The following is a 144,179-nucleotide window of genomic DNA, read 5'->3' as shown; positions in this document are numbered from 1 at the left end:
ATTATTGAGTATTCACTAGAGAAGACAGCTAGGACATGGAGCTAAGCCAATAGAAAGTCTTTATTAGTTCATCAGCAACTACATCCCAGTATAGTTCTGAGAGTTCCTCAGGGTGAGCTTTTAACAACAAAAACCATGTCCTGGGTGGACACACTTCAGTTAACAAGAACAGTTAGCCAGAAGCAGAACCACAAAAACAGAAAAGCAAGGTTAGCACATTCAGAGACTGTCCCATAGCTATGGACTTTGATGGATTGGGTCTTTGTTTTCATTTTTAGCAGGTGGTGCTGTCTGCACGCTGAGTTTTACAGCCTGAATGGCACCTCCACCATGGAGTCAGCTGTGCTAAGGTCTAGGGGTCTGCTAAGGTCTGGGGCCCTGCTACAGCACAGCCTGAATGGCACTTCCACCATGGAGTCAGTTGTGCTAAGGTCTAGGGGTCTCCTAAGGTCTGGGGCCCTGCTACAGCACAGCCTGAATGGCACCTCCACCATGGAGTCAGCTGTGCTAAGGTCTGGGGCCCTGCTACAGCACAGCCTGAATGGCACCTCCACCATGGAGTCAGCTGTGCTAAGGTCTAGGGGTCTGCTAAGGTCTGGGGCCCTGCTACAGCATCATGCCCCTAAATACACTCAAGCCTTCCCTCTAGTTCTGACCAGTATTTGTCTGGCACCCAAGGAGGCCAAAAGAAAGAACTGAATCTACTGGAGCTAGAGTTACAAATGGCTGTAAATCTCCATGTAGACATTTCAAAGCATGTAAGTGCTGGCCCATCAGATGTTCATTTATTTCCTCTGTCTGTCTGTCTGTCTGTCTTTTTTCCTTCCTTTCTTTTAATTACTAAAATAATAATAACAATAATAATAATTAATAATATGTTTTGAGGCCAGGATCTTTTTTTTTTAAGATTTATTTGCATGTGTCCTTGCAGACCAGTAGAGGGCACCAGACTTCATTACAGGTGGTTGTAAGTCTCCATGTGGTTATGGTTGATGGGAATTGAACTCAGGACCTCTAGAAGAGCAGTCACTGCTCTTAACCACTGAGCCGTCTCTTCAGCCCCAAGGCCAGGGTCTTACAGTATAGTTCTAGATGACCTGGAACTTGTTACATAGGCCCAGGTAACCTTGAACTCACAGAGATTCACCTGCCTCTGGCTTCCACATGCTGGAACGAAAAGCCTGTCTCATCATATCTTTCTCCCTCCATTCCTCTGTCTCTCCCTTCCTCACTCCTTCCCTCTATCCTCTTTATTTTCCCCTTTCTCCTTTTACTTTTTAAAGTTATATTTACTTTTTATCTTATGTATGTGATTGTTTTGCCTCCCTGTATCTGTGTGTACTATGCATATGCCTAGTCCCCTTATCAATCAGAAGTGCATGTTAGATTCCCTGAACTGGATGTGTGGGTGATTATGAACCACCATGTGGGTGCTTGGAAAAGAACCCAGGTCCTCTGCAAGAAAAGTGCTCTTAACTCTTTAGGTAGCTCTCTAGCCTCCTCTCCAGTCAAAAAACAAAAAACAAAAAACAAAAAAAAAAAAGAAAGAAAAGAAAAAAGAAAGAAAGAAAAAGGGGAGGGGATTAATGAAGAGGATCAGAATGACTTAAAATTTTTACTAAACTTATCTTGTTTACTTCCTGTATCAGCTAAAACTCCTCTCTTATCTCTAGAAAACAGGCATTAGTCTGCACCAGCTGAAAACCCCTTCCATATCTTTAGAAACAGACATTATCCAAATATAGCCATTCTAACCTTATTGTTTCTACATCAGTAAACTTGTCATTGCAAAGAAACTTCTGAGTATGCCCCTCAGTCAGGTAGAGTGAAAGTGTAGCTCATCGATGACAGAATAGATCAGAAATGACACTACTAGCCTAAAAATGCTGTAAAAGATATGGGCCAGAGCCCATCTCCTCACAGCATTAGCTCAAGTTTGGTCTGCTCCATAGTAAGACCGAGTTCTCCAACTCTCTGAATGATGTCTGGCTTCTCATTGGTCTCTTTCTACAAACGTCACACTTTCTAGTAAGCCTGACTGAGCCTCCTGAGGTAGTTAGTAAAGGTGGCATTCTGACCAGGAGGACAGAAATACAAAGATCTTTGGAGGATGAGGTATAGAGGTCATGTGCCCACGGCCATGTCAGAGGAGGAACAGATGCCAGTTGACTTCAGGGGATCAGTCCACCAGGAAACAAAACCATGATGGGTGGATCTTGAGTAGGCAAGGTTTGTGAGCGCCTTGGCCCCAGAATGCTTCTTGCTACTGCTTGTCTTTGCATGTTTACTGCTGTCATTTTTCTCTCTTATCTGGCATGGTGTGAATGGGCATGGGGAGATCCGAACTGCCCTTAATACAGAATGATCATCTATTGGAAATATCCCATTCTACTTGGGCATATTTACCTGTGGATTATTATGAAGATGATTTTCTCCTAAGCTGTTTAACTGAAGCAATGATTTTATATAATAGTATTCATTTAAGTAAGACTGATGATCGAGGGTTTTTAATAAATATAGTAAGGGATTATTTTAGGGGTTAGTTTAGTAGAAAAATTAACATCAGTAAAAGTAAGATAAAATGTTGCTTCTGCCTCTGACAAAGCAGAGGCTCCAGAGGATAAAAAATAAAGCAAGGAAGTGTCACACAGCTAGAACACTTGAGTTTCTATTGAAGAACTGTATAAACTAGCTTAAATTAGTGATTAAGAAAAGTCAGTTCAGTCCCAGTATCCCAGCTAGTTTAAATGTTTTTAATCTGAATGTTGGGAGATGTGTTCACAGGTTTCAGAGTTTATCATAGCTGAAACAAAGCTTTGAAAATGGCTTCATGTTAGACTAAGATGTTTTGATAATAGCTTTGAGGTGAAAAGACCAAGAAGACAATCTAAAGTCCACAAGGACACAAAGCTGAGTGATAGATTCATTAAGGTTAGGGAGCAAAAGCAAAGTGGCTCAATTATTGTTAGCTGTGTACCTTCCTTGCTAGAATTGGTTGGTGATCAAAGATGATGATTTATTCTTTGTACCCATTTATGCCCTCAATCTCCTGATATAAAAAACTGCTGATGAGGGGGTATGCACCCTGAGTATTTAAAGCACAGTTGACTGATTGTTTTTCATATATGAAAGTTTAGGTTTGTGATTCTTTTAAGAATCCTTATAAGATTACCTTTCAAGATAAGTAATAAAGTGATTGATTTTTTCTTTGTAACCATAATACACAAACTGCCAGTAAAGAACTGACTGAGAAAAAAAAACTATGCTCATACTCTGTTAATCTATAACAAGTCACTTAGATGTAAATGTATGTGGGTTCTTGGGATGACTTTGTTTTAATCATTTAAGGAAAATTTTTAAAAAACATGCTTTTTTTTGGCCTGTATTCATTATAATCATTCACTTGAAAAATAGAATGTGACCATACCTTTTGTATGGTAATAACCACGAATATTGTAATCACATTGTAATTTTTATATTGCCGGAAAGATTTTGTTGGGGGTATATAAGCCATAGAGGAAAAACAAAGAACAAAATACAAAAGAAGAATAAAGGAAAAGTCAGAAGGAAACCATCATGAGTGTGTTTATGTCTTTTTTCCTTACTCCCTCAGATAAAAATGTCTTAGTACACTTCCAACTCTGTGGATCCCCTTTGAGCCCTGTGCTGTGAGAGGCTGGTCTTCAATGTAGTGGTCATCATGTATCATTACTGCTGCAGTTTCTAGGTCCAAGCACGTCACAAGACTGTCCCAATACTCAAGAGACAGGTTGTTGTGTAGCTCACACCTATATTCCCAAGTCTCAGGGGACTAACTGGGAAGAGTTCAAGTCTAGTCTGGGCTACACAGTAAATTCCAGACCACCCAGCGATATAGAGTGAAACTCTTTGATATGGGATTCCCCTTTGTATGCTGTAAATATGTTTTATTACCATTGGTTAATAAAGAAGCTGCTTTGGCCTGTGGCAGGGCAGAATATAGACAGGTGGAAAAACCAATGTGAATGAAGGGAGAAAGAAGGCAGAGTCAGACAGACACCATGTAGCCACCCAAGGACCAAGAGGTAACAAACCATGAATCTTGTAGCAAAATATAAAATAATAGAAATGGGTTAATTTAAGATATAAGAGCTATCTAGAAATATGCTTTAGTCATTGGCCAAACAGTGTTGTAATAAATGTAGTTTTTGTCTGTGGCGGGCCGCAACCACATTCTCCATTGCTTCAAGGAACAAAGGTAGAGATTGACCTCTGTGACCTCAAGGTGTGGCGGTACACGCCTTTAGTCCTGATGCCTGGGAGGCAGAGGCAGATTGACCTCTGTGACCTCAAGGTGTGGTAGTACACGCCTTTGGTCCCAATGCCTGGGAGGCAGAGACAGGCAGATCTCTGTGAGTTCAAGGTGATGTAGCACACGCCTTTAATCCCAGCGCGTGTGCTTGGTAACTCTCTACCGCTGCGTCCCTGCCTACTTCCAAGGCATCATCTGGGATAATGGGCAGTGGACCAATCCAAGAGTGACACGTCAGAAGCGAGGACTGTTTCCTTTATAAGGGCTGGGTTCCCCTCATTCTGGGTCTCCGCTTTGGAAGCTGATGCTCTCCCTCTCAAGACGCATTAAAGCTTTACTGCAGAAGAATCCTAAGTGCCCCGCATCGTTCTTGCTGGCGAGGCCGAGCGCGGGACATTTGTCTGATTATTTGGGTCTGGGAGGCTAGGAAATGATAAAGCAGTCTCTGCTTACAACTCTGTCTCGAAACACCTTCATTTCCCAAAAGGTGAAAAATGTAAGAGGATAGATTCTATTTCAAGAGGATATACAAATAGTTGGTAGTCCTATTTAACATTCCCTAATTCTAACACATATATACCACCTGTCTTAGAAATATCATTTATAAAAGACTGCACTGGCTTAGGGTCCAATCTTTCTAGATCTCATATTATTTTAATTTCCCTTAATCTGAAATGGTTCCTTAGCTTTTCTTCCTTTCTTTTTTTTTTTTACATGACATTGAGCTCTGGTTATTTTTATTATTATTATTAATTATTATAACTATTATTATTATTACTACTACTATATTGCAGCATGTCTTTCAAGTTGGATTTGTCTCATATTTCCTTATCATTAGATTCAGATTGTGCTATATCAACTTGCTTTTATTTATATTTTAATTAAATTAAATTATTTATTTATTGAGACAGGGTTTCTCTGTATTGCCCTGGCTGTCCTGGAACTCACTCTGTAGATCAGGCTATCCTCAAACTCAGAGATACACCTGCCTCTGCTTCCTGATTTCTGAGATTAAAGACATGTGTCACCATTGCTTAGTTATTTTTATTTTTTAATTTACTGAATATATATCTATCTCTATATCTATCTATCTATCTATCTATCATCTATCTATTTGTGTGTGTGTTCACAAAACACAAGCATAGAGGCCAGAAGACAATGGGAGTTGGTTCTCTTCTTCTAACATGAAAACTGAATTCATATTTTCAGAATTATTGGCAAGCACTCTTACTTGATGAACCATTTTGCCAGTCCATGATTGCATACATCTTATATTTAAGAAATGGCAATACTACATTTCAATATGACATCTCTTAGAATTATTTCCTCTAGCTGCTTTTCTGGGGATAATTAATGAACAAAGAAAGAAACTTCTAGTGAGAATTTACATGAAAGCATTCTACATGAGACAAATCTATCAGCTGTATCTACAAGAGCTGGCTGAAAGACCTCTCTCTCTCTCTCTTTCTCTCTCTCTCTCTCTCCCTCTCTCTCTCTCTCTCTCTAGTGTGAAGTGTGTGCACATGTGCATGCACATGTGTGTGCGTACATGTGTGAAAGAGAGAGGGAGAATTGTTCATGCCACAGTGCATATGTGGAGATCAGAAGACGACTTGATGACTTGATGACTTCATTTTTCTCCTTCACATTTATTCTGAAAATCGAACTCAAGTCTCCAGACTTGCTTGACAGATATCTTTATAGGTGGCACTATCTTGCCATCCCCAAGATCTATCTCTTGATTGTGAGTTACTGATGTTGAGATGTTACAAAGTCGGTATATAGGGAGTGAAGATAGCTTGAACTATGAAAGTGAATTTAAGGCCAACATGAACCACAGAGCAATAGCATGTTTTTTAAATGCAAAATGACGCTGGGAAAGGTGGTTGACTTTTATAATCTTAGTGTTAGGGAGACTGAGGTAGTAGTACCACCATGCATTCTAAGTCAGTGTGTGTCTATGAGACCTGAGTTCTGAGGACCTGATAGAATGGGGTGGACTACATGCTGTAGACAATCTTACTTCAATTTCAGTGTACTTTTATGCACAAATGTAACAAAGAAAGCAATGATCCAAGGAAAGTTATTTGAATTCAGAAAAACATGATCAGAAAAACATGTCAGTAAATGTCAGTAAGCACATTCTAAACATTGACAGAGTAGCCCTTTTCCAGAATTTTCTCAAGACAGACCAGTCTAAACACAATTGCCTGGCACATACTATGAGTTATATCTGGAAAAGCATAAAAGCAAGGCAGGCGCCTATCCTGCGCTATCGTCTCGCCCGCAAGAACGACGCGGGACATTTAGGATCCTTTTGTAGAAAAGCTTTAATGTGTCTTGAGAGGGAGAGCATAAGCTTACATGGCGGAGACCCAGAATGAGGGGAACCCAGCCCTTATAAAGGAAACAGTCCTCGCTTCTGACGTGTCACTCTTGGATTGGTCCACTGCCCATTATCCCAGATGATGCCTCGGAAGTAGGCAGGGACGCAGCGGTAGAGAGTTACCAAGCATATGCGCTGAGATTAAAGGCGTGTGCTACAACACCTTGAATTCATAGAGATTTGCCTGTCTCTGCCTCCCAGGCATTGGGACCAAAGGCGTGTACTACCACACCTTGAGGTCACAGAGGTCAATCTGCCTCTGCCTCCCAGGCATCAGGACTAAAGGCGTGTACCACCACATCTTGAGGTCACAGAGGTCAATCTCTACCTTTGTCCCTTGAAGCAATGGAGAATGTGGTTGCGGCCCTCCACAGACGCCCATATCCAGATTCAGGGCACACTGACAAGATTATGTTCTATAGCTATGTTCTGATGTCCAACAAGAATAAACATGTCTTATAAATTGAATGTAAATGTTTAACACAGGAGGCACAAAATCACATCCAAGAACAATCTAAGGAACAAAACGCGCTTGAGGTAAAACACCCGCTTCCTTTTTTTTTTTTTTTTTGTGGAGCCTTCCTCACTGTTCCCCAAGCCATTGTTCATTATGTGCCCATTTTTTCAACTGTGTTCTGATAGGTCAGCCTGGATTACAAACTGAGACTATGTCTCAAAGGGGAAAAATATGGCTGGGAAGACGGCTCAGAGGGTAAAGGCACTTGCCACAAAATATGGCAACCTGTGTTTCAGTCCTGAAACCCACACAACACCAAGGCATATGTGAGCTTGCACTATGCACATACCTCACTCATATACACACACGTATTACACTGGATAGTTTTATGTCAATTTGACACAAGCTAACGTCATTCTAGAGAGGGAAACCTCAATTAAGAAAATATCTCTATAAGATCGGGCTGCAGGCAAACCTATAGGACATATTCTTAATTAGCAATTTATGGAGGAGGGTCCAGCTCACTGTGGGTAGTGCCATCCCTGGTCTGGGGGTCCTAGGTTTTGAAAGAAAGGAAGCTGAGTAAGCCATGGGGAGCAAGACAGTAAACAGCATGGACTCTTCATCAGCTCCTGTCTCTAGATTTCTGCCCTGTTAGAATTTCTGTCCTGACTGTAGCATGATTAATCAAAACCCAGAGACAGATATTGGGGTTCAACCTGAAGACCAGAAAAGCAAAGCAGTCAGCCACTGGCCCTTATCTTTACCTCAGTCCAAAAATGGCGATCCTGTCTCGAGGAGTCCTCAGAGTGAGGCTGTGCCTGAGAGCTGTCTCCTCCCACCTTATATTCCTCTTTAGTGCTGTGATTAAAGGTGTGCACCACAACCACCCAGTTTCTATGGCAAACTAGTGTGTCTACTGGGATTAAAGGTGTGTGTCACCACTGTCTGGTCTGTAAGGCTGACCAGTGAGGCTGTTTTACTCTGTGATCTTCAGGCAAGCTTTACTTATGAAAATACAAATGAAATATCCCTACACCTGACTTCCTTTGATGATGAACTGTATTGTAGAAGCATAGGTTGAATAAAACCTTTCCTCTCCAATTTGCTTTTGGTGGTGCTTTTGCTGTTTCATCACAGTGCTAGAAATTCTACGTAAGTCATGTGTACACTTTTATAAATAAATAAATGTTCATTAAAATAACAAAAGTAATCATCAGTTCTAATGCTGCCTGAGAACTAGGGTTATGAAGTATTTGATAAAACTGAAATTTCCAGTATAACAAACAAATATATTATCATCGTTATATCATCATTATTATTTTGAGATAGGGTTTCTCTATGTAGTGTTGTGCCCCTGTCATGAGTCCCCCAAAACAAGACCACCACAGAGCCAGTATCCGATGCAACCACACAGGGGTTTATTGGTTACAAGCTCGAGCTTGGAGCTTCCTCCAGCACTCCTGAGCAGTGGGTGGAGGTGAACAGCCCTGAGCCTTTGGGCTAAGGGGTTTTAAAAGGGAAAAATTGTAAGCAGGGTGTTGCATGCCTTGGGGTTTCTGGATTGGGTAAGGGTACGCGTTGGGTGGGGTCTAGGGGAACTTTTTATCAAGGTTAACAGAAAAACCACAAGGACATCTGGAGCAACGTAAAAACCCCAGATGTTGTTTGCCAAAATTTCTCCTTGGCTGGCCCGCTGGAGTGGGGTCGCCCTTACTGGGCTCTGGCAGTTTGTGGTCTTTCTTGGAACTGTTTGTGGTTTCTCCTAGAACTTGGTTCAGCTCCTCGTCACGTCCCAAAATGGAGTCATTTCTCAAAATGGAGTTAGTTCTGCTCCTTCTGTAGTCAGGCTACAGTGAAAGCAAAATTCAATGGAAAGTCAAGGAAAAAGATATGTAAAATACTGACCAGGGTGTAGAGGCTTTTGTTTGTCCACAAATGTTGCCATTTATTGATAAGAACAACTGAAATCCCTGTGCAGAAGGTGGAAGCACTTTACTGAGTCAAGGTTTGGGAAAAAGCATCCTATTGTGTTGCAAGGAGGCTGCTCGTTCATCCCAGCCACCCAGCTAGTTTAGCCCCGAAATAATCACACAGAAACTGTATCAATTAAATCACTGCTTGGCCCATTAGCTCTAACTTCTTATTGGCTAATTCTTTTTTTTGTTGTTGTTCTTAAAATAATTTTTTATTTTTTATTTTTTTTATTAAAATATAAAAGTTTCCATTTTCGCCCCTCCTCCCAACACCCTCCCACTCCCCCCACTCCCTCTCCTCTTCCCTCTCCATCCCTAAGAGCAGTCAGGGTTTCCTGCCCTGTGGGAAGTTCAAGTTCCTCCCCCCCCCTTCCAGGACCAGGAAGGTGAGTATCCAATCAGACTGGATCCCAAAAATCCAGTATATGCAGAGGAAACAAGTCCCAGAGTCATTGTCAATGGCTTTTCAGAAAGACTTCGGGCCAGCCACATTCAGAGAATCTGGTTGGATCAAGCGCTCCTTCAGTCCCAGTCCAACTGGCCTTGGTGAACTCTCATTAGGTCAGTCCCCTTGTATCAGTGGGTGATCGCTCCCCTTGTGGGTCTGAGTTTCTTTTTCATATTCTTCCTCCTTCTGTTCCTCCTTTGGACCTTGGGGGGCTCAGTCCGGTGCTGGCTAATTCTTATATATTAGTTTAACCCATTTCTATTAATCTATGTATCACCACGAGGTCGTGGCCTACCAGCATAGTCTCAGCACTTCTATCGCTGGCAGTGGGTCCATGGCTTCTCTCTGACTCTGCCCTTCTTTCTCCCAGCATTCAGTTCTGTCTTCTCCACCTACCTAAGTTCTGCCCTATCAACAGGCCCAAAGCAGTTTCTTTATTAACCAATGAAAGCAACACAAAGACAGAAGGACCTCCTATATCACTATTGTTTTATTATCCCAGATCTCTAAACAAAAAAAATTTAAACTATCTCTGGCATATATCTACTTTTTTTGAGACAGGGTTTCTCTGTGTGGCCTTGGTTGTCCTGGATCTCCCTCTATAGACCAGGCTGACCTTAAACTCACAGAGATTTGCCTGCCTCTGCCTCCAAAGTGCTAAGAGTAAAGGTGTGCACCATCACCGCCTGGTGTGGGAAGTCCTTCTGTCTGTGTGTTGTTTTTATTGGTTAATGAATAAAGCTGTTTTGGCCAGTGGTTTAGCAGAATAGGGCAAGGTGGGAGTTCCAAGCAGATAGAGGATAGAGAGAGCAGGCAGAATCAGAGAGAAGCCATGTAGCTACCACCGGAGACACCTCTGCTGGAGCCCATGAAATTTTGCTGATAGGCCCCGACATTGTGATGATGTACAGATTAATGGAGATGGGTCAGTTTAGGATATAAGAGCAAGCTAGAAATATGCTTAAGGTATTGACTAGACAGCATTGCAAATAATATAGTTTTTGTGTGATTATTTCAGGAGTCTGGGTGGCCGGAAAACAAATAAGCAGTCTTACCCAACAACCGCCTAGCTAATGTTTTGAGACAAGGTCTCACTATTTTACTCAGGCTGGATTTGAACTCTCAGTGCAGAGTAGGTTGATTTTGATCTCATAGAGATTCACCTGGCTGTCTGTGCTTACCAAGTGCTGAGATTAAAGGTGTGTGCCACCACACTCAGCAATATTCGTCTTTTGTTCCCTGAATCAATGGTTAAATATGACCCTTTAAGATCTTGAACTCTCTACATTCCCAATGTACTGGTGCATTCGGAGAGTCTTGGGGTGGGGTTTTTATAATAACAGAGGGAGTTTTAAGGTTCAAGTCCCCTGACTGACAGACTAACATTTGTCGAGGGGTGCCCTGGCAAAAAGGGCATGGGTATGAGACATCAATTCATTCTATTTACAATATTTGGAAAGTTAGGAATTTCCTTTGGATGATATGTTCCTGAGTGGAGCAAGGGTGGTCTCAGTTTGTGGTCTTTCTTGGAACCAGGTATTGCCTTAGGGTACACTGAGGCTCAGGCCTACCTTCCTGTTGGTCTATAGAGCCTGTCTTGGCAGGCCTGTACCAAGCTGCCCTGGGTCCTACAATTTAACTAGAAGAACCTTGAGGTTAAAGTGTTTGAACATTGGGTATTGACGCATTAAGCTCACTGAAAATAGCCTTGTGTATACCTTGGGGACATCCCCTTCATCAATTCCTAGGTACAATCCTTCACAACAAAGCCAGCATTTAAATTATTTAGGAACATCAGAGTGAAAAAATGTCATGAAGAGAGTTTACAAAGTCAGAGTCAATCACTGGAGATGTAAAACCTGACATAAAATGCCCACGGACGTATCTAGAGAGTTTATGCACACCAAGAAGAATGGAGTCCATTGTTTTCTGGAGTCTGTATTTTAAGATGTGAAGAGGAGGTTAAAAGTAGTCTCAAAAGAGAAACTTATACAGCTTTTCCTACAATTCCTACTATGGAAACTACCAAGTCCTACTAAAGTTATTGTTTGATTTTCTCTAACCAAGGAATACTGTTTTAGGGTCATTATTGCTGTGAAGAGACACCATGACCATGGCAACTCTTATAAAGAAAACATTTAATTGGGGTGGTTTACTTAAAGTTTCAGAGATCAGCCCGTCATCACCACAACAGGGAACATGGCGACATTCAGTTAGACATGGTGCTGGAGCTGAGAGTGCTACATCTTGCAGGCAACAGGAAGTCAACTGACTGTCACACAAAGGGAAACCTGAACAAGAGACCTCAAAGCCTGCTCCCACAGTGACATACTCTTTCCAGTAAGGCCACACCTCCTAATAGTGCCCTTCTGTTTGGGGGTCATTTTCTTCCAAACCACCATAAATGCAAATACATTTGCCCTATGAAAGTAAGTTCCTGTTTGTCTGTTTTCTTGCCTGCATGAACATTCCTGGAACATTTGGAACACTGTCGATGTGTGGAAATTTGTCTCAACCTAAAATGTTTCCCCCAAAACTCTGCCTGAGGATGTTCAACATTAGGGCAGTGCAAGTGTTGGTAGTGCTGGTGTGGAAGGAACAAGACTTCAGAGATTAGCTGGAAAAGTAGCAGGGTGTAGTCTGTAGTAGTCTGTGCCATATGTGTTCTGAGAAGATAATGACAGTATAGATCACTGAAGTGACTAAGGTGGTGAAAGTCATCTTGTCTGACTCAATTTTTTGTCTGCCTTGACACTTCTCAGCCTTCCACCTGCTAATACCCACGTTTGCCTTGGCAATGCGTCTGGGACTATTCGTGACATTAATGATCTAGATGTATTAACTAAAACAATTAATGCTTGTGGAAGCCAAAACATGAAACTAAAGTAACCAGAGGTACTATAAGTCAAAAATAATAGTGACATTGTGCCTGGAAAATACTGCTAATCTCTGAAAAAAGATAGATGTTAACACGGCTTATGTACTCCAAATGCCCATTCAACTCAGGCACTTTGAAATGAAGTTTTTTGTTATGGTGTCAGAACCAAATGAGAACACACCAAGGAGTTGCAATGCAAATTTATTAAGGCTGGTCTGACTTACAATCTTACGGGAGTTGGAGATGCGGACCTTTAGGAAGCAAGCACAATACAAAACGGGAAAGTGGCAGTTAGCTATTTTAAGCAAGCCTGGGAAGCGTTCAGGTTTGTGGTTGGTGGTTAGTCAGTTCCCTGGGAATGGTTCAGAACAATGGAAACAATTTTTAAGGTATGTGAATCATGAAATTACAGAAGTGAAAACAAGTTATAAATTACAGGGAACAAAATGAAGCTGGTCAAGCCCATACCGCTAAGGTTAGTAGCTCATATAATGGGTCTGACGAGTTAAAACACTGCATTCCTAGGTGTGAGTTCACCCTGAGTTCTCAGATATGGAGTCTGTTAAAAGAGGAAGTTGGGGCTGTAGCTCTGAGATAAAAACTTACTTAATATTCACAAGGTCCTGGTTTTAATCCCCACAGGAAAAAAAAAAAGAAAAAAGAAAAGAAGGAAGGAAAAAGAAAACAAAAATCATAGTCACAGATAGAGAACACTCCAGGTTCTTACTACAGCAAAAGAAGTTATTCAAGTAGCAAATCAGGTAAATATTTGGAATAATTTCAAAGCTTATAATACCTAGTACAACAGGAATTTGGACTGAATGTTACTCAGTCCAAAAAAAAAGGGTGTAGTGGAAATATATATTTCCTGTGCATATATATATATATATTTACATATATATGTAAATAATTTCCTGTGCATTGATAACATTGTATATAAATAATGACAGCACCAAGAACATCAGCTGTCTATTCTATGGCAAACCACCGATTGATAGCTAGATTAGGGCAATGGCTTGCTTCTTCTTCAGTAAACATTCACTTTCCTTTGCCTTCTACTGTGGGCAGGTAATGCTTAGGCCTGGCCCTAGTGCATGCTTTGGCCGGTGAGATACCGAGGATGGATATGAATGTGAATGTGAGCTTAAGTGGCTTGACTTACCTCCTGCCTTTGTTTGCTTTTGTAGTCAGATTACTGAGTAACACAACATGACCCCCAAGCATGGATCCTTCAGCCTGAGTCTTACAACAGCTGGACTGGAACTTCAGAGCCTAGATTGCTAAACCCCAGTCTGAAACATAAATATAAGTTGGCTTGCAAACCTCTCAGAAAGAAAGAAAAGGCTTGGATGTGTGAGAAGTTGAATGAAGAGGGTCTCTATACGTTTATATGTTAGAATACTTGGTTCCCAGTTGATGGGGCTCATTGGCAAGAATTAGCAAATGTGGTCTTATTAGAAGAGGTGTGTCACTGGGGATGGGTTTTGTGGTTTAAAAGACACCATTCCCAGTATGCTCTATCTGCCTCCTGTTTGTGGATCAAGGGAACCCTCAGCTGCTGATCCAGCTGCCTGACACCATGCCTTCACTCTGCCATTATAGACTCAAACTGTTTAGAACCATATGCTCAAATTAAATTCTTTCTCTTGTAAGTTATTGGTCACGGTGTTTTGTTAAAGTAACAGAAAAGTAACTAAGACAGTATGTTACCCAGTTTTGGTGTCTTTAAAAACAGACAATGCTAGCTAGCCAAGGACAGTGGCACGGGCCTGTGGTCTTGGGAGGTCGGGCTAGAGAATCAGGAGCTCAAGGTAATCTTCAACTACTGGTGAGTTTAAGGCCAGCATGGGCTATGTGAGACCTTGTCTCAAAATTTAAATAACAGAATTTGTTTTAAAATAGGGCCTTGCTGTACTATCCAGGCTGGGCTACAGTTTCAAGGATGAAGTAATTCTTCCACTTTGGACCCCAAAGTCAGTGAGACTGGTAGAAAGGCCTGGAGAGTTTTGTTTTTGAGAAATAGTCTCATTGGACAGCCATAGCTGGCCTGAAACTCAATATGTATACCAGGTTGGCCTTAAACACACAGAGATCTGCCTGCTTCTGTAGGAAATGTGTGCATGATGATGCACAGTTTGTTTTGGTTTTTAGACAGGTTTTCTATCACTCTGGAGATCAGGAAGTCCTCAAACTCACAGCAATTCTCCCATCGCAGCCCTGTGAGTGCTTAGATTAAAGGTGTGAGCCATTATGCCCACTTGGTATCTTTTTCTGTAGCACTGTATGACAGTAGTTGTTGTGGAGTTGGGAATGAGACCTTTTGTTGTTGGTTTCTTGAGATGGGGTTTCACTGTACAGCTGTAGCTGGGCTAGGACTCCTGACGATCCTTCTGCCTCTACCTCCTGGGTACTGGGCTTACAGGTGAGTATCATCACATCCAGCTATAAAAGAATACTTTTCATTCAACATTGTTTTTAAGGTCTTGTATTTTGAACCATACAATTTTTTTTTGTTTATTTATTTTGAGGCATGGTCTTACTTTAGCTACCTGAAATTTACTATGTAGACTAGGTTGGCTCAAACTCAGAGATTCACCTGCCTCTGCCTCCTGAGTATTGGATTAAAGGTGTACTTCACTATGCCTGGCCTATTTATTAACTTTTAAAGTACCCTGTCAAGTACATAGTATATTAAAATGACTCAGGAATAGTTAAACTCTCGGATTGCTAAATGGTTTCTTCCTTCCTTCCTTCCTTCTGTCCTTCCTTCCATTCTTCCTTTCTTCATTTATTTATTTAGTTTTCTGAGACAGGGTTTCTCAGTGTAGCTTTTTATTTTTGGCTGTCCTGAAACTCAATCTGTAGACCAGGCTGGCCTCGAACTTGCAGCCATCTGCCTGTCTCCCAAGCTAACGGTGCACAACAGCTGTTGATCTCCCAGAGGTACCAACAGCCCTACCTTTAAAATGATTAACTGACAAACCTGTTTGGGTTGGGCAGTGGCCTATGACATCAGAGAAATTATAGGCCTTAGAACAGCTGATTTAGGAGCAGCTAAATGCTCAATATAAAGAAAAATCAACCAGCCCTTGGAATTCTCCTGTATTTTTGTATTTGTTATTAAAAAGAAATCTGGAAAATGGAGAATGCAGACAGATGAGAGAGCCATAAATAACGTAATTCTGCCAGGGGACTCTCTACAGCCTGGAATTCCTTTGCCTTCTCTGTTACCTAAAGGATGGCCTCTCATAGTTATTCATTTAAACGATTGTTTCCGCACTATACCTTTACAAGAAAAGGACAGTGAAGGTTTACTTTCATGGTGCCTTCTTATAACAACTCTCAGCTTATTAAGAGACATCAACGCAAGTTCCTCCCACAGAGGATATTAAACAGCCATACCCTGTGCCAATATTTTGTGCAATAACCATTGGAAATAATTTGTTTACAGTTTCCACAATCTATAATATACCATTGTATGGATGATATTTTATTAGTTGATTCAAAACTGGGTACTTTAGAAAAAAATGTTTAAAGAAATAAAATTTTGCCTTGTTGGGGATTACAAATTCCTCCTAAAAATATAAAGAGAAAATTCTATTAATTACTTAGGTATAAAATAGGTCTACAAAAAATTTGACCCCAAAGTGTATAACTCAGGAGAGATCAACTGCAGACTCTTGATGACTTTCAAAGATTTCTAGGAGATATTTCCAATCTTCAGCCCACTATTAGGATAAAAACTAATGAACTGCATACTTTGTTCCATACTTTAGAAGGTGACAAGGGTTTAAATAGTCCCAAGAAATTATCAGCAGAAACCGAGAGAAAATTGGCTTTGGTGAAAGAAAAATTACAGAATGCACGTGTGGATTGTGTGGATCCGAAGCTTAAGTACAGTCTGGTTATGTCACCCTCCAGTCACCCTACAGGGATTCTAGTGCATAGGGAAGATATTATCTTGGAATGGATACTTTTTACCTTGCAAACAGAGTAAGAAATTAAAGAGGTATGTGAAAATTTTTTCTGATTTGATTCTAAAAGGAAGATTAAGACTTTATCAGGTGAGAGAAATTGACCCAACAGTATTACCTTTTACTAAAGAGGAAGTTTCCTCTTTATGGGCAGAAAATGAAAGCTGAAAAAGAGCTTACAGTAATTTTTTGGGAGAGATTAATAACAGTTATCCCCAAAGCAACCATTTGAGTCCTTCCCCACATAGTAAGGAAAACACCAACATCTGGAACCTCTACATTCTATACTGATACAAAGGCAGGTTACAAATCAGAAAACTTAAGCAAAGTGGTTCAAAGCCCTTATAATTCTGTATAATTCTATACAAAATTCAAAATTGTATGCCAAGATTCTCACGATACTAATGGACTTTACAGAGCCTCTCAACATATTACCAACTCTCAATATACAGAAAGAGCTATTTTACATATTAAAACCACTAAACTTATTCCTGATGAGTCAGAATTAACTTCACATTTATACAATTACAGGAAATAGTCAGTGCCGGGTTCTCCAGCAGAAAGGGCAGACCTGGACCTGCCAGACTTTCCCTGGGGCTGAGCCGGATGGTGAGTGTCACCGGGGAGAAACACACACACACAGAGTCAAGAGTCTGTCCAAGCAGGATCTCCTTTAATGGTATCAGGCAGGAACATATATAGGGTTGTGATGGGGATGGAGAAGCTTGGAATGGGTTGAGGTGGAATAAGGAATAAGGGCCAATAATATTCTGCCACGCTAGAGGTGGCTGGGCAGAGGCAGGTCTAGTTTGGGTAGCCAGAGACAGGTCTCCAAACTCAAGCTATGCTCAGGAAGTTTCACTGGGCCTCACCAAACTAAAGTTAGGCTCAGGAAGATACACTGGGTCTCACGAGGCCCAACAAGTCAGGAATAGGAATCAAGTTATGTATAAAACACACATCAAATCCCATACAAGTCTGCCAGGTCTTCTAGTACAACGTAATGATGAAATAGATCAGTTATTAATAGAAAACGTGCTAGAGGTCTCAAAATTTTATAAAAGACACGATGTTAATAGCAAAGGTTTGAAAAAGGATTTTTCCATCACTTGACAAAAAGCCAAGGAAATTGCAAAAAAAAAAAAGTCCTATTTGCTCCTTGTATAATTAGACTTCATTGCCTGCAGGGAGTAACCATAAAGGTATGCAAAGAAATGAAATTTGGCAAATGAATGTGCTTCATTTTACAGAATTTGAAAAATTAAAATATGTATACCATATAATAGATATGTTTTCAAGATTTCAATGGACAACTGCTTTAAGTTCTAAAAAAGATCGAATCTGTAATCACATTGGAAGTCATGGCCATTATGGGAATATCTGTACAAATTAAGACTGACAATGCTCCAGAATATGTCTCTAGAAAAATTAAACATTTTTGTGCATATTATAATATAAAGAATATTACAGGTATACCACACAATCCTACAAGGCAAGAGGTTGTAGAAAGATCTAATTGTACTTTAAAAAATGCTTAATAACCAGAAAAGGGTAATAAGTACTCCCCAAAATAGATTATAAATGCCTTGTTAACCTTAAATTTTCTAAATGCTAATGAGAAAGAAATGACAGTTACAGAGAGACATTGGAAAATAGAAAAACACTACTGAGTTAAATAAGGCTGTGTACTTTTTAAACTTTTTTATTGAGCTATATATTTTTCTCTGCTCTCCTCCCTACCCCACCCCTTTACCCTCTACCATGATACCCACTCCCAATTTACTCAAGAGATCTTGTCTTTTTCTGTTTCCCATGTAGATTAGATCTATTTTGTCTCTATTATGGTTCTTTTTGTTGTCTAGGTTCTCTGGGATTGAGAATTTGTAGGCTAGTCTAAAAGCCATTTATATTACATATAAATGGACATATTATATTGCCTTTTTGGCTCTGGGTTACTTCACTCAATATGATGTTTTCTAGATTGATCTATTTGCCCGCAGATTTCAAGACGTCATTGTTTTTTACTGCTGTGTTGTACTGCATTGTGTAATGTACCACATCTTCTTTATCCATTCTTTGGTTGAGGGAAATGTAGGTTGTTTCCAGGTTCTGGATATGACAAATAATGCTGCTATGAACATAGTTGAGCACTTGTCCTTGTGGTATGATTGGGCATCCTTTGGGTATATATGCAAAAGTGGTATTGCTGGGTCTGGAGGTAAGTTGTTTCTTAATTTTCTGAGAAATCGCCATACTGATTTCCAAAGCGGCTGTATATTCAACAAATGGTACTGTCATAACTAGATATCAACACATAGAAGAATGAAAATAGATCCATATTTATCACCATGCACAAAACTCAAGTCCAAATGGATCAAAGATTTCAACATAAATCTATTCACATTGAACCTCATAGAAGAGAAAGTGGGACATACACTTGAATGCATTGGCACAGGAGACCACTTCCTAAATATAACACCAGTAGCACAGACACTTAGAGAAACAATTAATAAATGAGATCTCCTGAAACTGAGAAGCTTCTGTAAAGCAAAAAACATGGTCAACAAGACAAAATGTCAGCCTACAGAATGGAAAAAGATCTTCATCAACCCCATATTGGACAGAGGGCTGATCTCCAAAATATCCAAAGAACTCAAGAAACTTGTCATTAAAAGAATAAATAATCCAATAAAAAAATGGGGTACAGACCTAAATAAAGAACTCTCAACAGAGGAATCTAAAATGGCTAAAAGACACTTAAGGAAATGCTCAACATCCTTAGCCATCAGAGAAATGCAAATCAAAACAACTCTGAGATTCCATTTTACACCTGTAAGAATGGCCAAGATTAAAAACACTGATGACAACTTATGCTGGAGAGGATGTGGGGTAAAAGGAACAGTCTTACATTGCAGGTGGGAGTGCAAACTGGTACAGCCTGTGTATTTTAAGGATGTGTTGTTTGACCTCAGAATAGAAACCAAGATATGTGTTACATTGGGGAAGAGATTTTGCTTTTGTTTCTACAGGAGAAGAAGTATGGATGCCATCAAAATTTGTAAAGATTTGATTTGAACAGGAGAGAGCTCTTAAGGAGAAGTGATACCTTATCAACAGATGTCAGAAGGAATATTCACCAGCTAAGGGTCAGGGCGGGGTTCTGTTTTTTTTCTATCTTTGCAGGAAAATAGAAATACCCATTTTTGAAAGTCAAAAGACCTCGAAAAACTGTCTGGAAGAATCATTGAAAAAAAAAAAAAAGGATCTGGTAGTACCAATATTCTCTACAGTGAATATGAGATTTTATCATCTCACTACCTATGAATTAATCTTTCTTTATTTCTCACAAAAGGTTAAAGTCCCAACCAACTCAATTTAAAACTAAAACTGGCTTTAAAGTTAGAGTGTGCTTTGGCTCTTTCCTTCTCTAAATCCAAACATGTTTTTAAAAAATTCAGAATCTCGGTCTCATATCAAAAGAGCCACCTCGTGTGGGACAGAAGAAAATCAAGGCTAGGTGGTAGTGGCGCATGCATTTAATCCCAGCACTCGGGAGGCAGAGGCAGGCCGATCTCCATGAGTTCGAGGCCAGCCTGGTTTACAAAAGCTAGTTCCAGAACAGGCTCCAAAAGCTACAGAGAAACCCTGTCTTGAAAAACAAAACAAAACAAAACAAAAAAAGAAGAAGAAGAAAATCAAAATCTAGGGATTGTTGTCACGAATCTCTTCCCTTCACACTTGTTTCGACTCTAAGAACCTTTCTTTAGATACTTAGATAATCTTAAAGGTTAAACTTTGTGTTTGATATTAATAATGTTTAAGTTTTCCATAGTAAACAATAAACTTATCTAGCAGTGGTCTCTGAAGTCTCCAAACAGAAGATGGGGCCCCACAACAAGGACTCTTCCTGATCCATAATAATGCCATTAAGCCAATAAACACCATTCAAAGGAATCTGTCTGCAGAGACTGTTTGGCTGATTATAATTTCAGTACTGTGGAGAGACTGCAATATTACTGAAATGGTTTAGATAAAACGCTGCAGGTCCCCAAGTGGCGGCAGGCAAGCAGGCCATGAGCCGGCCAGTGGGTCCTAGGCAGGGAACCACATGGTGGGTGAGAGAGAGATCTAAGAGACTTCGGTGGGGCAGCCAGTCCCACCAGGAGCTGCAGCCACAGTGGGTGAGAGACAGGCAGAGCCCAGGCAAGGAGACCTAGATGGATAGGCATGCCATGCAGAGTGAGGTTGGGAAGGGGAGGGGGAGGGAGAAAGAGGGATGAGGAAAGAAACAAAGAGGTGGGGGAGCCATGGCAGCAGCTATGTTTTTGGGAGAGAGATGGAAAGGAAGGGAGCTCAGGCTGGAAGCAGAAGGAAGATCTGCCTGCCTGGGCAGTGGATGGGGGAGGGAGTGGGGGGGGCTTGTCTCTTAAAGGGACAGGACAGACCATTGCAGTTACTAACTGAAAAGTTTCTGCTCTCCGATAAGCTTCTCTGTTGATGCAGTAATCAAAATCAGACCAAATCAAACTGATTTAGAAAAAGCCCAGGTTTAATGAATAAAACACTCCTGGATGATTTTCCAGTCCTCCCCCCTCCCTTGCAGCCCAGAGAGAAGATGGGAAGAGAGACTGGAAAATCATGTGTCTGTTTTCTGGGGTGCAGTTTAAATACCCTGTGGGAGTGGTCTTGATCATCTCTGGGGGTGGGATCATTATTTGGCGGACTTTCTGATATGTGGCAGGTTTAGAGAGAGATGGGCGCCAAGGTCTTGGGAAGACGCTTCCACCCAAACACTAATTACTTTATCTAAATTCTGGCTCCCCAAAATTCCTTGCCCACATCTGTATCAGAACATCTTGTGATGATAGATAAAAGCTGTGTTAGCATCTATTGACTTAGCAAGTGTCTAGCTTTACCATCCCAAACTTAATTTTATGGAGTTCCTGACCCCGGGAAAAAGGCTATAGACTCAATTCAATTATAATTAAAGGACTCATGGAGTACTGGTAACAGGACAACAATCTTTGAATCAAACTTGAGATGAGGGAAGGATTTTAAAAGGCAAAACCCACAAGAAGACCTTGAGTATCTGTTCAAGGAAACCAAGAGATACTATGCTCTATTAAAATTAGATAATCAGATGACCTCAAAATAGTCCTTGACTAGAGTCTGCATGAGCAGGTTACAGAAGCCAAAAAGTAATTAGTCATATCATAAGTAAACAGTCATGGCTGTACACTTTTGTGTGGGAGTCTCTGAGTCAGGCTTACTGGCAACCTATCTTCTAGGGATGAAGTCAAAGATAGACAGAGAGTGGGCACCAAAATGGATGCTTAGCCTAAATTGGAGTTTCTTTAACCATCACACTAAACATATTATCAAATAGCTTCCTAGGCCTATAGAATACCTCTCCCATCTCATTGTACTCAACAATTCATTTTAAACTTGCTTCCATGTGGAGAGCAAAGAGTCTTGTGCACACAGAAAAGCACTGGAGGAGCCAGGAAAGTTTAACACACAGCTTACCTCTTCAATGAATGAGATGCTAAGCTGCTCTTCCTGAACTAGGAATGATGTCATTTTACAACCTGAAGATCCTTTGCTGTCTGATGAGACAGGCTCTGCCTTATCTCCCATAATTTATGTTTTTTACTTATCCAAGATTTTTTTTCTTAAATCTTGAACATTGCTTTTAGACCATAAAACCCACTCTTATGAGTGATGTCACAAGTGCTTTACAACAGTTTATGTGACTTCTATGTTACCTTAGGGCTGGCCAATCCTGGCACCCACAGGCATTATGTTTACCTCAATCAAACTCCATAGACCCTAAATCTTGGGCACTATCTCTGAGTCAAGAGTACCCATCTTTGTGAAAGAAGCCAGATGTATTTCGTGAGAAAACTCAATGTAAGCACGTCATTAACTGTTGTGTGCTTGGGACTGAGTTAATTGTTATCTGAATACCTTTTTTTTTTTTTTTCAAAATTGTGCTGTGCTTAAACATGGCTAAAGTAAAATGATCTGGGCCAGACTCTAGAAGTCCTGGTCCAGCACCAGTTACAATAAAATCCGGCTGAGTCAAAATTCATTCTTGCTTCTTTGTGAATAGTAATGTCCCCTTGCATGTTGTCAAGCCTGCAGGGGAATCACCATACTTTCATTTATGACTTTCTCTGTTCTGCTAAACTATCAAAACTTTGTAAAACTGCTTCCATGTTGGAGCATGGAATTTGGGGTAACCTAATCTGTGTTCCTGAATCATGATCATTCAAAATGGCTCCAAAATAAACTATCTCTTGTTCCTTTTTAAGATGAAAGCAGGGTTCTTGCATCAACAAGCTACATAGTGAGATGCTTTCACAAACAAACAAACAAAACAAAAAACCTGGGAACAAAACTCTATGATAGAGTGCTTGCTTCCTGGCAAGAACAAGGCTGTAGGTCCATTCCCCAGAGCGGGGTGAGGAAAGAAGGAAATAAAAAAAAAAGTAAAAGGGAAGCCGGGAGAGAAGAGCCAAGTTTTCCTTCTTCCGAGTCCCTCTCACTTGCTCTTTTTGGGGAGTCTATTTTGATGGTGAGACAGTGTTTCTCCATGTAGTTCTTGATAGTTTCCTAACGAAGGACTACACTTCGCAACTTATCTTGCAGACTATTTTCCACTCCAATAAAAGACTACTTAGATGGACATAACCCCCTATTTAACTTTAATCTCACTTCAGGACCCTGAAGATGGACTGGAAGGGATTATTAGATCTCTTTGTCCATCTTGACAGTGTGGGCACTGTATCCTTTTTCAGATACACTGTATCCTTTTTCAGATTCTTTTCTTTTCTTTTCTTTTCTTTTTCTATTGACTTGACTATTTCAATTGACTTCTCCAGAAAAAAAATGACCAAATTTGGCTTCTTGGGGGTATAGACTATGACCCCAAGTTCTGTAAGAAAAATCACAGCATTATATATTTAATTCAGAACTTCAAAGGAGACACAGACTCATGTTTCCTTTTCTACTGTCAGGTCACTTGAATAAAAATGGCTTTGTGATGGCTATTCTTGATTGTCAACTTGACTATATCTGGAATGAAGTACAATCCAGAAATAGAGTGCGCACTTGTGATCCAGAGCTCGAGGCCGAAAGACAAGACTTTAATGTGGGCCACACTTTCTGCTGGAAGCAAGTATAAGGACAATGGAAGAAGGGAGGGTTCTTTTTCAGCTGCATGCCCTCACCTCGTTAGCTCATCCACTCCTTCACTGGCATTGGAGCCTCCTTCTGATCTGTATATTTCAGCATATACAGAATACCAACTGAGACACCCAGTCTCACGGAATTGAGCAGCTACTGGATTCTTGAACTAAGTCCAAGACTTCTTCATTCAGCCATCCCATAAATTCTGTGACTCTAGAGAACCCTGACTAATACAGCTCCCATAGGCTCATGCATTTGAATGATTATTATCAGGGTGAGGCACAGTAGCTTGAGAGGAATTAGGAGGTGTGACCTTGCTGGAGGAAGTATTTCATTGGAGGTGGGTTTTAAAGTTTCAAAAGCCTATGCCAGACTCAGTATCTCTTCCTGCTGCCTATGGATCTGGATGTAGAACTCGCAGCTGCTTCTCCAGCACCATCTCTGCCTATGTGTCATGCCCCCCACCATTGACAATAGTGGACTAAACATCTGAAGCTATAAGCAAGCCCCAGTTAAATGCTTTCTATTTTAAGAGTTGCAGTGGTCACCGTGTCTCTTAATAGAAATAGAACAGTGACTAAAACAGCATTGCCTTTTTATTTCTAGGCTACTTGATTCCCGACCTCCATGCCTGCCAAGGAGCAAACCTTGGGCCTCATATATGTTAAGTGTTATGTCCGTGTTGCAAGATTTCCCAAAGACCACCAAGGAGTGAATTTGTATGCAAAAGCAAAGAGCCTTTATTCAAGCTCAAGCCTGGACCTTCCCTCTGACCCGATGCATGAGTTTGACTGGAGAGGCCAGTTGTGGTAGGATTTTTATCACAGCAGGGGTTGAGGTGAGGAAATTTCCATCTTCTAGGATACCTATTGGCTGACATTTACCTAGGCATGTCTTGGGAATAGGGGATAGGTGCATGCTGGGCTTAGGAACATCTGGTGATCTTATCTATAATTGTTGGAACTTTAGATACTTTCTCTCTGAATGCTGATTGGCCCATTTCTAGGTGGTGTCAGTTTATGGTTTTCTCTGGAATAGGGTAGTTGCTTAGAGTAAACTGAAACTTAGGCCTGTCTCTGTAAAGCCTGTCATGGCGACAGTCTAGTTAAGCTGTCTTTGACCTCTTTATTAGGTATGGTGAACATGGCTGGTGGGCTTTGAGGAGCTTGGCAATTGAGATGTTCACATGATATTTGCCTTTTGAATATTCATGGTTTATTTACAAAAACATTCCTTACAATACCATACTATTCTAAAGGTTGTGACAATCTCATCTAAACAGACATCTCACCAGAGCAGGGAATGACAGGAAATGCTGCAGGTGTCTCCTGGGGAACCTTATCTAACCTCTCTAAGGTCCTTTAGCTGTGGCAGGATGGAAATATACATGAGGGTGAAAGACCTGGATAAATCCAGACCCCTCTAGCAGAAAAAAAAGAGCCAAAAATCTAAGCAGGGAGAGAAGAATCAAAAATCTAGATTAGCCAGTTCAGTGACTCTGTTTCAGGAACTAGCTGAAGATAAAGTTAGATTATAATCTTGAGAATAATCTTAAGAAACAGGGAGTTACCTCCTTTGTGATTATCATTGGTATTTTTGGAATTTTCCAATGATCACTGGTATTTTTGGAAATTTCCAATGACGCCCTCCCTACCCCCTTTGGGTTATTGGGTTGTGGTTTCTTCCCTTAAATACCCTTTCTCCCAGGTACTCGGGGTCGAATTCTCTACCCCTGCATGGGAAATGAATTTCAGCCCTAGTGCCCTGGTTCCTGTCCTGTCAATAAACTCATATGTTTGCAGCAAGGAAGGTCTCTCGTGAGTTCCTGGCGGGTCATGTTATCCTGAGACTTGAGTGAGAGTCTCCCCACTCCAGGGGTCTTTCAAGGGTGCAGTAAGACACCACCTAGATGGTAACTCCAAGATTTGATTGTAGATAATGAGAGAGAACACTGAGAGGCGTCTGGAAGAATCCAATAGGGAGGAAAAAAGCAGACTGGACATGGCCAGGATATCTTTGAGAGAAGGGAAATTATCAGAGTGTGGTGGTGGTGGTAGAAACCCCTTGCTGTTATATAGAGAGCAAGTGGGTATCTGGAAGGAGAAAAGCCCGTGAATTGCAGCAGTCTTGAAGCTAGCATAGAAGTGGAGTTGGGGAGATGAGAAAGGCCAGGAGGCTAGCATGGACTCTGAAATGTATAACAAGTATGTGTTAATAGGAACTGAAGGAACCTTGAGGCCAGCATGAGCTTTATATGCAACCAAAGATAAATGCCAAGGGAAGTGGCTCTCTCTGGCAGGTGGAAAAATCCATGTTTTAGGTTCCTGAGAAATGTTGGCTGTCAACATTTAGCAATCCGTCTACCGTACAGCTTTAGCTATGCCAAGACTGTCATTTCTGGACATAGACATTGCCTTTGGAAGTTTGGGGAATTAGAGTCCTTTGCAAGTTCCAGAAGGTTTTGAGGGTATAGGGCCCATGGGTCTACCCCTACTCCAGGTCTTGAGGACAGTTTCTGGTCAGACAGCTAAAACATCCTGTTTGTTCCTGTGCTCCCTCTGCCCTGCCTGGTGATTAGCTGTAGGGCATTATTTACTCCATCTTGGGTGTGGCAATTTCCCACATTGGGGGGGGATTCCTTGTGCAACAGCTAGGTAAGTAAGGATTTTCCCAAGGTTAAATAAAGAGCATTCGGGGGGGGGGGGGCTGGAGAGATGGCTCAGAGGTTAAGATCATTGGCTGCTCTTCCAGAGATCCTGAGTTCAATTCCCAGCAACCACATGGTGGCTCACAACCATCTGTAATGAGATCTGGCGCCCTCTTCTGGCATGCGGGTATACATGGAGGCAGAATGTTGTATACATAATAATAAATATATAAAATCTTTAAAAAATAATAAAAAAAAATAAAGGGCATTCGGCTGATTTCCTTTCAAACGATCCAGGTCTCTTATGTGTTCTTTCAATCTCCAGGCCCTTGCCCAGCTCGCATATGGTACAGTGGTGTGTGAACTGTAACACAGATGCAGGTGTTACAGAGGGCATCAGGCAGCTGCTAGTGCTGGCAGGCAGGCATGTGTGAACTCAGCAAGAAGTTTGAGATGCTGTATCTCGGGAGCTCCGCAGTGTCAGCCTTTTGTGCCGTCCAGTGGGCATTGGTTTTGTGAGATCAAGGTTCATGACTCAGGGTTGGTTAATTAATGTATCAAACATATCAGAGCCAACTTGAGGCTGACTTATTAACATAGCAGCCTGCTTGGTTCATATCAGAGCTGATTTGTGGTGGGCTCCTTAACACACCTCTGCAAGCATTACATTATTCCAAGTAACAGAATGGTTTTACATAAAAATGGTTTCATTTATGTTTTTTTTTTCTTTTTATTTATTGTTTACTCATACAATACATCCCAACCACAGTCGTCCCTTCCTCTGCTGGGCCCTAAAGCCCCACCAAGGAGGAGGTCACCTCAAGAGACACTCTCAGGCAGGTGATGCAATAGCAAGAGGAATTTTTATTTTGCTGGCGCAGCAGAGGTCCCTCAGCCTCAAGAGGAGAAGGACCCCTGCTTTGTCTATTATAGATTCTTTTAAAGGAAAAAAAAAACACAGAATCAAGCGGGGGGGGGGGAGTACAGAATCAAAAGAGAGAGTCCAGAAATCATTTATCAACTATTTTGACTAGTTCATTCAATGGTCAGCTAACTCTAATTGGTCAATGCTATGGTTGTTGCTTGGTTGGTTTAACAAGGAGGAACACTTGCAGGTTATCTGCAGGTCATCTCAGCCCAGTTCCAGGGTCTGGGTCTATAGAAGAAAGACTGCAAAGGGGATAGAAAGTACTCAGAGCTCCAGTGCACGCGTGGTTGGTTCCCAGGGTCCTGGTTCCCAGGAAGGGGGTGCAGTAATGCTGAGGTGCCCCAAAGTCTTCCCTCCACTCCTCCCAGCCTCCCCTCCCTCCCGTATCAGCTTCCCTTTGCCTCAATTCCACTGCTCCTCCATTTCCCTTCAGAAAAGAACAGGCCACCCTGGGATAGCAACGGAACACAGAATAATGAGATGCAATAAGATTAGTCACAAACCTTCATATCAAGACTGGATAAGGCAGCCCAGCAGGAGAAAAAGCCTCCTATGAGCAGGCAAAAGAGACAGTCCTAATCCCACAAAACACCCCAGTTAGACAACCACAGCATGTATGCAGAGGACCTAGCAAATCCATGCAGGCTCTGTGGTCTGCTTCAGTCTCTGTGAGCCCCTATGAGCTCTACATTGTTGATTCTGCTGGTTGTGTTCTCATGGTGTCCTCAACCCCTCTGGCTCCTACAACCCTTCCTCTCCCTCTTTCTCGGGGTTCCCTGAGCTCTGCCTAATGTCTGGCTTTCAATACTTTAAATTAACCTGTCAGCCCCACCTGTTCAAGAACCAGGTAATTTCATGGAATGCTGGGAGTTGTAGTTCTTGGAAAATAACAACAAAACCTCATAGGAAACAGTAACCATATGGGTTTTTCCTTAAGCAACTCTGTAACACGTGTTTCAGGGCCACTCAGCTGGGAAATTCCAGAGAATGGTCCCAACCAAAGCCCATTTGGTCAATATTTAATATTTTAATAGAACTTGCTTCATATTTGGTTCAAAATGGTAGAATTGTTTTTTATCTGGAGAATTTTAGGATTAACAGGCTATGGTCTCTGCATCTGCTCCCATCAACTGCTGGAGTAAGCCTCTCTGTTGACAACTGGGCTAGATACCAATCTATGAGTATAGCATAATATCATTAGGAAACATCTCGTCTATATTTTTGTTTGTTTGTTTTTTGTCAGTCATATTTGGTTCTACCCTAGGCCTCTGAGCTATCCAACTTCCCATTCCTGGCCATTGGGCATCAGGGCAGTATCAGGCATGGACTCCCCCTTGTGGCTTGGGCCTCAAGTTAGATCAGTTATTGCCTGGCTACCCCTACAACCTCTGAGCTACCTTTTCCCTGGCAGGGTCAAAGGTTTTGTGGTCCTGCCTGGTTACAGAGGATGGCTGGTATAGACCCCACTACCAGGAGTCCTTGCTAGTCACTCCCATAGGTTACAGGAAGTTGTTTCCACAGCACCCCTAAATTCTCCCATTCCAATCATCTCCTGCCATATTCCCTCCCTCCCTCCATCCCCCACCTGATCCCTCCTGTTTCCATCCCCATCAGTTCCCAGTCTACCCACAAAAGGCAAGCAAGCATTCTCATTTAAGAGAGGCGTCCTGACTCAGCTTTAGCTGCAAAACCCTGAAGCTCTTTAAAAGGTCCTGCCATGAAACACTTAAATTGTGTTGATAAAAGCTGACCTCATGCTTTTTGGTTTTCAGGCGTAGCAGGAAGAAAGTTGTGTCATTTTAAAATGCTGGCTTTCTGGGCCATTCTGCCAGTGCAGCTACAGAAAGAGCATTTGAGTGTTGTTGTGGACACACTGTTGCAGCTTGCTTGCTGGCAAGAACCTTGAAACGCTGTAGAGTTGTGGCAATGAACACAGCTCTGGCCGGTACCTCCTCCATGAGGTTGGAATTGCAGAAACCTAAGGAATGGGCTGGATCCAGCCGTCAAAGCCATGACTTTAATCCTACCCATATTGCTTAGTAAATTAAAGACTCACGTGGTCAGAAAAAGAGAGATATACAGTAAAAGAAAGATTCAAAGTCAAAGAAAACCTCTTAATGGTTTACAATGTGTTAAAAACATATGCAGGCTTGAAGAAAAAAGGTTAAAGTCCTTAAAATAAAAAAGAAAGACAGTAGTTGGGTATGGTGGCATACACCATTAATCCCAAAGCTTGGGAGGCAGAGGCAGACAGATTCCTGTGAATTCAAGGTACGGTAGCATACACCTTTAATCCCAGTACTTGAGAGGCAGAGGCAAGTGGATCTCTGTGAGTTCAAGGACAGCCTGGTCAACAGAGGGAGTTCCAGGACAAAGATACACAGAAACCCTGTCTCAAAAGCCAAAAATTAAAAATAAAATAGTTTTAAATAAAGCTGCATAAAGATGGAAAACACACAGAGAATCTGAATACTGTATGTTATTAGGCTCTCTTTGAATTGTTTGAATGCTGAGGAAGGAGCAACAGCTGCTAAAAAATATTTGCTTATAAATGCTGCTGAATAAATCCAATATAGTATTTTGAAAATACCTTGACTTAAAAATTGAGGTCAAAAGATATGTTACTTTGGAGAAGAGATTTTGCTTTTGTTTCCAAAGGAAATGAGAGGCTGTGGATTCATTCTGAGTTAAGAAAAATCAGGTTTGATCAAGGAAGACTACCTGAGAAATCTCTGGTAGGAACAGATGGCTCAGATGTCTGAGTTCTACATCCAGAACAGATTCAAGACTGCTGCCTGAGATGATCAAGCCTCACAGGATACTCCAGTCAGGACTTGATCATAATTTAAATCTTCTTTAGGTCCCCATAAGATTATCAGTACCCCCAACCAGCCAGAAGTGCCCACATTCCCAAAAAATGGACTATGGATATTTTCCTTTGTTTAAAAAAAAAAAAAAGAGGGAAAAATGGTGCAGGAGAATTGTCTGTATTCTGTCAATCATGTTTTAAACAAATGCTGATTGGTCAGGCAGGAAGTATAGGCGGGTCAACCAGACAGGAAGTAGAGGTTAGCTACAGGGGAGTTGTTTGCTCTGTTTTGAGCCTGGTAATTTCCTACCAGCCTGGGGGATTTCCACTGTGCAGCAGTTAGGTATACAAGGCTTTCTCTAAGCTTGAATAAACGGCATTCTGCATTCTCTCTTCGCAAATGACCCACGTCTCTTGTGTTCTTTAATCTCCAGTCCCTTGCCTGGCTCTACAACTGTCCTGTAGTGCAGGTGCTACACTTTATAAGAGCTGCTGTAGTCGTGGTATTTCTTCGCCAATAGAACACTGGCTAAAACACTTGTCTACTGTGGTTTTATATAATATGTACTTGAGTCTTCTTCCCTGTTTCCACACATGTAATTCCCCAAATCTTTGAATTCTTCACAGTGATATGAATCTTTTCTGCATGCTGTTACAGAGTTCTAGACCACTGTGGAAAAGGGCCACAGACTCAATCCAAATTATACTTAAGTGAATTATTAATATTGGTAGCAGAACAACAGCCTTATGGGAAATTGACTCCCAGAAGGAGATGTAGGAAGGGTTTTATAACAAAACCTCACAATTATTTCATTTCTGGGTAATTTACAGCTATGTCAGGAATTGCCTCACTCACCCTGAACATAGTGATAAACAGGTGTACAAAAAACAACATAAGTGGTTATCATTATAGTCACACTGTTCTGGGGAGGGGGCCAGTTGCTGGGAGCTCATCTTTCAGGGTTTTAGGTTAGAAGCCTACTAAAATGGAAGCCTGGTACAAAAACAGCCATCACAGTGCCATTCATGGGGCTGATGGCTGGCAGAACCCACAGAGCCACAGGGAAAGACTAAATCAGGGCAATGGGTTAGAATCTTTCCGGTCTGCTACTTAGCCTCCCAAAAGAAGAGAGAGGCTGCTACTATTGGTCAGATATTTAATTACTATTATTTAACTAATAAGAATTGCATTTAAAATACACAATAACTGGAGTTCTAGGAAGTCCCAAGTGGCAGAACACATGAAAGTTCCTGAAAGGTGGTGTGTCCAATAAGGATATATTTGGGTATAACTTGCACTCTGTATCTCTTTATATGCATCCTTCATAATAAATCAACAAATGGAATCCCCTGAGCTTTGTGATCTGCTCTAAAAGTCTGGTGAGACCTAAGCCCAACAAAGTTGGGAGAGCATTACTTCTGTCTTTTTCCTCAATTTTTTTTTCTCCCTAATCTTTTAACTGACCAACTCTGGTTCATGATATTCTAAATTCTTTCTTCATTTACTAATTTGTTGAGACAGGGTTTCCTATTGTTGTATAGTCCTTTCCTCCAAATTGAAACATTCCCTCTTGGAGGAAGGAAGACAACCCATAAGACTCAGAAATGTCATGAAACCAGGGTCAGCAACAGGTAAGGGTACTTGCCACCAAGCCTAACAATCTGTGTTCAATCCTTGGGACCCATGCGGTAGAAGGAGAGAGCTGACTCCCACAAGCTGTCCTCTGACCTCCACATACATACCACGGCATGTAGGTGCACACATGAACACAAGTTCAGAAAGATCTTGAAAGTTACAAGATTCACAAGGACCTCCCTGAAGCAATATAAGAAGTAACAACCATGAGAAAGAAGAAATCACCAGCTTGTGCAACTCTGTGTAAGCCTTGCAGTTAATTTGAAGGGTATGGTTTCTGTAAATGGTCACCCATGCAAAGATGGTCTTTGATGCAGCCTTTGAGTCACCTGTAACTCCAATAAACTCACTGGTTCACTAAACTAGACTAAGATCATTTATATGGTCTGTCACTAGTGCCATATCTGTGGTGGATAGACATTTGTTCAAATTTCCTTAGGAAAAATCCTACAAGAGCTATGTAGACCTACTTCCCTAGAACTTGCTGTGTAAACCAGCCTGGCTTAAATGTTCATGACCTCTCTGGAATAGCCAAAAGTTTTTGTAGGACTTTTCATGGCAGGGAAAATGGCAGCAGGCAGGCAGACAGAAGACATGGCCTTCAAGCAGTAACTAAGTATTTCCATCCTGATACACAAGGTGTAGGGAGGGAGAGAGAGAGAGAGAAACTGGGCTTGGCTTGAGCTTTTAAAACCTCAAAAGTTTACTCCCAGTGGCCTTCAACAAAGCCACACCTCTTAATCCTTCCCAAAACAGTTCCACTACCTGGGGACCAAGCATTCAAATATGTGAGCCTATGGGAGCCATTCCTATTCAAACCACCACAAGATGGCTTTAAAATCTACTGTAGTTACAGAAGGCACTAGGCCCCTCCCTTCCCTAGCTGGCATCTGGCACCTGCTTGTCTCAGGACCCTGAGAGTTAGAAGGTTGTACATGACTGAATCAACAACTGGAAGTGGGGAGGGGTAGTCTCAAGTCTCAAACTGTTGATTGGTTGAGGACCTAGCCCAATCAGATGGGGAGTTTAGGAACAGTTCAGGCTCTAGTCTATAGAAGAGTTACCCAGGTAAGTTTTATTTCAGCTTGACACAAATTATAATCATTGGAGAGGAGAGCGCCTCAGTTGATAAAATATGCCCATAAGATCTGACTGTAGATATGTCTGTAGGCATTTTTTAAATTAGTGACTGATGGGGAGGACCTAGCCCATGGTGGGTGGGTTGACCCCTGGGCTGGTGGTCCTGGATTCTTTAAGAAAGCAGGTTGAGCAAGTCATGTGAAGCAAACTAGTAAGAAGCACTCCTCAATAGCCTCTACATCAGCTCCTGCCACCAGGTTCCTACCTGTTTAAGTTCGTGTCCTGACTTCCTTCCATGCTGAGCAGTGATATGGAAATATAAGCCAAATAACCCTTTTCTTCCTCAAGTTGCTTGGTCACGGTGTTTCATCACAGCAATAGTGACCCTAACTAGGACAGGGACACAGGAATTTGTCATAGGAGGACTTAAAAATTTCTTTTTTGAGACAGAATTTCCAGTAGCTATGGAATCAGTCCTGGAACTCATTCTGCATACCAGGCTAGCCTCGAACTCAGAGTTCTGCCTGCCTCCGCCTCCTGAGTAATTGGAAGTATCACTCCAGCCCTTGGCCTGGGAGTCGCTTGGTCCATACTCCACCTCCTGAAAAGCCCACCAAGCACTGACCCCTCCCCAGGGAGGGTCAGGACCACTCCCACAGGCTATTTAAATGGCCACCGGAAAAAGAACACATGGTCTTTGGGTTTTGTGTGGTCTCCCCTGCTGTCTCTCTCTCTTTCCCTCCCCATGCTCCCTGCTACCCGGAAGGGCTGCAGTCGTAACTATGGGCATTTTTAAATTGGTCTAATTTGGTCTGATTGGAATTACTTGCATGAGTGGAAGGGCTCATATTCCTACCACCGAGTACTGATATTAAAGGCATGTGCCACCACTACCTGGCTAAATTTTTCAGACAGTGGGGGTGCACGCCTTTAGTCCCAGCCCTCAGGAGGTAGGGTCAGGTAGAGCTCTGCGAGTTCAAGGCCAGCCTGGGCTATAGAGTGAGCTATAGAACAGCCAGGCTGTTACACAGAGAAATGTTATTTCAAAAAACCAATCAAACAAACAATTATGTGTCTGAAGGTTTTTCTTGCATGAAATGCTTTATGTGTGTGTCTGATGTCAAGGGAGGACAGAAGACACCAATTCCCTTGTGTTTATGAGCTAGCACGTGGTTGCTGGGAGTCAAAGCCAGGTCCTCTTGAAGAGCTGTTGGTGCTTTCATTCATTGAGCCATTTCTGTAGCCAATGAAAGAATTTAAAAAACTTTCTTGTATCAAATCAGCATGCTGGCCACATTTGCCCTTTCTTTATGTTGGCAATACTTTCTGCAGAACTGCATGTTAAAAATTGCTTCATTTTTGCCAGTTCTTTGTATTTGTTACTATCTTATTTCTATTAGAACCTCAGGATGATTTGATGTTTTTGCTCCCCTCTTTATAAAAACTGCCAGTTCAAGATGAGGTGTTTGGGATTTTTCTTTACAATGTTATTCTTCTGCCTTCTCAGATCATTGGATGCCTGAACAAGGTGTGATTTAAAGATTCAATATTCTTCCCTGCTTTTGTTGTACTGATGTTTGTTGTAACAGGCAGCAGAAACTCCATATTCATGTTGCAAATTGACTTGCAGAAAAGCAATTGCCTTAGTTAGGTTCTTATTCCTGTGACGAGACACCATGACTATGACAACTCTTATAAATGAGAACATTTAACTGAGGCACTCCAGTACAGTTTCTGAGATTCAGTCCATTATCATCAAGATGGGAAATATGGTGGCATGAAGGCAGCCATGATACAGGAGCTGAGAGTCCTACATCTTGACTCAGAGACAACAGGAAGTTGAAATGACTGTCACATTGAGGAAAGTTTGAACAAAGAGACCTTAAAGCCTCTACAGTGACACACTGCCTCCAACAAGACCACACCCCCTAGTAGTGCCACTCCCTTTGGGGGTCATTTCTTTCAAACCACCACCACAACAATGTATCTTTCTTTGGAAAGAAAAGGCATGTTCAGATCTTAGAATTCTAGTTCCAGATCTAGCTGGGTTTTTTTTTTTTTTTTTTTTTTTTTTTAGAGAAAAGGACAAACAGGTGGCATCTCAAGGAGAAACACCCTTCTATGATGAGCTAAATAAGAATGTCCCCTATAGGCTCATCTGTTTGAATGCTTGGTCCTCAGAGAGTGGCACTGCTTGAGAGGGATTAGGAGGTGTGGCCTTACTGGAGCAGGTGTGAGCTTGTTAGCAGAAGTATATCACTGGGGGTTGACTTTGGAGTTTTAAGAGCTCAAGTCAAGTTTAGTGTCTCTCTTTCTTCCTGCTGCCTATGGATGTAAACTCTCACCAACTCCATGCCCCCCTCATGCCACCATGCTTCTGTTGGACCCTAAAGCCCAATTTCCAAGGAGGAGTTGCCCCCAAGAGACCACTCTCATACCACAGTGGTTGCAAAAGCAAGAGGACTTTTATTCTGACACAGCGTCAGGGTCCCTCAACCTTGGAGGAGAAGGGCCTCGAATGGCTGTTATAGGCTACTTTTAAAGCAAAAATCCATAGAAACAAGGGGGAATGTCCGGGAGTTGTTTTCCAACTATTTGGGTTGGCTTATTCAAAAGGCTACCATTAGTGATTGAACTGAGTCATGCCGGGAGAGCAGTCGCCAGATCAGGAAAGGTAAGAGAGAACATCTGTGGGTCATTCTGACCCTCTTTCAGGAACTGAGTCAACAATTTTAGGAACTGAGTAAAAGACTGTGGGTTATCTTGCCCTCTTTTCAAGGACTGAGTCCTATTTGGAGAAAGCCCACAGGGAGATGGAAAGTCCCCAACATTCCAGTATGTGCGTGGGTAATTGTTAGGTTTCTGGTTCCCAGGAGGAGGGGCAGTAATGCTCAGTTGCCTCAGAACTGTCTTAGAGTCTTTCACTTCCTGTCATTTGATAATGGATTAAACCTCTGATACTGTAAGCAAATCCTAATTAAATGGTTTGTTTTTTAAGAGTTGCAGTAATCATGGTGTCTCTTCATAGCACTAGAACACTGACTAAGACACCCTTCCAAATGTGTTTCTTACCACCTGTCTCATTTTAACTTGTACCCTGTGTGTTGGGAGTCAACTTGACACACCTGAGAAGAGAGAACTTTGATTAAATGCTTGCCTCCATCTGATTGACCTGTGGTCTTGCCTGTGAGGCATTTTCCTAATTGTTAATTGATGTAGGAGAGCTCAGTCCACTTGGGGCAGGGCCATCCCTAGGCATGTGGGCCTGCACTGTAAAGGGAAGCCAGCCGAGGAAGTCAGAGAGTAAACCATAAGCAGTGTTCCTCCATGGTTTCTGCTCCACTTCCTGCTTAAGCTCCAATCTCAAATTTCCTCAGCTTTGATTTTGATTACCCTTAGGGTGTCCTAGGTATATCTTGGGGATTTACGCACCTACTGTAACAACTCCCCTGAAATAAGCATGTTAATTAAAGTTACTTTTGTCTGCTAAATTCACAACTTTTTAAATAAAGCTGCCACTTGGGTCCTCCGGTTTCTATTTCTTCCCTGGGATTTATCAAGTTCACTTGTTAGGGGCTCTTTTTATGTGACCAGTCTTTGCAATTAAGCTATCTCATCTTACTATTATCTCATAAAAAAAATCAATATTGCCAGTTCACTGAACTCAAACCAAGAAGAAGAAGACGAAGAAGAAGAAGAAGAAGGAGGAGGAGGAGGAGGAGGAGGAGGAGGAGGAGGAGGAGGAGGAGAAGGAGAAGGAGAAGGAGAAGGAGAAGAAGAAGAATTATCCAAATAAAATTTTATAGAAATTTGTTGCCCAAGAGAATTAGTTTTGTCTAAAAGTTCAGGTCTAAGCTAAGCACAGTAATACACATCTATAAACCAACATCCCACGAGGCTGAGGCAGGAGGATTACCGTTTCAAGGCCAGTCTGGGTTACATGAGACACTGTCTCAAAATGCCATAAGAAATAAGAAAAGGATAGAAAGGAAGAAGAAAGGAAGGAAGAAAGGAAGGAAGGAAGGAAAGAAGGAAGGAAGGAAGGAAGGAAGAAAGGAAGGAAGGAAAGAACAGAGACAGAAAACTGGTTAGATTCCCCAGTATCTGAAAGTCAACATTCAGCAACTATCTTACCAGAGACACAGCCACATTGTGAAAGTTCATGTGGATCTATTTGCACTTCTACAGTCAACACAGTCACTCAAAAACAAGTCCTGAAACCTTGCAAGACAGTAGCTTGCTTTTCTCTAGAATACTGTGCCCGGATACAATTCTGCACAAATACAATTCCAACTTCATCTTTTTAGTTTCTCTAGCACAAATTCTAATTGTTCTTAATAAAACCTGGAGTCAGATATTAGGGGTGTTAGGAATATTTTCTAACATGAGCTCTCTGCCAGCCCAAAAATCCCAATCCCAATCAAGTTAATTCACAACAAGCCAAATTAAAGGATATCCAGGTTTCCCGGTTTAATGGGATTTCTGTGCTCTCAGGTGGCCCCTGAGGGGATTGGGAAGCTGCCAACACGATGGGGTGGGGGAGGGGGGCTGTAGGGAAGACCAGTAAGGACTTTCCAGGGAGCAGTTTAAATAGACTGGGGGAGGGGTCAAAGTTTTGGCTGGTACACGGGCAGGGCCTCCAAAGATGGAGGTCAGAGACGGGGACTTACAAGGGGGTGAAAGCTGAGAGATCAGAGAAGCAGTGCAATCACTAGAGAGACCTTTTACCTCTACCGAATTCTCAGACTGAAAGGGAGATCCTGTCTTCAGACTGCCTCCTCAGACTGCTTCCTCTGATTGCATCTTCAGACTGACTGCTTCAGCCTTCTGCCTCAGACTGTATTGAGCTCTTGTCTCCTCCCACCTTATATTCCTCTCTCTGCCTAGCCTGTCACTTCCTGTCTCCATTTCCCTGGTGCTGAGGTTAAAGGTGTGGGATCCCAAGTGCTGGGATCACCTTTGTGTGAGCTCTTTTTCTTTTTTAGACAGTTTCAGTTTTGTGTAACTTAGGGTGGCCTTGAACTCACAGAGATCCCTCTGCCTCTGTCTCCTGAGTCCTGGGATTAAAGGTGTGTGCCACCTCTCCCTGACCTCTAGTGGTTCAGCTCTGTGCTCTGATCTTCAGGTAAGCTTTATTTGTTAAAACATAAAGAAAATATCCCTACAAGTTTCAAACACTGAATGGTAGTTCTCTCCTTGACAAACCAAATAAACAGAAGCAAAGATGGCACAGATGAATCTACAAAGCTGTTGAAATAAAATAATGTAGAAAAGACCCATTACCAGATGTTGATTGTGATGGCTGTTCTTGGCTGTCAACTTGTCTATTTCTGGAATTAACTAAAACACAGACTACTGGGTGTACCCATGAGGGACTATTCTTGACTGAATTATTTGAAGTGGGAAGACCTACCTTAAATCTGGATCTCTTGATGTAGGAAGATTCACCTTAAACCTGGGCCACATCTTCTGGTGGCAGCCTATATAAAGGACATAGAAAAATGAAGGATTTTGCCTGCTTGTCGTCACTCTAGCAATTGAACTCTGGCAAGTTCAATCCTTCACTGACTAGTATTAGAGACTACTTTACTGGGAGTCGGGTATATGCTTTAGACCAGCTAAGACAGTCAGCCTTATGGCCTGAACAACTACTGGATTCTTGGACTTTCCATCAAGGGGCAGCTATTGTTGGGATAGTCAGACCATAACCTGAATATATATTCATTCTATCAGTTTCGTTTTTCTAGAGAACCCTGACTAATACACTGATTTATTTACTTATTTAGTGATTTATTTAAAGTACTACTTTTACCATTTGTTGCTGAACATGACTTCACCTTGATTCCTAGAACAGAATAACCTGGAAAGGGACTCCAAGACAGGTGGGAAGGAGAAACCGCGGAAACAATAGGTCATTGCCTTTAGCAACCTGAACATAAAGGCTTACAGCTGCCAACTTTGAACTCTTAACTTTTAATGTTAACATATGCTTTTGAAAAGCTCCAGACATTTCAAATCACATCCAGCACCACTGGTTCTGTTCCTACTGGTATGGCCCAGGAAGCAGTGCTTAAAGCATTTCACTGCTTTGCTAACCCAAAGTACCAACGTGCAAATTCCTCCAAACAAAAGCATGGTCGGGCCTCTCAAAACAATACCCAAGTCTCTGGAATCATCTTGCCTTAGTTAAGGTTTTATTGCTATGTAGAGACATTATGACCATGGCAACTCTTATAGAGGAAACGTTTAATTGAGGGTGGCTCACAGTTTCAGAGGTTCAGTCTATTATCATCATGGAAGGGGGCATGACAATGTGCAGGCAGACATGGGGTTGGAGCTAAGAGCGCTACAACTTTCAGACAACAGGAAGTGGATTGACTGAGGGAAACTTGAGAAAAAGAGACCTCAACGCTCACCCCCACAGTGATACACTTCCTCCAACAAGACCAGACCTACTCCAATAAGGCCACACCCCTTAATAGTACCACTCCTCTGGGGGCCATTTTCTTTCAAACCACCACATCTTTCATGGGTTGGGTAGATACCTTAGTGAATTAACATTCTTCCTGCAAAAGCATGAGGACCTGAGTTCAAATCTCTGGAACCTACATAAAAGCTGGACACTCAGCACAAATGTCTATAATCCTAGTACTCCTACTGGGAAATGGGAAGTAGAGGAAAATCCTAGGAAGCTCAGGAACCAGCTACCATAGTGTATATGGAGGAAAATAACAAGAACAACAAAACTGTCTCAAACAAAGTGAAAGGTGAGGACCAACTCCAGTGATTATCCTTTGACTGCTACATGTGTCCTGGAGAACACACATGCCTGTGTTTACACACACACACACACACATACACACATACACACACACACACACATACACATACACACATACACACACACACATACACATACACACACATACACACACACATACACACACACATACACACACACACACATACACACACACACATACACACATACACACACACACACACGCACACACACACACATACACACACGCACACACACAGAATTTCTGTAATTAAATTTGGCCACATCCAAAGTCCCTCAATGAGTACCAGGAGCTGTGGAAAAGAATGTGTTTCCTATCTGCTTTGTGTCCCTATGCACATATGCCTATGATAAAGTTTATTTATAAATTAGGCACAATAAATAGCAACATTAAAATAATAATAAAATAGAACAATTTTGATAGTAAACGAGAATGGAAAGCTATACTTGGATGGCTCTTGCTCTTGACATATGTAATTGGAAGTAATCTTAAGGTCATTTTTCACTCACTCATTCATTTATCCAGAACTCACTGTGCTGCGCCAGCGCGGGCTGGAACCAAGAGTCTCAGCGGAGGGTGTCCAGGTTGAATGAATGCACAGAGCACAAGGTTGAGGTGGAACAGCTTCTTTATTGTTCTGCTGGGGCTAGCTTTTACACCATGGCACCAAATGAGGAGGGGGCTGTGAAGGGACGGTAACCTGACCCCAGCAGGGATCAAGGAAAGGTCACCATGCACTCAAAATTCCTTTCCCAACTCCAGGAGCTGAGGGAATGTATTATGTTTTTCTTTGCAGATAAGCACCTCAAATGGGGGCAGGGATATGTAACTCCCACATCAGCTGTGCAGTTATGCAGTTCCCACATCATTGAATATTTACTGTGCTGAAATCACGGCAAGAGCCTTTAGAGTTCAAAATTTGAGCAACACAGAATCTTTCTATTTTCAAGGAACTTAAGCTATGTCTTGACCTCTATCTGGTTTTTTTTTTACCTTCTCTGGTTTATAGAAAAAGTAACAAAACTGAGTACTAATTGCATACTAAAGGAGGTTTTTATTTTCGACCAACAGCAAAAATGGGAACTAGTCTCCTGAATCAACTTCTCAAGCTGGAGAAGGTTGTAGACCTAAATAAATGAGATTAAAGGAATAGTCTGATAGATAGAAAGAGTGTGCACAGACTTTCTTTTTCTGCTTTTGGTCGGTAGGGGATTAAGAGGGCATTTTAAAGGGATTCAAATGCCCCTTCTTTACTCCTCTCCCATTGCCATCTTGGCTGTTATCAATTGCAATGGCACTGCTCTGTCTGCCATTTAGCACACGCAGGGACTCATTATAGTGGCATTAGACAGGTGTGGGAGGTCCTTCAGACTGTGTGCTGCTTTTATTGGTTAATGAATAAAGAACTGCTTTGGGCCTACAGCAGGGAAGAGCAGAACTAGGCAGGGAAAGTGAAGCTGTATGCTGGGAGGAAGAAGGGCGGAGTCAGAGAGAAGCAATGGACCGCAACCAGAGTCAAATGAGCGTAAGCCACTGTCACGTGGTGATATACAGATTAATAGAAGTGGATTAAACCAATATGTAAGAGTTTGCCAATAAGAAGCTAGAGCTAGTGGGCCAAGCAGTGATTTAATTAATACAGTATCTGTGTGGTTATTTCGGGGCTGAGCAGCAGGGAACCAACAAGCACTATCCCTCCAACATTAGAGTATGGAACATCATTCTGGAAGACATCTTATATCCATCCAGTTTTTATCTGTCCATCTAAAGAAGGCCTTCTGAACTTCAGGCACGCTGTTTTAAGAGACAAGCAAGATTACAATGGAATAGAAGTTCAGCTGGGCCAAATAGATAGAGAAGATTTCTGTAAATTGGAGGCCAGCCAGAAACAGGAAACCCCATCTCAAAACAAACAAAAAATAACGAATATTTTTACTTTTTTATACTTTTTTGTTTGTTTGTTTGTTTTGGTTACTTATCTTTTTACTAAAATAACCTCCCATTTTTCTTTTAAGAACACAAGTTCTCACACACACATACACACACACAAAATTAGCCAGGTGTTGGTGGTGGTGCACACCTTTAATCCCAGGAGGCAGAGGCAGGTGGATCTCTGTGAGCTTGAACCCGACCTGGTCTATAAGAGCTAGTTCCATGGCAGGCTCCAAAGCTAGAGCAAAACCCTGTCTTCAAAACAAAAAGCTGGGTTGTTGTGGCACATGCCTTTACCCCAGCACTTGGGAGGAAGAGGCAGGCAGATCTCTGTGAGTTCGAGGTCAGCCTGGTCTACAAGAGCTAGTGCCAGGATAGGCTCTAAAGTTACACAGAGAAAACCTGTCTCAAAAAACAAAATAACAACAACATAACCAAAAAGAAAAAAGAAAAGAAAAACCCCCACAAGTTCTCTCTCAGCACTAAAAAAATGGAAAATAACTTACACCACATTTTGCAAAACAGGATGTTTTTCAGCAAGAGTTCTAATCAGACCCTTGTGTTCAAGAAAGATAAAGCCACAGTTGTTTTTTTTTAACAATAGCCTTAACTACACTATCAAGAAAATTCTGACACTCTTTCCTGCCCCAACCTCACCCTTCCTTCCTGCCCCTCCTAACAGTCTTGATAACTCCCACACTGTTGATAAACTCCTCCCCGCAAAAGACTTTACAAAATTCATATGCTAGGCTGGAAATGTACTTCAGTCGGTACATAACTTGCCTAGTGTGCATAGGGCCCTGGGTTCAAGAACGATGGTACATACCTTGGTGCATAGTGGTGCATACCTTTAATCTGAGCACTGGGAAATCAGAGCAAGGAGATCTCTGTGATTTTGAGGCCAGCCTAGTGTACAAAGCAAGTTCCAGGACTACCACAGATACAAAATGGGACCCTGTCTCAAAAAACCTTGTATCAAAATAAAAGGAACAGTGGTACATGCCTGCAATTACAGCACCCACAGTCAAGAATTCAAGATCCTTCTCAGCTTCAGAAAGAGTTCAATGCCTACCTAGCAAACCTGAGATCTCCCCTTAGGCAGCCAGAGAGATGACTCAGAGTTAAGAGCACTGAATGCTCTTGCGGGGGACCTATATTCAATTCTCAGCACCCACAGAGTGGTTCATAAGTGTCTGTAACTCCAGTTGCAAAAGATCTGATGCCCACTTCTAGCTTCTGTGGGCACTAGGCATGCATGTGGTGTACAAACATATTGTAGGACCCAGCCATGACAACAGAGACCCAGGTCTCAGTAGTTTTCCCTAAGGCAATACCTGGTTCCAAGAAAACCCACAAAGTGAGACCACCCAGGTACCACCCAGGAACTTAACATTCCAACCATTGTAGACAGGATCACCTGCTGGCACACACTCATTAGTTTTCAACAGGACACCCAAAGACAAATGTCAGCCAATCAGAGGTCCTGAACCTTAGAAATTGGTCACCTCTACTTTTGTTATTATAAAAATCCAACCCCAGCTGAGCTCGGGGCTCTCTGATCACTCCAATATGTCAGATACAAGGAGAGTCCAAGTTTGTAAACTTGTGTAAGAATAAAGGTTCTTTGCTTTTACATACAGGACTCGGTCTCCTAGTTGGTTTGGGGGGGAACTTTGTGATCTGGGCACAACATTATATAAGTAGGCAAAATATCCATACCATAAATAACATATAAAATAATGAATGAACACAGGAAGTGGAGAGATGGCTTAGCATTTAAGAGTACTTCCTGCTCTTGTAGATTTCCTGAATTCAGTTCCCAGGTCCCAGCAAACACGTTGGGAAATTCACAACGGTCTGTAACTCTGGCTGCAGAGTGTCTGATGCCTTCTTCTGGCTTCTTTAGGCGCACACAGAGAGAAAGACACACACGGGCACACATATGCACATATTAACAAATAAACAATAAGTCTTTTAAAAATACAATTCAAAGCTGGGCGGTGGTGGTGCCTGCCTTTAATCCAGGAGGCAGAGGCAGGCAGATCTCAGTGAGTTCAGGGCCAGCCTGGTCTATAGCCAAGACAATCAGGATTGTTACATAGAGAAACCCTGTTACATAGAAAAACAAACAAAAAAAGAAAGAAAGAAAAGAAAACAATTAAATCAATAACTTAAATTATAATTAAAATATTAAAATGCTAATAAAATTCAGTCCATTTACCAATTTCATTTGTTTATTCCCCTCCCCTCTTTCTGGTACATTTCCAATAAATTAAACTAATTTCTTAAATGGTGATTTTATAAATAGGAACCACCAAGCTTGGCCCAAATTATCTGATTTTTTATTTTACTGTTTTTTGCTTTTTGTTTTTTTAAATGGGCTTTTACATAGCCCGGACTGGCTCTGAACTTGCTATGTCAGGTCCCAAAACTGAAGAAACTCAGAACAAATCTGCACTCAGGAGCCTATTAGCATACAAAGTGCATGCTAGCCAACACTGCTGCTGGAATCCTGGCTGCTCAGCACTTCCCATTCCGCCTTCTACCCCAAACCTCTCCAGCCCAGGGGCTTTGCTTCCCTTCTCTTAGATTCTCTTTCCTTTAAAAGCCTGGCATTTCCGCCACCCACTCTTGGTCCTCTTGGCGCTCTTTCCTCTCTGGCTGCCCCGCCCCCTTCCCTCTCATGACCCGGTTCAATCTCCTGGCCATGTTTAGTCTACTATCTCTCTCTGCTCTGGACTCTCCTATGGCTGTACTCTCATATCTACAGTAAATACCTGCTTTGTAGCCTTACCTTGTTGTTGGGTCCTTAGAGGACAGGCCTTCACACCCCCACTTGATCTGTTTTGCACTCTTGGGGTTGGTTGAAAACAGGAACAAAAACAGGAACAATCTGTTGTTCTCAGCAATGTTTTTAAGGATGTTTACCTCTCAGTCATGTGAGTTAGAGTGATGAGCTTCCTGCTTTTGCTGACTCAGCCTCCCCTGCTGAGGGCTATATATACTGTGTGAGAAAGTGGATAAAGGCTTGTCTGCAGAACCTGAAGTTGTGCTGTGTGTGGCCGTGCTGGTGCAGCTCCTTGCCATCATTTCCATTCACTGTGTAGTTGAGAATAACATAACTTCTGATCCTCCTGGGCTGAGATTAATCCTGGTTGAGACCCAGGACAAATAGTTTTAGTAACATGTAGGTCAGAAGAATAGGAAATAAAATGGTTTGCCTGTAACTGGGCTGTGGTGGAACACGCCTTTAATCTCAGCACTCGGGAGGTAGAGGCAGGTGGATCTCTATGAGTCTGAGGCCAGCACGGTCTACAAGAGCTAGTTCCAGGACAGACTCCAAAGCTACAGAGAAACCCTGTCTCAAAAAAAAAATGGTTTGCCTATCTAACACACAAACAAAATCAATTCTTCCTTTCCCACATTCTTCTTTTTTTTTAATTTCTTTTTTCTTTTTTTCTGAGAAGGTTTCTCTGTGTCACCCTGGCTGTCCTAAGGACTCACTCTGTAGACCAGGCTGGCATCAAACTCACAGAGATCCTCATCTTTGCCTCCTGAGTGCTGGGATTATAGATATGCACCACCACCCCTGCTTCATAATGTTAAAAGAGCTTTCGTTTGACTGGTTTTTGAAACAAAGTTCCATTCTCTAATTCAAACAGAGCTCAAAATAACCCTGTAACTCAAGTGGGTTCCAAACTTGAAACAACCCTCCTGCCTCAATGCTGGGATTACAGACATGTACGACGACAACTCTCTTTTAAGTAGAACATCTTGTGTGTAAACATCCTGGCTTTGTACTTGATGAGCTCTTGGGTCGATCTCATCATCTTGTCTAAATGTCCTGACCTCTTACTGCAGTAAGAGAAATTTCAAAGAGAAAACTGCCGTATATATTTCCTGAGCTATTTCTAAATTTAACGGTGCATATGAAAAGTCTTCTGCGCGGCCAAACTGAGCACTGGATATTTCCAGTACCAGCAGTCAGGGTGGGGGCAGGGAGCTCAGATAGTGTGAAGTAAATAGCAAAGCTCTGAGGTTCCTGTTTTGGTCTCACATTCTGTCAACCAGGCTGATTTCAAACTCATAGAGATCAGCCTGCCTCTGCTGGTACTAAAGACACGTGCCTCAATGTAATGGTCTGTCCTGTCCCTTTAAGGGACAAGACCCGCCCACTTTCTCATGGCCCGCCACGGTCTCCTGCTGCCACTCAGGGACCTGTGGCATTTTACTTTTACCATAATACTCATGCCTTTCCTAAAACCCCTTTTCGAGTCAGCTATCTGATCAACTCTGGGAGTACCGACTTTCTTCCCCTTGATTTAGGTGGTTCAGGTTGGGATTCCAATAAATGATCCTTACTTTATCTGTGTTGTTCCGAATGTGAGAATGGCCTCATTACTGTTTCACCGTGATAAAATTGTGGGACCCAGAACAGCTTGACCACACTGTTGCCATGACATTTAATAGCTAAATAGTACCTGAGTATCTCCAGGCAGCACTGAATTCCAGGAATTCACCACCCAGGGAGGGCCAGCATCTAAAGGGAAATATCTGACATTCCAACCATTAGATAAGATCACTGGATGTCCCTGGGCCCAGCACACACCTACTCCCCTTTTGTCAAGAAACCCCTAGACAAATGTTAACCAATCAGGGTCATGGACCCTGAAAATCCCCTTACCCGAAACGCCAGGCACTCTCTACTCTCAACAGCTACCTCAGACAGATGGGGAGTCCAAGCTCAAACCTGAAGAAAGGCTCTTTCCTTTTGCATATGGATTTGCGTGGTGGTCTCCATGGTGTTCTTTGGGTGGGGGTGGGAGGTAACCAAGATCCTATCATCTAGTATTAGTCCTTGGTTTTTTTTCCTTTTATTGAAAATAGACTATTTTCTCATATAATACATCTCGATTACAATTCCCCCTCCCTCTATTCCTCCCAGCTCCTTCCCATCTCCCGGTGCAGATCTACTCCCTTTCTGTCTCTCCTCCCTTTCTCGCTCCCAAGCCATCTTGGCGGCTGGTCTTGGTTGGGGGCTTTCCCGCACCTAAGGCAGGAAGATGGTGGCTGCAAAGAAGATGAAAAAGTCTCTGGAGTCGATCAACTCTCGGCTCCAGCTTGTTATGAAAAGTGGAAGTACGTGCTGGGATACCAACCGACTCTGAAGATGATCAGACAGGACAAAGCAAAATTGGTGATCCTCGTCAACAGCTGCCATATTGGCTAAAATTGGTGGTGGCAATAACACTGAGTTGGGCACAACGAGTGGAAAATACTACAGAGTATGCACGCTGGCTGTCATTGAGCATGCCAGAACAGACTGGTGAAAAGTAAACCAGGGAAGTTTTCCTTTAACTTTACCAGAGCTCCTTGAAAAAATAAAAAAGAACAAAAAAAAAAAAAAGACTTCTAAGAGATAATAAAATATAGTAAGATAAAATAAAAATTATCATAATAGAGTTGGACAAGCAAATAATAAGGAAAAGAGACCCAGGCGATAGTGGTACATGCCTTTAATTCCAGCACTCAAGAGGCAGAGACAGGTGGCTCTCTGTGAGTTCAATCAGGGATCCCACTGATTTGAACACTTGGGAATTCCACAGAAACACTGCACTGGGAGCTGTGAGACATAAGCAGAGGCCCTAGGGCAGACTCATGCTGGCACTGCTTCAATCTCTGTGAGTTAATATGAGCTTTAATCGTGTTGATTTAGAGGATTTTCTTGGTGGCCTCCATCCCCTCTGATTCTGTTGGAACATAGAGTCCAAACACTGAGGAGGAGTTGCCCCCAGAGACTGTCTCTCACACCACAGCTGACGTAAGAGCATGAGGATTTTATTAATTCTGTCATGACAGGGCCCCTCAGCATTCGGGAAGCCGAGAGATCCTGAATAGCTGGTACAGGCTACTTTTAAAGGAAAAAGCCACAGAAACCAAGGGAGTTGTTCTTTGGCAATTATGATTGGCTTATTTAAAAGGGCTATTACCAATAATTGGCTGGAGAGCAGTTGCCAGATCAGATGAGGTAAGAGGTCACTTTGACCCCATTTCCCAGGGGCTGAGTCAAAACATACGTGTGTGTGTGTGTGTGTGTGTGTGTGTGTGTGTGTGTGTGTAATTATTCAGGAACTGAGTCAACATCTTAAAGGTTATCTTGCACCAATTTCTGGAGAATATTCACAAAGACTCGGGGAAATGGAAAGTACTCAACGTTTCAGTACACACATGTGTGGCTGTTAGGTCCTTTGTTCCCCGGGGGCGGGGAAGGGGGGAAGCATTACTGCTGAGACCAAGAGGGCTCAGAATTGTCAGAAATGACTTTAGAGTTATTTTAGAGTTCTACAAGACCAGTAGCTTTGTTTCACCCTAGGTCCCTGTGCCATTTAGTCTATGGTTCTTGGTCACCTAAGCAGTGGTGCACTCCATCTCATGGAGTGGACTTAAGTCATCAGGTATGAGTTCCATCTCATGGAGAGGGTCTTAAGTCAGCAGATATGAACCTGAGGGTCTTTAAATCAGTCAGGTATTGGCTGATTACTCCCACCATTGCCCTAGCATATCTTGCAGGCAGGATGCCACTGTAGATCAAAGGGTTTGTGGCTGGCTTGGTGTTTACCTTTCTCTTTTGTTGATATGAGAATGTGACAATCAGTCCTAACCTGATGGGCCCCGTGTTATTGCTTGCTCAGGGGAAAAAAACAACACTCTTTCTCAGTCATTAATGACACTTTTTTTTTTCCAGAGTGGTTTGGTCTGTGTAATACTTTATACGTGACTCTCCTATGAAATCTAAGGAACTTAATTTGGTAGCCATTGACTTTGTTTTGAAATGCCTATGAGATCCTAGTGGCCTGCAGGTGTTATGGCTGTGAAATAAAATGAATAAAATGGAATAAGAATGGTGCTGCTACTGTGAGGTAATTAACCACTTGGTCTGGCTTTTGGACAGGGATGAAATAGTCTCTTTACTGCTGTGTAATAGGGGTGAGGGACAACCGAGGAGAGTAAAGCAAGTGTCTCTCCCCCTGTGGATTCCATAGAGCGTGAGATAATTGTGATACCTACCTATGATCTCCACTTCAGAAACCCTTCCTTTAGCCCCGTCTTTTTCCTGACAGTAAGAATAAAATTATGCTGGGCTGTGGAAGTGCAACCTTTAATCCTGGCACTCAGGAGGCTGAGGCAGGTGAATCTCTGAGTTTGAGGCCAGCCTGGTCTATAAAATAATTTCCAGGACAGCCAGGGCTATAAGAGTACACAGAGAAACCCTGTCTCAAAAAAAGGAGAGGTAATAAAGAGGGAATAAAAAAAGAAAGAAAATAAAAAGGAAAAGGAAAAAAAGAATAAAGATCATTTAATCTAACTTTGAATTGAATCTAGAGCATAGGGAAGAAGGCTCTATGTAGGTACCAGCTCATCCTTTCCAGGTTCAAGGAGTTGTTCTCTTCAGCAGCAGAATCATGCTGTCAGTTTGTGGAGAGCAACCTGTGTCTTAGCAACTGCCCGAGTTATTTGGGGATTCCCGTGGGACCCCATTAGTCAACAACTCAGATGTAATCTAATCCCGATACTAGAAGCTTTATTTGTTGTAAAAAAAAAAAAATGGCCAGTTGAGTCTCCCCCATTATGTGGTAGTTTCATTTAGAATGCCTTTATATATGTATATGTTTTAGAAAGTTTGCACTATATTAGGTTTCCATACTACCCCTCAAATACCCCTCAATTACAACTGATAATTGTAATTGTACAAATGTGTGTCTCTCCTCACATTTCCTCCCTTACCCTGCCCCCTTGATCCTTGATCCTCCTGTTCCATTCTCCTCCAATGATCTGTTCTATTTCCCTTTCCTAACAAGATCTATCTGTACACTTTTGCTACTTACTCTACAATATTCCTTAAAAAAATGATGGCATGTCCCCCCCCCCCGCAGGCTCGCAGAGCAGCCGCTAGTCCCGGCAGAGACAGCTGTGGGTCCCTGCAAGATCCCTAGGGGCCATGTGAACAGGCGGTGAGCTCACAGAGCAGCGGGAGTGCATCCCGGGCAGGCTGGTCCTGCCATGTGGCTGGGAGAGCAGGCGGCGGATAAAAGGCTTACAAGACATAGTAAATAGACATAAAACTAAACATAAAGCTGAACATTTATTACTTAAAGGACAGAGAGAGACAGAAAGACGGAGGCAGAGGAAAAGAGTGACATAGAGGAGACACGTGTGCACACGCCAAGAGAGAGAAAAGAAAGAGACCAAGATGGCATGAGAGATCAGAAGTCGCTGGGAGTGTGCGTGGCTTGCCCCTTAAAGGGACCAGAGACCAAAAGGAATAACATACACTTTTGTTACTTACTCTAGACCTACCTACCCTCTGTGGTTCTATGGAATGTAGTAGCTTGGTTATCACTGAGTTAGCAGCTAAGATCCATATATAAGCAAATACATACCACATTTGTCTTTCTGGATTTCGGATACCTCACTCAAGCTGGTCTTTCCTAGTTCCATCTATTTGGAATTAGAAATTTGGCTGGAAATTTCATGGTGTCATTTTGTTGTTGTTGTTGTTGTTGTTGTTTGTTTGTTTTTCAAGATAGGATTTCTCTGTGAAGCTTCGTAGCTTGTTCTGGAACTCATTCTGTAGACCAGGCTGGCCTCGAACTCACAGAGATCCACCTGCTTCTGCCTCCCTAGTGCTGGAATTAAAGGTATGTGCCACCACAGCTGGGCCCATGGTGTTATTTTCTTTTTTAAACAACTAATATTTTATTGTCAAATATACCACATTTTCCTTATCCATTCTTCTGTTGAGGGACATCAAGATTATTTACAGTTTCTGAATATTATGTATACAGTAACATTGAATATGGTTGAGCTAGTGTCTTTGTGGTATGATAAAATGTCCTTTGGGCATATGCCCAGCAGTGGTATAGCTGGATCTTGAAGAAAATCTAGTCCCATCTTACTGAGGAACAGTCACACTGATTTCCATAGTGGTTGCATAATTTTGCACTCCCACCAACAATCAGAGTGTTCCCCTCACTCCACATTGTCACAAGTGTGAACTGCCATTTGTTTTATTGATCTTAGCTACCATTGTTAGACCAGCAAGCACCATTTGTTGAAAATACTATGTTTTCTCCAGTGTGTGTATTAAGAAGCCAGAAGTTTCTATATTAAAAAACAAAACAAACAAACAACAAGTGTTCAGGGCTGGAGAGATGGCTCAGGGATTAAGAGCACTGGCTGCTCTTCCAGAGGTCCTGAGTTCAATTCCCAGAAACCAAATGGTGGTTCACAACCATCTATAATGAGATCTGGCCCTCTCCTCTGGCGTGCGGTCATACATGGAGGCAGAATGTTGTGTACATAAATAAATAAATCATATAAAAAAAAACAAAAAAACAAGTGTTCATAGGTGTGTGGATGTATGTCTGGGTGTGCAATCTGATTTCATTGATCAACTTGTCTGTTTTTGTGCAAATACATGCTGTTTTTATTATAATAAATCTATAGTACAACTTCAGGGAAAGTTTTTGGGTCCAGGGGTGGGGGAGTCATGCAAAGATGGGGACCAACGACCAAAGTCTAATAAAGCAGAAGCAAACTTTATTCCAGAAACCAGATTCCAGGAAAAAATATAGAAAAATAAGATTAAAAGAAAATCTCCCTGGGGCACAAAAAGCTTACCAGCTAGCTGAAACCACAGCCAGAGATGGATTCTGTAAGGCTGTGGCAAAGGCAGGTTTCTGAACCCATCTTTTTTTACTAGGGACACCAGGCATTAGGTCGGAACAAAGGAATTTTTACAATCTCGAGGTAAAAACTCTGATACAGATTGCCTTACTTTACAATTTTCATTAACAGAGTTTTTCAGTTGTACTTAATCTATTGTCTTTCTTGGTACTTCCAGGTGGTGTTTACTGAAGCCCTGTGGTCTACCCTTTGATGCTGCCAGTTTCACATAGCAGGGATAGGGTGTAACCCAGATGTCATATATCTATCTTCTAAAACTTAACTTAGCTCATATCTGTGTTAATCAAGGATGGCGTGCGGTTGGGGGGGGGGGGGTTAGGCTCTCAATTTGCATAGACCTGTGGGTTATAAAGCGGAATAACCCACTGTTAGAAGTTAATCCTTAAACTGCTGGGAAAGCTGCCGACAGTCTGCTCTCATTCTCCTAGGCTTACAACTTTGTATTTCTTTATTTCTACATTCTTAGTTTTTGAATCTACATTTTTATATTCTTATTCTTGGACCCTTCGAGGTCATACCTTCAGCAGTTCTTCTATTATTCAGGATTGTTTCAGCTATCCTGTTTTGTGTGTGTGTTTCCATAGGAAGAGGAGAGTCATCCTTTAAAGATCTATGAACAATTGAGTTGGAATTTTGATGAGGATTGCACTGACACTGTAAATCGCTTTTGGTAGGATGACCATTTTTAACTATGTTAATCCAACCACACTAAGAATTTTGTTTTCATGACTCCATTCTTGGACCATGTTCCAATAGGTTCTATTTCCTCTTCCAGGTCTTGAACTGTTTCATTGATTTCCTTTCATTGTTTATTGAATGTTTGTGTTTTCAGACATTTCTTTAAGGGATTTATTCATTTCTGCTTTAAGGACTTCTATGATATCCATAAAGGTTGTGTTAAGGTCTTTTTCTGGTGCTTCAGCTTTGCTGGCATATGCAGGGCCTGCTGATTGAGTTGACTGGGCTCTAGTGGAAACATAGAGTTCTGACTGTCATTGTGCTTCTATGCTTGTACCTAGGTATCTGGGCAGGAAGGTTATAGTTCTGGGTGCTGATATCTGGTCTTGTCTTTGCTGGGTGAGTGTTTTGTTCCTTGGTTTCTGTTTCTTCTCTGGTTCTTAGGAGAGTGTGGTGACTGTGTACGCCTGATAGGACATTCTTCCAGAGTCCTGGTAGGTGTGGCTGTGGAATATAGCTGTGGAAGAAGTTCCTTTACAGACTGGGGCCAAAGAATGCCTCAGAAATTTAGAAATCATGCAATGCAACAGATTTCATGTGAGTGATTCATAGGGGGAGGCTGCCTCTGAGTGGAGGAGGCAAAGAGAGAGAGAGATGGACCAGCAGAGACAGAGAGGGACATAGAAAGAGAAGAGAGACAAAGAGAGCAGGCAATGATGGTGGAAATCTTTTAAGGGTATCATGTGTCACATTTGGTGGCTGGTGATAATGTGACTCCTGGTGCTGAGTCACTGAAGGCAGACTGGGGGTGGAGGTGGCGCCTGGTTCCTAACAGAGGCCCCTGGGAGTTCTAGGTAAAATGTGTTTCTACATATTGGGAGCTGACACTAGGAATGGTGATGAGTTGGGGGGCGGGGAGAATCGGGGAGGCTTACAGGAAGGAGGAAAGCAGGTGTTCCATTAATCTCCTGGGTTGGAGGCTAAGGCTGAGGAGAGGCCACGAAAGAAAGTCTACTACAGAGCTAGAAATGAGAATGGGGCATTGGTCTTGGAGGAACGGAGGGGGAAGTGAAGACCTGCAGTTATCCTACCTGCTTCCCTGGTCAGAGAGGATTGGGGGTTCCTAGGAGTGCCTGTTGGAGTTAGGGGCTGGGACAAAGCAGTGGACATGTGTGGGAGGTTAGGGTTTGGCTTGGAAGATCTGTGTGATCCATTGGAGACGGATGCAGGATGGACAGGGAACCCAACAGGTGTGCTGCAGAACTGGAAATGAGACTAGACTTAGGGATTGGGTTTGGAAGAGCAGAGGGAAAGGTGAAATCTGCAGTTAGCTTCCCTGCTCCCCTGGCCAGAGTGACCTCTGAATTCCCAGGGAGTTCCTGCTGGAGTTGGGGACCCAGTCCTTTGGTTTTTTGAGATTGCACATTGTCCTGAATGCCAGGTTGGCCTCAAATTTACTTCGCAGTCAATGATGGCTTTGAATTCCTGATCCTTGTGTCTCTTCCTCCCGAGTGGTGCAATGATAGGTGTGTATCACTATGCCCAACACTATCAGTTCTTGTTCAAGTGAAGCAGGAATACAATTTTCTTCCTTGCATACTTTACAGACTCAGTATGGTGTGTATGTGTTTTTTCCTGAAAGTTGAACAGAGCCTTGTGCATGCTAGACACTCTCCCAGCCTTTTTGAGACAGGGTTTCTTTGTACAGCCCTGGCTGTCCTGGAACTCACTCCTCACTCTGTAGACCAGGCTGGTCTTGGACTCACAGAGATTTGCCTGCCTCTGCCCATGTTACAAAAACTCCCAAACAAGATCACCACAGAGCCCGTATCTGATGCAAACATGCAAGTTTATTGATTACAAGTTTGAGCCACTGACCAGCACTCTGAAACACAGTGGGTGGAGGAGAATGGCCTCAAGCCTTCAGGGTAAGGGGTCTTTTAAAGGCAAAAACCACAAGCAGGGCAGTACGTGTGTGTGTGTTTCAGGATTGGGTAAGGGTAATGCAACCTTTGAATTCATTGGCTAGGGTCTAGAGGAATTTACATTGTCGGGTTAACAGAAAAACCACAAGGACATCTGGAGCCTTTGTGCTGTTTACCAAAGTTTCTCATTGGCTGGCCCACCTGGGTGAAGCGGTCTTGACCAGGGCCCTGGTAATTCGTGGTCTTTCTTGGAACTGTTTGTGGTTTTTTCTGGAACCAGGTTCAGCCTCTTGGTCAAGTCCTGTCTAAAATGGAGTCTGTCATGTTCCTTCAGCTTCATAAATTCCTTAAGAATGCTGGCTTTTATCTAAGCACCAGAAATCCTCCTATAGTCCAGTTTGAGCTGGGTCTAGACTCAATTTTGGAGCAGTTTGTGGGCTTGCCTTTTGATGGTCTGTGTGTGTGTGGAGGGGTATGCTTTGGACCTCACAAAAGAGAAATTTAACATAAAGATATTTAGTAAGCATACTGAGGGTCAGGAAGAAACAAAAGCAAACAAGTGTGAAACAATGGAAAAGGTAGGGGTTGAGGGTATTTTATCAGTTAGAGAAAACGGGACTGGAGATACCAGGCAGAAATAGCAGGTATTCAGACAGACCCTGTGAAACAGCTTGAAGTGCAATTTACTCTTTGAGTCCCAGGTCCTCCTTAGAAGTCAGTAAATGTACCAAATAATAACTGTGTAATAGTTAAAACAAAACCGAACATTAAAATTACAAAATAAACACTTGAGATGTCTGATGTTTTTCCTTAGTCTTTTATGAAAGGGGCAGACATGCTCTCGGGGTCACTGGGACTGGGAAGCTTTTTGGAGTCTCTGTTTTGGCTTATGCCATGTAGTTACATTAACCAAGACTGAGGTAAAGTGATGTGGCATTTTCTTTTTTTTTATGATTTCATTAGCAAAGATAGCGGTCAAGTCACATGATTGCGTCCACCTTAAAGAAGGCAAAATGACTGCAAACCATCTGGTTGCTTTTTTGTTCAAGGTGAGTTCAACTGCATAATAAAGTAAACCCATCCCATCCTGGGTACAAGTCTGTGTAGGATCCACCATCTCACCCAGCACATGCAGATAATTACACGTTTTTCTTTAAAAAGATGCTTTAGTTAAGTAAGTATGGCTATAAGAGGAGATTGGACCTATGCCCTACACAGATAGGCCTAAAACAACAAAATAAACAGAGGAAGAAATTTTGTTTTTTAGTTTGTATACAACTAGTTTCACAGCTTGACTTCTCACAGAGTTGCAGAAGAGACAAGGGAAGTGGAAAGAGATAAAGGTGGTTTGTCTCCAGGTGGTGAATCACTCTCCAAATCTCCCTAAGGAATGTCACCAGCCCAGTTCTGGCAGCTTCAGGTCACTGTGTGCCTCTCCCTGCCACAGAGTCAGGGGACAAGCTTGACTTTTTGTTGTCTTTTACAGCAGTTGTTCTTACTATAGATATTGCCCTACAAATAATAGTAGCCCGATGTGGAAATAGTTTACCCCTAGCTGTCCTGACCAAGGCTCTACGACCTACTGAGCTATTCTGACTTCCTTTTTCCTCTTTCAGAGTCAGGAGGCCAGCTTGACCCAGGACAGGGATTTCAAGGACATTTTGAGACGAACAGGCTTGAGTCTGAAATAAAATGACCAAATCCCATCTCCACACCCAGTTTCTCAGCGATCTTAAAAAGCACAGGACAAGCCGGGCGGTGGTGGCGCACGCCTTTAATCCCAGCACTCGGGAGGCAGAGGCAGGCGAATCCCTGTGAGTTCGAGGCCAGCCTGGTCTACAAGAGCTAGTTCCAGGACAGGCACCAAAAACTACAGAGAAACCCTGTCTCGAAAAATCAAAAAAAAAAAAAAAAAAAAAAAAAGCACAGGACAATTTTTGCCAATACAACCTCAGAACTGTTTTTTTGTTTGTTTGTTTGTTTTGTTTTTTGTTCTAGGCAGGATTTAGGGGACCTCTCAGTAGGAAAGAGGTCAGAGGCCACAGATCTCAACTGGTCCTTTTGTGTCAAGGAGTGTGAGTGGGGTCTAGCATATTTTTGCAATGTATAAAATTTGTGAAAGGGAGGAGGTACTGTTTTTGGAAAGTCAGTCTAGTGGTATTTTCATTTTAGTGACATCATCAACCATGAGGTTGAATGGTGATAAGGCAGAGACCTTGGTTCCTTGTGTTTTGCCATCACACCCAACAAAAGGATAAGGGTTCAAAGGACAATGTCAATTTAAAAGGCAAGTTGAAGCACACTCACTGCAAACAGAAAGTTTATTCTAGTCACAGTGATACGAATGGGCTTGGGAACCATATCTTCTAGTTGTCTAGAATAAGTGCTCCACAACGGTGCCTGTGAGACTGGTTTCATAAAGAGCTTAGGGTTATCTTATAGAAAGTCAGTTTTGTCAATTACCTCGGTTAAAAAGAAATTGGGCTGGCAAGATGGTTCAGTGGGTAAAGGTGCTTGCTGTCAAATCTAACCATCTGAATTCAATCCCTAGATTCTGCATGGTGGGAAGAGAGAACTGATTCCTGCAAGTTGCCCTCTGACCTCTACGTGTGTCTTATGGCATGTACCACCCCATCTATAAATAAAAATATGCACGTTGGGGGGAGGTTGCTGATTTGTCATGTACAAACTGACGTAAGTGAGAAAGGGCTTTTATTAAGATTATTGTTATGACACCAAAGTCTTGATAGAAACAGCATGCTGGTCAGAATGACCTAGGTCACCTCTGTCTCATACTACATATTTTTTCACTTGAGCTGAAGATCTTTCCTGGACTTGTTCTTACACATTGGGAATCCAGCGGGGGGGGGGGGGGGGGGGGGGGGTGTAGAGTGGGGTGGTGGTGGGGTAGGGGGAGTGAGGGGGTGGCTCACGCTCTCAAGAAGATACAGTAAACCACGACTCTCTATTGTTCACTGTGTTTAGATACAAATCTGTTACAGTTGTTTGACAGACACCTGCAGGTTGCTGCCCAGGTCCACCCCTCCTGCCAGACTCATGCCAAGGCCAGCCTGCAGAGGGTTCTCCAGATATGCTAGCCCCTGCACCAACCAAGGATGCTAACTAAATGAGTACCTACAGGTTGACTTTACCCACATGCCCACTCATAAAAAACTGTTTATCTCCTAACTTGTTAACACTTTTACCTGATGAATAGAGCCATTTCCTGCCTCCAGGGAAACAGCAGATGTGATGGCTCCTGTATTCTTGGACCACATCATCCCTGTTTGGCATGTCATCATCCCTCCACGCTCCTGGAACTTCACTGCTGCCACTGCCTTCTCTGCCTCCTCAAGGATGATAGTTAACCGAATGCTTCTCCACTCATACCTCCTGCTGAGTATGACTCCTAATTTTCTCTCCCCACGTTGTTCTGTGCCTGCAGGAAGTACCCAAACTTGGACTAGCACCTCTATACCCAAGGAGTCTGAGATGTTTAGGTGGAAGTCCTACTGGCATCCATATATACCCAAAAAGGTTGGAATGTTTGGGATCTCCAGCTTGGGGCTCCATTCTATGCTAAACCCACCTTCAGTGCATCAGGTGGTGGCCCATCCCCTGGAGCTGCCCTTTACAAACTCCTCACTTGAGAAAAGTCAGCCCCTCCTTTGGGCTCCTCAAGACCACGCCTATAGGCTGCTTAAGACCTGGTAGCCATATTTGCCACGGTGAAGCATGATTAATAAAACTCAGGGTCAGAAATTGGGGTTCAACCTGAAAATCTGAAAATCAAAACAGCCAGCCATTGGCTCTTACCTCGATCTCAGTCTGACATGGTGATCCTGCCTCCTGGTGAAAAGACCCCAACTCATTTCAGTTACAGTTATGTCGTTTCGCAAAGGTTCACACAAACAAGCTCAGTTCAGGGAAAGGTCCCCGGAATGCTGAGCAAAGCAGGATACCTGAGGTCAGAGTGAGGACAGCCTTATCGGGCTGCAGAACAGGGGATTTATGGTCAGACATCTGGCAAGATATCCAGGACAGCCTTATCAGGCTGTAAGGCAGGAGATTTATGGTCGGACATCTGGCCGGAGATGGGAGTAAAGACTACAAAGACGACCATATGTGCTTAAGATAGAATCAGGTAAGTTATCTGGTTTCTTTGATCCAGGCCAAGGACCACGAGACCTGCCCTCAAATTCACCCCTCGCCTCATTCAAACTGGCCAGTGAGATCCCTGTAACCACGCTTTTATTTCTGTACTTTGCTTCTGCCTATATAAGTTACCCCAAAACACAGCTCAGGGTGCTCAGTTCTCCATGTGACTGCAGTACCCACAGGCCTGTGAACAATAAAAATTGCCTCTTGTTCTTGCATCCAGTGGCTCTCGGACTTGGTTCTTGGGCACGGGTCTCCACATGTAAAAGACACCCTTTGGGGTGCTCTTTCCTTTCACTGGAATCTCAGAAGGAGGCTGTGTGACAGCTGTTTAGCCTTGTCTTATATTCCTTTCTAGGGCTGGGATTAAAGGTGTACACCACTGGGGTTAATGGTGTGTGTCATTGTGGTTACTGGAATTAAAGGTGTGTGTTACCATAACCTGATCTTTAGGACTGACCAGTGGGACTGTTTTACTTTCAGAACTTCAGGCAGTCTTTATTTATTAAGATACATTTGAAATGTCACTACACCACCTCTGTGCCCTCCTGAGGGTCACCCAGGAGTTCTTTGCTCTGTTCATTAAACCTGGATTTATTAATTTGGTTTGACTGGCTTATTATATCAGCTGCCGTGGATCTTCATTGACCAGGCACTCAAAACTTAAAACACTGTGCTGTTGTTAAAACCTCTGTTTGTCCTGATTTTTAAATTACAAGCATAAATAGAACTTTGTAGTGAGTCTGTTCAGAACAAGGGTCAATATTTCTCAACTAATTAAAATCACATCAAGGAGAAACCAGTAAGGGAAACGACAGCTTAGCGTATGGCTGCTGTGATGCTTATGGGTTCAAGAAATACCCTAATTTTGTTTTGGTAGTTGGCAAGTCATGAGGAGGTTCCATTACCTGATAATATCACGACCCAGAGGATATACTTTGGTTTGACGAAACTGGATTTCATCCTTTGAGACTTTATCTTATTTGTTCATTTTACTAGCAAGTGGAAGCATTCAGTTCCTCAAGACTGCCTGGGAAGAAGAAGAGAAGACCTGCTCATCAGTCATGTATGACTCATTCTCTCTGGGTCACAGAGGAGACAAACTGACAGACAAAGATCAGAGAGGTTATACTATGAATTCTTGGGCTGATTCTGAAATCTTAACTTCTCTTTTTGTTTAGGGGATTTAGAAAGTGCTTAGCTAGGTCCTGGATAGTAAAAGAAGGCAAGGTGAGCAAGTCATGAATAGCATTCTTCCACGGCTGCTTCAGTTCCTGACTCCAGGTTCCTACTTTGGCTTCCCTCACAGATGGATTTATAAGTGATAAACCCTTTACTCCCCAAGCTGTTTTTGGTCATGGTGTTTAACAGCAGAACTAGAAACCCTAACCAAGACATGAATCAAGATCTCTACAAGAGCAACAAGTATTTTTATGCACTGATCCATTTCTGTTGAAAGACCCCTGGAGTTGGGAGACTCTCAAGTCTTGGGATAACACGACCTCCCAAGAACTCACGAGAGACCGTCCTTGCTGAATCACACGAGGTTTATTGACAGGAACCAGCGCACTGGGGCTGAGACTCATATCTCACACCGGTGTAGAGGAGTTCGACCCCAAGTAGCTAGGAGAAGGGGTATTTAAGGGAAGAAATCACAACTCAAAGGGGGTAGGGAAGGCGTCATTGGAAGATTCAGAAAATACCAGTGATAATCACAAGCGGGTAACTCCCTGTTTCTCAAGATTGTTCTCAAGATTATAATCTAACTTTGTGGTCAGCCAGTTCCTGGAACAAAGTCACTGAACTGGCTAACCTAGATTTTTGGCTCTACTCTTCCTGCTAGGGCAGGGGGTCTGGATTTATCCTGGTCTTTCACTGCAGTCCAAAAATAAAATTTTCAAAGCTTCAGTTTTTTTAAACATTATTTATTTATTTATTTATTTATTTATTTATTTATTTATTTATACAATATTCTTTCTGAGTGTATGCCTGCAGGCCAGAAGAAGGCACCAGACCCCATTACAGATGGTTGTGAGCCACCATGTGGTTGCTGGGAATTGAACTCAGGACCTTTGGAAGAGCAGGCAATGCTCTTAACCACTGAGCCATCTCTCCAGCCCCCAAAGCTTCAGTTTTTAGCGAAGAACTATGCTTAACTATGCTTTAGCATGTATTAGTACTTTTTTTCCAATACTTTGAGAAGAATGTGTACCATGTATAACTTAATGGTGTTAAAATTCCTTTTTATTTTATAAATGTTTTGTTAAATGAGTATGAAAACAATTTGAGGAAATTGGAGGGTTATCTTAATATAGGTACTACAGTATATGTTTGTGTCTGCGTGTGTATGTGCACATGTGCTGTGTGTCTGCCAGTCTGTGTATCTGTCCATCTGTCTGTCTATCTTGAGATAACCTCCTAGTATTACAGAAATAATATGCCTTCCCAATGAGAAATCACCTTACACACTTAGAGATTAACAAAGAAAAAGTTCTTTAATGGTGTTTGTCTAGCCTAGGATAATGTTCAAAGAGGAGTTGATCTCTAATAAAAAGACTTTACTAATCTATATACACTATAGGTTTATGCATTTTATATGTGCTGTCATCCTTAAATCTCTTTCAGTTCCCAACCCCAAGTTACATTTTGAGCAATTTTAAGCTAAGCAGACACAGGAAACTACCAGTCTGGCCACTTGGACAGATGGAAGATTTATACATCAAATATACTGCAAGTGGGTTTTTTTTGCAGAATTTTGCTTTTCTCAAAAATTGAGCGTTTTATGGCACCCCAGGACTTAATGCTGTTTGTGAGCCTGTGCTTAGCTACAAGAGGAAGATGGAGTCAGCTGGCCCTTATCACCTAGTACCACACTTCTGGATGTAGTAAGTGTTGAGACTGTGGTGTGAAACTCCATCTTCATTTTCAAAATTATATTCATTATTCATGGTCTTCTGTATTTCGAGGCTCAGGTCTCCAATTAACCCCTTTTTGTTAAATACAAAGAATGTTTTCTAGTTTACTTATATGACTTTAACAGTGAAAGACTTTGGGGCACCTCAGCATTACTGCACCCCCTTCCTGGGAACCAGGATCCTGGTAACCAACCACACATGCACTGGAGCTCTGAGTACTTTCCATCCCCTTTGCAGTCTTTCTTCTATAGACCCAGACCCTGGACCTGGGGTGAGACGACCTGCAGACGACCTGCAAGTGTTCCTCCTTGTTCAACCAACCCAGCAACCACCATATCATTGATCAATTAGAGTTAGCTGACCATTGAATGAACTAGTCAAAATAGTTGATAAATGATTTCTGGACTCTCCCTTTTGATTCTGTACTACCCTCCTTAATCTGTGCTTTTTTTTTTTTCCTTTAAAAGAGCCTGTAATAGTCAAAGCAGGGGTCCTTCTCCTCTCGAGACTGAGGAGCCAGCAAAAATAAAAATTCTTCTTGCTATTGCATCAACCGCGGTGGAGAGTGTCTCTTGGGGCAACCTCCTCTTTGGTGGGGCTTTAGGGCCCAACAACAGAAATGAATGTTATGCCCAAATCTGCGAAGTCCCCCGCTAGAAGTCAACAGGAGAAGGAGTCGTGTATATAAAAGCAAAGAACCTTTATTTTCTGCAAGTTTGCGAACTCAGTCTCTCCACATGTCCAACATTTTGGAATAAACAGAGTCCTGTGCTCAGTTAAAATGGGGTTTTATAGTAGTAAAGGTGGGGGTGAAGGGTTTCTGAGGTTCAGGACCCCTGATTGGCTGACGTTTGTCTAGGTGTGTCCTGGTGAGTGTGTGCTGACAGGTGGTCGTATCTACAGCGGTTGGAATGTTAGGCATTTCCTTTGGGTAGTCTCTTTTTGGCTGGTGCTCAGGTAATCTTAGATTGTGGTTCTTCCTGCAACCAGGTATTGCTTCAGGGCAAACTACTGAGACTCGGGCCTCTATTAATTTCATCAATGGCTGAGTCCTACTCTGGCAGGTGATAATGATTGGAAGTAAAGAACTTCCTTTGGGTGATCTGTTCATACTTAGCATATCATGAACAAGTTTTGCTCGTGTCTTTTCCTTTATGGTGCCATTTCTCATAGTTCTCGATTGTTCTAGTGTCTTCAAACCTTCTCCTTTGTCACGTCATCCAACATAGGAGTCTTTCAAGACTTGATCCTTGGTGTCTTTTCATTTTGATACTGTGACAGGGTAAGGATGCAGAAGTTCCTCTATCTTGTATTATTGCTGAGACCATTTCAGGTTTGAATAGAATTCGATCTCTTTTATGTAAAATCCCATAAAAAATTGCCCAACTTGCCCAGTTTGGTGGTAGCATACACCTTTAAGCCTAGTACTTAGGAGGCAGATGCAGGTGAATCTCTGTGAGTTCAAGGCCAGCCAGGACAGCTAACGCTACACACAGAGAGACCCCGTCTTAAAAAGCAACAAAAATTACCCAACTTTATTCTAGAAACCCTAGGTCAAGATGCCCTGGTTATCTTATTTTAGCTTCTGTTAACTGCCTGCTCACACAGACTCCCTCTGGCTAATTAGCTTCTGTTAAATTGCTTGCTTTTGGTTCCCCCACCCCCTGCCTCCAGCAACCTTTGAACCACTGTGCTCTGCACACTCAGTGTCTCATTACCTGAATATATTCCCAACTGTCAAGGACAAAGACTTTTAATTGACATAAACATCTCCCGAGTAGCCATCTCCGGTGAGTTCTCTGTCAGCATACAGAGGAAATCAGGGACCCCTTTGAGGGCTCTTTGTTTCGTTTATAAAAGAATGTAAGGATGAACTTGAATGGAAACACAAGGACAACTTTTCTGAGTTTCAAAGAAAAACCATGGAGCAGGCAAGCTATAAAACCTCGGTAGCTGCCTAGAGAAGAATGAAGGAGAGAAGGGAAACGCCATTCCTTTTAAGCTGGCATGGAGGTCAGATGTGAGAGATAAGCAGCCACCTCCCGTGGAGGTAGAGTTTAGAAAAGAGTAAAGAAGGTCAAAACCCTGGGGGGGGGGGGGGAATAACCCAAAGTGTTAAGAAAAACTAGCTTAGAAAGCTGATGAAACTTTCATTGTTATAGTGAGAGCCAATATGGGGTTAGGAATAAACCTTGTGCTAGGGAATCTACAAAGGTGATCCCAGCTAAGACTCCTAGTAATAGTGGAGAGGGTGCCTGAATTGGCCTTCCCCTGTAATCAGATTGGTTAATACCCTAATTGTCATCAGGGAGTCTTCTTCAGTAACTGAGGGAAGCAGATACAGAGATCCACAGCACCAGGTTGAGTGAGCTCTGGGAGTCAAGTCAAAGGAGGAGGGATGTAGGAGCAAGGGGTAGGGGGTGTCAAGATTATGATGGAGACATCCACAGAGACAGCGAACCTGAACTTGTGGGAACTCATGGACTCTAGACCGACAGCTGAGGAGTCTGGCATTCTGCATGTGAGTGACAGTTGTGTGCTTGGTCTGTTAGAGGGGCCCCTGTCAGTGGGACCAGGATCTATCCCTGGTACACTAGCTGGCTTTTTGGAGCCCATTTCCTATGGTAGGATGCCTTACTCAGCCTTGATGCAGGGGGGGAGGGGCTTGGTCCTGTCTCTCCATGGGAGCTTTACTCTTTCAGTGGAGTGGATGGAGTGGGGGTTGTGGGGGAGGTGGGGGAGGAAATGAGAGGAAATGTGGCTTGCTAAGATTCTGCATGAGCTTCTACACTGGGGGGGGGATTGGGGGAAGAAAAAACATGGTATTTCCTTACACAACTAAATATTCCACCTCATCTCTTTAGCATGGTTTAAGGTGAGTCTACCTTGCTAGGATCCTTAGCCAAAGTGATTGACCCAGCACACTGGGAATTTTATTTCTCCACCCAGGTGAGTGACCAGGAACTTATTTTACTCTAACAATTCTGCATATAAAGTTTTTACAGTTCAATCCAAATCAGACCAAATCAAGCCAAAGTTTAAAAAGCCCAGGTTTAATAGATGCCAGAGCTCCCAGGAAGGTTCTCTGGTGGGGGAGGGGGGACAGTTTAAATAGTCCTATGGGAGTGGTCTTGACCCTCTCTGGGGAGGGGGTCACCGTTTGGCGGGCTTTCTCAGAGGTGGAGTTTGAACTGAGGCAACTCCCAGGGGAGGGGGCTTGAAATGGAACTTTTCACTCAAACATTCCAAAATTGTAAAGAGCTTGGAAACAGATCCTTCTGAATGAGTAAAAAAAGGGGAATCTATAGCATAGGTAAGGTAGGAAATCTATAAGGATAAGTATAATATGGAAAATAGAAAATTAAGTAAGAAAACTATGTGAAGTAGAAAACTATTAAGGAGAAATATTAAGAGAACATTTTTGCCCACTTAAAGGCTGCCACACCCATCTGGCCCTGCCAGATGGGAAGACTGCATCCAGCAACCTTGGTAACAAAAGTAATCTTGCCACCCGAGAAGGACCCAACCCTTCTGTGTCCAGTCGATACTATAGCCTAGGACATCTGGCTATCAGAAGGATGCCAGGGGCTGGGGTGAAGTCCCACCCAAGCATTCCAGACTGTTTGGATATAGTGGTGTCAGCTGCTCGGGTGAAGCTTCCAAACATACACTCCACAAGTGCTTTCAAAGAAAAAGAGGTACTCAATTTTGAAAAGAGAAATTTACTTATCAATAATAGGTTGGCTGGCCCAGGATTGAGCTAGATCTTTAAGTAATAGTTTCTGCTTAATTGTTCTCCCTCCAGGACCACTAGCTCAGGAGTGGCATTGCCCACAGTGGGCTGGCCCTTCCGCAACTATCACTTAAGAAAACCCCCCACAGGCTTATCTACTGGCCAAACTGATGGGACATTTTCTCGGCCGATGTTTATTTTGCTCAGATGACTTCAGCTTGTCTCAAGCTGACAAAGCAGGATTAACTGTTCTGGCTAGTTTTATGTCAATTTGAAACAAGTTAGAGTCATTGGAGGGGAAGGGTCCTCAACTGAGAAAATGCCTCCATAAAATCTGGCTGTAGGCAAGCCTGTAGGGCATTTTCTCAACGATTAATTGGGAGGGCTTAGCCCATTGTGGGTGGTGCCAACCCTGGGCTAGGGGGATCTGGGTTCAAAAAGGAAGCAGGCTGAATAAGTCAGAGGAAGCAAGCCAGTAAACATTACCCTTCCATGGCTTCTGCATCAGCTCCCGCCTTTAGGTTCCTGCACTGTTTAAGCTCCTGTCCTGATTTCCTTCAGTGATGGACTATGATGTGGAAGTGTAAACCAAATAAACCTTTCCTCACCAACATGCTTTTGGTCATGGTCTTTCATCACAGAAATACTAACCCCGACTAAGACCCCAACCAACACAGTTTCCTTCCATAGTTTTGTGGGGATTTTTGTTTTGGTTTTGTTGGTTTTGTTTTGCCTTTTGAGACAGTCTTACATGTAGCCTAGAGAAGACCAGGCTGGTATCAAAGTTACAGAAATCTGCCTGCCTCTACTTCCCCAGTGCTGGGGTTAAAGCAGTCTTTCTTAACTTTCCTAATGTTACGACCTTTTAATACAGTTCCTCATGTTGCGGGAACCCCAACCAAAAAATCAGTTTCATTGCTACTTCATAGCTGTGATTTTGCTACTGTTGTGAATCACACTATAAATATTTTTTGGAGACAGAGGTTTGCTGAGGGATCCTGACCCACAGGTTGAGAAACACTAGTATAAAAGCATCTGGTACCTTGTGGCCTTTGGTTTTGTTTTTATTGATTGTTTTCAGTTTTCTGTGTACAGTGGTGCACGTAGGGGTCAGAGGACAACATACAGGAGTTGGTTCTCCATTACTGTGATTCTCAGGTATGGGATTCAGCTCGTCAGGCTTGGTAATCAGAACCATTTCTCTCTAAGCCATCTTGCTGATTCTAGTTATTTTTATTTATTTTTAAACAGTGTTTATTTTGTTTTTATCTGTCATTTATCTTCTATATCTATCTATCTATCTAACATCTATCTATCTATCTGTATCTATCATTTATCTATCTTCTATCTATCATCTATCTCTCTATCATCTATCTATCTATCTATCTATCTATCTATCTATCTATCTATCTATCTATCTATCTATCTATCCATCTGACGATGCAGGGCGATCGGTAATGAAAAGTCCCCAGACTATCTTACAAAAGATACAACTTTAATAAAAACAGAAGGGAAAACTTACACAGAATCTCACCCTGCTGGAACGCTGGATCCAAGCCAGGTCGAGAGGAGAGAGAGTGCGGGGACTTTCACCCGCCAAGTTTATAGGTAAACTTTTGCCTTAGGGAGACACGCCCCACAAACAGAATGTGATTGGCTGAACTCCCCTATCATCCATCTATCTCTATCTATCATCTATCTATCTCTCTATCTCTATCTATCCTCTCTCTCTTTCTCTCTCTCTCTCTATCTATCCACCATCTATCTAGAGGGGGACTCACGGGGAGGGGTGGTCCCGTGCAATTGTGTGAGTGGAGGTCAGAGGACAACTTGTGGGGGCTAGGTTGCTGCTTCTATCTTATGGGTTCAGAGATTAAACTCAGGTTTTCAGGCTTAGGGTAAATATTTACTTTCTGGGCCATGTTGCCAGCCCATTTTTAAATTTACCTTTAAAAAATTTTTTATTTCTTTTTTTCCAACAGGGTCTGATGTAATCCAGGCTGCCTTGGAACTTTCTCTGGAGCCGACAATGGCTTTGATCTTGCTGCTTCCACTTCCCAAGTGTCAGGACTGCAGGCAGGTACCACTATACCTGGTCATTTCTGCTTCTCTTACAAAGTAGAAGTGTGGTATGCATGCAAACTGAGGGAAGAGCCTACTACACAGTCTAAGCCCTACTCCATTTATACTGACTGATAAGCTATTGCAAAACCCTGGCTTCAGATTTCATGGTGAGGCCTCAATTTTAAAGTATCAGAAGTTTACCTTGAGGCAACAGGATGTCTAACCCACAGATAGTCCTGAGATCAACCACAAGAACTTGAACAATTTCAAAAAGGAGTAAACAACTTCTAGTTCAAGAGGGTTATAAGCCAACCTGCAGAGTGCAAGAAATGTTTTAAACCTATCAACCGAGAGGCAGAGAATGATGTTGAAAAGAGTGGGCAGGATAGATGAAAAAGGCCTGTGTAGCCTGGTATGGTGGTGCGCATCTTAAATCCCGTCACTTGGGAGATGGAGGCAAGAGCATATGTGAGTCCAGGCCGGCCTAATCTGTATAGTGAGACTGTCTCAAAAATAAACCAGTGAGATGGAACCACAGGTTTTGTTCGGAGATCTTTTGCATGTGTACTGTTAGTTACTAAACATTTCTTGCTTTATCTCTGTTTGTGTCCTGCTGAATTAGTTTGAATTATTCTTGTCAGTCAACGGTAGAATAACTTCAAAGCTCTGTAACATTTTTCATCTACCTTTAAAGGATTATGCTTATGAGATTATACTCAGGCTGGGAAAGATCTGCAAGAGCGGCAGCATTAATTGCTGAGCCAATTCTCTTGACTTTTCAAAGCCGGCTGTGCTGTACCCTGATGTGGTGATGTTTTGTTTGTGCTCTAACAAAAAAAGCTTGCCTGAAGATCAGAGGGTGGAGCTATGTAGTAGTTAACCATAAAGGCCGAACAGTGGTGGCACATGCTTTTAGTCCCAGCACTTGGGAGGCAGAGGCAGGCAGATCTCTGTGACTTCAAGGTCAGTCTGGTCGACAAAGCGAGTTCCAAGACATCTAGAACTGTTACACAGAGGAAATTTGATGTAGCACAAATTCTAATTGGTCTTAATAATAAAAATTCAGAGTCAGATATTTGGGGTAAAAGCCGAAAGATCAGAGAAGTAAAGCAGTCAGCTTTTAAAGTTCTTACTTCTATGAAATGCTCATACCGACAAAAGTTGAGCTCCTGTCTCCTCCTGCCTTATATTCCTCTCTCCACACAGCCATTATCACTTCCTGTCTCCACCTTCCTAGTCCTGGAATTACAATCATGAGATCCCAAGTGCTGGAATCAAAGGTGTGAGCTCTGGGTCTCTCCCTTTTATATATATATGTAAAATATATAGTGAACTATATATATAGTAAAATAAATAAATAAATATATATAGTGAACACACTTTCTAAAAAACTTATTTATTTATTATGTATACAATATTCTGTCTATATGTCTGCAGGCCAGAAGAGGGCACCAGACCCCATTACAGGTGGTTGTGAGCCACCATGTGGTTGCTGGGAATTGAACTCAGGACCTTTGAAAGAATAGGCAATGCTCTTAACATCTGAGCCATCTCTCCAGATCCCCTCTGTGTCTCTTTTAACCTGGTTAAATCTCATGTAGTCCATGTAGGATAAAAGGGACAACGGGAGCAGGAAACCAACCAATCACTGAGCACCCTGACTCTGAACCCAGAGCCAGTGAAAGAAACACACCCTGGGTCTGAGACCTGAGGCAGGGAAAGAAACATCTTTATCCCTGAACCCAGGACCAAAGAAACATGCCCTGACTCTGAAACTAGTGACAAAGAAACACACTTTGTCCCTAGAAGCAGAGTCAGTGAAAGAAATACTCCCTGGTCCTAAGATTAGAGTCAAAGGCTAAAGAGGACCAGTGAAAGAAACACAGTTTGGCCACAAAGTCAGAGTCATCTCTGCCTCTGACCAACTAAACTAAACAATCTCTGAGCAGAGAAAAACTAACCAATCCCTCTTCTTCCTGGAAAAACTCCACCACTGAGAAGCCCTATATAAGCCTCTCTGCCTATTCAGTTAAAGGCGGCCATTTATCCCTCTTTGGCAGAGGTGGCCACTCTCCTGGATTCCTCCTTCCCAAACAAATCTCTTTCTCTAAAGAGTCTTGCATAAAGATCTTCATTTGCTGGCGCAGAACAGAAGAACTGAAAGGCCAGAAAAGATTCCATTTCTGTGCTGGGCCATTTTGGGACTTTGAACTACATCCCAGCCCCTAGGATAAGCTGAAGGCCATGGGACCCCTCTTTAGAGGAAGTATTATTTAATGGAACCTAAGTTATACGAAGTTGCTGACTGCAGCCCATTCCCCCAACCGTAGTCATACAAAGAATGTTGACCACCCAACTTCCCCCTATCAGTTGGGTAATGTTTCAAACAGCTCCTGTGGTTAGCACAGGGCCAGCAGATGTCTGGAGGATGTAACCAGGGGGACTGTTGCCCCGCCCCTTAGATAATAATAGCCTATCAGGAACTAGCAGCTAAGCTTTACCTAACCTTTAGCCAATTATGATATAGGATAAGTAATTTTGTACGTTGAAACTGTAACCTTGTGATTGCTTTGTGGTTTTTGTCTTTATAAACCCCTTACAATAGTAGACAGGGTCCTTCTCCTTCCATCTGCTGTGTCAGACTGTGAGGCAGAGGACCCATGCTAGCCTGTACTTAAAAAATGAAACCTTGCTTTTGCATTTGGAAGTGTGGCTTCATGGTGGTCTTCTTGGGGGGTCTCAGGACTCAGGCACAACAGAATCTGGCTGGGACATCCCTTAGGGGACTGAGCTGAAAAGCCTTGCTGAGATGCTCCCTTAGGGGGCCTGAGCAAGGGGAGCAGAACAGAAGAACCTTGCTAGGATGTTCCTTAAGCGGAGGCTGAGCAAGGCCAAACAGAAAAAAGTAACAACTTTTCACCAGAGTCCTGGGCCTGAGAAGAAGTGGATAGCTCTGCTAGGACGTTCCCTCAAGGGAACAGAGCAGAGCTCAGCTGTAGTGGCTGTCCAGAGAAGAGCAGGATTGCTATATCCTGTGGGGAGACCATCCCCCACCGCACCCCAGCTTCAAGTAGCCTGGCTTCCTGATAGTCAGGACACTTTCCCTCCAGAGCTGAGCTGTCCTATTGCGGTTCCAGCCTGCATAGCCGTCCTATTATGGCTCTAGGTTGCCTGGCTTCCCAGTTGATGTGGGATTTCCCTCTGTATGCTGTGATTACCGTGAATAAAGAACTGCTTTGAGCCTATGGCAGAGCAGGGTGTGGCGGAGCAGAGCTAGGCAGGATGACTGGACTGAATGCTGGGAGAAAGAAGGGCAGAATGAGAGAGACACCAGAGTCAGACACTGGGAACTTTGCGTGGCGACACACAGATCAATGGAGATGGGTTAAATTAATATAAGAGTTAGCCAATAAGAAGGTAGAGCTAATGAGCCAAGCAGTGATTTAATTAATACAGTTTCTGTGTGATTATTTCAAGGCTAAGTAGCCAGGAACCATCAAGCAGCCTCTCTCCTTGCAACACCCGATAGTCAGGACACTTGTCCTGTAGGGCTGAGCTGTACGATTTTGCAGCTCCAGCCTCCAGAACCGTCCTTTTGTGGCTCTATCCCCCAGAGCTGAGCTGTCCTATATTGGCTCCAGCCTCCAGAGCTGTCCTTTTGCAGCTCTATCCTCCACAGCTGAGCTGTCCTGTTTGTGGCTTTCTATCCCTCCAGAGCTGCCTTATTGCGGTTCTAAGAATAGCCTGGCTTCCTGATAAATCAGGAGACTTCTGCAACTCTACAACTGAAACACATTCCCCTACAGCCCAGGCCAGTGTGGCCTTGAATTCCTGACCTTCCTGCTTCCACCTCCCAAGTGCTGGGATTGAAGGTGTGTGCCACCACTGCCTGTCCTCTATGGTAAACGGGTGACTATCTCTATCCTCTGATCTTCAAGCAAGCTTTATTTGTTAGAGCACAAAGAAAATATCATCACACCCTGATGTTCAAACATAAGATCCAATAAAAGGCTTCTCCAGGGTGGTGTATGATGGTACATTCTTAATTCTAGAACTAGAAGGTAGAGGTAGGAAGATGTAATTTTGAGATTGTTAGGAATATTTCCTAATGTGAGCTCCCTGCAGACACAAAATTTCCAATCAAGTCAAATCAAAACAAGCCAAATTAAGAAATATCCAGGTTTAATGGGAGTTCTGCACTCTTGGGTGGCCCCGAGGGGGGAAACCGGGAAGCCAGCAACCACCAGGAGGAGGAAAGAGGGAGACCATGTGTTCCTCTTTTGGGGGCTCATTTAAATACCCTGGGCATGGGGTCAGGACCTGGCCTGCTGGGATTTGGAGTCCAGACCAGGCTTGGGGGCTGGGATAGATGCGAGGGGCTGGGGCCTACGCTCCCAACTTGACAGAGATAGAACATACTAGACTAATTTGGGTTATACAACAAGACTCTGCCCCCATTCCCAAAGTGTGTGTGAGGGGAGGAGGAGGAGCAAGAAAGGAAGGATTTTCTCTTGAATGATCTTCTCTGGTCTACTCATAATCTTTATTATATTGTATTTACATGATAGGGTCTTATCATGTAACTATGGTTGGCTTGGAACCTGCTATGTAGACCAGGATGACTCTGAACTCACTCTGCCCCTGAGCCTTAGGACTAAAGGTGTGAACCACCACACCCAACTGTTAAGTTGGGAGCATAGCCCCCAGCCCCTGGCATCTGTCCCAGCCGACCTGGCCTGGGAGTTGCATGGCTCTGGACTCCAAATCCCAGCATGCCGGGTCCTGATCTCTCCCTGGAGGGCGGTCAGGACCACTCCCACAGGGTATTTAAATGGGCTGCCAGAGGAGAAGCATGTGGTTTTCAGGTTTGCATGGGCTCCCTGCTGTCCTGTCTCCCTGCCATGTGCTCGGCCACCCGAGAGCGTCTTACTTAATAAAATGATTGACATTTTGATTTGGTTTGATTTTATCTAATTGGATTTCTTTGCGCCGGTGGAGCTGCCTTTCTTCTTATTTTTTTTTAAACACCAACTTTATTCAAAAAATTTATTATGGGTAGAGCTGACTGAATTTATAACACAACAGGTGGTAGTGTTGTGTCCTTGTCATGAGACCCCCAAACAAGACCACCACAGAACCACAGAGCTGGTTTCTGATGCAAACACACAGGGGTTTATTGAATACAAGCTCGAACCCAGATTGCAGTCCTACACTCTGACTCAGCCGGTGAAGGAGAATGGCCCTGAGCCTCTGGGGCTGAGGGTTTTTAAAGAGAAAAACCACAAGCAGGGTGGTACTAGCCTTGGTGTTTTGGGATTAGGTACAAATTAGGTAAGGGTAGGTGACCTTTGAACTCATTGTCTGGGTCTAGGGGGATTTCCAAACAGCAGTTAACAGACACCCACAAGGACATCTGAAGAAAGCAGATGTTGGTTATCAAAGTTAGTCATTGCTTGACCACCTAACTTTGACCGAGGAAGGCACAGTTTGTGTCTTTTTCTTAGAAATGTTTATAGCTTTAGCTGAGTCAGCCCTTGGTCAAGTATAGTTTATAATGAAGTTCTTTCTCAAAATCGAGTCTGTCCTGCTCCTTCAGTAGCCATAGCAGAGGCAACAGCATTGGTGACAGTAGCAAGAAGGCAACTGAAGAGATCCAGAGTTTACTGGGTACACAAATGGCAGAGATAATAGAGGACTGTGGGAATGTCTGAAAGGCCCCAACCCTAGTCTCCATTCTAAGATGTTTTGATCAACTAGGCCAGGGCAAAACAGGATATCTGTGGGCAGCCGAAGCAGTCTTGAGAAAAACATCCAGTCCTTTGTGTATCGAATCCCAAGGGGGCAGAAACTGACTGAAACTGGCTTAATCTAGACTTGTTTTTGTCCTGATGTTGATCCACCCCATATGTTAATTTAATTTGAGTTGACCAATGATGTTGCTGTTGCTCTGCTTCCCCCCCACCCTCCGTTATGTAACCCTGAGACCCTATAAACACTTGCTGGAAAAATACAAGGGGGACTCAGTCTCACTGGAGCACTGAGTCACCCGTTGGCGCCTTCGACAATAAAGAATCCTCTTGCTGTTTGCATCCATTGGCATGGCTTATTGAGTCTGGGGGATCCTTCCCTGAACCCTAGAAATTAGGGTCTTTCAGTCGAGACAGTGAGAACAGTTGAAAAGCAATGCTTCTAGAATTGTTTATCTGATGGGCAGTCAAGTTAGTAGCACATTGGAGGGCACAGGGCCAGATTATGGTAATTAGTAGGAATAACATTAGAGAGCCAATGAAGGTGAAGAACCATTTTAGCCATATTGTCCAGTCTAAATTTGTATGAGAGATTTTTTTCCTATTTCTTTATGTGGATCATCACTTTGGTTGTCAATAGTTTGAGAGAAATCAGAGCTGCTAAAATAGCATATTCTAGAAAATTGCTGACAACCAAAATTATGTTTAGTAACAGGCAGTCTATAGTAGGTCTATTTTGTAGAACAGTTGTTCTCAGTTCTACCATTTCTTGATTAATTTCTGCTAATAATTTTGCTGTAATATTAGGAGTTTTTGAAATTAGACAGGCTATTTTAGAAACTTCTTTCTGTAGTCCAACAATAAGTCCTCAGAGAGGTAACATAAAGGCTGCAGTAGCAATGTGAGACCCTCATTCCTTATTCTCTAAGGGACAAGAAGGAATTTCCTAGCAGAATGTTTTAAAATTAAAAATCCCAAACTAGCTTCATGTTCCCAGAAAGATAGTGCCCCCCCCCCCAACTTGGGAAATTCCAAAGACAAGGACACCCAGCCACCTGATGGAGGCTAATAAAGATGGCCTGACTCAAGGGCAGGTAGCCTTGCTCTGAAAACAAAGAACAAGCTGACTAAGCAGGATGGGAGAGAAAGCAAAGACCTTGCACCCATGCCAACCCCTCTGACCACCCAGAAGGGCTACTTGTGATTTTTGCCTATAAAAAAAGCTAACCCCACAAAGGATTCTCTTAACTCCTCTCTCTACCTCGCTGCAATGAGGTGTTGGAAACAGAAGTTCTGAGCTAGCTTGTCGCAACTGCCTCTACCAGCAAGGAAGATGCAACACTAGACTCTTCTTTCAGCAGTTTATTCAAGAACCTTGAACAATCTTCTGACCCCAGGGAAAGCCAGCCCACAGCTTAAATAGCCTCTGGGTAGCCAACCCCAGCATGCTATGTGGGAAATGCAGATAGGTCCAGAAACATGGAAGCAAGCCAGATCCTTAGCCTTAGCCATATATGGAGCTGTTTGCGACCGAATGCACTCACCATCGAGGAGGTGGAAGGCGGAAACTAGCACCATCTTTAAGGTGCAGCACTATGCAGTTCTCTACAGTAGCTTATAATTAAACCTTGCTTTTTGCGGACTTGATCTTCCCTGGTTTCTGGTGGTCTCTCTGGGGGTCCTAATCTGGGCACAACAGCAGCAACTGTAGTGGGATCTAATAGATGAATCACTGTAATATTCAGGAAGAGCTCTTGTAATTCTAGTAGTAGATTGTAAAGATTTGCTAAGTAAAATAGGTATAACATTTTCTATCCCACATAAACCTTTATAAGGTCAGAGAATTCAAGCCTATTCCTGCTCCTTCCAGGATATGACAGGAGGTTTAACCCAGGGAGTGACTGCCTACAGGATACCTGGTGTAAGGTGTAGACACTGCCTGTCCTTCATCAACAACAGATTGCTTAACTCAGAATATAATGGCTTGATGTTTCAAGTATCAAAGCAAATAATTTCTCTGTTTGTTCTTTGTGTCATGTTAAAGCAGTCTTTTGCCTTCTTCTACCCTCCCCCCATTTTGGGTTGGGGTTTATAAGCATATAGAAAAAAAGTAGGCATATTCAGTACTCACTGGATCGCCCCCTGGTTCTGTCCCATGTCTCTGTATTTCTTTTGTATCTCTGTCACTCCTATTTCCTATTTCTGATCCACACGCCCCTATCCTGATACATGCAAACCTCACCGAGTCTGACCCCAACAATGGCTTAGAGGTTAAGAACACTGGTTGTTCTTTCAGAGGTTTCGAGTTCAATTTCCAACAACCACATCTATAATGTGATCTAATGCCAACACTCTATACATAGATAAATTAGTAAATCTTTAAATAAAAATTAGTGAAGATATGTTTCATTTTTATCCCCTGTTGTCCTTGTATAATTTTCATATGAAACCTCTATTTCCAAACAAATTTCTTTCTTTTTCTTTTCTTTTTTTTTTGAGACAAGGTTTCTCTGTAGCTTTGGTACCTGTCCTGGAACTAGCTCTTGTAGACCAGGCTGGCCTCAAACTCCCAGAGGTCTGCCTACCTCTGCCTCCCGAGTTCTGGTATTAAAGGCTTGTGTCACCACCATCCAGCCAAATTTCTTTTTTTTTAAAGTAATTTTATTAAATTTTAAAAGTTTCCATTTCCGCCCCTCCTCCCACCACCCTCCCACTCCCCCCACTCCCTCTCCTCCTCCCTCTCCATTCCTAAGAGCAGTCAGGGTTTCCTGCCCTGTGGGAAGTTCAAGTTCCTCCCCCCTCCCTCCAGGTCCAGGAAGGTGAGTGTCCCCAAATTTCTTTTTGAGAGACCAGGAATAGAGGGATCTCCTCTGATACAGAAGTTGTTTTCTTTTTGGCTTTTTAGTGCTAGATGAATCCAGAGATTATATTCCACATTATTAGTTACAGAGAGGGTTACTCTAGATATGTTAAATTCAGTTGAAGTAATTAATAAATCTGCCCTTCCCCCTTTTTATTTTAGCACAACTGTAATTTCCATTATCAGAACTCTCTAATAGATATGATTATTTTAAAGTCTGTGTTAGTACACTGAGATTGGTCAGTTAGTTTAGTCCATTCCAACTATCCTCTGGCTAAAGACAATTTGCTCCCCTTCTTTGGCCCTGGCAGATAAACGCAATCTTTTGCATAGCAAAACAATATCAGGTGTTTCCTATGATAGCAGAACCTTTTATTTCCCCTGTAAAGATGCACTTAGCTTGTTTGTACAGGTTGAATGCAAAACAACAAAACTATAATCTCATAAAACAATCATGATGTAAATTTCAACAGCAAGAACACAAAGTTAAGTTAGACAGTCAAAAAGAAAGTTTAGCTTTTTTCTTCCCCCAAGACAGGGTTTTTCTGTAGCTTTGGAAACTCTCCTAAAACTCACTCTGTAGACCAGGCTGGCCTCAAACTCACAGAGATCCACCTGCCTCTGCCTCCTGAGTGCTGGAATTAACTATGTGTATCACCGTCGTTCAACAGAAAATTTAACTTTTAATGGTCCTTTTTCTGTCACTTTCCTCCTCTGGGGTTGGGATCCTCTTCCGTGGGTTTCTCAGGTATCTTCTTGCGGTGGATAATGAATCCAGGAATAAGAAATACCAGTTTCTTTAACAGCAGGAGGAGTCTGCAGAAGCACCATGTAAGGTCAAGCTGATCAGTGTTGAAGTGACAGATTAATACAGCATCTCTGGGCAGGAACAGATGATCAGACAGGCGGTACCCAACAAGTTGAGTAGCCTGTACCTGAGGGGGAATATTATCCAAAGTTAATTGCAATCCTTTTAAGGACTCAGAAATTGGAGTGGGACAATCTGATAACAGTCTGGCATGTATCCAAGGGATCGTGGGTGGTGGTTGCCCATGGGAGAATTTTTCTTGGTAGGGGGCACATTAGACTCTGAGAAGGTAATAAGGTAAGAGGTTGACCCAGTTACTGCCAGTTTGAAGAGTATATTTAGTTAAAAATTCTCCTTTAAAGTTCTCTTCACCCTTTTTACTTTCCCTGAGCTGAGGATGATACATACAACATTTCTAATAATTTATGTTAAGAGCCTTAGAGAGAAATTGGGATAACTTGGCTGTCAAGGCCAGGCCATTGTTGACCCCAGAAATATGGGGAGGCCAAATCTGGGTATATTTTTTTAAATATTTATTTATTTATTATGTATACAATATTCTCTCTGTGTGTATGCCTGCAGGCCAGAAGAGGGCACCAGACCCCATTATAGATGGTTGTCAGCCACCATGTGGTTGCTGGGAATTGAACTCAGGACCTTTGGAAGAGCAGGCAATGCTCTTAACCTCTGAGCCATCTCTCCAGCCCCTGGGTATAATTTTTGTTATTAATTTCTTTAGCTACCACCTGTGCCATTTCTGTTTGGGACAGAAAGGCCTCTACCCAGTCTGTGGTGCTATAGACAAAGACGTAGATATTTGTAGCCATATAGTCCTGGCTTGATTTCAGTGAAGTCCACTTCCCAAAATTTATCAGGTACTGTACCTTGGCTCTGTTGGCCTAGGGGAAGCAAGTCCTTCTTTGCCTTTACCTGGCTGGGTACTGAAGTTTTTCTTGGTGTCCAGATAGCCAGACAGCTACACAAGGGGAAATGAGTTCTGTGATCTGTCCCACGCTACCGTCTCGCCAGCAAGAACCATGCGGGACACTAGGATTCTTGTGCAGAAAAGCTTTAATGCTTCTTGAGAGAGAGAGAGAGCATAAGCTTCCAAAGCGGAGACCCCGAAATGAGGGAACCCATCCCTTATATAGGAAACAGTCCTCACTTCGAACGTGTCACTCTTGGATTGGTCTGCTGCCCGTTATCCCAGATGATGCCTCGGGAGTAGGCAGGGACGCAGCAGTGGAAAGTTACCAAGCACATGTGCGTTCACCTGGCGGTGAAACCGGATGCCAGCGCCATCTTGTAATGGAGTATGTGGTTGTGGTCCTCCACAGTGATCTTCTTCGATCACAAGTGCATGGCATGTTGCAAGGCAGTTAACCAGTTTTGGTCCAGTAACTTTGGCAGGCAGATTCTTCCTTCAGGCAAGATCCACCATCTGTTGCAGCTCTCGAATATGACTTGATCTCTTCCAGACTGTACTCAGGAACGCCTTTGCTAAGCAGATAGTTACAGGGCAGTCTGGGACTTGGGTTCCCTGAGAACAGCCTCTTTGGCAACTTGATCTGCATGATTGTTACCTTGAATTTGGGGGATTTTATCTTCTTGGTGTCCTTGGTAGCCAGATGGCCTCTAGCAACTGGACAGTTTCATATTTATTTTTAATTGTCTTTCCCTCTGAGATGAGTAAACCCCCCTTTTTATGTATCTGCTCATGAACATGTGTTGTGCAACATTTGTTCAATTTTGTAAAGATGTGTTGTGGTTTTACCTTGCCTTCCTAAGGCACTAATTAGTCTAATAATATATAAAGATGTGTTACATTTGTTTGATTATAAAAAGGTGTGTTGCTGTTTTCCCTTGCCTGTCTAAAGTGCCTAATTAGTCTAATAAAAGATGAATGGCCAATAGTGAGGGAGGAGGTATATGCAGAGAATAGGGAGAAGGAGGAGTTTAGGCTCAGGAGGAAAGAAAGCAAGTTGCCAGGGAGAAGCCAGGGACTAGCCATCCAGACATGGAGGAAGCAGGAAAGTAGAACATAGAGAATGAAAGAAAGGTAAAAAGCCCTGAGGCAAACGTAGAGCTAGTGGGACAAGCCTAAACTAAGGCTGAGCATTCATAATTAATAAGTTTCCATGTCTTTATTTGGGTGCTATGAAATAATTTTTTCCTGTAATAGCGAATGAGTAGCCCCTGTGTCCACCAGGAATTTTATACGTTGGTACTCTATGGTGCAGGTTACCATAGGCTCATGAGGGCCTAGTTCAAAGGAGCCTCAGCCTTGATAATCTTCCTTAACTTGGGTGTGAGGGGGATAGCTACCTGGTTCCAGTGTGAACATTCGTTTTTTTAAATGAGCCATTTCTTTGCAGTAGGTACATTCATCCTTTTGTAAAGGTCTCCTCTCTCTCTCTCTCTCTCTCTCTCTCTCTCTCTCTCTAATCATGGTGTGTCTGGGAAGAATTGAAAATGGCTGGAACTTGTAGTGCAGTCATGGTGGCACACTCAATCTTCTTTATCAGAAGATCTTCTTTGCCATCTCTGCAGTCAAACACTTTCTGGGATATTTTTAATAGTTCTGACCCGTTCTTCCCTGAAAACTCACCCAATCTTTTGTGTCTTTCTACATATGTCAGTGTAGGCATAGTTTTTCATTGACACTTCCAGCTCCCCAAATAACCACATAGAGGCTTATTAATAGTTATATTCGCTCGACCAATAGCTTAGGCTTATTACTAATTAGCGTTACAGCTTAAATTAACCTTTATTTCCTATCTATGCTCTACTACATGGTAGTACCTTTTTTTCTACACTGCACATTCATCTCCTGCTTCCGCTGTGTCTGGCTGGTGACTCACTCTGCCTTTCTTCTTCCCAACATCTTTTTAGTTTGGCTCTCCTGCCTAAGCTCTTTCTGCTTAGCTATTGGCCAGTTGGTTATTTATTAAACCAATGAGAGTAATACTGAAAGACCCCCGATTCGGGGAGACTCTCACTCGAGCCTCAGGATAACGCGACCCCCCCAGTAACTCACGAGAGACTGTCCTTGCTGCAATCACATGAGGTTTAATGACAAGACGACAAGAAGGGAACCAGTGCACTGGGGTCAAGACTCATAACCCACGCAGGGGAAGAGTTCGACCTCGAGTGACCGGGAGAAGTAGTTTTTATAGGAAGAATCCACGCAGCCCAGTAATCTGAAAGAAGGGCAGGGAGGGTGTCACAGAAAATTCCGAAAATTCCAGTGATGATTACAAAGGGGCAACTCCCTGCCTCTCAAGATCATTAATCAGCTAGTTCCTGTTCCAGTGATAATTACTAGGGGGTGATAATTACTAGGGGGAATCTCTTTGTCTCTCAAGATTACTCTCAAGATTATAATCTACTTTTGTCTTCAGCTAGTTCCTGGAACCCTGGAACTGGCTAATCTTAGATTTCTGATTCTTCTCTTCCTGCTAGATCTTTGGCTCTATTTTCCTGTTAGGGGGATCTGGATTTATCCAGGTCTTTCAATACATATTCACAGTGTACAGAAGGATTATTACATAGCATGCCAGGGGCCGACTGAGTAACACCGGCCAGGTTGCTGCCTTGAGGTTTGCCAGGTCCTCTGAGTCTATAGGAGTGCATAACAGACAGGTGTCCAGGAGGTGTCCAGGAGGTGCTCCAGAACAGCTGAAGTGACACACCTGGGCCTATTTTCACATCTGTTACCTTAGATAGATTAATGGGCTTTCAAACTGCCCGTTTTGTCCTTTCTAACAGAACCTGGTGATATTCACCGAATGACCTCTCTCCCTGCTGTAGTCCCATTGAGGCTGCCTTCTTTGCAGAGTGTGATCAATTGCCTCTGTTCCCTGATCATCAGCATTGAAGCTATTCTGAGGAGTAGGCCAGTTGCTTTCATGAGAATTGATTCCCTTTCTTTGGTAGTAAAGAGGGTACAGAGAATCTGTTGTCCCTTGTGGGTAGATTATTTAAAAAGATAGAATCAATTAAAGAAATTAAGGAATTGGGATGGTGCTGAAAGGGGAGCTCTGGTTCTTCCAGTTGTAGAGATCTGTGATGGAGCAAGGGACACACAGATAGTGATTGTCAGGAAATAGCCATAGGGGAGAAGGACCGAAGGATGTGCCACCACTGAACCAGAATCGGAGGAGTAGTTGGGAGGGCCTTATGGGAAACTCTGGCAGGTGTGGAAAGAAAAGACAAGGTGAGGTAGGGAAGAGCTGTGGATGGGGAAGACAGATGGAACTAGGAAAGAACTAGAGTGTAGGTGCAGACCTGGGGGTAGAGTGAGTCCTTCATGGTGGAGTCTTTCATGGTGGGGACTGCAGTGACAAGGGTGGAGGTTGAGGTGAAGAGGGGAGAAAAGGGTTCAGATGTTTATACAGAGGGAAGAAGGATTTTTCCTCTTGTGTGTCTTGCAGAATGGTTTACAGAGTGGGCCCTCTGGTTTCTGCTACAGGCCCTTGAAGGGTCTGTCTGACAACAACTAGAACTTGACCACCTTGCCTGATGTGAATCATACAGACTTTCATCCGGGCGCGGGGGGGGGGGCAGGTTGGAAGTTGCTTCAACTCAAGGCAAGATGTATTCAATCTGATCTGGGTAGCTGGGTTCACCAAGGGTGACATTACTCATTGCCCACACTGTCTGAAAATCATAAGTATCTGGGAGGGCCAGTCAACCCCAAATGTGGGTCATTCTGTTTCACAGAATGTTCAGAGGCAAGACTACTACTAATAATCATAATCCTCCTTAACTGTAGGGGCATAAAGTTTGTCAAAATCCTTTAGAATACTGATTAGAGGGCTGTTAGGATTGCTAGTCTTACCCATACTGGCCATCAGTCCAGTTTTCCCAAGTCCAAAATAAATCAGTTAACACAGAAAGAGTACAGTAAACATGAAGCCAAAGACAAGACAAACAGGACATAAAACCAGACAAAGAACCTCAGATGGGTGGTGCGACATCTTACTTTCTGCCCTGGACAGGAGAATGCAAGGGTTCCTTTGAATCCCCTCCACATCCAAGATAGGGATCCTATAAAACAAAACCAGACTATAATTCACCAGGAGGCCTCCACAGATCCCTGCTGCTTTTCTCAGCACAAGAATTCTCCCCATACTCACAAACTGACGGCAGTCTCACAGCCTTGGAACATCTCAAGGCTCCTGCCTTCTGAGGCCGCCTTCCCAGCCCCCTGGAGTTCTGGAGTGAAGGTCCAGATTTAGAATTTTGGTGGATGGTCTGAATCTCACTGGGGTTCTCCATAAAATGTTAAATCCAAAGGCAAGAATAAGACCACTGCTATAATTTGAGTCAAATTTGAAGCAAACTTGCCTTTCTTTCTTTCTTTCTTTCTTTCTTTCTTTCTTTCTTTCTTTCTTCCTTTCTTTTTTTTTTTTGTTTTTGTTTTTGTTTTTTCGAGACAGGGTTTCTCTATAGTTTTGCAGTCTGTCCTGGAACTAGCTCTTGTAGACCAGGCTGTCCTCGAACTCACAGAGATTCTCCTGCCTCTGCCTCCCGAGTGCTGGGATGAGAAGTGTGTGCCATCACCGTGGCCTGGCTCAAGCTTAATTTTTTTTGTGGGTGCACTCAAGAGCTGGCTAGCTAGTGCCTCCTAAATTGGGTTAAAGAGAGAACCTCAGAATCTATCTCTTGCACCCCTTTTAAGGGGTAAAATCATGAGTAGTTTTACAGAAGAGGGACAATGGGACAATAAATAAGGAAATGAAACTTAAAAGTCATGTGGTCACCATGTGAGGACCAGGAAGGATTCAGAGAGGGCCAGAAGGGTAAGGGTAATTTTACAAGCAAATCAAGGTCACGGGTTAGGGAAGGTCAGATTCCAGAAAACAGAGCAACTTAGCTCTAATAGAAACTTATTTTTAACCATACAGCATAATGCCTCCTGTCTTCAAAATGGGGGTCAGGCAGGTTCCTCACACTGTGCTGACAGCTTCAGATGAGCTTCTGAGAAGCTCAGCTGTTTCTTTTAGAACTCCTGTTGGAAGCAATGTTGGTCCTCCTATGAAGGGATCTGTCTACAAAGGGAATTACGCCACAGCTGCAGATTTCTGAGAATCTGCCAAGTACCAAAAACAGTACCATGGGCCACTAGACTGATATATGGTACTTCTGTACCCTGGGGACTCTGTTGATAATTAGCTTCCTGACGTAACGCAGGAAAACAAATAGCCATCGGTCATCTGAATGCCTAATTCAAAGAGTACATACTGTCTTCATGTTCCTCAAAAGTGGCAATAATATCGTCCTGCAAGGGTTCAGCATAGTGCTCTGGGCGGGGTGTGTCTAATGACATACTCATTATCCACCAACTGGCTGAAGGGCTCTGAGGAGATGGACACCTTGTCGAACAGGAAGGAAGACACTGCTGTCACTGCTGCCAGCGAGGACCACCTGGTCATGAAAGTGACTGTAGCAGATGCTCCAATACAGTGAGAATGATTCTTTAGGGTTTTCATGGGCTAGGTGCCATTCCATGTGTCCCAGAACATCACTTTGTACTCATTTCTGCAGCTGGTGAGATAATACTGCCTGTTGGCTCTGAAGTCAAGGTCAACACACCAGCTGCCCATAGATGTCCTCTAAGCAGTATATTTGGCTCATATTCCATGTGTCCCAGCCTTTCAGGGTAGTGTTACTTGCTGTGGTCACTTGGAACAGTAGTCATATGGGCCCCCCGATGACTGCAGTGAATGAACTTCAGCTGTTCCCTTCCTTCTAACGCCGCTAAGTTGGTCAGCACTGTCTGGCTTGAACTTGCTTGGAAGTCCTTCAGGAGGATGTGGCTGTCAGCCAGGGAACTGACTTTCTTCTCATCATCATCAGCTGCCTCATGAAGCAGGCCACATTGCAGTGGGCCAGTGTTGTCGATGTGACAGAACAGTTCCTAGGTCTGCAAAGTGCTTGCAGGTTCATGGGGCAGGGTTGGGGGGGGCTCCCTGGCTGCTTGGTTCCGATGCATTGGCCATCCTTCACAAGGTTGCACATGCTTGGACTCCGCTATCTGATGTTTGGTTGTTTCAGGTGGCCAGCACACCTTTATCTGCTGGGCTGTCACTAACTAATATACCTTTTTTCACCTACTAGATGGAGAACATTTTTTTTTTTCCGAGACAGGGTTTTCCTGTGTAACAGTCCTAGCTGTCCTGGAACTAGCTCTTGTAGATCAGGCTCTCCTTGAACTCACAGGGATTCACCTGCCTCTGCCTCCCGAGTGCTGGGATTAAAGGCGTGCACCACCACGGCTGGGCAGAGGAGAACATTTTTATTTATGTTATTTTATTATCTGAATCTATGATGTGGTGCAGCCATATCTTATGGGTACAATAAAATCATAAAGCCAGCACAGCTGAGTGTCAAAGATACAGCGAAGCTGAGTCATATGATCCCTGCTGTGACTGTCTTTCACTTTTGGTTTTGATCTTTGCATATTTCGTGTTTGAGGAATTTTTAATATCTGTACAACTTAGGGATATTGGATTAATGAGAATTTTTTTAAGATTTGCCAATTTTTAAAGATTCATTTATTCTATATACACAGTGTTCTGCCTGTATGACAGAAGGGGACTTGATCATAATTCAAAATTTTCTTTAGGTCCCCAAAAGCAGGAAGTAGCCTGGATTACTACACCCACATTCCCAAAAAAATGGACTATGAATATTTTCCTTTGTTTAAAAAAAGAGAGGGGGAAGTGGTGTGGGACAATTCTGTATTCTGTCAATTATGTTTTAAATAAACACTGATTGGCCAGTAGCCAGGCAGAAAGTATAGGCGGGTCAACCAGACAGGAAGTAGAGGTGGGGCAATGAGAACAGGAGTATTCTGGGAAGAAGAAAGCTCTTTCTGCGGTCCTGCCCAGACACTGAAGAGGGAAGATATCACTTGCCGTGCTGAAAAAGATACCGAGCTATGTGGCTAACATATATAAGAATAATGGGCTTATATAAGTTTCAAGAGTTAATAAGAAGCCCGAGAAAATGGGCCAATCAGTTAATATCTTTAAAAAAAAAAGAGTTAGTAATACATTGCTCAGAACATGGAAATCTGCTCAGGCTGGCTTGGAGATTTTCTTTCTTTTGAGTGTCTTTGAAGCCTCAAGAGCTTTCAGCCCAAGAATAAGCTGTCATATGCCTCTACAGACTTAAAAGTTGGGTTATGAGGTTGATGAGTAAAAATGATTGTAAAAGATAACTCTGTTCTGTCATGGTTTATCAATGATGACTAAAAGATACGCAAGAGGAAGTGAAACACATGTCCAAAACCAAAAATGATATGATCTATGCTTTGGAATGTAATAAATCTATCTCTGATTATTGAATTATGTATAAATACAGAAGCAGTTTGACTGCTAATCAGCCAGGCTGAGAGATTCTCCCAACCACCACAGCCTGGCTCAATTCTTCCCTCGCCTTCTCCTTGCCTCCTTTCTAGAACCTATCAGCCACTGGGGCTGGCCCCCAGCAGTGTGGATTTGATTATTTGATTGATCCCAACCAAAACCAGAATGGGTGTTAGAGTATGTGCCTGGAACTCCAGCCTGTAGTTCACAAGTGTGAGTCCTCCACGATGTGCTGCTTGTACCCACATCCTATGTCCCTTATTCTGGGCCAGAACTCATTCATTCCCCTCCCAGAAACACATACCAGCCCCAGGCCATCTCTCACTTTGTTCCAAATCCAAGGATCTTGATACCCAAGGTTTGGGAGCAATAACACAGGCCACTGTCAACTATTGCTAACTGTATGTTCGACTACGAGTCTCTGGACACTGGTTGCTGAGCTCAGAGCCAGTGACAAGACCTACAGCAATAAGTCCCTAACCATAGCACCTAAAGCTGTCAGTCTTTGACCTGCAGAGACAGGAGTCATAGTCCTCTGTTTTTTCAGGATCCAGAGCTGCAATCCTCTGGATCTGCTAGTTCACCTCAAGGGTCCTTGTCCCAGAGTCACCAGCACTAAGGACAACACCTATTCCTGACTTCCAACCAGATACAGCAAAAGCAGTCAGAAATAAAACAAAACAAAAACCCTTCAAGTGTTCTTCCCCCACCCACATATTATGCAGTACTAGCTGTCCTGAAACTCACGATGTGCATCAGGCTGGCCTGAAATTTAGAGAGATCTTCCTGCCTCTGCTTCCAAAGCATTGAGATTAAAGGCATGTGTCTATTGGGATCTGGAGTTTCACAAATTAACAGGGAGTAGACCACTGAAGTCTATTAACCAGAAGCCAACTTTATTCCATCACTGCAGGGCACCAAAACTTCTAGCTAGGTAAGACTACCTAGGCAAGTCAGTTTTTAGTACTGTAATCGTGAGGGGAAACCAGAATATTCTTTTTATAGCAGAAAATCAAATACAGGGTGGGTAGTTAAAGAATTTTTACAATCATTAGGTTAGGCCTTGAGGAGAGTCAACAGGAATTTTTACAATCTTGAGGTTAGACTTTGAGGAGAGTGCATTCCAAGATTTACAACTTTTGAGTACAGGGTGTTAGTTCAAGATTGTTATAAAAGCCTATGGCTATCTTGACCTAGTTATGAGTCTGTCTTAATTCCTGATTAGCTGCTTTTCCTATAGCTACAAGGAATATAGGGCAAAGGGTTACATAGGAGTGATTGCTGAAAGTTAACTTGTTTAAGGCAGTTGTTAGCTCTGATACTCATATAGGTTATACAACATATGTATAACATATATGAATAGACATACAATTTTTCATATTTCTTGGATCTTCACTGCCCCCACACCCAGTCAAAAGACACATATATTTTTAGGTCATCTGGTTGTAAATTCAGTTTTATCCTTACACGTCCTTGTATTTGTACTTAAGAAAATCACAGATGATCCAGTTGGATCCTCCATATCCTTCTCCAGGGTCTAATCTGGTAAATAGATAGAACTAGAAAAAGATCATATTGAGTGACATAACTCAGATTCAGAAAGACAAACATCTCATGTTTTCTCTCTTCTGAAGCTCCTATCTCTAAATCTTTAGATGTGAGTACACAAGATAGAGTAACTGCCAAAATCAACAAATTAGAAAGAGACCACTGCTGTTGTGGGGGAATAAGAGAACAATAGAGGGAAATTATTTCCCTCTATTCATACAGTGTATGAATAATCTGATGGGGTGTGCTAGATAGTTTCATAAAAGCTTGACACAAGCTAAAGTCATTAATTTACGAAAATGCCTCTACAACATCTGGTTGTAGGTAAATCTGTAGGGCAGTTGCTTAATTTCTGGTTGATGGGAGAGGGCCCTGTCCTTTATAGGTGGTGCTGTCCCTGAGCTGGTAGTTCCGGGTTCTATAAGAAAGGAGGTTGAGTAGGCCATGATGGAAAATGTCAGTAAGCAGCACCCCTCCATAACCTCTTCATCAGCTCCTGTCTCCAGGTTCCTGTTCTGCATGAGTTCCTGCCGTCAATGCTTTTGATGATGAACTATTATATGAAACTGTAAGCAAAACAAACCTTTTCTTCCCTAACTTGCTTTTGGTCATGGTGTTTCATCACAGTAATAGTAACCCTAACCAAGCCATGAGAAAGTTGTTGTAAGCGTAGGCCCAGTAAAACCACCAAACTAAACCACTTTATGGGTAAAATTAGAAGTTTATTTAGGGAACAAACATCCAGGTTGTTTCCAAGAATAGAGGACAGGAGTCATAGGGAAAAGCCTGGTCAGTTTTGTTGGGAACGTAGGAGTGGTAGGAGGCCCATGAGCCAGAGTAGCCTGGGGTTAGCATGAGGATTTTGAACTACTGTAGACTTTTTGAGTTACTCAGGAACTAGATGTCCCTTTGGGAGTGGATCAGAATCAGGGTGGTACTGACTTTCCTGGTAAACATGAACACATTTTACAAGATCTCTGGAGAATGTTGAGTTTAGCTTTCTGTTTACCCAATAATAATCCTTCTGTTTACCCAGTCAAATCCTAGCCAATTATCTTAGGATATTACCAGCAGCATTCCATTTTGGGAGTTCACTTAGGAAGCTGTCTCTTAAACGAGCTGTGCCTCTCCTCGCTGCCAGCAAAGAGAGCCCACCTGAGAAAATGCTGCTACCAAGAAGCTGTGCTTGACTCTGTTCTTTTGTGTGTTTAGAATCCCCCCTCTTTTTTTGTAGTAGTTGTGGCGCATGCCTTTAATCTCAGCACTCAGGAGACAGAAGCAGGTGGATCTCTGTGAGTTTGAGGTCAGCCTGGTCTACAAAGAGAGTCCCAGGAAGGTCAGGGCTGTTAAGCAGAGAAACCCTATCTTGAAAGTCCCTCCCCGCAAAGAATCCTTTTTTTAAGCTTTGCCAGGTTTTATGTGGAAATTTCAGCCACAATTGGAACACCATATGTAAACAGAGTTTTCTATTCCTACCACCTGTTTCCAAATACTTGACAACTGCTTCCAAAATTACCACACAGAGACTTATATTAATCATAAATGCTTGGCCAATAGCTCAGGCTTGTTAGTTACTAGCTAACTCTTACCCTAAAATTAACCCATAATTCTTATCTATGTTTAACCACATGGCTTGGTACTTTTTCTGGGTACTCAGTCTCATCTTGCTTCTCTGCATTTGCTGGCGATTCTTCACTTTGCCCTTCTCCTTCCCATAATTCTTAGTTTGATCACCTTGCGTATACTTCCTGCTTCGCTACTGGCCAATTGGCATTTTATTAAACCAGTTTGAGTGACACATCTTTACAGAGTACAAGAGGATTATTTCACAGCAGGGTAGAGCTTTACCAGGGTAGAGATTGATGAAATTTCATTTCCAGAGATTGGGCTTTTTGCTTTGTAGGAAGGGAACAGGGTCCAGCAGTTAGGACAGTTAGAGTATACTGTGGATACCTGGTAGCTAGAGGTCCTTGGAGGAGGAATTTGGCTACTCATGTTGCTTGAGGAGACAAAACAAAGAGCTTTGAGTGACACATACCCAGTAGAAGGGGAGAGACAAGTGGTTAGAAGAGATAGAGAAGAAAATAGTTGGAGAAGCGCAAGTGTCTTAGTAAGTAGAATTACATATGTGGTGGGACCCTGAAGGGTGTTGCAGGGAGTATGCCTATGTTGTGGACAGCCCAAAGCGTGTAGACGATTCTTAAAAGGTCAAAAATTAAGACCTTAAAGGCCATTGCTAAGACTTTTATCTGTGGAGTTAATGGTTCTTTCTCTAGACATTTAAACTTGGCCCTAATATCAACAAAACTTTGGGAGAAGTAGGTCATATGAAGTTGTTTTCCATCTGGGGTCTTAGGTTCCATATTGGTATATTGATTGTATGAGGGCCTTTGTGAGGCAGTCTAGGAACTGAGTTGGGATTCGTGTTTGTCCTGAATGATCTCTTAGAATTTTTTTTTCATAATTTACCTCTTTAAGGGTAGCCAGCTAGGCCGGGGGGTGGTGGCACATACCTTTAATTCCAGCACTTGGGAGGCAGAGGTAGATAGATCTTTGTGAGTTTGAGGCCAGCGTGGTCTACAAGAGCTAGTTCCAGGACAGGCTCCAAAGTTACAGCGAAACCCTGTCTCGAAAAAAACAAATCAAACTAACCAACCAAACAATCAAAACAAGGATAGCCAGCCAGAAGACAAGTTACAAACTGATCCCTAGCAAGGATGCCCCATGGTGTAACACGAGGGGCCAGTTTGTTGGTGTTTCTGTCCCACCCGGTACCCCACAACTGACATACCCCAAGGAAAATCACACACAGGACTTCATCAGGTTATAAACTGATTGACCCATTAGGTCAGGCTACTTATTAGTTCTTATGACTTATCTTAACCCATTATTCTGATCTATGTTAGCCATATGACTTGGTACCTTTTTCAGCTGTCAGCTTCACATGCTGCCTCTTCGGTGGTCTGCACAGGAGTGGCAGAGGAACCTCCCTGTTTCCCAGAATTCTTCTGTTCTCATTGCATCACCTCTACTTCCTGTCTGGTTTTCCTGCCTATACTGCCTGCCTGGCCAATCAGCGTTTTATTAAAATATGATTGATAGAATACAGACAATTCTCCTGCACCACCATGGGGTATTATAATTTCATTTGCCGTCCTGGTCAGTGGCAGCCTCAGTCCTGACTGGGGTGGGGACAGCCTATCACTGAGAAAGGAGGAAGAGAAACCAGAGAAGCTAGAGAGCAAAAGAAGGGACTGTGGGCTGAGGTTTGTTAGTATGATCTAAAATAGTATAAGTGAAAGACCCCCAGTGTGGGGAGACTCTCAGTCAAGTCTCGGGATAACGTCCCCCCCCCCCAGTAACTCATGATAGACTGTCCTTGCAGCAATCACATGAGGTTTATTGACAGGACAGGAACCAGTGCACTGGGGTCAAGACTCATAACCCACACAGGGGAGGAGTTCAACCTCGAGTGGCTGGGAGAAGGGATATTTAAGGGAAGAAACCACAACCCAGTAATCCAAAGGAAGTAGGAAGGGCATCATTGGAAAATTCCGAAAATACCAGTGATCACTGAAAATTCCAAAAATAGCAATGATAATCACACGGGGGTAACTCCCTGTTTCTCAAGATTATTCTCAAGATTACAATCTAACTTTATCTTCAGCTAATTCCTGAAACAGAATCACTGAACCTAGATTTTTGACTCTATTTTTTTTTTTTGCTAGAGGGGTCTGGATTTATCCAGGTCTTTCACCTCCCCACGTCTTCTAGTACCTAGTTCTAATCATAGAACTAGATTTCAGTATCTTCTTGACCTTGTAAAGCTCTATATTGGTGGCATAACATCAAAATCTGAACAGCACTTATTCTTTCTCTAATGAAGGTAATTAGTTTATTTAATATACATGGACCTATAATCAGTAGCAGAGGCGAAATTAGGAATGGTCCCATAAGGGGAGATATCAGAGTAGTCATCCAAGGAGATCTAGTAAACCAGCTCTCAAACCATCCCTGATATGTGCTTCTCTGTCTCTTTGTCTTTTGTCTAACCTTTCTCTAAGTTTACTCATGGAGTCTTTAATTCCTTCTGAATGGTCCACATAGAAACAACATTCCTCTCTGAGAACTGATCCTCCATCTTTTAAGAATAACAAATCTAATCCCCTTCTATTCTGTAAGACAACTTCTGAGAGGGAAGTCAATGACTCTTCGAGTTTGGAAATAGATTGTTCTAGATCCCTCAAATCTTCATCCATGGCTATTCTTATTTCATTAACGTACTGAGGGACCTGTATTAGGGCAGTGGTACCTGTCCCAACACCAGCAGCTACCCCAAGTCCCAGGATTACCGCTAGTGTCAGAGAAGTAGGTTCTCGTCAAAAGCGAGTTGGATGCTTGTCAAACTCATCTTCAAGCATGTTAGCTGAATGATAAAAGACCCTAGGTACCAGTTGTACAAGCACACAGTAATCTTTGGTGTCATTAAAAACCGATGTTGACACGCAAGGTGTCAGGCCTGTACTACAAACCCATCATTTATCTAAACCAGGAACCAAGTACCTGGTGTCAGGAGTCTTAGGGCTCTTAAGAGTCTCATTACATAACCTCAGTAAGAGTCAGCCTATGATTAGTCTCCCAAACACAAGCCTCTTGACTGGTAGTGTTGTCAAAAGCCCCAGACACTGCAATTTGGGTAGTTCAGGAGCTCGCATCACATGGGAGGTGTGGATCCAGGCAGAGAAGCATACTTTTTTCAGTTGTTCCCAGATCTGGCATCTCACCATTTCAAGGGTCTTTAGGTGGGCAAATAAAGGTTTAGAAAGAATAGCATCAGGATTGTACATTCCACCCGACTCAGTGAGCAGTGGCGGTTCTCCACATAGGATCTCATAAGGGATGAGTTAAATCGCCCTGGGGTATTCCAAACCCGGAACAGGGCAAAGGGAAGGAGGGCTGTCCAGTCATTCCCACAGGTCTCTAGCGCCGATTTTGTCAAGGTCTCTTTTAGAGTTCTATTCATCCTTTCTACCTGACCTGACTCTGGAGTCAGTAAGCACAATGTAAATTCCAATTGATCCCCAGTTGGGTGGCCAGTCTCTGACTTACCTGGGCAACAAAGGCAGGTCCATTATCAGACCCAATTACCTTGGGTATCCCAAACCTTGGAAAGATTTCTTTTATGATCTTCTTAGCCACCACATTGGCTGTCTCAGTCCTGGTAGGAAAAGCTTCTACCCAACCTGAAAAAGTATCTATAAAAACTAATAAGTACTTGTTACCATACCTGGCTGGCTAAATTTCTGTAAAATCTACTTCCCAGTAGGCCCCAGGCCGGTTGCCCCTGAACCTCTTCCCAGGAGTATATATGGAGTGTCCTGCATTAGTTATAGCTACTCGGAGTCGAACTCTCTACCCCTGTGTGGGAAATGAGTTTTGGCTCCAGTGCACTGGTTCCTGTCCTGTCAATGAACCTCGTGGCGGGGGGGGGGGGCTGGAGAGATGGCTCAGAGGTTAAGAGCATTGCCTGCTCTTCCAAAGGTCCTGATTTTAATTCCCAGCAACCACATGGTGGCTCACAACCATCTGTAATGGGGTCTGGTGCCCTCTTCTGGCCTGCAGGTATACACACAGACAGAATATTGCATACATAATAAATAAATAAATAAATAAATAAATAAACCTTGTGTTATTGCAGCACGGACGGTCTCTCGTGAGTTACTGGGGGGTTGTATTCTCCCGAGACTTGAGTGAGAGTCTCCCCATACTGGAGGTCTTTCAGAAGCATCATCTGACTTGGGCCTCACACCTGGGAGGAGTTGTTCTTCCTTGAATGGCTTATATGGTTCCTTTTATCAAGACGGGAGTGAGGTCACATGGCAAAGTCCATCCCTTCCAACCCTAGCAAAGATGGCTGTCAGTAATGTGGCTACCTCCATCCCAGTGTGGGAGAAAGCAGCCAAGGTGACAGCAATCCATGTGTTTCCTTTAGATTTCCCATGTATAGATTTTAAACTACCAACTCTGCTGTTATGAGTTTTTACAGGCCCAATATGCTTACAAATCTTGAGGCACAGAAAATTTACATGATAGTTTTACAAATCTTCTTGAGATAAGACTTATACCTTAACAAAAGTTTTTTATTGATATTTATTGAGCTCTACATTTTTCTCTGCTCCCCTCCCTGTCTCTCTCCTCCCACCTTCAATCCTCCCTCATGGTCCCCATGTTCCCAATTTACTCAGGAAATCTTGTCTTTTTCTACTTCCTACTTCCCATGTAGATTATTTTTATGTAAGTCTCTCTTAGTGTCCACATCGTTGTCTAAATTCTCTGGGATTGTGGTTTGTTGTAGGACCGGGGTCTACCCCTGCTCCTGGGGTTCTTCTTGAGGACAATTTCTGGCCAGCCAGCTAAAACATTCTGTTTGTTTTTGTGCCCCACCTGGTGATTAGCTGTAGGGCATCATTCACTCCATCTTGGGTGTGGTAATTTCCCACCTGTCTGGGGGGAATTTCTTGTACAGCAGGAGGTACATAAGGATTTCCCCAAGGTTGAATAAATGGCATTTGGCTGATCTCCTTTCAAATGACTCAAGTTTCTTGTGTGTTTTTTTCAATTTCCAGGCCCTTGCCCAGCTCACGTATGGTACAGTGGTGCGTGAATTGTACCAAGGGGGTAACCCAGAATTGGGTGCTACAGTTTGTAGACTGGCTTTCTTTGCTTTATGTTTTAAAACCACCTATGAGTAAGTACATGTGATAATTGTCTTTCTGTGTCTGGGTTACCTCACTCAAAATAATGTTTTCCAGTTCCATCTATTTTCCTGCAAAATTCAAGCTGTCGTTATTTTTTTTCTGCTGTGTAGTACTCCATTGTGTAAATGTACCACATTTCCTTTATCCATTCTTCGGTCGAGGGGCATTTAGGTTGTTTCCGGGTTCTGGCTATGACAAACAATGCTGCTATAAACATAGTTGAGCACATGTTTTTAAAAATGCTGCAAGATGCCCCACAGAGCAGCCACGAGCCTGGCAGGTCCCGAACTGCTCCCAGCGGTCCTGGGAGAGACCCGGGCAGACAAGTGGGTGGAAGACACGTGGGCAGACACATCATATGGATCAGAATTGGATATCAGAGAAAGAGTGGGGAGAGAAGAAGAGAACACAGAGGAGGGGGGAGAAGTGGAGAGAGAGGCAAAAGCGAAACTGCCTCTCCGAGAGGAAGAGGGAAGAGAGAGAGAGCTCAGGCCGGAAGCTGAAGATCAGCCTGGCTCAGAGGATGTGGGAGGGAGTGGGTGTGGCTTGTCTCTTAAAGAGATGAAAACCATAACACATGTCCTTGTGGCATGATTGAGCATCCTTTGGATATATACCCAAAAGTGGTTTTATTGGATCTTGAGGAAGGTTGCTTCCTAATTTTCTGAGAAATCGCTACTGATATCCTAAGGGGTTGTACCAACTTGCATTCCCACCAGCAATGGAGAAGTGTTCCCTTTTCCCCACAACTTCTCCAGCATAAAACAAGTTTTAGAGAGTTAAACCAAAAACCAAGAGTGTGAGATGAGTGGCAATAGTCCCCACTGGGAATAGTCAGTCCCTTTTGTTTTGTTCTATTTTTCTCTGCCATAACGCAGGTGACTCACCTGATATGGGACAGAGATTTTGGAAGAAACCTTTAAATAAGCATACTTGGTTCTAGAGGAGTGGGAGCCAAGCCTTAATTCTAGAGTCAGATTTTTATTTATTTATTTATTTATTTATTTATTTATTTATTTATTTATTTTTATTTATTTATTATGTATATAGTGTTCTGGGCAACAGATCTCATTACTGATGGGTGTTGGCCATCATGTGGTTGCTGGGAATTGAACTCAGGACCTCTGGAACAGCAGTCAGTTCTCTTAACCTCTGAGCCATCTCTCCAGCCCTAGAGTTAGATTTTTAATTCAACTGGGACAGCATAAAATAACAGTCTAATACCACTCATACCTAAAAGACATCTGAATCCCTGAAAAGCTGAATCTAGTAAGCTGAAAACAAAGGAGGCAAGTCCTGGGTATAGACAAAGGATGCTGAAGGAGGAGCTGAGAGGAGCACCAACTGGTGAAGCGTGTGTGCGCTGTGTGTGCATATTGTTGCTGGCCTACTACTTTGCTTTCTCTAGGCCTGGCTCCCACTTTGCAACAAATTACAGATCCATCTATGGTAACTTAAAAGACAGGGCATTTACATAGGGTGTGTGGGGAGAGGAGGAGACTAGACAAAAACAGGACTTGGAACAGAGAAATTGGGAATGGGGAAACCTTCTATTTCCCCACTTGGTCACGGTATTTTTAGAGGTCCCAAATAATATTAGGATCTAAGGTGTCATTAAGTGGCCCTTTGTATTGATTATCTAAGGGGTATTGAACCTATATTTGATTGTAAACGTGAATGAATATAGTGCCCTTCAGGTCGGGTATCAGGTGGGGAGGCCAGAGGTTTTCTAAGAAGCATCCCGAGGGGGAATGACAGAGTATGGAAAACACATTTCCATGGATGAGATAAAAGGAAAATGTTATTGCAGCATGTACTCCTGGGCATCCCCTGAAGTAGGGAGGACCAAATGAGGACCAAGCTGTTCAGTGGGTCATCACCACACTCAACAGGGGTCAGGAACTTAGCCTGACTGAGCCAGCAGAGAGACTCAGTTGCCTGTTACTAGGGCTTCTGTAGAGGCGAGAAGGCGAGAAAAAACCCACTCTCTAGGTAGAGGGTCTCATACACAGAAATGAGGTCACAAAAGTCACAAGGGCCTAAAGGAGCTGTGGGATTATGGGAAGTTCCAGAGGGAGGTGGGAGAAGAGGGCAGGAAGGGGAGCAATAGCCTGGTTTTGCTTAAGGAAACTACAGGATTGCAGCTACAAAGGCGGGGGGATGGGGTCAGGTGAAGTGGGCCAGCTGTAGCCTTAAAGACAGTTGTTGGGGGTACCTCCACCTCCAAGAGTACGAGAGGGGTGCCAGACACTCAACAGTTACTTCCTCAGACTCACGAAAGCTTTTACATTGGCCAGAAGGGAACCTTACCTAATTGCTGCTGGTGGGTGTGGTGTTGAGTGTTCGGTGAACCAGAAAGTGAGTCTGTTGTGGGTAGATGCAGGCAGGATAGGGTTCTAGTGCAGCTCAGACCATGAGGGGAAATGCAGGGACTAGATGAGCCTATCTGGGTCACAGACACCAAGTGGAAGCATTGCAGCTCAGATGGAAAGGTAACCTGGCAGCCAGGAACCAAGGAATACCAAAAAGTCACACAGCACAACAAACCTCACACAAGAGATTTATTCAGAGGGAAAAAACCAGGAGGGTGGCTACCTCTGTTTGAGTAAGAAAACAGCAGCAAACTGAACAGGACAGAGAGCTTATATAGAGTCTATTGGGAAGGGGGTAGAACTATTCCGGATGGAGCTTTACAGGGTGGAGTTTGGTGGGATTTTGCATCCAGAGACTGGGACTTTTACTCAGTAGAATGGGGGCATGTTAGAATATACTGTGGGTGGACCCTGGCAGTTAGAAGTTTTTGGAGGAGGGTCCTGACCACTCATGTGGCTTGAGGGGCTTACAGATATATCAGTCAATTAACACAAACTTATTTGCTACAAGTGTTTAAAAAATCAGCAGCATTGTTTGAGGAAGCTCAGAGAGCAAATCTATTGGGATTTATATAGTATCCAAAAAGAATCCTGGTACAATATGTAGATGACCTCCTCGTAGCTTCCACTACTCAGGAGGAATAAAGATAAACAACAAAAGGGCTATTAGAGATTTTCCAAACCCTGGGATACAGTTCCAACCAGGAGACTTGGTTTGGATAAAGAAAATCCCTTCCCAGACCTCAGAACCTATCTACCCAGCTGATGCGGGAGAATTGTCTGTATTCTGTCAATCATCTTTTAATAAAACGCTGATTGGCCAGGCAGGGAGTATAGGCTGGTCAACCAGACAGGAAGTAGAGGCAGGGCAATGAGAATAGAATTAAGGCTACGAAGGAGGAAGGTCCCTCTGCCATTCCTGTCCAGATCACCGAAGAAGCAACATGTAAGCTGTCTCACTGAGAAAGGTACTGAGCCTGTGTGGCTAACATAGATCAGAATAATGGGTTAAGATAAGTCATAAGAACTAATAAGTAGCCTGACCTAATGAGTCAATCAGTTTATAATCTTATGGAGTCCTGTGTGTGATTTTTGTTGGGATATGCCGGTTGTGGGGTACTGGGTGGGACAGAAACCCCAACAAGATGGCCCCCTCATGTTACACCCAGCCATTGTCACCATCCCAAACACTGTCAAAGTAGCTGATCACTCTCAACCAAAGGAGGCCATGGAGAACAGTGGCTGATTGACTACCACCAGAACTTCTGACCTCTAAGGATAAGGTTGTCCTGGGTCTCCTAAGTTGGGTGTCATATTTCTTTTCTTCCTCCTCCCTGGGGGATGAACCTCTAACCCCTATAGTACAGAAAATTGGGTATTTGAACTGAGATAAACAGAAAATGGAATGATTCTCTTTAACTTGATTTTGGATGGCCAACCCTCTCTCCAGGTAGATCTTTGTATCCTTATGACCCTGCCTATTAGGGGACTAGGATGAAAAGGTGGGTCTAAGGATGGATTCTAGTTCTATTGCTATGGAGAAGGAAATTCAAGACCTCCAGTTCTAGGTATATCCTACAAATGGTCCATCCTCCTGTCAAGGAAATGGTAATTGTCATTGTGTTGACTAGGGTTGTAAAATAGAATACTCCTGGGAACAGATAGAAAGGGAGAAACCCCTTCAACCTTTAATATTGAAATATGTATCCCTATGATCATTAAGGTAAAGGCCTGTATTTGTATAGGTACCCACTATTGGGTCACAGGGATAAAATGTGCAATTTGGCTTTAAGCTACTGGAAAGCACCCAGGGGATTCATTTATCCAGAAGAGATACACACCCAAGAGGGTGACTCCCACAAGGCCCAATTCTGGTATGTTCCTCCTAATCCCAATCCTAAAGGAGAACCAAAGCTCTAGAGATCCCGTCCCATTTCCCATGCTTGTCTTGACTACCAGACAGCCTAGACTCACACCCCTGTTCCAATCAAAGTCTTTCCTTCAGTGCTAGACATGTTATAAAAGTTCTATTGCTTTTTAAACACTTCTGATCCAGAATTAGGGCAAGACTTCTGACTATGTCTGGATCCACAGCCACCTTTCTATATAGGAGTAGGGTCCAAACCAAACTCTCTCCAATTGAGCACTCTACCTGTTTTGAATGGAAACAGCCTAAAATTTCATTAGAATGCCTGCAAGGAGTTACCTATATCATGTCTTCAGATTACAATCTTGCTTTCTCGCCTTATAAAAAGGTTTTCTCATATCTGAGCAAACAAATGCTTCTTAGAGGACTGCATATTCTTTAATGCCCCTGAATCTATCTGGCCTGCTTATACTAACAGTTTGGTTAAGTGTGCCTTCTCCAACTCACTGAAAAGTCATACCTCCACTCTATGTACACTGGTCTATGTTATTCCCAAGATATGTTATCCTACATTAAAGACATTATATATCTATAGTGAAGAGGGGAGAGCTCATATTGACCCTGACTCAAACAAGGGTTAAATAAGCCCCAGTTCTCATCCTGATTCGAGAATGGGCAGAAATAGCACAACTGCCATGGGAACCTCAGCATTGATTGTTTGAACCAAAACCTTAGGGAACTAATTTCTCAGGTAGACTTAAACCTAAGCCATTTGGAGAATTGTATTTCTAGGTTAGAGAGTCAAGTTGACTCCTTCACAGAGGTAGTCTTTTTGTTTGTTTGTTTGACTTTTTGTTTTGTTTTTGTTTTTGTTTTTCAAGAGAGGGTTTTTCTGTGTAGCAGCTCTGGTTTTTCTGGAACTCACTTTGTAGACCAGGCTGGCTTCAAACTCACAGAGATCCTCCTGCCTCTGCCTCCCATGTGCTGGGATTAAGGGCATGTGCCACCACAGCTGGCCACACAGAGGTAGTCTTAAAAAACAAAAGGGGGCTAGACCTTTTTATGAAATGAGGAGGTCTTTGATTGGCTCTAGAGAAACTTGTTGTTTCTAGTTAATCAGTCTGGAAACACCAAGGAAAAGCATAGCAGTAGTTATAAATAATCTAAAGGTGAGGGAAAAGAAAAGAATTGTATAGTGAGTCTTTCTCTGTCCACTAACAGCTCCCAAATCAAGATATTATTACTGATTATGAAAGCTTAGCCAATAACTTAGACTTGTTTTTTAGCTAGCTCTTATTAAATTAACCCATTTAATTAATCTATATGCTGTCCTGAGGTTTGTTTACCTCATTTACATACGATCCATCCAACTTTCTGGCTTCCTCCACATCTCCTAGAGTCTCCCCGCCCTTCTTCCCAGCATCCTCTGTGCCTGGAAATCCTGCCTAGTTAGTGACTGTTCAGCTTTTTATTAAACCAATCAGAGTGATACATCTTTACAGTGTACAAAAAGATTATTTCACAATAACATTGATTCTAATAATTGGTATCAATCCATATTTTCCTGGTCACCCTGGCTGATCACCTTGGTCTCTTAATCCTCCTCCTCTTGGCCCCAACAGTTTGCTTTTGTATCCTTAATAGTATGGCTAGCAGTTTTAGAAAAAGAATCAATTTGGTAAACTAATTCTAAGAGGACAATTTATTCCTCTTTCCCAGGATGAGTACATGATTTGACTCATGCCCATTGTATTATTCAGGGTTTCTTTAAGGACAGCCTTACAGAGACTAGCGGAGACAATTTGTACATTGATCTCTAGCAAGAATGTTCCCCAGGGTGTTGTAGTTCCATTTGGGGTTCTGGTTGGAGACTACCTCATCCCTGACAGAGTGGGCAGTATTAGTTTGGTGAATTTCATCTGCATGTGCCCTAGCCTGGTTCCATACTTACCTGCCCTCCTCTGGGAGAAGGTTGTTGGTGAGAATTGTGTAAATGTCATTGAAGGTGAGGTTGTAAGGTTGGGTGATATATCGTAACTGTTTAATGATGGTAATGATGGTGGAGGGATTAGCTGTATAAGCTCCTAACTTCTTTTCTATATGAGAGAGAGAGAGAGAGAGACAGACAGACAGACAGACAGACAAAGAGAGAGATCACTTAATGAGAAAGTGTCTATGCAGCAACCTGCTGTTAAGAGATGAAAAGACCATCTCAGCTAAATTGCCCCCCTCCTCTGGGAACCAGGAACCTGATAATCACCCACGTGTACATTAGAAACTTTGGGGTACTTTCCCCTGGAACTCTCCATCCCTTTGTTGTTTTTCTTCAATAGACCCAGGCTCTGGAACTGGGGCAAAATGACCTGCACATGTTTCTCCTTGTTCAACCAACCCAGCAGTTGCCATAGCAACGACCCATCATAGTTAGCTGACCATTAAATGAGCTAGTCACAATGGTTGACAAACGCCTTCTGCACCTTCCCCTTTTGATTCTGCATTCCCCCTTTTGGTTTTGCAATTTTTCTCTTTAAAAGAAGCCTGTAATAGCTTTTCGATGTCCTTCTCCTCCTGAGGTTGGGGGACCTCTGTTGCGGCAGAAATAAAAATTCCTCTTGCTTTTGCATCAACTGCGGTGTGAGGATGGTCTCTTGAGGTGACTCCTCCTTGGTGATTGGACTTTAGGGTCCAACAGGGAGAACTGGAGCTGGGGGCGTTCCTATGGAAGAGTGGGCATGAGTAGCAGGAGTGCTGACGGATGCCAGTGGGCTAAACGTGGGTACCAGAGAGGAATGATTAAGGTGGCCTGCTGCTGGAGAGGGAGAAGGGGAGACTGGGGGGTTGGAAGAAGAAAAGGAGCTGAGGGTTGAGGCCAATAAGGGAGAGGCTTGACAGCTGGATCAGAAATGGTTTGTGCTTCATAGCTAGGAGGAGTTAGGTGGGGAAACAGTAAGAACAGAGAGAAGAGAAAACTAGAAGGTAGAAAATGGGGTCTCTCCATTTCCACTATCTGAATGATCTGAGTACTATTTGGATCTAGACTGTGGTTAAATGGTCATTTTGATTGGTTATCCAGCGGATATTGAGGCCAAATTTCATTACCTTAATCTGGGCCACACCTTCTGTTGGAAGCAGACCTTGATAGACCGAGGTCCCAGCAGATCCATAGTCCTAGCACAATTCCTGGGCACCTGACACTGAACCTAGAGCCAGTAAAAGAAACACACCCCAGATCTGGGACCCGATCCAGCAAAAAAAAAAACCCACTTTATCCCTGCACCCAGAGCCAGAGAAAAACACCCTGACCCTGAAATCAGAGTCAAAGGAACACACTTTACACCTAGAACCAGAGCCTGTTGAAATTTGTCCTGGTCTTAAAATTAGAACCTAAAGGATAAAAAGGGTCAGAGAAAGAATGTTGGCCCTGAAATCAGAGTCATCTCTGTAAACCAAGCTCAAAACAGCATCATTATTAACCAATGATAATAAAACATATTCACAGCATACAGAGCGGGGGGTGTGTGTGTCCCACATCACGTCTCTGCCCCTGACACAAAACCAACCATTTTCTGAGCAGGAAAAACCAACCAATCCCCGAGTAGGAAAGTAGGATCCTCTAGTAGAGAGGCATGACCTTTCCCGACTGTAGCCCAGGGAAGTAGTAACCTCTAATGTAGAGGTGTGGCCTTTCCCCTGACCCCTGACCCCTGACATCCACCTTATGGGAGGAACCAATCAGAAGTTGGTAGTACCCTCACCCCATAGGGGGCAGCCAATTCCAAGCCTTACCCTCTATAAACACCCCCTCCCTGCACTGCTTGGGGTCTCTTCTACTGCTCTGGATGGACGGGGAGACCCAAGTTAACTTGTAATAAAGGCTCTGCTTTTGCATCTGATTTGGGTTCATGGTCATATTTTGGGGATCCAGACTTTGGGTGTAACAATATAAGTGAGAGGTAAGGCCCCACAGATTCAGTGAGTCTGTAGCCCTAGCACAACCCCCAGTAGCTCTCTGGGTTCAGAGTCAGAGAAAGGCACACACCCTGAAAATGGGACCAGAGTCAGGGGAAGAGACACTCTACCCCCATCCCCAACCTAGAGCTGGAGAAAAGTCCCTAGACCCTGAAATCAGGATCAAAAGAACGCACTAAGCCCCCAGTATACCAAAGGTTTTCACCCTGGCCCCAAAATTAAGAGTCAAAAAGATAAAAAGAACCAAAAAAAAAAAAAAAAAAGAAACACAGTTTTGCTCCAGAATTGGATCCAACTCTGCCCCTGACATAAAACCAGCCAATCCCTTAGCAGGGAAAACAGACCAATCACTGAGTCCCTGGAGGCTTTGAATTCCCCTTAGACAGTTACTGACAGTTGGGAATTCCCCTCAGGCCTGGAAATCCCCTTATATCACAGGGAGAAGCCAATCCCAAGCCTGGAAGTCTGGAATTCCCCTCACCCCACTCAGGGGCAGCCAATCAGAAGCCAAGAGGTTTGGAATTCTCCACAGCTCTTCCCCTATATAAACTCCCACTTTTCACTGCTGAAGAAGGGGTTTCTCCTGAGCTGCTGTCCCCCCTGCCAGCCGAATGAAGGGACATGAGTTATCTTGCAATAAGGACTCTTTGCGTTTGCATCAGGGGATGGTCTCATGGTGATGTTTAGGGATCTGGACTTTGGGTGTAACATAAGGATCATGAAAGGGGGAAGGAGTGTTCTTCCCTGCTTGTCCTCACCTCCATTAGCACATCCATTTCTGCTTCGAGATCCCAGCAGACCAGCTGAGACACCCGGCCTTGTGGGACTGAGCAGCTACTAGATTCTTGGACTTTCCATTCACAACTTGCCATTGTTGGACTAAAGCCTATAAGTCAACCAATAAATTTCCATATGTGTGTGGAGAAAGAGAGAAATTTATTCTGTTAAGGTCTTTGACTCTAGGGAACCCTAATACAACTATCATAAAAGCCATAAGGGCATAGAGAAGCTGTGGGATTACAGGAAGCTCTGAGGGGGAGGCAGAAAAGGGAGCAGGACAATAAAGGGTCAGAAAAGCCCAGTCGGGGTCTAAGGAAACCTCAGGTTTACACCTCTGAGGGTAGGAGAAATGGGGTCAGAGCTGTAAAGACTGTGACTGGGGGTACATCCGTCTCCAAGAGTACCAGAGGGGTGCCAGATGCTCATTGTCCACTTCTGACTCAGGTTCACACAGACCAAAGGGGAAATTTAGTTTATTACCCTTGGTAGATGAGGTGCCATGAGATGGTGAGTTGGAAGGTGAGTCTATTGTGGGCGAACTGGAGATGAGAGAGAGGGTCCCAGTGTGGCTCAGATCCCAAGAAGGAACACAGGCACCAGGAGAGCCGATCAGCATCATCACAGCAATGCAAGGTTTTCCAGCACAAGGACATCTTGGCAGTTAGGAGGCAAGGAATATCATGTAATCAAACCATGTAATCTCACACAACGGATTCATTGGATAGAACAGGAGGGGAAGGCTTTTATAAGGCTCTTGGAGCATGTGTTGTGAATTTAGTGAGAAAGTATGAAAGACCCCCGAGGGATGCCTTCCTTCGGGAGAGACCCCGTGCCCAAGGATCAGTCGAGACCACTCGTAAGGATGCAAACAGCAAGAGGTTTTATTCGGATACACAGGTACCTGGGGCGACAAAGTCTCTCGGAGGACTTGCGCGCCGTCAGGCTGAGGCGAGGGGTTTTTATAGGAGAGCAAAAGCGCGGGTACAGAAGCAAGATGCATGGTTACAGGAATTCCATTGGTCAATTCAAATAAGGCCCTTAGCTCATGCTGGGTGGCAAATTCTTGGCCTTTCACCTAAATAACAAGGAGGGGGTTGCCCGGGGGCTTTCTGTTCTCCTTATCTCTTCCTCCTTCCCCTAGCTGGAGACCAGATATCTGATTGTAGATATCCTGATTCATCCTTCCTCCTTCCCCTGGCTGGAGACCAGATGTCTGACTCATGACAAGCCCTGACTTGTTTATTTCTTAGGCCTTGCAATATGGCATTACTGCTACTAGCATCCAGAGTGATATTTTCTTCTTTTTCTTCTTCAAGTATAAGATAGAAACATTGGTTGGGCCAGGCGGTGGTGGCACACACCTTTAATCTCAGCATTTGGGAGGCAGAGGTTGGTGAATCCCTGTGAGTTCAAGGCCAGCCTGGTCTACAAGAGCTGGTTCCAGAACAGCCTTCTGTTACACAGGGAAACCCTGTCTCAAACCCCCCCCCAAAAAAAGAAACATTGGTTGGCCTTCCATGCTGAGTCATGGGTGGTGGGGTGGTGGGGTGGGGATTTCCAAATCTCTGAGCTCTAGGTCAAACCCAGGACAGCGTGTTTTTCCTTTGGCCGTTGCCTTGGTCTTGAGATCAAGTCAGAGTCAAGGTGTTTTATTTCTGGCTCTTCTTCACTACAGTTATGTCTCCAGCTAGAGGGCTACACTGTGCTGCAGCAGTTGGTACAAAAGAGGTACATGCATTTAACTCATAATCTTGTACAGTGATTCCCCCAGGTTGTATGACTAATGAGCAGCATCATTGAGACCCAAGGCTCAAAGGCACAGGAACTGCATATGACAAGAACTATGACCTCCGCCCCTTTCATTCTTTAAATTGAATCCTAATCAGGCAGAAAGAGCAGCAGGTAGCTCAGTAGGATTGGTTTTTAAAGAGAAAAATGGGAAAGTTCATGATAAGATGAGTTGATAAGTTGATAAGTCCTGGGTGGTCAGCTTCAGGAATGAGTCAGGCATGAGGAAGTGGCCAAATGAGTCTAGTGTGAAGGCTAGTGGTTTAGCAAATGGGGGATGATGGAACAGGACCCATGCCATATTTGCCATGTGTGTGCCTGTTAGAGCCCTTCAGCATCCATCCATCCATCCATCCATCCACCCATCCATCTACCATCTATCACCTGTCAATCACATATCTATCTAACTATCTACTATCTGTCTATCCATCTGTCTTCATCATCATCTACATAGTTTTCTTTTCTTGGGTTGAGATAAATCTCTTGTTGGGTGGTGATGGCACCCACCTTTAATCTCAGCTTGGGAAGCAGAGACAGGCGGATCTTTGTGATTTCCAGAGCCTGGTCTACAGACTCCAAAGCTACAGAGAAACCCTATTTCTTCCTTCCTTCCTTCCTCCCTTCCTTCCTTCCTTCCTTCCTTCCTTCCTTCCTTCCTTCCTTCCTTCCTCTCTTTCTTTCTTAGTATATGCCTACAGGCCAGAAGGGGGAACCAGACCTCCTTACAGATGGTTGTGAGCCACCATGTGGTTGCTGGGACTTGAACTAAGGAAGAGCAGGCAATGCTCGTAACCGCTGAGCCATCTCTCCAGCCCCGAGAAACCCTATTTTTAAAGAGCGAGAGACAGAGAGCGAGAGCGAGCAAGAGAGAGAGAGAGAGAGAGAGAGAGAAGAAGAAGAAGAAGAAGAAGAAGAAGAAGAAGAAGAAGAAGAAGAAGAAGAAGAAGAAGAAGAAGAAGGGGAGGATGTATCTCTGGCTGTCCTGAAGCTAGGTAGGCCAGGCTGGATTCATTCACTCACAGAGATCTTCCTTCTTCTCTCTCCCAAATGCTGGGTTTAAAGGTGAAAGACCCCTGAATTGGGTGTCCTCCCCTTGCAGACCCCGAAACCAAGACCAGTCCACTGGATGCAAATGCAAGAGGTACTTTATTATTCGCACAGGCGCCTAGCGGATGCTCCAGCCTTTGGGTGACTGAGCGCCGGGCTAGGTTCGGGGCTGATTATATAGGGTTGGGGGAAGCAAGAAGCGGGCTTACAGAAGCAGATGCATGGTTACAGAGTTATCATTGGTCATTTCAGATAAGGCGATGGCGCCAGGTCAGGGACAGGGCACATGGAAAGCAGATAAGGCTCATTTTAGCACTGTCTGGGCTTTCTGTTCCCTTCTATCGTCCTGTTGGCCAAGGGCTGGCCTCCAGGTGCCTGACCACAGATATCCTGTTTTTTTTCCTCAGTAGGGGCCCATCTGTCCTCAGATATCCTGTTTTTCTCCTCAGTAGGGGCCCATTTGGCCTCAGGGAACAGCTTGACCTGGTTTGGACTATTGCTGCAATGGAAGTTCCCCCCAAGCAGGCGGGTGGGGGTCTTTCAAAGGAATGCTCCGCTAAGCCCCAGAGAGAGTGCATTTCTTTCGCGTACTTCATAGAAAATGTTGCCATCCCATCTCAAGATCACTGCTTATGAGATGCTCATCAGCTTATCTTCACAGAATTACAACTTGTCTGAACTGCAAGTCTCAGCCCCATCCCAATTGATTGAACCCGTTATATTTCCGCCCGCGAGTTTTTTTTTTTTTTTTTTTTTCCTTCAGAAATCCTCCAGGTGATTCTGGTGCAAATTCCAGGTGCAGGGCGAGGCTTCTTCACTCTTCCCATCAGACTGCAGAGACTGCAGAAGCCGTATCTGTCTGGCACTAGGACCGTGGCCCTGGCGCAGACGCCCGGGGGCGGAGCGCAGAGCCTGCTGAACCCGCCCAGACGGAGGCCGCCACCGGAGCTCGGCGCGTTTCGCGCTCGGCGGAGGCCTCGATCCGTGCTGCAGGCGAGTGAGCACCCGCGGAAGCGGCAGGTCTGCTGCGAGCGGGCTTTTGTTCTTTGCTCGGGGCTCGGGCTGGGTCTCGGTCACCTCGGTCTCTGCCGAGGGGCGCCGCCAGCATTCCAGCAGCCCTTTGGGGTCTCGGTGCGGGTGTGCGGTCTGCGGTTGTTGGCCTGACGTAGCGGGCGGGCTTGTTGCAGCTTCACGTTCCTTCCTGTCTCGGAAGGAGAAGCAGAGCTTTGTTTTGCTTTTCGGTTTCTTTCTGGTTCGTCTTCCGCGCCCCCACACCGCCTCCGCCCCTGCGACCCAGCGGCATTACCTTGCGCTCCGCCCAGGCCTGGGCGAGCGCCGCGGCCCGCAGCATCTCGGAAGCAGTTTGCATTTGTGGTACTTCGAGTGCTTTCCTAGAAAAATGAAAAAGCAGGTGAAGTGTGTGAGCTTGGCGTGCATTCCAATAGTCCAGCAGCAGAACTTGTGTGGGCATTTAAATAGTCTGCTAAATATGTTACGTGTAAGGGAAACCTTAAGTTTGTTTCTTGTTAACATGCTAAGATCTAAGTAACTGCTTCCCTAAGCCCCAGTCGGATTCTCTTTTACCAACCCCCCCCCAAAAATGCAAATGAAGTATTTTTGCTTTGGAATTATAGGACAATCGTGGAGTTGGAGACGTGCACTTGAATTCTAGTGGCAGGAAGTATTTTGAGACTAGCCTAGTTTAGTGTTTTTTTTTTTTTTTTTTTAGCATAACTAGTACCAATTCAGTAAATTTAGTATGCTTTCAGTACCATTGAGAGGAAGATAGATTGGCCTTTAATCTTAAAGACGTTTCTTGCTTTTCCTAGGGTCAAAGACGTGAACACACTCCGTGTGGAAGAGACTAAAAGGTAAAATTGTATTTACAGGTAAGTCTGTGCTTTAAAAAGCCTGTCTGGTTCTACCTGATAACTAGTCACATTTTACCATGGAGTAATTTGTTTTGAAATAAAATGTTGAATCAATACTGGTTAAACCTACAAAACGTGGCCTGTCATGGTTTGCATGCCTTTAATTGCAGCATTTAGGACGCCAAAGCATGCAGATCTCTGAGTTCGAGGCCAGCCTGGTCTGCAGATCGAGGCAGGTCAGCCGGAACTCCATAGAGAAACCCTGTCTCTAAAAACCAGGTAATAGCTGACATGACCCTATCTAAAGCACATAGGGTTTTCGTTCCCCTCCCAGGCCAGGTGACTGACCATAAATCTCCTGTTTTGCAGCCTGGTGAGGCTGCCCTCGCCCCCTGACCTCAGATATCCTGCCAGATATCTGACCATAAATCTCCTGTTTTGCAGCCTGGTGAGGCTGCCCTCGTCCTGACCTTCCATTATTCCCATTTGTTTGTGAAAGAGCCTTGCAGAATGGCGTTACTGCAGCCAAAGCTGGGTCGGGGTCTTACAAAGCTTTTCCCTCTTATAGGCAGTTCAACGTTTTCATTTAAATTAATAATGGGTGTACTTTGCATATTAAACCCATCTCTTGTGGCCTAGGCTGGCCTTGAACTAGGTGTCTTGGTGGGGGGGGGGAACTCCTCTGGATCCTTCCGGTTTTCCTGAAGCTGGGATTAGATTTGCATTCCTTAATCACAGCTTTTTGAAGTCCAAATTGCTCAATGAATCCCTTGGCTACAGTAATCTTGCCCTAGGTTTTTTTTTTTTTTTCCTTTTACCTATTTGATTAGTTCTTCTCTTTTACATTATCAGTGCCATGATTTTAGGAACTCAGCTGCTTAGGGAGTTGTAATCTTGTGAAAGTTTAGTAAGGATAAACTTGAAGCATCATTGTTTTTAGCAGGCTTCTCTTCCCATTTCTTTGGAAACAAATACCTGTAAAACAAAGTTGGAAGCTTTCAGTTTGAGGTAAAGCAAGAATTTTTACCGACTCTGTCTATAGAAATGCAAATTAAATGCAAACTAAAAACCTTAAGACCTTGAAGAATTCTGATTTTTTTTTTCCCCCTGAGGCAGCTTTGCTGCTCTTAAAATTCGTTGTGTGCTAAATGAAGTTGGAAGTTGTAAATGAAAGAGGTAGGTAGAGTGGACCTAGTGAGATACAATCTCAAGTGAGATTAGAACTGTCTTGATTGCTCTCTTTGAGCTCTGCTATTCTCTGCCTTGGGTTCTTACCCACCCTGGACCAAGAAATCACAAAATCAGTTTATTTTCGAATGAAGTAAAATGTATAAATTGAGAGAAACAGGGTCAATTAGAAATCAAACAAATGTTGCTTCAAAGTAAAGGAATTTTTTAAAAATATTTATTTATTATGTATACAATATTCTGTCTGTGTGTATGTCTGCAGGTTAGAAGAGGGCACCAGACCTCATTACAGATGGTGTGAGCCATCATGTGGTTGCCGGGAATTGAACTCAGGACCTTTGGAAGAGCAGGCAATGCTCTTAACCACTGAGCCATCTCTCCATCCTAGTAAAGGAATTTTTTTAAAAAGAGGAACAATGAGGTGAAATAACTAGTTTTGAGCAATTTTGATTGGTCTTGCTAGTTATTTAGAATGAATTTAAATAGATGCAGGCAGTCTTTCATACTACTGAGGTCAGTGTGACTGGTTGGCACTTGAGTGCAGGTGCACTTGGAGTCCAGAAGAGGGTGTCAGACCCCCAGGAGATGGAGTTAAAAATGATTATGAGCTGCCTGAAATAGGTGCTAGGAAGTTGGGTGTTCTGTAAGATTTTGTTTGCTGATGGTTGTTTTCTAATTTCCTTTTTGTCCCTCCTTCCCATTTTGGTTATTTGAAATAGTCTCTGGCTGTCCTGGATCTCATTTCCTGAGTACTGGGATTAAAGGTGTGTGCCACCGTTCCCGGTTCCTTAAAGTTGTCTTTAATGCTACTGTCAATAGAATAACTTTCTCAGCTTCTGGCTTAATTGTGTAGAAATGTATTTTTTCTTTTTCTATCATTTTTTTTCTTTCATTGACACAATTCCTTATGTAGCCCAGATTGCCCTCAAGTTCATGAACTTCCTGATTCTCTCTTAGAGTGGTACAAGCATCACTTTAGTAATAGTATATGTTACTATATTTAGCTGGTTTTATGATTGATCTTGTATATGTGACCTAGTCAAGCTAGTAGTTTATTTTTGAGACAAGGTGTCATGTACCTGGGGTTTGTCTTAAACTCACTATGTAGTAAGGATGGTTCTCCTTCTTATCTCTACCTTCCAAGTGGTAGAATTACAGACATGAACTGTCATGCTTTTTTCAAACTTAGTTTTCTTAAAAATTTATTTATTTATTATGTGTATAGCATTCTGTCTGATGTATGCCTGTAGGCCAGAAGAGGAAGCCAGATCTTATTATAGATGGTTATGAGCCATCATGTGGTTGCTGGGAATTGAACTCAGGACCTCTGGAAGAGCAGGCAGTGCCCTTATCCTCTGAGCTGTCTCTTCAGCCCCAATCAAACTTAGTTTTTAATTTACTTTTTAGAACAAATTTATTTTGATTTCCTATATAGAGAATGATATTTTCTACAAATAGATAACATTCTTTTATCTGGAAATTGAGAGTTAACTTTCATCCACTTTGGATGCTTTATTATTTATAACTGCCACGAACAGAATACCTAGTAAATGTTGAGTAGAAGTGGTAAGACTGGGCATCCTCTCTCTTAATGTCACTCTTAGGACATTAAATATAGCCGTGGTTATTAGTGCTCACACATTGATTGTATGGAGATTTTTGATTGTGGTTTTTTTTTGAATCTTCATTCTCCTTGTACTCAGGACAGTTATTCAGGGATACTACTAGTAGACCATCTTTGTTCTTTTGGCCCAGGGATAGCAATGCATGTACATACAGAGGCCCATCTCCTTTCTGGCCAATACCTGGAGTGCTCTGGGGGATTACTTCTTGAAGCCCCTTCCTATGAATATTGTTGGTGTACTCTTGGATCTGCCACTTCAGTTGGTGGCAGTTCCCCACTACCCTTCTTTGTTGGCACCATTTTCTTGGGCTCAAGTTGGAAGAAAGGGCAAGTTGGGGATTATTATTTTTTTCTTTTTGGTTTTTCAAGACAGAGTTTCTCTGTAGCTTTGAAGTCTGTCTTGGAACTAGCTGTTGTAGACCAGACTGGCCTCGAACTCACAGAGATCCGCCTGCCTCTGCCTCCTGAGTGCTGTGATTAGAGGTGTGCACCACCACTGCCCTACCTTTTATTTTTTTTTTTAAATTGGGGATATTTTAAATAAGCTTTCTCTGTACTTTTTGAAATCATCTTATTTTCATCCTTTTTGACTCTTTCATTGATTCTGCATTAATTTGGGTTATGTGGTCAATTTAGGATTACTAGGGTGCTACATATTTAATATGCACTTAGTTACTTGATTGCATTATTTTTTTTCTTGAGGGGTTTTATGTCTGTATTTGTGTGAGGCTGTCTTCATTTGGTTCAGGGTAAAGGTAATATTGGCTTCACATAATTCAGCAGGGTGGATTTCCCTGTCCACTGTGTAAAACTGATATTAAACCTTTGTCCTTTGTATCCCACTGGTGCTGTTGTATTGGGATGTGCTGGAATCTCTTTTCCTTCCTTCCTTCCTTCCTTCCTTCCTTCCTTCCTTCCTTCCTTCCTTTTTTCTTTCTTTCATTCTTTCTTCTTTCTTTTTTGACACTGTTTCTCTGTGTAGCCCTGATTGTCCTGGAACTTACTCTGTGAACCATATTGACCTCGAACTCCCAGAGCTCTCCTGACCTCTACCTCCTTGATGCTGGGATTATAGGCAGAAGCCAACTACCAGTCTGAGGTGCTGGAATCTTTAGGAGGTAGGACATACTAGAGGCAGTAAGTCATTGGGTGTGTCTTTAGGAACTGCCGTGTCTTGACCCCTTTCCATATTCCTTTCTGCTTCCTGTGGTTTTGTACTTTATGAGTTTGAGCTATTGTGATAGACTTCACTATAAGCCCAAATAGCAGAGCCTGCCAGTCATGAGCTGCAACTCTTCAAAACCATGAGCCAAGATAAACATTTTCTTTCTATAGCCTTTTCTGATTTGGAACTTGGTATGTAGACCAGGTTGACCTCCAATTCATAGAATTCTTCCTCAGTGCTGGGTTAATTAATGTCTTTATGGTTGAATCAATTCTGGTTATACTGTCTCTTCACTGTTGGTAGTCACTTGTTTATATTCCCTTACAACCAAGGGTTGTAAGGTTGGTGTTGTTCCTATTTTGTTCTTGATTTCACCATTCAAATATTTTCATGGTCAGTCCAGTAAAGGCATTGGTCTTGAACTTTTCTAAGAACTAGCTTATGGTTCTGTTGCCTTTTCTATTTCTGTATTCTTACTTAGAGATTTTGATAGCAGAAGGTAATAAAATAGGACCTGGTGTGGTGGCGCCTGCCTTTAATCCCAGCACTAGGGAGGCAGAGGCAGGAGGATCCTGTGATTTTGAGGCTCTCCTGGTCTGCAGAGTGAGTTCCAGGATAGGCTCCAAAGCTACACAGAATAACTCCGTCTCAAAAAACCAAAAGAAGAAAAAAAATGGAAGCTATAAGATACCCATAGAGAATGTCCTTGAAGGTGACATAGTAGCAGGCCTTGACTTTCTGAAAGCAGGATGGAAAAAAGCAGCCTGGTGGTGCTGGTGCACGCCTTTAATCCCATCACTTAGGAGGCAGAGGCAGGTGGATCTTTGTGAGTTCAAGGCTAGCCTGGTCTATAAGAACTAGTTCCAGGACAGGTTACAAAGCCACAAAGAAACCCCCTCTTGAAAAAAGAGGAGGAGGAGGAGGAGGAGGAGGAGGAGGAGGAGGAAGAAGAAGAAGAAGAAGAAGAAGAAGAAGAAGAAGAAGAAGAAGAAGAAGAAGAAGAAGAAGAAGAAGAAGAAGAAGAAGAAGAAGAAAGCAGGATGGATGTGCTTTTTGCAGACAACAGAGACACATAGTCACAACAACCATTTGTGACCTTTAAAAAATAAAGGGCCATCACTCAGGGCCAGAGTGATGGCTCAGAGGTTAATAGTACCTGCTAGTGTTGGAGAGGGCCTGTGCTGGTTTCCCAGCATTTAGACAATGACTAACAACTGCCTGGCTGTGACTTCAGTTATAGGGTATCTAATGACCTTCTCACCTCTGTGAGCAATCCACACACTTACATGTAAGTAAAAAACTCATACACATAATAAAAATAAACCCTTAAAAAATTAAAGGTTTGAGAGAATATTTTTATATATGTTAAATTAATAACACAGCTCACTTAGAAATGATAGTATGACCTTACATACTAGCATTAATATTTTTCAACCCCCCCATAAGATGGAGCTTTCTTTTTTCTCTTTTTTTTTTTTGTAAATCTTGCTAATAGTTGGCTTATTACAAAATAGTTGAGCAAGGCATGATGGTGCATGCTTCTAATTCCAACACCTGGGAGACAGATTCAGGTAGAGCTCTGAGTTTGAGTCTAGCCTGGGGATATAATGTCAGTTCTAAGCTATCCATAGCTATGTAATAAGACCCTGTCTCAAAACACACACACACAGCACTGGTTTGTTCTTCATTACCTTCTCTCCCCTCCCCTCCCCTCCCCTCCCCTCCCCTCCCTTCCCCTCCCCTCCCCTCTCAGACTGAGGCCTATGGATCACAAAGACTAGCCTCTGCTATGTAATGAGTTGTTGGTAGCTTAGGCTAGGCATCATAACTGAAATTTATTGTTCGCTGTGGGACTAAAGACTAACTCCTATAAGTCCTGACAAGTTTGTGTATTTAAATTCTATTTGACCTGGACCAGCAGTCATTCTTCAGTAACAGGTTCCTGAGAAGGAGAATGAGGGGATGAAAAATAAAGAAGACCGGAAAATTGAGGTTTGGGGGTCTTACACAAATTATGTTTTATGCCAAACACATTTTTTTTTCCTAGACCTAAAATTTTTTAAGTAAAACATCAGTCTTAAAAACCTTCATACTGTCAGTAATAAATGTGTAAACAAATAAAGAATAATACAAAATAATTATTCTTAGTACAGTACACTGCAATTTTAAATCTTAGATATTGTGAGTTTTGTCTTTTGTTTATTGACAAAAGCATATGAAGAATACCTTGAACGGTGATTGACTTCTTATGTAATCTCTCTGTAAGTGAAAGACTCCTGTGGGCGTCTTCCTTCGGGAGAGACCCCGTGCCCAAAGATCAGTCGAAAACACGCAGCCGGATGCAAACAGCAAGAGGTTTATTCGAATACACAGGTACCTGGGGCGACAAAGTCACTCGGAGGACTTGCGCCCCGTCTGGCTGGAGCGAGGGGTTTTTATAGGAGAGCAAAAGCGAGGTTTACAGAAGCAAAATGCGGGGTGGTAAATTCTTAACCTAAATAACAATGAGGGGACTACTCAGCGTTTTACTGTTCCCCTTATCCTGTCCCCCTTCCTTGGCTGACGACCAGATTTCTGATTGCACAGGCCCTGACTCGTGACGAGCCCCGCTTTATACGTGACTCAGGCCTCGCAATCCTCTCTTCATCCCTTGAAGTCTTTGTTCCTACTCAGGCCAGTCCATAAATCCCCTGTCCTGCAGCCAGGTAAGGCTGTCCTTGCTCTAACCTCAGGTATCTTTGTTCAGCATTCCGGAGGCCCTGAACTGAGCTTGTTATCTGTGAATCCTTTGCAAAAACGGTATAACTGTGGCTAAAACGAGTTGGGGTCCTTCATAAGGTAGGCATCTTCTGTGTTGTTAATCATCCTCTGTTTTGGATCAACAGCCAACACTTGATCCCTTGTATATGCTTTTGGTGCTGGGAGATCTCTCCAATAGTTTCTTTAATGTGAAGGTTTAAATGGTGCCATCTTTCTGTTGCTACTGCTACTTTCCTCATTAAATTATCTGGCTGTACCAAGCATGTTTACTAAGAACAGCATCTTATATATGATTTGCAGGGAGAAATGGGAGAGAATCAGGAGAAAGCTATCATATAATAGGACAAAGTCAGCTGGACAAAATCCAGCATTGATGTACAGAGAGACACAGGATAGCTCAAATGATCACAGACTGAACACTCAGCATCCGTGAGACTGATAACTCCAGTCTTCTTCAGGGGGATAAGCTAAATTCTTAGAAACTGAAACCTGAAGTCCTTTGAGGCCCTTGGCCTTCTGCCAAGTCTGCCCCTGGGCAAGGACACAGAACTAGTTCCCTTTGTCCTTTCAGCAGGGATTCTGGGAAAGCACACAGCACAGGCCTCTAAGGTGGACAAATATTGTGACGAGGGTGACTTATATTTTAGAATTAGTTGGCAATTGAGTGGTTTCCATTCCTTCTAGGCCAGCAAACTTAATGTGAACAGAATTGTTGGCCAATAGGACTCCCAGGAACTCCCATTGGGTGCTAGATGTGAGAAGATGTCCTCGAGTAACTGGTATTTTTTTCTGTTGTTCCTCTATCCCAGGACAGGCCAGTTAAATTAAGAGGTAAGGTATTTTGGCAAAATGTGACGACTCAGCTAGTCCAGTATGATGGACAGCTCTGTCACAGCTGTGTTTTAAGTAAGAATGGCACCCGTAGGCTCCTGTTTGAATGCTTAGTCACCAGGGCGTGGCACTGTTTGAAGAGGTGTGGCAGTGTTGGAAGGGGGTGTGTCTCTGGAGGGGAGGGGCTTTGAGGTTTCAAAAGCCCAGGCCCAGCCAGTCTCTTGTGCTGTTCCCCACCCCCACCTCTCCTCTCTACTTCTCCTTGTGAATCAGGGTGTAGCTCTCACTTTCTGTTTTAGGGCCATACTTGCCACCATATTCCCTGTCATGACAATATATAGGGACCTTCTGAAACTGTAATCAAGCCTCAAACACGTTCTTTTGTAAATTTCTTTGGTCATGATGTCCTGCACAGCAAAATAGTAAGACAGTCATAAAATTTGTCCTGCTGAGAAGCTGCTTTAGGTTTAGGGCAGTTTACATGAGGTGGTGGGTGCTCCCTCACCGGGTATCTTCACTTACAGGTGTGGATGCCCATCTGATCCTTATTACCTAGTCATGGGGTAGCTTAGGTTTTTATTTATCTTTCCTTTCCCTTTTCTTCAATGCCCTCTCCTACCTTCCTGTGCTCCTCTGCCTCTTTCTCACTGTGTAGATTTACTGGCCTGGAAGTTACTACATAGCTGAGGCTGATCTTGAACTTGTGAAGCTCCTGCCTCAGCCTTTCAAGTGCTGAGATTACAGATGGGAAGTACTGCTGTCTCTCACTTAGTTCTGCATATTGTCTTAAAGCGTCTTCTTTAACCTGTATTTATATTGTTTATGTAGGGGTGAGGTATGTGAATACCTGAAGTGAGCATTTACAGGTCAGAGGACAATTTGCTAGTTTTTTTTTTTTTTTTTTAAATCTCCTACATTGAGTCCTTTGGATTGAACTCAGTGTCATCCTTCTTGGTGGACAACAAGCTCCTTTGCCTCCTGAGACATTTTGCTGGCTCAGTTCTACAAATCTTAAAAAGTGAAAAATGGAAATCCTGGGGGCTAACCCTGTCATTCATTAGCTGCTCAAGTTCTTGACGATTGCCAAATCCTTGGTAACCTAGTAATGAATGAATAGGAATAATCGACTTTGCTTTATTAGTCATGGTTTCCCATGGTCTCCTTGTGCCAAGAAAGCAGAAGTACCCTGTCTTATGACTTCTGAGTTACAGTTGTGACTCGGGACAGATGGCTGAGTCTGTCATACCCTGTTACTGTGCTCACAAGGTGGACTCCAGCTGATGGAACTACTAGAGATTCTTTAAGTCCCTTTGCATCATTAATTCCAGCCTTCATTTTGTAAGATTGAGGCTTCTAGCCTCACAAAACTTTTTTTTTTTTTTTAAACACTAAAGTTCTTGTAACTGAACAGGATCTGAATAACCAGGACCCTGGAGTGTGGGCTGTAGTGACCTATAAATAACAGGAAAAACAATCCGCCAGATGTCTCTTTGAACCCATTTGTGCCTATTGAATAGGAATTATTCAGTTCTGCATAAGGAGTTCTGTCTACCAAGAGGCACAATCAGCTGTTCCTTGTAAGGAGTGATGCTTGACATTTATGTATGTTCTAACTTAGTTTGTATTCCAACAGAGTCAGTCAACTATCTCTCTGCCTGTATCTGTCTCTCTATTTTTGACAAATGATAGTTCAGGGCGGACTTGAAGTAATTCTCCTGCCTCTTGTTTCCCAAGTGCTAGGGTTATATGTGCTAGGTCTGACAGGAGTGTTGTCTCTGAAGGCTTATACTTCCCCACCATACAGTAACCTACTATGTATACTTAGAGGTAGTTAAGACTATATAGGTAGTTAAGACCACCAGCTTGGCTGGGCGATGTTGGCGCACACCTTTATTCCCTGTTGGGGACCCTTCCCCACCTTCCTCAGCTATAGATGACCCTGGGTAGTGCCGCAGACATCAGGACACAGGGGATGCAGAGTAGGAGTCACAACTGCATACTTTATTGCAAAGCCAATGCTCTTTTATAATTGAATCACAATTCAAACTGGGTTCCCATAATACTTGAAAAGAGTTACATAAACTAATAACTTTGTTGCAAATAATTTCAAGAGCTTCCTGCTCTAGTTAATCTAAACAGAAAGCCTGGTGTTATGGGAATAACTTTTGCTGTTACAGAATATGTAAAAACACCTCATCAGAAGACAAACCACAACCTCATCAGAGCCTTTGAACTACAGTGCACATCTGTGTTCTCAGTAACTATTTTCAAGGCACTCTACTGATGGGAGAGGTTTGCCAAGCCTGTCAGCAAGAATGATACCTCAGGTCACCCCTGCACAGAGTTCTGTGCTGTATAAAAGGTAGCCCTTTACATCTTCTTCCTTTTTATAATGAGTTAGTTTGTTAATCCACAGATTTAACAGCAATTCTTTCATGCTCGACTGTTAATGAGCAGTAAATAAAACAGTAGCATAAACAAACCCATAACAATAGCTACTATCCCCATACTGCCAGTGGTATGGGACAAACTTTGTATCCAAGCCTTAGGGTCTAACCCCTCTAATTTTTCAGCAATCTGTTGAGCAATGTCAGCATCTGTCATCTCTGGAAACCTGTGCAAATGTAGATTCAATATTAAAATGCATTTTGTCCAATGACTAGCCATCGTAGGAGCTGTTAGACTGCAGTTTTCATTTACCGACCATAGATGTGATGTTGAAGTTTTTAAGAACATGTTTGAAGTTTTCTATGTGTGAATAGCTAAGACCTTTAGCTTTGTTATTTTATTTTTGTTTCTTTTTTTTTTTTTGAAAGGTTGCTGGGAATTGAACTTAGGACCTTTGGAAGAGCAGGCAATGATCTTAACCTCTGAGCCATTTCTCCAGCCCCCTAGCTTTGTTATTTTATAGGAGGCCAATCATATAGAACCCTGTAACTCAGAGAGTTGCTTGTACTATGATGATTAATTATTAACGTGTATTTAGGACCTCAGCCTTCCTTTTACCTTTAAAGAACATGATCGCATAATTAACATAATTGTTCTTCAATGAAGAATTACCAGCTTTATTAATGGAGAAATTAATCAGAATTAGCACAACATAATTAAATATTTAGAATGTTTATAGTTTTTCTTCAAACACATTATTGTCCATAAACGAGTTACATATACACACACACACACATATATACATACATATACATATATGTGTAGTTTTTAGTCTCTTGTTTGTCCTCTTGTCCTTTAGACAACATGTAAATCTCCATGAATGTCTCTTCTTGTGAGTTTATCCAGCATTCCAGAACATTGCATAGATACATTTCAAACAATAGCCAAAATATATAATACACATGTATCACAATAAGAATAAATTTGCATATAAAAAACCTGTACCCATGTGAAACTTAAGAAACTAGCAGCAGTTTTCTTTTTCTTAATCAATAATAATTTATACCCAATTTCCTTTAAAGATGATAAATATTTGTAACCCATTGGATCTAAGTGATTAAAACTCCTTTTTTTTTCTTTTCCTGTGAAAACAAAAGCTTAATTTTCCCCAAACATAATGCATCTTTAACTATTACTTTAAGTCAACGCTTTCCAAAAGATACAGGTTGGTATAACTCAATATTTTTTTTAAAGCTGTATCAGACAGAAGGGTTAAAATGAGAAACTGCTGGCCAGCAGAAGAGTGTTATCTCAGTGAAGAAGAACTTGACTTAAGAAAGAAAAAGAAAAAGAGAGACACTCTTGGCCACAGTGTCCTTGACTGCCAGCATTCCTGAAAAAAAATTTTTTGTTAACTCCTCTGGCAACCATCAAAGATTCTCTGTTACACATCCGTGCAGTTTTTCAACTGCAAGCAGTCAATTCTCGGCCGCCCCACACATGTCTCCCTCAGATATGTCTCCCTATAGTGTCTCTGCCCACCTTAGCATGCGCCAGCACCCCTTGCCCTCTGCAGGAGCTGCTGGTTGGCTGTGGGCCAGAGATCAATGAAGGGAGTGTCATGCCTCTCCTTAGAGAAGTTTCTCCTTTGGGACCTGGAACTGATCCAATAAAAATGAACGGGAGTCTAGAGGTCGAGGCAGCCTGCCTCCTCCCTTCCAGGATAACAAAGATCAATAGACAACAGTGGACAGTAATGACAGACAGACAGGTACCGGTACCACTTAAAATTTTCAAAGACAAACACATAAAGCAGCAACATAGTCACAGTTAAAACACAGACCAAGCATGCTCATACATCCACAAACACCTTTTTAAATCTCTAGATTCATACTTCTTTCTGCAGGGAACCAGGGGCACACATCATTTATTCATTTCAAAAACTAAAGCAGCTGCTGTTGTCCTTCCTTAGTACCCCTAACCTTTAAAGTATCTATAAGTAAATGTCCAAACAACTGTGTGTTGTTTTCTTGGCCCATATTTACATTTTTAACACTCCTCTACAAGTTACTTCTTAAGTTACTTTTTATTTTACAATTATACTTGAGTTACTTTTTACTTGTTTTTCATGCTGCGCAGCTAACCTCTTATATTTACACCACTGACTGCTGATGCTCCCGGGATATACTTAACGCACCTCCTGTCCTTATAGCAGAAGATTGACCAATAGGCAAATAAGGTAAAGGCAGTAATTGAGCAACATGCTCTCTCTCTGTCTGTCTGTCTCTGTCTCTCTTTGAGAGTCTAATCTTGATCGGGAATCCAATGATTCTGCATACCCCCTGACTGCAGCTGCCTTAAACGATTGCCTCCGCAGGGGAGGAGCTGACAATTTTACTTTCACTTTATCCTTGGCGATAGTTAACAATTCTTCCAGCTGCTTTTTTAACTCATTTGTCCTCTCCTTAGTAACTTCATTATCCTTCTGAGTAACCTTAACTGGCTTTTCAACTAACTGGAAATTATCTTTTTCAATCTCAGTTTGCATCTCTTCACTAACCTGTAACTTTTTCACCAGAGCACAAACCTCAGATGCTAAGTCTTTTGCTGGCTCAGTCTGCACAGCTTTCAAAACTACGTAAACAAGGGACCATACAGACCAAAAGCACACCGGTATTTTTTCACCTTGCTTCACAGCCTTCTCAACGTTCATCCAAACCCGATCCCAATTTTCCATATCCATTAAATTCTCACCTGAGGGAAACCAAGGATTATATTCTTAGATAATTTGAAGACACATGTCTAAGTCTGACAGATACAGAGCACCATGAGTTTTCAGCAAATGCTTATGCATAGACAGAAATGGAGAAGAGCTTGTCCCATTACCCTGTTATTACTTACATTATTATCTGGCACTCCTAACATTCTTCAGGGTCCCCCTATTCAGGTGCCAATTGTTGGGGACTCTTCCCCAGCTTCCTCAGTTATAGATGACCCTGGGTAGTGCTGCAGACATCAGGACACAGGGGATGCAGAGTAGGAGCTGCATACTTTATTGCAAAGCCAATGCTCTTTTATAATACTCAAATCACAGTTCAAAGTGGGTTCCCATAATACTTGAAAAGAGTTACATAAATTAATAACTTTGTTGCAAATAATTTCAAGAGCTTCCTGCCCTAGTTAATCTAAACAGAAAGCCTGGTGTTACGGGAATAACTTTTACTGTAACATGATATGTAAAAACACCTCATCAGAAGACAAACCACAACCTCATCAGAGCCTTTGAACTACAGTGCACATCTGTGTTCTCAGTGACTGACTGTTGTGTCGGCAAGAATGATGCCTCAGGTCACCCCTGCACAGAGTTTCCGTGCTGTTCAAAGCTAGCCATCCACAAATCCCAGCACTCAGGAGGCAGAGGCAGGCAGATCTCTGTGAGTTTGAGTCTAGCCTGGTCTACAAGAGCTAGTTCCAGAACAGGCTCCAAAGCTACAGAGGAAAAAAAAAAAGACCACCAGCTTATTAGGCGTGGTGGTGCATGTCTTTAGTCCCAGCACTCTAGGGAGTTATTCCAGCACTTGAATAGGTTTTCTTTCAGTTTGAGGCAGACTCAGCTACAGAATGAAACCGTCTCTCACACCATCTCTCAGAAGAAAAAGTCTAGTTTCCAGGACTAGAGAGATGGCTCAGCAATTAGGGGAGTTGTTGCTCTTCCAGAGATCTGAGTTTAGTTCCCAGCTTCCATACTGGACAGCTTTGCAAGCTCCTGCAACTCTTAATTGCTTGGGATTTCACACCTTCCTCTGAACTGAGGGTATCTGGACACATTGCATAGATACAAGTATCTTTTTAAAAGGTCTTCACATTTCTAGGGGATAAATACTAAGATAATAGCCTGGGCTGTAACACTGCCACAGTGGTTACAGCACTGAAACTGCATAGCCTGGTACACATGTGGTCCGTCAACTGAGATGTCGTCTAGTCTGTGACATTAAGTTATCTGACTGAGTGGCCCATGCTTCTGAATGAAATTTGTATTGTAGTTGGATTTATTAAATTTTTTTTCTTTGTGTGTGTTAGATAACAGAGTAGCCATAATATGTAATGATTTGCTCTTATTGATGGTAATCCCAATTTAGGTCAAATTCTTGCCTGTCTTGTGGGGATTGTTAGGGCACTGAAACCTCTTAGAACCAGGAGAGTAAGACTTGGAGAGACAGCCACAGATTGTTCTTTTCCTGTTGACAGGTCTCTATGTTCTCTCCTTCATCCCAGGTATAAGAATGGGCTATCTCCAAGTTGGCTTTTCAGTAGCCTATGTTTTAACTGGTCAGTTCTTACCCCTTTTTCCTGGACTATTGTGAAACCATGTCGTTTGTGTTCTATCATTGAACTGCTCCATTCTCAGCACTGGGTCTAAGAACACCTTGAGGTACTGAAACCAGAATATGGTTATATTTGTATTTTGTGTATAAGTTCTGCACATCCTCCTGTGTACTTCTTGTCATTTCTAAATTTTTTAAAATCCTAATACAAAGTAAGTGCAGTGTAGACTGTTGTGCTGTAGTGTTCAGGGACTAGAAACCTGAGTCAGTACCAACACATTTTCTCTTGCTTTTAATCTTTAGTTGAATTTGTAATTTGTATATGATTGTATTTTGTTGTTTGATTATGACCAAGTTAATGCAGAGGCATGATCCAGCCACATTAACCTTGTGCTGCTGCCAGTGGAAACTGCTTACTCTGTTAATGTGTTAAATAAGGTGATGTAGCTAAAGTACTCAGTATAATTCTCTCTTGTTCCTTTGTACGATTGCTTTTCTTGACAGGATCTTAACACACAGACAAAGCTGATCTCAGCTACGACCCTCCACAGCCTCTGTCCACTATAGTTGTTAGTACATATACAATTCTGAAAGGTTAACTTTTTTTTATTATAGATGAGTTAAGTTATAATGTAACATTCAGGAAAATTGATTATACAAAACTATCAGAGGAAGCTTATATTTATACTGACTTTCTTTTGTGGTTAAGGACATAGAAGGCCAGAGATACTATAGATTGACTTAGTCATAATACTGTAGGAATTTCTGAAAAGTAACATTACCTTGAATTGTTGGCATTTGTAATTTTGTTGATTTTTATTGGAAATTCTATATTTTTTTCTGGTGCTTTTATTGCAAATTAGAGTGTTAATAGAAATACTGGCTTTCATTTTAACTGTATCAGTGAACTGTTTGTACAAACTTCACGTTTTGTAATGTGTATGCTTGTTAGGGAGCAGAGGCTGGCAAGTCAGAAAATTGTAGTATGTGTAGGAAAAGCTTGGTGTTCTGGGGTAGGAGTTAAGGGAGCATGTGCAAGGGCCACTGAATGCCACTGTTAGGAATTCCAGATTTGTGCTGGGGGCCTGTGATGGCCCACAGAGCCTGTCTACCTTGACTGGAGATCAGAGAGTTTGAGCTTACTTTTACTCTTTCAAAATTGTTGACAACAGGTGTGGCTACAAACAAGAAACCCTGACCTAGAGTTTGGTTGGTGGTGTTTTGGACAGTAAGGTGGCCCATAGAAGTGGAACCGCTCCACCCTGACCAAACGTCCGAGAATTCAAGCCTATTTCTGCTCCTTCATGTTAAAATGGTAGGTTTGGCAAATGGAATGACTGCCTACAGGATACTTGGTCTAGGGTATATTCGCAGCTTATCCTGCCAAAACATCAAACTCAGAAGATAATGGCTCCATGTCTCAAGTATTAAAGCAAGTAACTGTCCTGGTTGTCCTTTGTGTCATGTTAAAGCAGCCTTTGCATCCCCTGCCCTTTGTATTGGTGTAAAAAAATGAAAAATTAAACATTGGCGGAGTCAGTATTGAGTGTACACTCAGCTGCCTCCTGGTGCTATCCTGTGTCTCTATATTTCTTCCAAATCTCTTCCTCCTACCTAACGTTTCTAGTCCGCATGCCCCTATCCTGGAATGTACGAACCTGTCATGGTTGGACTGCCACAGAAGTCAGTCCCAATATGTGGCTTTCAACAGGGACCCAGATCAGGAGTAAAAACAAAATCCCTGACAGTTTGAACACCTGTGATGTGTTATACTGTCAATATTCTTGGTGGCTCAGGACTCAAAGCTCCTTGGCCTCCTGAGTCCGTTGAACAAAAAGACAAAGGACCTCAGATGTGAGTCTCTCTCCACTTTTCTTTCTTCCTGTCTCTCAATCCCTCTTCCATGAAGCCAGCCACAGAACTTGGAAATACCATAGTCCTACCCTCTACTTCTTTGTAAGAACAGGCCATAAGGAGTTGCTCTGACCTATTTATTAGGACAGTGGATTATCAGCCTTCACACAGGGTTTCCTGTCCCAAGCCCAAGAGGAAATAATGCCACAGGAGGCTAAGTAGAAGTTAGCTGGACAGGCTTTGCTGAATTTTTCCATACGTCCATTAGATACTACCTCTTTAATTTCATTATTTTAAAAATGAAGTTAGTTTACTCATGTATTTCAGTGTTTTGTTCACATGTATGTCTGTGCACCACGTGTGTGCCTGGTGCTCTCAGAGGCTAGAAGAGTGCATCAGATCTCTTGGGACTGGAGGTTCAGATGGTTGTGAGCTGGGGTCTCTGGATGAGCATCTAGTGCTCATAACTGCTGAACAGTCTCCATTCCTCTAGTCACATATCTAAAGAGCTGTTCATTCTTCTAATCTAAGCATGAAAATGGATACTTTCTCCGAATCTTCATTTTCCTTTTTTTAAAAATGTTTTTTTCTTGGTGTTCAGAGATTTCTGATAATATTCACTCAGCAAACATTGATGTCTGCTGGACAGTGTCTCATGCATAGTTTGGACTCCCCAAGTTAATGTTGTGCCCATATTACGACCCCCAGGGAGACCACCGTAAACTAGAGAAGTCTAGACTGCAATAGCAAGGTTTATTGTTAGCGTAGCTTGGAACAACACTCAGGGAAGGAGTTCCAGTCCCTCTGTGGGGTTAGCTTTTTAAAGGCAAAACGCATAAGCCCTTCAGGGCAGTTGGGGGTTTAGCACAGGTGGGAGGTCTTTGCTCTTTCTCATCCTGTTTTGTCAGCTTGTTTTATCTTTAGAGCAAGGTCACTTTAGAGGGGGCCACTATCGTTTCTGGGAACATGAAGCTAGTTTGAGGTTTTTTGATTTTTAAAACACTCTGCTAGGAAATTCCTTCTCATTCCTTTGAGAATAAGGGATGAGGGTCTACAGTTAGAACTTTTATGCCCTTTGCGTGACTGTTAGTAATACCTTCCTAGTTTTCTTCCTGTTGCTGTGATAATGTTGTGGCATTCAGATCCACTGGGAAGACCAAATACTTAGACTTTAATCCAAATTTAGATTAAAGGAATTTATTCTTTCTAGACTCAATCCAATTTAGACTAAATGACTTTAGTCTTACTGCTGGTAGAAGGAACAACCCTGTAACAATATATTTCCCTGACCTGACCCTAACCTGACCCCATCTCTTATCTGAAATATATTTCCCTGACCTGACCCCATCGTTTTATCTGAAATAACCACTGAGAATGCATCCGCTTCTGTAAACACGCTTCTTGCTATATAACCAGCCCCGAAATTCAGCCTGGCACGCGCAGTCACCCGAAGGCTGTTGCATCCCAGGCGCCTGTGTGAATAAACTACCTCTTGCTTTTGTATCCAGTGTGGACTAGTCTTGGTTCTTGGGCATCGTGGTCCCCGAAAGGAAAACACCCTAGCCGGGAGTCCTACATTAACTTCCTATGCTCTCCCCTTCTTGTAAGCATCTTCTCACATTTTTTCGTAGGAAACACTAATAGTAGTAATACCATATAAGATACAGTCTCCACGGAAAACTAAATGGTAGATTTTGTCCACTTCTCAGTTGTAAGTTTGTTTTTTTTTCTGTGTAGTGTCACTGTATTGCCCAGGCTGGTCTCAACACGGAGTTTTAAGTGGTGCTCTTTTTCAGCCTTTCAACTCCCAAGTATTGTACCTGGGTATAGGTGCGCATTTTGTTTGTTTTGATTTTGTTTTGGAAATAGGCTCTTAATGTTTCCAAGGCTGGCCTCAAGCTTGACAAATAGGGAAGGAAAGCTTTGGACTTTTGATTCTTTGGGCCTTCTACTGGGATTACTGCTTTGTGCCATTATGCCTAAATTACATGGTGTTGGGGATAGAACAAGGGCTTCATGCAGCTGGGCTACATATTGCAGCCTTCATGTCCCTGAGCTAAGTACCGCTCTAATGATTTTTCTTATATATACAGAAAAGTTACCTTCCTACTTACAGGCATGGTTCACAGCTTTTTTGGGGGGGGGGCATGTTTGAATTGCCATCATTACTAAATAAACACACCTTCATTACAGTCCTAGATAACCAGGATAGCAGGAGTAGCCGGTGAGTGTTTTGATAGTAGGTACATGTATCCACCTGACAAGGGGAATAATGTCCTGGGGGGGGCTGTGATATGAACTTTCATCATGCGATGCTACTCAGAACAGTGCATACTTACACACAAAAGTCTTGTTTACTTTTAGAGTTTTCTATTAAATATCTTTAAATCATCAAAAGCAAAACCACAAATAAATAAGGAATACTGTCTGTATAGAGATTAAATTTAAGTTTTGCTTATTATAGCCAGTTATAGGAAGAATGTTTGTAAGAAAATTCCCAACAGCTAGATATAAGAATGTCATCTTTTAGCAAGATGGTGGCAGCGCACGCTTTAATCCCAGCATTCAGGAGGCAGAAGCAGGCGGATCTCTGAGTTCCAGGCCAGCCTGGTCTACAAGAGCTAGTTCCAGGATAGCTAGGAATGTTAATTAACACAGAGAAACCCTGTTTTGAACATTAAAAAAAATAAACCAAGAAGTTCAATGATGAGTAGATAGGAATATATAGAATATAGGGAGGAGCGTGAGGAAGGGGAGATTTGGCATGTAAAATGAGAAGATAGTTTTTTTTATAAATCAAAACAAAAAGGAATATATAGGATATGTACACAATGGAATATTGTTTAGCTATAAGAAAAGGTAATTCTTTTATTAGCACATATGGAACAGGAGGTTATCTTCAAGAAAATAAGTCAGATGCAGCAAGATAAATCGTACTGTTACTCTCCTGCAAACTCAAAAGTCATTTCCACAGCAGAGTGGCCCCTACAAACTGTGAAGGGCAGAAAGTAAGAGGAAGTCTGAAATATATAGTGTGTTAGATTGCTTGCGATATAAACAAGAGGATCTGAGTTTAAATCCCCAGCACCCACGTAAAAGCCAGGCATGGCCATTTCAGATAGGTTAGCTGACCATAGAATTCCCAGATCCAATGGTCTTCACCCTCCCACCTCCAAAATGGGGTTACCAACTTGTATAGCTATATTTTTAGTTGGTCATGGTTGAACATGTTTTGTAATTATAGCACTTGAAGTAGAGATGCAGGAGGATCACTACAAGTTTTAAGGTTAAATAAGGATTTGGGGACCTCTGTCCAGAACTGGCACTGTAGTAAGATACTGGTACATTTTGTACTATACTGAAGGACGTAGTGCCATGCTCAGCCACTGTTATCATCTCTGCAGCGTGGTGGTCCAGAATTAAACTTCTCCCACAGTTTATCTCCATGGCCACCTGTTCCTTGCAAAGTATTTTGGTGTGCCAGCAACTCTAGTGTGTCTTCCCCATAACCCACCTGATTTTAACACTTTATTTCTACATTCAAACAACACTTGTGGCAGCAGGGACTTTTCTCCCTACCCACTTACCTTCTAGTTTTGTGCACATGCCTTCTGGGTATCTTGTTCTCCCATTCAGTCCTGTATCATCAAATTCTAGTTAAAGGACTCAGTTTCACAAGACCATCCCAGCACTTCTTGCAACTGATTACAAATTTAAGGGGTAGCTTGTAGCAGTCCCTTCTTGGTATACAAAATAAAACCCTAAGGATGTGATGGATAGGGTCAGCTTTTTTAAAGGGGTGGGTGGAGTTTCCATCTCTAGGTAGAGTACTCTGAGCACTACCTTGTATCAACTCTCAATACTGTCATTTTCAGTGTTAAATCTGGTTCTTCCTGCTCTTTAAAGCTATGGGTGGGGTTGAATGTTCTGTGCTACTGGAGCTGAGTGCTTCCTGAGACTGCACTGAGTTCTTCCCCTTATCTCAGTAGTGTGCACTCAGTGTGAACAAAAGAAAGTAAAAGATGCTCCTGTCATTCAAGGAACTACAAATTATGTACTGTTGTTTTGTACAAGGAACAAAGGTCAAATAATATTTTTTTCTTTTTCTTTTTATGACATAGACATAGACAACCAGGGTCCTAGAAAGGAGGGCAGTGGTATACAGAGACATAGGACTAAGACTCTGGCTTCATTTCAAGAATGAATAAGTTTTATTTTTCCACAGCTGTTTCTATAGCAGTATCTACTTACTAAAGATAGAATTGAATGCAAGTTGCCTTTGTCCCATTCTCTGAGTTCCTCTTTCACACTTCTCTGTTTGTGGTCTTCTGTGTGCTGGAGGACATTCTTCTTCTTTAGACTTAGACATTATCTCATGCCTGTAGCTCTCATGTAGCTGCTCAGTCACGGTTTGTGCTTGAGACAGGAGCTGTCGACCATCGGGATCCTTACGGTTTAGCTCTTTGTTGTGACATGAGATTCACTGAAACTGCCCAGTTGGGCTTTGAACTCACTCTGTAGCCTAGCTAGAACTTGAACTTGATGTCTTCTTGCTTCAGTTTTTTGAGTTCTGGGATTATAGATGTGTATCTGGGCCTGGCTCAGATATATTTCTTGGTACATCACAAGTGACATAGCCATAAATTTGAATGCTATGTAGGTAGATACATTTTTAGTGAAATAACAGTATATTGTGTTTGTTACAATTGCATTTGTCTTAAAAGATGTTTTAGATTTTGTTTTACTTTTCAGATAGGGTCTCTCTTTGTCCAGATATTTCACAGTCTCTTGAATAGTTGTGGGTAGAGTGAAACTTTATGAATGAATGTTTATGCTTAGAAATTTTGTGAAAAGACAAGATGCTATTGTGTACTTCAATAGAATTATGTGTTGGGAATATACAGTAAGAACTTTTTTCCCTGGTAAGCTTTGCTTTACAACTAACATAGATAACTTAGAATAAAGTAAGTATCAATAAGTATGAACAGACTGTGGCTCTGTCTATCTGTCTATCTGTCTATCTATATCTATATCTATCTCTATCTCTATATCTATCTCTATATCTATCTATCGTCGGGGTTTCTGTCCCACCAGGTCCCTCAGCCATTTAGTCCCAAGAAAGCACACAGAGGGTCTATATTAACTGTAAACTGATTGGCTCATTAGCTCAGGCTTCTTATTAATACTTGTAATTTATATTAGCCCATTATTCTTGTCTGTGTTAGCCACGTGGCTTGGTACCTTTTCCGACGAGGCAGTCACATCTTGCTTGCTCCATGACTGGGTCAGGACTGCAGACAAGGATTTCCTTCTTCCCAGAATTCTCCTGTTCTCCTTGACCCGCCTCTACTTCCTGTCTTGTTCCTTCCTATACTTCCTGCCTATCAGCATTTACTTAAAATGTAATTGTCAGAATACAGACCATTGTCCTACTCTATCTATCTATCTATCTATCTATCTATCTATCTATCTATCTATCTATCTATCTATCTGTCATCTATCTATCTATCTATCTATCTATTTGTCATCTATCTATCTATCTATCTATCTATCTATCTATCGTTAGGAGTCGAGTGAATGTTTAGCATCATTGAGTCTCTGTAAGTCCACATTCCTACCTCAAAAATAATAAATAAAAGCAATAAGATGCCACTTTAATTTAACAGGTAACAGCTGCTTTGAGTGGAATGAATTGTTACACATTTCATTGATCTTGACAATTGGCTAAATTATTGTTGCAGCTTCCATTATTGCTCCTCTCTGTGTACGATTTATTAGCATAAGGTCCTTTTGTAGTTACCATAGACATAATTTGCTTCTATTGTTTTTTGAAATTTTGTCTAAGCTGAGTGATTACCACATGTTTGAAACCAATCTGGCAATCTGGCCTACAAACAGAGTTCTAGGCCAGAAAGTCTATCTCTCAAAAAAGTCAGGAGATAGGGAGAAAAGTTTTTAATAAAAGATCTTTATTTGTTTTTCTTGCAGAATTGTGACATTCAAAACCACAGACTATACAGTACTACTACTAAGCCAGATCAAATATGAATTGGAATGCAAAGCCAGAGAATGCTGCCCAAAACCCACCATATCCTAAAAGTCAGTCGTCTGTTTTGCAGCAGTTTTTACTGCCTTCCACAACTTCTCAAAGTTCTTTCAGCTGCCTCCCACAAAACCAAGAACCATGCATGTATCCCACTAATTCAAATTCAGTTTCCCAGCCACTTCTGAACGTCAGGAGTTACGTAACTCCTCAGATCTCTGTTTCTAATATGCATAGTAGGACAATTGTGGCCTCACAGACTTCAGTAGAAAGAGTCACAAGTACAAATGTTAAAGGAACCCAACAACTAAACCACAATTTGCAAACAGTGTCTTCAGGAGTTGTACAAAATGTCTGGATGAACTCAGCAATGAGGAATTTTATACCTTCTCATACAGAGGCAACCATATCCCATAAACCTGATGGAGGAACTAATATGCCTTATATGCATGCACCACAGAGTCAGCTTGTCACATCCGATAGCTACTCTATGCAACTACAGATGACTCCTTCAAATTCTGTAAGAGTTCCTATAAATTACCAAGGAAATTATCAAGGAAATCAGGGACTTAACCACTCGATACCAGATCAGCTTGTTGGCTGGACACAGTGCACATCCAGTGAACCTACTTATCCAGATTACAGGCCACCTCCAAAGCAATATCCTTATTTACCACAGAACTTTGTGCAAGACCCTTCTGTTCAGAAACAAAACTTTGTGTCATCTACGTCATTACAAGTTAAAAATAATCAACTTGCATCCTCTACACAGACCTTACAGTCAAAACATCCTGTACCTGTGTCATTTCAGCATGCTGTAGAAACCAGCAAAAGACTTCCTACCCCATCTTACAGCTGTAGATATGGAAGCCAAAACATGCAAAATTCTCAGCCTGTTTCTAGACACTTGTCTGTGGAAATTCCTCAGAGTTCGGAAATGCACTCATCTGAAAAAAGGAAAGATACTTACAAAGGCTTTCCACAGCAGTGGCAGAACACTAGTGAAAATCCCAGCACTATTGGAAAGTTCTGTGAGTTGAAAATAAATACAAAACAATCTTTCAGTGACTCTGCTAGCTCTTCTGGGGATGCTGTTCAGACTCTTGTTCAAAATAATCAAGAGGAAAGAAAGTATCCCTGTAATCCAAGTACCAATCAGGTACTAGACACAAATGCTACAAAAGAAAAACTGGTGAGGGATATTAAATCACTAGTAGAAATCAAAAAGAAGTTTTCAGAACTTGCAAGAAAAATTAAAATCAATAAAGATCTTTTGATGGCAGCTGGTTGTAGTAAAACAGCTAATACTAATTACACTGAACCAACTCAGCATTCTGAATTTTCAACAAAAGAAATGTCTGCTAAACGTAGCAGTCCCTACTCAATGGAATTGCTAGCAACATGTCTTTCTCTTTGGAAAAACCCGCCTCCAAAAAACACAGGAGAAAGTGTTCCAAAACCTTTAGAAGAAAAACAGTGTAATGCATCAAGAACCAGTACAACAGCCGTTGGCAGTTCAAATCCCACAAATGAAGTTCATGTTACGAATTTTTGTTCAGGTGTTAGAAGTTCTCAGAAAATGTCCAGTTCATCACAAACAGTCTTGTCGGTTCTCACACAAAGTTACGAGTCTTCAGATGTAACTGTTGGAAAAGGAACAGAGCTTCAGGTTGCTGTTGTTTCACCCTTAATTCTTTCGAATATCAAAACGGTGTCTGGGAAAGAGTTAGCACCTGAAGTGCCTGAAACTGTGTATCCAGTTGTTAAAGAAGGCAGTGTTTGTAGCTTACAAGATCAGCAAGCAGAAAATACAACAGTAACTGTTGCTTTGCCCTTTGATGCTATGGGAGGAGTAACAAATACTACTGTATCAGCTGAGCTTTCCCTGCCTATACTCAAGGAAAAGCAGCACAAACCAACACAGGGTGATCTAGACAGAGCTGATAGCAACCTGGGAAAACACTCTACCCTAGGCACTGAAACTTTGCCTAACCCTAAGGACAGCACCATTGTGAGTGGACCCATGTTACAGATTGAAAGTATTTGTTCTCTTGCAGAAGGTGATGTATCTTACAATTCCCAGATAGCAGAGATATTCAACTCTGTAAAAAATGAGCCCCAGAAACCTTCACCTAATCAGCAGGTAATTAATAGTCAACAAGAAGAACAAGTAGATGACACCACTGAAAATAAAGACTTTGATTTTCAGAAAGATAAGTGTGTGCAGTGTACAGATGTTCCTCATGAAGTCTCTGAGCAGCCAGAGCTGCTGCTGCAGCCTTTAGAGCCAGCATCTAGTGAGTATGTTGAAGCAAACAAAGAAATTCTAGAGGAAAGCAATAAGGAGAATACTGGTGTAAAAGGAACAATTAAGGATGTGTGTTCACCAGCTGCTGTTCAGCAGTATCCTCATCAGGAAACTAATATGGTCAGCACTAAGTCAAGTCACAATCTAACGGCAGTAAATGAGGTCAATGATGAAAATGAACCTGTCTCATACCTACATGACCAGCTGTCAGAACTTCTGAAAGAGTTCCCTTATGGCATTGAAACCATTACCAGACATGAAGTTTCCGTGGGCCAACAAAAGATACATGAAGTCTCAGAAAATCAAACTGATCGTAAAACTGGTAATATGTCTGTGGATAGCACAGACCAAATAAAAATTACAATATTAAACTCAGAACAAATCAAAGAATTGTTTCCTGAAGAAGATCAACCCTGTGACTTAGACACATTGGCAGTACCTGAGAATAGAAAAGTTGTTGAAGAAGTAAAGACCCCTTGTGAGTCACAGGTCCCCAGAGAAGAAAGTCATGATCCTGGAATGTTGGACGTGGAGAAAGACAAAATCCATTGCTGTGCTTTGGGTTGGCTCTCAATGGTTTATGAAGGTGTGCCACAGTGTCATTGCAGATCCATAAAAGAGAAAGAGAAAGACCAATGTTCTTTGGCGGTCGACGGCTGCAAACAAGGAGAGCAGTCCTGCAATAGTGGAATCACTATTTTTGAAATCAATCCTATTTCTAGTAACCCAAAAAGTCCTCTGATCCAACCAGCTGACAAAGGCAATTTTTCTGAAATACATGGTGAAAAGATAAATACATCCAAAACAAAAGACGGCAGTTCACCAAAGGTGGAAAAGGAATTAACGGATCATGCTTCAATGAAATGTTACAAGAAAGATAAAGACAAATCTAAAACAAAACAGGATAGCTCACTGAAAATGGAGCAAAAAATAAAAAATACTTCATCTAAATGTGACAGACTAAATCCCTTAAAAAGCAATAAAAGAACAACCTCAGAAATATTTCATGTGACAACTTCCAACTCTGATAAAAATACGCCAACCTTTTCTAAACAAGCTTCTCAGGAAAACATACAGAAAAAACACTTATCCCAAGACTCTGGTTCAGTAAAAACGCATGTAGAACTTCTGCCAAATAAAGATCCATGCAGGAGGAATAACTTTTTGGTGCAGTCAGTGTCACCAGAAAAGAAAAAATTAAAATTCAAAGCAGGTGCCTCCAGACTGAAGTATTTTGAGAAAAGAAAAACAGACCATATTCTTATCCCAGATGTGGAAATAAAAAAGAAGAAATATGAAAAACCAGAGCAGACCAAAAATGGTGGAGCCAGTACTCTGACAGAACCAAATGAAAGAGTCAGTGTTAAAGAAAAGACAGTGCCAAACTCTGAGTCATCAGACTCAAAGGGCAGCTCCTCTAAGAGTACTAGAGTTATAACGTTGCAAGAATATTTACAACGGCAGAAAGACAAACATATGGGGATTAATGCCTCCAAAAACACCTGTGTAGAAAATGTGCCGTGTGACTCTGAACACATGAAGTCCAGTAAGCAGTCTGCATCACCCAGCTGCGGAAAGTTAATTGAGGGGCAGGATGTCAGTGTAGAGTCCTCCAAAGAACCAGAACATAATTCTACCAGCCTTGGCAAAAATCTCAAGTTCCACCATTCTGAGGAGTCTAAGATGTACAATGTGTCAAGAAGTAGCAGTGGAAAACTTGACAGGAAGCAGCTGGACAAGGCCCATATTGATAAAACCAAATTGAACAGTATGAGTAATAAGTCCAGCGAGATACCTCTCCAGGTAAAGGAACAAAGGAAACAGTATCTGAATCGAGTTGCATTTAAATGCACAGAACGGGAAAGCATTTGTCTCACGAAATTGGACAGTGCCTCCAAGAAACTTAGTAAAGAGAAGAGTGGGGTATCTACATTCATGGCAAAAGATGATACAGACAAGCCTAGTATGTTGGAATTTAAATTATGTCCAGATGTTTTATTGAAGAATACAAGCTCTGTTGACATGCAAGATGATCCAAGGCCTGGACCTGGGAAGGAGCAAGCACCCGTGCAAGGTTCAGTATAATCGTTTGTTGGGGGCGGGGTGGGAGAAGACAGTTTTACACAGTCCAGGCTGGCGAAAAATCACTTTATCAAGGATGACCTTTTAACTTCAATCCTCTTGTCTCCATCTTCTAAGTAGTAGAATTGTAAAAGAGCCCAACCAGTGGTTTATGTGGGAGGCACCATAGAGGTGAAGTCCTGGGAGTGGGAGAGTGGTGTGGGTTAGAGTCGGGTGACAGTGGGTCAGTGTTCATTGAGCAGCATTTGTTTTGTGTTTGTGGCCCTTTATTTTAAATTATAGTAAGTTAGTACTGGCAAATTTTCCAAACTAACATTTCCTGAGCACAAGTATTTTATTAAGTCCCTAAGAAACTACACTGTGAAAAGCATTGCTTGTGGTAAAAGTTTGAAAAGTATCAAGTGTACATTCGTTTCATGAAGTTTTTGATTTTGTGGTATTGGTGGTCAAACCACCAGCACTCTAGCACTGAACCACAGTCACAGCCAGTGTCTTGGTTTTAGTTTCTTTTTATATTGGTAATTTCAAAACAGCCTTTATGTGAAACTTTGTTCCAAATATCAGGTGGTAGTGTACAGTGTTAATGTAAGGGATCAGTTTGTTGCAGTCTTTGAAATTGAGGATGAAGATGTTATCCCCAAAGTTAAAATGGTAATACCTAATCTGCTTATGAAATAGACGACTTGTAGAAGCTGTAATTGCTTGGAACAAATTAATCTCAAATTAGTCACACATTCTGAATGGTGATGGACAGAATGGTACATGTGGAATGCTGGAGGCAGAAGAATCCAGGGAGTTTTAGGCCAACCCTGGCTTTGAGACATCATTTCAAAAACCTTAAACAAAGCCAGAACAGCAGTTACGAGTCATAGGTAGCATCTCCATGAAGTACAGAATTAAATGAAAAGTGGATGAATGGTGGTGGTCTTAAGAGAAGGTTTTGATGTTGTAAATATTACAGCTAATATACTGTGCAGTGAAACTCAGATTGGAAAACTGTAGGATTTTAGTTGAAGTTTTAGTTTTGTCTTCGATTCTTTTTTTCTCTTCTGATTATATCTTTTGGGGTGATGAAGCTATACAACATAAACCTCTCTCTCTCTCTCTCTCTCTCTCTCTCTTTCTCTCTCTCTGTGTGTGTGTATGTGTGTGGGGGGGGTAATAGGTACAGAATATGAAATAATTTTGTTTAATGTCTAAAATGACTGATTTCAAAACACGATGTGGTGGCACACACAATATCAAGACTTGGGAAGCAGAGGCAGGTGGATTTCTGAATTTGTGGCCAGTTTGGTTTACATAGTAAGCTCCAAAGCCAACCAGAACTACATAATGAGATCCTTTCTCAAAACAAGACTAAAACCAAAGGATCATTTCTTAGACATTTTTCTTAGGGTTTTGCAATGTAAGACCTTGGGTGGGGTTTTTTATTTCATTATGCTTTTATTTCATTATTTCAGAGGAGTAAAGATTATATATCTAAAAACAAGTATTTAAACAGTTTCAGGAATAAAAACTACAAAAGAAGACTGGTTAAAATGTATCCCTGCAAGGACAAAGATACCTGAATCATGTCAAGAAAAAGGTAAAACACCATTTGTTTCCTTTGTTTTGTTTTGTCTATAACTTGGATATAATTATATGTACTCTCACAATGCATGATTTTATTTATTTATTTATTTTATTCACTTGGTGTTTGTTTCTGAAGGTAAGAACGAGTCGTGTTTTCTTTGTCAGGATGGTCCTTTTTAACAGAAAAATAATACTATCATATTGAATTAGGTATGGGAATTTTTTTATCTTTTCCCTGAGTAGGGCCAGACAAAAGTATTAAATTTTCTAAATCTGGACTGACCTCAATTTTGACATTGTGTCCCGTGACTTTTAAATAAGAATATTGTACAACTCTTCACTAAGATCTATGGCACCCTGAATTGGCCTCCAATAATGTCTGCCAGCTTCCATTTGGTGATTTGCAGGTTCATTCATTCAATTCCCTAACAAGGTAGTGAAGGAGATTCCCTTTTGTCGCCTGGCTTAGTACATTGCTAGATATTAGGTACTTGAACCTGTTCCATCTCTTCAAAGTTCATTGAGGATAGTGAAGTACGTATTTAAAAGGACAAGGCTAGTTGCCTGGTAACTTACTTGGCGTTTCAGCTCAGCAGCTGTCTGGTAGTCTCGCCTTGTACTCACCGCGAACTACTGATCCTCTTTCTTCTTATCCTTACATGCTGAAGGTTTATCTGCTGCTAAGAACAGAATCCAGGACTCTGCATGCTAGGCAAGAACTGTATTAACTGAATCCTCTCTATCTGTTTAATTTATAGTGAAATGAATGTATTTTGTAGAGTCAGACTGAGGAGTTATGTCTTACTTTTACTTAGATTCAAAGGCAAAGATAGCTGAGTGTTAGTGTGCTCCTTTGATCCCAGTACTTTGAGTTCAAGATCAGCCTGTTCTACAAAGTGAGTTCCAGAACAGGTAGGGTTCTTACACAGAAAAGCCCTAAAAAACAACAACAATAAAGAGACAAGGATAGTTTCAGAGTCTTGAAATTGGGAACAATTTTACTAAGGACAGTGATGGAATCTTTAAATTTTTTTTTAACTTAACTATTATTGTTGTTAGTGTTTTTGAGACAGGGTTTCTCTGTGTAGGCCTGGCTTTTATGAAACTTTCTTTGTAGACTAGGCTCGACTTGCTCGAACTCATAGAGATCCACCTGCCTCTGCCTTCTGAGTGCTGGGATTAAAGGCGTGTGCCAGTCATGCCTAGCCAAAAGATTTGTTTGTGGTTGTTTTGAGACAGGGTTTCTCTGTAGCTTTGGAGCCTGTCCTGGAACTTGCTTTGTATACTAGGCTGGCCTCGAACTTGCAGAGGTCTGCCTGCCTCCTAAGTGCTGGGATTAAAGGTGTGCACCACCACCTCCTGGCAAGATTTATTATTTTTAATTAGTGTGTAAGTATAGGTCTCTGGGTCTGTGCATATAAATGCCATCAGTGTGAGATCCTCTGGAACTGGAGTTATAAGCAGTTTTGAGTCACCAACATGGGTGCTAGGAGTAGATCTTGGATCTACTACAAGAGTGATATGCTCTTTTAATCATTGAGTCATCTATTTTTTTTTTTTAGTTTTTAAAATTGTATTTTTTAAAAGAGGAATTTGACAAAGATGAGAGTAGAGATTCAAATATATATATAGGCAAACAAATACAAATTGAGTCATAGAAATATTGAGATAATGCACAAAAGAAAAAAACTTAGCTAGCCTTATCTAGTTTATGTTCATAATCCCAGAACTTTAGGGGATGATGCAGGAGGATTATAGAGAACTGGACCACAAAACAAAGTACTATCTCAAAGAAAGATCAAAAATGGCCATAGCACCAGGCAGTGGTGGTGCACGCCTTTAATCCCAGCACTTGGGAGGCAGAGGCAGGCGGATCTCTGCGAGTTCAAGGCCAACCTGGTCTACAGAGCTGTACAGAGCTAGTTCCAGGATGGGCTCCAAAGTTACAGAGAAACCCTGTCTTGAAAAACCAAGGAAAAAAAAAAAGGCATAGCTCAAAAAGTTGAGTGCTTGCCCTGCATTCTCGAGGCTCTGGATTTGACACTCAGTGCCAACCTGTTAGAGGAATGGCTAAAGGCAGGGTCAAGAGTGTAGGTGTAGTGAAGAGGGGGAGGCCCCTGAAGTGAGAGAGAACATCTGTAAGTGTTTGAAAGCAGGGGAAACAAGGCCTGTGGACACCACACTAAGGGTCAAATGAAAAGGGAAGGCACAGGCTTTTCTGATGTTATTTGCCATGGCCAGGCTAGACTGTTGCCTTTTCCATTCACTGTTTGGAACTGGCCAGGCTCTTTGTCGCCTTTTTTGTTTTTAAATGGTGTCTCGTGTCACCCAGGCTGACCTTGGAATGAACCTGTAGTTAATCCTGACCTCGAACTTCTGATCACCCTATTTCCACCTTAGTGTAGGATTACATCATGTACCTGGATAACTTTCTGTATTTTCTCCATTTGTCTGTTTTTATTTTGAATTATGTATGTATATGTTGGGAGTGGGTTATGTGCATGTAGGTGCAGTGCCCTCAGAGTCTAGAAGAGGACATTGGGTTTCCTGAGTTATAGGCACTTGTGAGCCTTCATCCCGTAGGTGCTGGGATTGAAACTTGTCTTGCTTTTGCCTTTCACACCCACTTACAGCCCCATCCCCACCCCGAGACAAGGTCTCAGTATGTTGGTTTGGCTGACCTGGAACTCTATGTAGAAGTTGGTCTCTTCTCAGAGATCCACCTGCCTCTGCCCCCCAGGTGCTGAAACTAAAGGCAGCCATCACTGAACCATCTTTCCATCTCTTCCTTTGGTTTTTGAGGTAAGCTCTTTCTGTGAAACTCAGACTGGCCTTGAGCTGAACCTTGAAAATGCTTTGATTTTAGGTGTAACACCCAATTTTGTGTTACCCTCTCGGTACAGTTCGCACACCACTGTACCGTACATGAGTCAGGCAAGGGCCTGGAGATTGAAAGAACACACAAGAGACCTCGGTCATTGGAAAGGAGATCAGCCGAATGCCATTTATTCAACCTTGGGGAAATCCTTATATACCTCAGCTGCTGCACAAGGATTTCCCCCCAGGCAGGTGGGAAATAAAGACACCAAAGATGGAGTAAACAATGCCCTACAGCTAATCACCAGGCAGGGCAAAGGGAGCACAGGAACAAACAGAATGTTTTAGCTGGCTGACTAGAAACTGTCCTCAAGATGAACCCCAGGAACAGGGGTAGACCTGGGCCCTACAGGTCCCCCTTTTATATAAATTATATGGCTAGGCCTATCTTAGGTGGCATTGGATGTCAGGCAATACCCCTTACCCGTCATGGGAAAGTATCCAGGTCAAAACACATTTCCTGTCTTAGGTTTGGCCCCCCAAAACCCTTTCCCATCATTGGACATCACCTAGTTCAGCCAGTTTTGTTCTGAAAGATTTTCCGGGACAATAGCTAAGAGGACTTGCCATGTGGCAACACTGACCTGAGCTTGCCTTTGGCTCTGGCACCATGAAACCATGAAGATGATGCTCCAGCACATATAAGCACTCCTAAAGGAGACTGTGCCTGCTCAATCCTTAATAAGTCTGCCTAAATTGGAACTCTTTAAGTACGGTCTCAGCGCTGGTGGAAGGAACCCTGGTCTAGTTAACTAGAATAATCTCAAGAGCCAATTTGTAAATTCTGCACTCCAGAGTCCGTGAATAACAGCAATCAGCCTTTTACTATATAACCTAACTGTGGTCTTCAACCAAATGAAAAATTAACTGCAATATTCATTTGTAAATTTGGCTCAATTTGAATGGTTAAGGCATTTGCAACCCTCCCTGAAAGGGTATCCATTGTGCTAGCAGAAGCAACTGACTGGCTAATGCAAAATCCAGCAGCCGTATCATGGGATGGGTTGATAGGTAGAGGAACAGTCCTTGGCACTCGGACCACCACAGCCAGCTCCTCAGGATCCCAGCAACTCTTCAGTTGACAAGCCAGTGTCTCAATTGACAAGCCAGTGTCTATTTGATCTCTGTCCTGTCTTCAGGCTTCTGGACAGGAAATCCACAGCACACACCAGACACTTAGGTACCCATATTGGACTGTCAGCATCCTGCGGGAGAACACAAATGGCCCCCCTCCTCACACCAGTACAGGATCTGGACTATACCAGGTGCCGTCTGCTAGATTCTTCCGTTTGATTTGAGGCATCCTCGAAGAATCTGGCCGCTAATGCGGTCAGCAGCGGTATGAGATTGAGCGTCAACATTCAAAAAATTTAAAATGTATAAAATAAAAGTTAAATGGTCTCTGGGGGTGGAACCATATTCCCCCTTTTTTGTTTTATGCAAATAGGCTTTGAGCATACAATGCACTCGTTCCACTATAGTGTGTCCTTGAGGATTATAGGGCATTCCTGTTTAATGAGAAATAGAGAATTCAGAGCAAAATTTAGCAAAGCCAGTGCTGATGTAGGCTGGCCCATTATCAGTTTTTACAGTTTTTGGAACTTCCATGTAGGCAAAAGCCTGGAGACAGTGACTTCTAACATCCCGTAATTTTTCTCCTGTATGAGCTGAGGCAAAATTAAGATGAGACTATGTATCCATGGTTTTGTAAACATATTGCATGAGCCCAAAAGAAGGAACATGGGTAACATCCATTTGCCATAAATGATTAGTAGCAAGCCCACGAGGATTAATTCCCAAATGGGGAACAGTTAAAAGTTCTGTACACAGAGAGCATTTTTTAAACAATATCAGTGGCTTGCTCTTGAGATATCTTAAAATGAAATCTTAAAGACCCAGCATTGAGATGAAAACCATTATGAGCTTTATCTGCAGCTTCATAAGTTTCTTGACTCACTGTACAAATTTGGCGGGTAAGCTGATCAGTCAGTGCATCCCCCTCACTCAAGGGACCGGGCACGTCAGTGTGAGCTCGCAAATGTCCTACGTAAATGGGAACAGATTGGGCCCAAAGCAAAGTTTGAATAGCCAATAACTGTATCAGGACTTGAGAAACAGAGGCAATATAAACTGCAGTTTCAAAGATGCAAGAATTTTGTTTATATACTGACTGTCAGTAAAAAGGTTAAATGGAATATCAGCATATTTCTCTTAAGGCAATTTGTACAGCGACCAATTCAGCCACTTGAGCAGATTTAGCATTAACAGGCTGAATATCAAAATCAGGAGGGGAGGCTACCACAGCTCTTCCGGTGGAAGACCCATCAGTAAACATTCCTTGCCCCTGCCAGAGGCTGCAAAGAAATAACTTTAGGGAATCATACCGGATGGTTTTTGAAAAAGGTGAGCAACTTATCAGAAGGATAATGATTATCAAGCTTGCAGGGATTAGTGCATAAAAACAAGGTCCAATCTTCAGCAAAATTTTGCAGCCAAGTAATTTCTGCCTGGGTATATGGTGTAATAACCTTATCAGGTAACATTCCAAAGGTTTGTAAACTAAGTTTATACCCTTTCTGAAGAACATGTAACACAGCTAATGGATACAAGATAACAACGTTACAGGTGACACATGTTCTTGTACCCATAGGATGGGTCCTTGCTGCCAAAAAACTCCAGTAAGACTATGTTGAGGGAAAGATTATCAACAGCAGCGGCTGATTCTAATCAATATAATGAATATGAGCAGAGGCAAGCTTTTCTTCAATTAAAGTAATACATTCCCTTGCCTGAGGTGTCAACTCCTGAAAGGAAGTTGGGTCTGGATTCACCTGCAGAATGTCAAAAATTAGTAGGAATTCCCAGATTGGGCCGGACCCAATTGAGGTTTTCAAGCAATTTTTGAAAATCATTCCAAGTTTGTAGTTTCTCTAATCCACTTTCTGCGGTTTTACTCTTGTCTGCAACAGCTGACGCCCCAAGTATTGATATGGAAACTGTTGTTGTAACTTTTCAGAAGCAATCACCAACCCAGCATGTGCTAGGCATTCTTGCAAGTGAACAAAAGCCTCAAGGACTTTCTCTGGGTCCTGTCCTGCTAATAGAATGTCATCCATATAATGAATTATATACAGTTGAGAATATTTATGCCTTATTGGGGCAATAACCCGAGCCACAAACAACTGGCAAATGATGCGACTATTGGCCGTGCCCTGGGCTAATGTTACCCGTTGGTAGTGCCTGTACGGTTCTTTAAAATTAATAGACGGTACACTGAAAGCAAATTTATCAGAGTCTTTTGGATGCAAAGGAATGGTGAAAAAGCAGTCCTTCAGGTCAATAACTAAAAGATGGTATCCTGCAGGAATACCCACAGGCTGAGGCAACCCAGGTTGAGTTGTCCCCATAATTTCCATACAGTCATTTACTGCTCGAAGATCTTGCAGCAGCCTCCATTTACGAGACTTTTTCTTAATAACAAAGATAGGAGTATTCCAGGGAGAAGTGGATGGCACTATACATCCTGCCTATAGCTGTTCCTGGACCAAGGTTTGAGCAGCCTGTAATTTTTCCTTACTCAGGGGCCATTGCTCTATTCTTACAGGTTTTTCAGTTTTCCATTTTATGGGAATGCTTTCTGGCTGCTCTGTAGTGTCCCCTAAGAAAATTTTCCTAACCCTGCATGCTGTCTAGGTAACTGTTGTATTATTTTCTTGTCTGCTAAAATCTGCACATTTCCCTGCAGATTTTTGCCCAAGCCCTGACCAGGGACAAAGCCCTGGTTTGTTAGCATGTGCTGCACAGATTCAGTGGTCAGAACTGCTCCCACAGCCTGCAAAACATCTCTTCCCCACAAATTGAGAGGAAGGTGTTTTAGGACAAATGGTTTATAAATGCCCTTATGGCCTTCTTCATTCTCCCAATCTAAATATTGAGTACTGCACTCTGGAGAACTGGGCATTCCTACCCCCTGTAATGTCATGGAGGCTGGCTGTAGAGGCCAGGCTGCAGGCCAGTGTTTTATAGCAATCACAGAAGAATCAGCCCCTGTATCTGGAAGGCCTTGGAACCTTTTCCCATTGATTGTTAATGTAAGCGTGGGGCGGTTCTCTAAACTAGAGACCCAAAAAGCTCCAGGGAGTCCTGTGGAGCCAAACTCCTTGTCCCCTCGTTCTTGTGTAAAGAATGGGTTAGTAGAATGAAACGGGCAAAAGCACTAGGTGAGCTATTCTCGCTCCTTGAGGGATGACCAGGACTCCCACCCCAGCTTCAATCATAATTTTAATTTCTCCAGTATAATCACAGTCTATAGTTCCTGGTAAAATTTTAATTCCTTTAAGTGCAGAACTTCCCAAAACTATACCTACTGAACCTTCTGGAATAGGTCCATATACTCCAGTCCCCAAATGCCTGCACACCCATTTGTGGGGTCAGTACTGCCTGGGCAGAGGTACAGAGGTCTACTCCTGCACTTTCTGAGGTGCCTAGGACAAGGTCGTAGATAGGCGTTTCTTTGAGGAATGAATCTGATGGGAACAACTGGTCCGCTCAGGGCCCCATACACTTGTGTTTTGCGGGCCCAGCGCAGGCCCCTCCTCCCGTTTCCCTACATGGGGATGAGATTTCCTTGACTGTTGGTCTTAGAGTGACAGTCATTAGCCCAACGTGCCCCCTTTTGACATTTTGGGCAAACACCTGGATTTCCCCTGGGCTGATTAACTGCCACTTTACCCACAGGGCAGTTCCTTTTGATGTGTCCTGCCTCCAACTGTAGTTCCTGATGATCCCAGTGGTGCCTCCAATTTTAACACCTGATTCTTTGTTACCCCCTCGGTACAGTTCACGTGCCACTGTACCGTACATGAGTCAGGCAAGGGCCTGGAGATTGAAAGAACACACAAGAGACCTCGGTCATTGGAAAGGAGATCAGCCGAATGCCATTTATTCAACCTTGGGGAAATCCTTATATACCTCAGCTGCTGCACAAGGATTTCCCCCCAGGCAGGTGGGAAATAAAGACACCAAAGATGGAGTAAACAGTGCCCTACAGCTAATCACCAGGCAGGGCAGAGGGAGCACAGGAACAAACAGAATGTTTTAGCTAGCTGACTAGAAACTACCCAAGGAGCAGGGGTAGGACCTGGGCCTTACAAGGTGATGATTGTCATTTCAGCTATCTAGCTCAGTTTCCTGCCACAACCTACACTGTGCATTTTCTGTCTCATTTTTCATTGTATGTTTGTCATATTGAACATTAAGTATCAGTTTTGTTTTCTTAGATCGGGCTGTTTCAAGACTCCCTAAGAGAAGCTTCAGTGCTGATGAATTTGAAACACTACAAAACCCAGTAAAAGACTCAGATGTCATGTTCCGTACCTACAAAAAGATGTACCTGGAGAAGAGAAGCAGAAGCCTTGGAAGCAGTCCAGTGAAGTAGTTGCAGGACGTAGTGGTTTTGTTTCTCTAACTTTTTCTTTTCAGGCTCCCTTGCTGGAAATAACTCAGGACTTTTCACATTTGGATTTCTCAGCCAAGGAGTTCAGTTACAGCTTATGTTTTTCATTGATATTGTGTGACTAAAATGTTGGTTTAGCTGCTGGTAGGCAGGCAAAGAAATAGATTGCATTTGTCTAGGAACTGCAAAGTGTGTGATCTATGCTGTTGAACCTTGTTTACGGTTTGAAGTCTTATTGGCACAGTGGTGCACACCTGTGATGTAGTATTTGGCAGATGGAGACACGAAGATCAGTAATTGGTCGCCCTCAGCAGCATAGTCCATTAAGGCCAGTTTAGGCTACATGAGAGACCCTCTCAAAAACAAACAAAACCACTTAAAAGAACATGAAATGCTGTCATCCTGAAGTAACTAATCATTAGCTGAAACTTTGACTAGGGTTGTAAATACATTTTTGTTTCTAAGCACATTAGCAAATTTATTTTTCAGAAAATGCCCACTGTGAATGTCAAAGTATATTCCTAAGTATTTTGTACCTTATTGTAAAGGTTTTTTCAGAAGTTTTGTTTTATACTTTTGTTAAACTGAATGGAGTTTTTGGAAGATGTCTTGACATTACTTTTCATACTTGAAATAAACATTTATTTTTTAAAGAATGGCAGTTGAAATCTTCATGGTTCCATTTCTTTACTCCCACTCTGTAGACACATTTTGACAAGTTAGGCATGGTGGCACAACCTCAGGGGGTCTAAGTGGTTTTTGCTACAGGGGACAGAGAATGTTTACTTCTAGGAGAGTGTTGGTTATTTTTAGAAAAGTTTTTCCTCACCCAGTGGTTGAAACGGAATTCTAGACCTCATGCGTGCTAAGTGCTCTGCCACTTAGCTATACCCCAGTTCTGTTCCTTTTGTAGACCCTGATGCTGTGTACATGAACATTGAAACACGAACGTGGAAGGTAGACAAGGTTTTAAGAAAATTATGCAGAAAGTTACTTGTAGATTCGGCTTCCATATTGCTACCAATCTTGTAGGAAACGCATGTTTACCAACTTTTTATGCAGTATCAAGGAACACACGATGATTTGAAAACGCTTTTGTACTTTTTTCCATGAGAAAAAAAGCACCGTGAATGGAAGACTGAGGCAGGAAGTTTACTGCTAATTCAAAAATAGAATTAGCGGTAGGATCCTGCCCCAGTCATAAGAAAAGGTATATTTATATGAAGTCAGATTTTCACAATATACTTGTCTTAGTTAGGGT

The 144,179-nt window shown here is 42.5% G+C and overlaps 1 protein-coding gene, 4 long non-coding RNA genes and 1 pseudogene across 21 annotated transcripts in view; 4 read left to right on the top strand and 2 right to left on the bottom strand.

The window, feature by feature from the left end:
* LOC148122525 (uncharacterized) overlaps nucleotides 1-56,447 on the top strand; it is a 58,089-nt gene extending 1,642 nt beyond the window's left edge. The window contains exons 2-4 of the long non-coding RNA XR_015737391.1: nucleotides 16,942-17,019; nucleotides 54,750-54,835; nucleotides 56,338-56,447. This is a non-coding gene — a long non-coding RNA (uncharacterized LOC148122525). The remainder of the gene's footprint in view (nucleotides 1-16,941; nucleotides 17,020-54,749; nucleotides 54,836-56,337) is intronic.
* Nucleotides 12,888-14,088, top strand: LOC125399262 (uncharacterized). Its single transcript, XR_007231660.3, has 2 exons — nucleotides 12,888-13,197; nucleotides 13,624-14,088. It is a non-coding gene; the product is annotated as an uncharacterized LOC125399262 (long non-coding RNA).
* Nucleotides 42,268-44,392, bottom strand: LOC146895361 (uncharacterized). The gene is made up of 2 exons (XR_015000794.2): nucleotides 44,231-44,392; nucleotides 42,268-43,545 (listed from the first exon to the last, which is right to left on the bottom strand). It is a non-coding gene; the product is annotated as an uncharacterized LOC146895361 (long non-coding RNA).
* A 9,238-nt stretch (nucleotides 56,448-65,685) lies between the features above and the next one.
* LOC125399263 (uncharacterized) lies at nucleotides 65,686-67,252 on the top strand. Its single transcript, XR_007231662.3, has 2 exons — nucleotides 65,686-65,750; nucleotides 66,575-67,252. It is a non-coding gene; the product is annotated as an uncharacterized LOC125399263 (long non-coding RNA).
* A 14,945-nt stretch (nucleotides 67,253-82,197) lies between these two features.
* Nucleotides 82,198-100,155, bottom strand: LOC125399367 (EARP and GARP complex-interacting protein 1-like; annotated as a pseudogene).
* Nucleotides 100,156-105,478: 5,323 nt separating this feature from the next.
* Resf1 (retroelement silencing factor 1) lies at nucleotides 105,479-143,574 on the top strand. 17 transcript variants are annotated; one of them, XM_087903927.1, is made up of 7 exons: nucleotides 105,490-105,568; nucleotides 106,405-106,464; nucleotides 118,542-118,641; nucleotides 121,900-122,042; nucleotides 128,570-133,006; nucleotides 134,516-134,599; nucleotides 142,743-143,574. In XM_087903927.1, exons 5-7 carry the CDS (start codon nucleotides 128,626-128,628, stop codon nucleotides 142,898-142,900), a joined length of 4,623 nt encoding a protein of 1,540 aa, XP_087760053.1. In that variant the 5' UTR covers nucleotides 105,490-105,568; nucleotides 106,405-106,464; nucleotides 118,542-118,641; nucleotides 121,900-122,042; nucleotides 128,570-128,625; the 3' UTR covers nucleotides 142,901-143,574. The 17 variants fall into 17 exon arrangements, with proteins under 17 accessions (XP_087760058.1, XP_087760060.1, XP_087760051.1 ...); XM_087903930.1 differs by having other exon boundaries at nucleotides 105,494-105,568; nucleotides 106,405-106,446; XM_087903929.1 differs by having other exon boundaries at nucleotides 105,529-105,595.
* Nucleotides 143,575-144,179: the final 605 nt, after the last annotated feature.

This window comes from Myodes glareolus, chromosome 3 (genome assembly GCF_982192425.1).
Source record: "Myodes glareolus chromosome 3, mMyoGla1.1, whole genome shotgun sequence".
In the NCBI taxonomy this organism is placed as follows: domain Eukaryota; kingdom Metazoa; phylum Chordata; class Mammalia; order Rodentia; family Cricetidae; genus Myodes; species Myodes glareolus.
This window is presented reverse-complemented; position numbering and strand designations above follow the sequence as displayed.

What these genes read in the sequence shown, in the direction of transcription:
- Resf1 (XM_087903932.1), top strand. Translation starts at nt 128,626, where the DNA reads ATGAATTGGAATGCAAAGCCAGAGAATGCTGCCCAAAACCCACCATAT. An exon ending in GGAGCAAGCACCCGTGCAAG is followed by an intron (nt 133,007 to 134,515) that starts GTTCAGTATAAT and finishes GTATTTAAACAG; the next exon opens with TTTCAGGAATAAAAACTACA. An exon ending in TGAATCATGTCAAGAAAAAG is followed by an intron (nt 134,600 to 142,742) that starts GTAAAACACCAT and finishes TTGTTTTCTTAG; the next exon opens with ATCGGGCTGTTTCAAGACTC.